The following is a 123,979-nucleotide window of genomic DNA, read 5'->3' as shown; positions in this document are numbered from 1 at the left end:
TGATAAGCAAAAGCGCAGGTAGGTCTGGTGCACGAACGGCCCGAGATCCCCAAATCGCCGACGTCTGGGTGTGTGTGAGTGGTTTTGATTTAAAACCAATTGATTCAACAACTCCAGCGCTGCCGTTTGCAGCGCTCATCCAGCATTGTTCCTTAACAACAAGCTTGTTTCTCGTTCAAATAATTAAAAAAAAAAAAAGCAGATTTGTGTTTTTACAAGGGGCAAAACGAAGCACTGTGCCTGCAAATGTGTACATGGGGCTGCTGCTGTTCCTTGGCGCTCCAGAAATCCCTGCAGCAGCCGCTCTGCGAGCAGTTCTGTACCTGTCAGGGTCCCCGCTGCACAAAACCGCTCAGATTTTGCATTTTATTTCATTCGACAGCAGCTGGGAACGCTTGGAGTTTTCGGAGAGCTCCACGCTGAAGCATTTTGCAGCGGTGCCGTACGAAATATATTCGACACGCACAAACACGTTCGAGGATGGGCACAACAAAAGGGGCAAAAAAAAAAAAAATTAGGGCTGGTGCAGAACAGAAATGCCAGGAGGAAAGGTCCCCCCTTCACCTGCTGCTGCCCTAAAATTGCACGACCCATTTCTGCCGTCGTGGAGCCTCATCTGGCTGCTCCTAATCCCACAAGTGCCCTGGTGCTTGGGGCAGCTCCGTCCCATCACGGGATGGTAGAGCTGCAAAAAGAAGTTGGTGGTTTTGATGCTGAATGAGCAGCATTTTAGTTCCTGCATGTTACGTTAATTTTCAGTCTTGACTTACAAAAAATGATGAGTTTTGAAAGGAAGACACCAGTGAATCCCCAACTGCTGCTCCTATAAAATCATAGTTATCATCCCAAACGTGCAAGGAGCCCCAGGGCTTCCTGCTTGAACACCTCACCAGGGTGGATTTTACCCGGCTTGCAAACGCCGGCTACTTTTATAGCTCCTCTATTTGAGGGAAAAGTTTCAACCCATTGCTAAAGTCCCCCAAAAAGAAGAAACAACAGGAAAGCCACCCCAAGCTCAGCTGGCTCTGACATGGCTTGTGGTGGCAGACCCCAACTGGAGACATTTGGGGGTACCATCCCCGAGAGCAGCTCCAGGACATGCCCTGCCCCATCCCTCTTTCCAGTACACCCTAATTTTTCCTACCCAAACCCGCACCAAAAGGCCAAGCTAAGGAAGAAAACCCCAAATTCGGCTTCCCAGGAGCCGACACGTGCTGACGTTTCTGTCTGTCCATCTCGAGCCCCCAGTACAGGCGTTCTGCAAACAGGCCCCAAAACACCCAAAAACTGATTTATCCCCAGCGAGGTTGGGAGCCGATGTCTGAAACAGAGGCTTTTTTTTTTCCCTTCCCCTTTTTTTTTTTTTTTTTTGAACTTGAGTTTATTTGATCCCTTTTTAAGCTGTTTTAACATCTGTGGATGCTCCCAAACAAGCTCAAAAACTCGCTCTCATTCCTTTATTGTAAAAGTAACAGGAGGAAGCTGCCAATGGAAACTTTTGCCTTTCACATTTTAGGATTACCGCAAACAATTAAAAACATACAGATAGCTCAAAAAAAATAATAAATAACGAGCTCCCTGCCTGAAAGCAGACACAGCAAATCCTGAAGCACCTCTTTACCCACACAAGAAGCTTCGGTGATTTCGGTGGCACCAGCGCCAAAGCCATGCCCGCGGGCAGAGCTCCTCCAGGGCTGGGTCCCCCTCATGTTGCACAGGGGCTGCTCAGACCATGAGAAATGAGGGAAATAACCCCAAAAGCCATATTAAGCCCAAGCTGGGATGAGCCCACCTCTGTTCAGCTCCAGTGAATGGACGAAATTCAGGCAGCAGGCTTGGAAAAAAGCGCAAAAAAATAGGGACTGGGACAGGCTGCGCCCTGCTCCATCCCATTTGAGGTGTTTTTTTGGCATCCCAGAGGAAAAACCCAAACTCAACCCGGGTTTCTGGCTCAGCACAGGGCTGACAGCTCCGGGCAGGGGCACCACGCGCTTTAATGGGATCGTGCTGCCCATCAGGGAGCACCCAGACAGGGAAAAGGGTAGGAACTGTGAGGTATTGATCGTCAGGTACTAACTAGTGGGACCAGAGGGAGCAAAGGCAGCCCTTAAAAAACATTAAAATCCCGCTGATTTATTTATAAGGAATTTTATGAACAGCTTGGATCCGAAATGAGACACGGACAGAGCTGGGAGAGGGTTTAAGAGATGCAAGACGGGGTTTAAGGGATCTGGGATGGGGTTTAAGGGACCCATTCAACTCTTTATGATATGAAAGAGGGACAGCAGGTCTGGGTACCAGACCCTATGTGATGAGCACCCCCATAGGTTGACTGCAAAGCACCAGACCCTATAAGAGGGTGACCACCCTTACAGGGCAAAACCAATGCACCAGACCCTATAACAGGGTGAGCATCTCAATGGGGTGACAGCAATGCACCAAACCCATATGGTGAGTGTCAGTGGGGTGACAGCAGTGCACCAGACCCCATAATAGGGCAAGCATCCCTATGGGGTGACAGCAATACACCAGACCCTATAGGGTGACCACCTTTATGGGGTGACAGCAAGGCACCAGACCATGTCTGACTAGCAACCCTATAGGGTGACTGTAAAGCACCAGACCCTATAAGAGGGTGACCACCGTTATGGGGTGACAGGAATGAACCAGGCCCTATAGCATGACCACCCTTATGGAATGACAGCAAGGCACCAGACCCTATAATGGGGTGAACATCCCTATGGGATGACAGCAATGCACCAGACCCTGTAACAGGATGACCATCAATATGGGGTGACAGCAATGAACCAGACCCTAAAACGGGGTGACCACCCTTACAGGGCAAATGCAATGCACCAGACCCCATAACAGGGCGAGCATCCCTATGGAGTGGCAGCACTGCACCAGACCCTATAGGGTGACCACCTTTATGGGGTGACAGCAACAAGCCAGACCCTATAATGGGGTGAGAATCCCTATGGGGTGACAGCAATGAACCAGACCCTATAGGGTGAGTACCCCTATGCAATGACAGCAGTGCACCAGACCCTATAATGGGGTGAGCATCCCTACGGGCTGACAGCAAGGCACCAGCCCCTATAGGGTGACCACCCTTACGGGGTGGCAGCAATGCACCAGACCCTATAAGAGGGTGACCCCCCCTTACAGGGCGACAGCAAGGCACCAGCCCCTATACGACGACCACCCCTATGGGCTGACAGCACTGCCCTCCCTCCCCTCACGCTGACCGACCCCAAACCCTCAGTCCCACCTCTCCACGGGGCCGCCCCGACCCCAAAACGACCCAAAACGACCCGAAACGACCCCAAAATCCCCCCCGGGCGGGCAGGCGGCGCTGGGTACGTTACCCGCGTCCCCTCCGGGCAGCCCTGCCGGCAGCGTGGCCCCATACACGGCCGCCACAGCAGCGCCCAGGGCCCCGGCGGCGGCAGCGGCGGCCCCGACCCCACACCCGGCCCCACCACCCGCGCCCATGCGGCGCCCCCGCGCCCGCCACTTCCGGCTTCGGCCGCGCCGGGCGGGCCGCACCACTCCGCACCCCTCGTGGGGGGGGTGAGTCGCCACTTCGCCTTCTCCTCCTCCTCGCTCCCTCCGCCTGCCCTCCAAAAGACGTCTTTAACAGAGAGGCGGTGGGAAATAAGCGGCAGTTAGAGTCTTGGAGGGCTCCTGTAGGCTTTGCTCTGTCACTCTTTTTCCCCCTCTGGGGAGGCTTGGTACGGTCGGGAAGGCGGGGAGAGCCGTGCGGCGGGGCGCGACCACCGCGCGGCTTTGGGGGGGTGCGGGGTGAAACCACGGCGGAGCGGCGCGGGGGGGGGAGCACCTGTGGGCGGGAAGGGCGGGGCCGCCTCAGGCGCCGTGCCCCCGCGCCGCCATCGCCTCAGGCGACGGCAGCCACAGGGCTCGGGGTTGTCCTGAGGCGGAGCCGGGGCTGCCCTGCCCCAACAGCCCCTCCACGCACTAAATTTTAAATACTAATTCCTCACATGCAGCCCAGTGAGGGCTTCCCCTTCCAACTGATGTAAATCCAGAGTGAAAACAGCCGGGCTCTGCGAAAAGTGGCACACGCAATGCCCGACGGCTCCCCACCACATGTAAATCCTAAATCATCTTTCCACATGTAGTGCTCGAAGTACAGATGTGTATTGTGTAAATAATAAACAAATAAACAAACAAATACATAAATACATAAATAAATAAACAAATAAACAAATAAATAAAGCTTTACGCCCCGAGTGGGGTTACGCAAGGTGCTGGTGACGGAAAGGATTGAAGGGGACTGTGTGGGATGTTAAAAAAAAAGAAAAAAAAGGGAATTAAAACTGCTCTCGCGCCGTGGGAGTAGTTAAAGAAGGTAAATAGCTTCCTGAGACCTATCGATGGAAGGCTAAAACGCATCCATAGAAATCATTATGGGATTGTACAAAAGAGCAGCGAGGCCATACCTGGAGAATTGAGACAGATTAAAGAGAGGCTTTTGAATACAAATGAAAAAGGTATAGAAGAGGGTAACGAGGATAATAAACGGCCTTATGGATTAGATCTAAGTGGGGACGTTAGAAAATGAGGTTTGCATTTATTGAAAAAAAAAAAGAAAAAGGCAGGATTAAAGGTCGACACGACTGAAAAAACAGCACATCAGATTTCGAGGAATGGAAAAGCTGGTGCTGGAGGGCCCTTTTGAAACGTAACCAGCACACGCACACACAAGAAAAAAAGGCATGAACTGAAACCAAGAAAGGTATTAGGGGAATTTAGAGAAGGCCCCTTTACACCCCGCAGCTGGCACATACAGAGACGGCAAAAGAAACCGCTCAGAAGCTAACGGGGCTGCCTGGAGGAGCTGGTGGCACGGGGTATTTGGGGCACAAATGGGGCTGTGAGGGAAGCTGCTCGGCACCGAGTGAGCCTCAAAGCACTGGGCTCGTTGGCAGGTTCCTCGCCTCCTTGGCTGAGGTTCATTGGGGAGAAGAAAAAGATACGTTGCGATCCTCAGCCAGCCATTGTCACTGTGGTAATGAGAGGGGTCATTGTTCCCGCACCCGTTGGGGCTGCTAAAATGTAATTTTAGCAGCAAAGTGCGCAGTCTGCAGGCTGGTGGCGAGGCTCTTTATCCAGAGCGCGGCTTTTTTCTTTGCGGCGTTTTTCCTTCTTTGTATTTGACTTGGAAAAGGCGTCCAAAGACAATGTTAACCGTGACTGATTGCAATTATATTGAGGGGGGGAGGTAGCAATTTAAACGTGAATATTGAAACGTGGAACAATGTCTGGTAATAATATGGTGAGGACAAACTATTCTTTAATTGTCCTACAAGTTGTTTTATATCTTTGTCATGCAGAAACTGGAACTTTTAGGGTGCCAGTGACAAAGTACTTTGCTCTAATATGGTAGGGCAGGCTCACAACAGCCTTTATCTTATTGAATAACTAACTACCGCCGTTTCAAAGGGCAGGATTACAGACACACTTCGTGTTGGCACCAACACTTTGAAGAGTGCATTTACATTTTTCTTCTGTAAGCAGAAATCTATCAATTCATGAGATTTGACTTCTTCGTCTTCTCCAGGTGTAACCCAGAGGGCTGTCCAAGGCATGAAGGACATGCAAACCCTCTTTTTTTTTTTTTTTCTCTTTCTGTTTTTTTTTTTTTTAGGGGTAGCATGAGCCAGGCAGGTATTTTAAACCATTTTCATTCATGCTCTAAAAGTTGAGAGTTGCCCAAACCCAAGTCAGAGTCACCCCACCACAGAGCAATGCACAACTCTCTGGGTTTCCTCAAAGCCTTGAGGGTAGGCTCAAAGGCATTAATAACAATAATAAATACAATAATATATAATAACAATATATTATTAATAAAATAAAAAACATAATATTAACATTAACATTAACAACAACAAAACAACAATAATAATAATAATAACGATAATAATAATAAATTATAAAAGAAAAAACGTATTCCTGGGGGGAAAAGCGCTAGGGGAAGCGAAAAGCTCTTGAATTTTTGAAAGCTTTTTGATTTATTGGGAAAAATAAATAAATAAATAAACCAGCCATCACCTGGAACTTGCAGCACGAGAGCATACTCTAGTGGTAAGTAAGCAAAGAAAGTGCTGGTGGTTTGGAGAGCTGGGTGTAGCTGGTGAGACGCCTGCTGCCTTTCAGGGGGAGGCTTAGTCTCTGCTATCTCCTCCTGGTTTGTGCTCCGCTCAGCCTGACAGGAAATACCCAAGGCAGGCAGAGAAAATAAACAGGAACTTCTAAAGTAATTTAACAACAGAGCTGGAGAACCTATCTCCGCAAGTGGCTGTGTACTTAGAGAGTTGTCTTTGTATTGGGCTCTGTTGCAGATTTCCCCCTGAGAGACGCAGTTTAGAGGAAGCAGGAGATAGGAAAAGGGAGAATAATACTTAAAGCAAATTCTCTTCACCCATGGCAGTGTCATTACAAACTTGAATGAGCACAGTTATTGCAAATAAATAAAAACAATAGACCAGAACCAGTTTTACATAAGAAAATACTGAAATACTGTTCAATTAGTCCTAAGCTTTAGTTAAACCTTTTCTTTTGCCCATCAGGTGATAAGGTTAATACAGAAAGCACTCAACTGCTGTACTTGTGTAACAACAGTCAGCATCCATTTAATGAACTTGCGTGTATACACATTTAGCAAAGCCTCAATATTGTCAGCGCCGGACTGGCACAGAATTTTAATGGCAAAGTAGCCAGCCCTTGTCTTAATCGTAAACAGTGTCCTTCTGGAAGAAAAGCTCGTCCTCACGGGGAACATTAGCCATACCAGTAAGTATTTAAACAAGAAGTTTGGCAGTGTTTCCACTGCCGATATACTGCCTGCAAAGCACGAAGGGGCAGATTATGATACTTTTATTTGTTCTTGAGTGGCTCGAATAAGCTGCATTTTATGACTTCTTGCTTTCAGGGGGTTGGGAAGATCAGGCTTGTGCCCATATTTAACCACGGCAGGGCTGGGATGGCTGGACGTGGTGCAGAGGGCTTCCCGGCGGGACGAAGCAGCACGTGTGCTCCAGCAAGCAGCCCCTGAGCCCCGTCACGGGGCTGTCACCGTGCCTGTCCCACAAGTGCAGATGTTTGGAGTTACTGAGGGGAGCAGCTGCATCTCATCCGGCGGTGGGTTTGGCCCAGGGTTGACCATGAAGACTGAGAGCTACCGAGGAGAAGCTGGGACATCTGCGCTCACCCAAGCAATTGTGGATCTGTGTTCCTGGATACAGCACACAGGTGGCTCGCTGTAGTCACCCTGGTGGCACTGATGGCCTTTTGAATCCACGCCCAATTTAGATTAAAAAAAATAAAAATAAAAAAGATGTTACTATATTATTATATTCATCGCTTCCAGGACAGCTCGCTCGCTATTTCAAAAATCAGTTTCATTTTCTTCCCTAAATAATAATAAAATTAGACTGAACCAGTATCCCCATGCAGATCTTGTTTTTCACGATTTTGCAACTTTATAAACAGCCTTTCTCGTCTTGCAGAAGACCTCCGGTGCCTGCTTGCCGCCGTTCGTAGTGGCCTTCCAGCTGATTTTCTGACACACTGAGCAGTCACAGATCCCATTTGTCTCGGCTGGTTCTCCCAGAACTCCGACAATCAGCTCTATGTTTTCACACCTGATTTCCTTAAACTTCTTTATTTATCCCCGTGCCTCAGTGGTAGGCTCGGGTCTGGTGCCTGACGTGCACAGCGAACCCACACCGGAGGCACAGACCTCACCGCTGCGCCTGGTGCACCACGTGAGGGCCCCGTTCCCTTCATCCCCAAACCCCTGGATTACTCTATGATTAGGGTTTGTAAAAAGGGCACAGTGTTGGGAACACCTTTTACCGCCACAAAACACATTTAAATGGTTCTCATCCTTCTTTTTCATTACATGTACCAGGGATAAATTGTCTTCTTGTGCCTCGGCGGCCAAACTCAGCACCCTGGCCTGAGAAATCCCCAAGCACGGCACGTATCTGAAGAAAGACCTGCAGTAGCTGATGATGCTTCGGATCTCCAGTGCTTCCAGCTCTCATTTTGTCACCTGTGCTCTCAGTCTGGCAGCATCCCCACAGCTCAGGCAGATCTCTCATGCACTCCGTGGATGTTTTTCCAAGCAGAGCTCCTGGACATGCTCCGACCACTCATTCCCGGGTCTGCACAGGTCCCGCGGTTGTTCTCCTTCGAGGTCAGGAAGAACAAAAAAAAAAAAAAAAGAATCGAGATATTTTGGCTCTGTCTCCATTTCCTGCAGAAGGCCAGGCTAGGAAACAGATTAAATGGATTACCTTAAATCCAGACTAAATCCTGGCATGAACCCAGACCCGATTTGCCCATTCATGGCACCAGTTACTCAACGTCCATGTGGCCAAAGCTTTGCATGAGCAGTCCGTGCTCAAGCTAGCTGCCTTGTGGAAGACGCTGTGGAAAGGACCCCAGATTCAATTTATCTGCTGAACTGTGGCTGTGGGACATCACCATGAGGATCCACGGCCCACAGAGCAGAAGAGCAGAGGAGGAACACTCTGCACAAGCTGCCTACATCAGAACTAAGGCCACCGCTGAGCACGTGTTAAAGCACAGCCTGAACCCAGGTCTCCTCTCCTTGAAGCCCCAAACGTTTTCATAATCAGAAGGAGCTGATGAGCATGCTGGAGGCTCGCAGGTGGCGGAGATGAGGGGCTGCAGACTGTGCAAATGAAAGGGAAACCAAAGGCAGAGCCCCAGTAAGTTCTCCCATGGATGTGGCTTTCTAGGAATGGAACTGGGAAATTTGAACTGGTCCCATTGAGACCAAAAACTTCCAGTTTAGCATTGCCTAATCCTGGGTTTCAGGTAAAATGATCTTACCCTGAGCACCCTTTTAACACCAAGCAGGTGTTGACAATCACATCAAAACTACATTTAACATAAAACAAGAGGCCGAAGCAGAATATACTGATATTTCCCAGAACTGTTATTTCAGGGGTGGATAAAAAGAAACAATATCTAGGCAGGGTGTTTCCTGAGACCTTCAAAACCCTTGTTAAATTAAGTGAGGGAACAATTTCTACAGCCTCCTCCTCCTCCTCTCCTGCATCGAAGAGCCCAGTAGAGGGTGACTGCAGCGTCTCGAGGTCAGCAGCCACCACAACGTCTGTTTTTACATGAACGCACCCGATGTTGCCACCGTTTCTAATTTACAAGCCTCAGACTTCTCTTCCTCTTTCTGTGGCCCGGTATTTTCAAGCTCCTCACAAGCCAAAATGAGAAAAACGCATCTCGTTTTTTTTCCAAGGCCAGAACTGCTGGTGCAGAAAATAGCCAAGTGCTGGGGACTGAACTCTGCTTCTGCTTACACGGGGAGAAATCCAGCAACCCCTCGCTGCCTTCAGCTGATTTCTTCCAGATTTGCTCTGACAGAAAGCGGAATTTGGCTCTTGCTGTTTTCTGATGGCATTAAGGCCTTTAAAGAAAATCCTACAAAAGATTTAGCCACAAACAAAATCTCCTGCCTTCCACAAATCTGCCTCAACCTGCGCTGTGGAAGGAGCTGGAGGATCTTGCAGGGAACAGGGGACTCTCCAACGGGGGCAGCTGTGCAGATATTTGGGCATGATATTAGCAGGAAAAAGTGCAAAATAGGTGCATTGCGACCCAAGATGCTCCAACCAGCCTGCACTGCCATTACTGCCGGGGGCAAAGGCGTCAATTGTTGGTGCCTTGATAATCATTACGAGCTAATGAGCAACAGCTTAATGAGCGCAGGCAATTCTTCTGCAATATAGGGGATAATTAATCACTTTTCTTCTGATTTTTAGGAACCTTGTGGATTTTTTTCGCTTGTAAGTATAAGACAATGGCACCGCAGGCAGGATGGAGGCATCCTATGGGTCACATCTTCCATCCTCCAGCTCCGCAGCACTTTAGGGGAAGGCAGCTCCCCGCTAAACACCCCAAGCCTTGCATAACCTGGCAGTTTCTTCCCTTGTCCTGGCCAAAATCCCACCGCTGAGATTCTGCCAGTTAAAACCCCTCCCTAAAAACATCCATCCTGCCTGGAGGCTGGGGACAAGGAGACGCCGATCAGACAGCCCCGGCGTGTTTTTAACACCACGGCAGGGCAAGGGGAAGGCAGGCAGCCTGCAGACAACAGGGTGGCTGCCTCGAGCCGACACATTTCTCCCTGTGCTCCAGACAAGATGTGCCACAAGCCCGGCTTGGTGGGCGATATCCTGTCTCCCACCTCCTTTGGCTCGCTTGAGTTTCTCCCATCATGGGCTGGCTGGAATTAAAACCAAGAGCCAAATTCCCCCCGGTTGTGGTCAAACAGAAGCTGCCCCTCGCTCCTGTGCTGGAGCCTGCAAGGAGTGGATTTCCCAGCTGGTTTCCCAGCCCGGGACCTGTGGAAGGCCAGCAAGCAAACAGGATTCGGGGAATTGGGTCCAAGCGGGCAGGTGCAGCGGCTGGATAGCTTGTGGATTCCCCTTCTGCCACCAAACACCGGTTCCTGCACATATGTTGCAACGGGAGCATTATTGGCTGATGGCAGAGCGAAAGGCAGGGGCTTGCTGCGGTTTGGAGAATTGCTGTCGGGGAGGTTCAGGAGCAGGAGGTGTGTGGGAGCAGAGGATGCTCCGAGGGATGGAAGGTGAAGAATTTTGGCCTCGGCTGCCTGCACCCAGTGCGTGCATCTCCCCCTGGGTATATCGGGTGCGGAGCCACATCCTTGTGCCGAGCACTGCTGGAGAACCAGGAGCAGGGCAGGCTTCCCAGGGGGACTTGTTACAGCGCAGGAGAGGTCTAAAAATTGCTGCAAGCAGCAGTAGGGGTGCAAAAAACACCCCCCTTTGCCATTACATTTAGCAATCTGCGGCTTAGCAGAGAGAAGGGTAGGCGGTGAGTTGACCGTGGTCGGTAAGTACCACATGAGGAGAAGATTTCTAACGGCGGAGCGGTGATTAATTGAGCAGACAAAGGCGAGGTGAGCCCGAAGTGCTAAAAGCTGCAATTAGATGCACTACACCTGGAAGAAAGGTGAGCGGGTCCTGCTCGAAGGTGGCGAAACGCTGGAGGAATTTGCCTGGGGTGGCAGCTCCCAGCTCACGCCTCACGCATCTCCTTCTCCTGCTGGCATCCCTTATTTCTCTTCTAGCTCCTTTTTGTCATTTCCAGGGGATGCAGGGCTTGAGATGACAAATAGAAGGGCCAGGCCAGCAGGGATCAGCACCACGATCCCTCCATTCCAGGACCACCAGGAGCCACTTGGCTTCCCTAAAAGCGTTTGGTTTTAGGGTTGGAGACTCCCCATTTCTTCTCCTGTCCCACGGCAATGTTTCTGAGGGACTAGGACAGGGAAAACCTCCCGGCCCCACAAACAACAGATGACCTGGACGTATGCCCAGCACCACCACACGTTGGCCTTGGCCTTATTCCACCCCTCCTCAACTCCGTGGAGCTCCGGGAGGAGAGCGAGGCCTCGCCTTCCTAACAGCCCCTAATCCCTGCCCTCCGTAAGCAGTTTTAAAAGGGCCATCAAATCTTCCCCCCGCCTTTAAATGAAAAAGTGATGTCAGCGGTAATCTGCTGCCCCGATTTATCCCCGCGTGTTTCGGCAGTTTGGGCTAATGCAGTGTCCCACAAACATATGTTTTAACGCACCCGCGCGCGCACCCACACAAAGGGGAAGCTTTGAGCGCGCCGCGCTCGTTATGGAGCCTAATGCCTTAAATATTACTTTTTAATACTAATGTCAGATTATTAAAAAAACGTAATCCATTCCCCTGATTGGACCTAATGTAAGCAGGAGGATAAGAGGGCTTCCATCCATGCATTAACACATTTCATGGAGCGTAAAGCCACTTTCTCCCTCTTAAAACAGAAGGTCAGGCACTAATAGAATCTGCACTTCGAGGGTTTTTTTTAAAACATATTACACAGAAACTTTAGTGAAAGTTAATCTGTTGATAAGTGTCGGCTGGAGCTGTGTGGGTAAACAAGAAATAAATGTAATTCACAGGCAGTTTTTTTTTTCCTGCTAAAGACCTGTCTGTGCACTTTAAAACATTTATGTTTAAATAGAGCAGGGACCAGCGCTAAGAAGCACTCAGCTGAAAGCAGCTTTATGCAAATGTGTCGTAAGGGACTAAAATAAAGCTACCCAAATCTCCCAAAGCTAAAGGGAGAAGGGCTCTGACCCTGGGGGAGCTCTCCCCTGACCCTGACCACAAACCCTTTCTGGCTTTCATTCCCTTCTTTGGCCCCATTTTTTATTTTTTTCTCATTCCCAATGCAGCGGGCTGAGTTGCTTCCAAAACCAGCCCCATTTCCCCATTTCTTTTCCCCAACATCTGCGGGGTGATTTGGAAACCCCAAACTGGGTGCTGACACAGAAGCGCTCTCCATAAAGAGCTGATGTTGCCCAGGACCCAGAAATTTGGCAGAAACACCATTTTTAAGCAGCCTCAGCTCCCCGACGGTGGCGGAGGCCAGGCGGTGACCCAACTGCAGCGGGCGAAGCAGGAGGTGGAAGCGTGCGCTGGCAAGCTCCAGGGCTTGGCCCTTGTGCTCCCAGCCACATGCCAGGGATTTAAGCTTCGGAAACAGGCTACAGCCACCAGAAAGGGATTGATGACATATGGATTTCATACATTCAGCAAATGAAGGAAAAGCTCTCCGTGGCTGCATGGGATTAGCGCCATTCCCATACAATTCCTTGTAGTCCCCCCTGGAGGAGGGCTGCATCGCTGGGCACCGTCAGGTTCACACCATTTGGGCCATGCTAATCTCGATGGCAAGTGGAAAACGCTGGGGATGTGGAGGAAATTCGGGTCCTATAGGTCCCAGACCCTCCCTGTAACAGAGACAAGCAATTCTCCTCCTTGTCTGGCTGCCCGGTGTTTGCTGGTGTGGCTGCAAGCTGTGCTGGGGCTCGGGAGATATGGACAAATAGATGAGAATCAGAATTTGGGGGTTTATCCAGCTCTGGGGAAATGGGGACCAAAGTAATTTGGCATTTCCCACACAACAAGCAACACCTGACAGTATGGAAATCAGTGGCCAGTGCTGCTTGCACCCCAAGGCTGCCACAAGTCCTTTGGCAACCAGTCAAGGACAACCAAAATCAAACCGTGGCACCTTTCAGCCCAGGGCAAACAAGAAATGTTTCCGACAGAACCCAGCGAGTTCCTTTCCCCTTGAAATATCCTCAGGATGCAACTACTTCCCGACACATTTAACCTGGTCAAATACCATGTGCCAAGAAGACCCCACAGCGCATGAACAAAGTCACTGAAGAAGGAAGAAAAAAGGTAGAATAAAAAGCTTTGGTGCTAGATATTAAGCCCCTGTAGCCTGGCCATGTTATTTCGGGGAAACAATAGGACATCAGATCGAAATAAATGAGATTGGATCGTGCATCTGGTGGTGGTGCAGAGCAAGAAGGAGCTGCTATCTAAACCCCTTCTGTGGCTTCTGTCCTTAGCAGAAGCTGATCATGCCTCGGGGGACCAAAAATCCTTACAAATGGGAATTCGTTGGCCATCTATAAGGCTCTGATTTTGTCACGGCAGCCACAGGAGCCATGAATTTGAATTAACTCCATGAAATCTTACAAATGGAGGGAGAAATACATCGAATTCGGCAGGTCCTTTCGTTTGTTTCCAGCAGGCCATGTCCTGCCACGAGCTGATGGCAATTCAAATCAGGGGAGGCATCACTCAGCAGGGAATTAGCTCTTGTAGCTGTGCCCGTCTCCGAGGCATGGTGCTGAGCGGGGAGGTGGAAGGGTGGGGAATGCAACCAAGGTCCGAACAAGTCTCATTTTTATTTCATCAAGAGCCTCACAGTGGACATATGAAGCGGTGTCGTGGAGGGACTTCTCCATCTCAGTGCAACGTCCCGTCCCTAGGCAGGCAGAGTGGGGCTAGGCTGGTGGCGAGGTGCCCCAAGGCAACCAAGATGCCCACCTGAAAGGAAAGCAGGTGGTTAAATAATGTCAGATGAAACCATGCAATCAAATTACCATGCATTTTAATTTACAGGCCATAGAGATGGCCTGATTAAAATATGTTTTCAGTGCAACGTAGGTAAGAGTGCTGAAATATTAGCCTCACACTCAATGAATTCCTCATTTACCTGCCTTGTGTTTCGCCTTCCTCGTGGTTTGGTTTGGCTTCCTGGCTGTGACATCAATGAACACGTATAAACCTGTACAGCGTTGGGTAAAGCATTAATTGGAGTCGCCTGATGGAAACCGTGACTGAGAGCTGAACGCCCTCCACAAGAACCTGCTGACAAGGCCGAGGCTGGTCCAGAAGTGTCCCCACCATGGCACTCTCCTTCTGTGACCGTGGTGTCCTCCAGCTCCTGCCTGTCTCAGCAGGGAAGAGGCACCCAGATCCTCCTCCAACTCAGCTTCCCATTGGGAAGGTCTTCTGCATCCACCCCTACCATGGTAGGAGAGAAAAGAAGCAAAGTGACCACATTACCTATGAGATAAGGTAATTTCTAAAGCTGCCAGATGGGGCAGAAGGTGGGCATGTCATTAATTTGCAGCCTGTGTGCTCGTCACACAACAAAATGGTTGCAGCTCGTTGGCACATGGCATAGGGAAGGAGGTGGCCATGGGCTGGTGCACCGAGCACGGGTCCCACCAGGAGCAGCAAGCTGGACCACATGAGGGGAAGAGGCTGAAAATCACCTGGAAGCACAGGCAGCTGAAGTTGCAAACATTAACAAATTTGGAAATGGCTCCTGTTTAGCAGATCAGTGAGTATCGAAACAAAATGGGGCCAGAAGCTAATTATATGGAAATATTTCCATTTGCACATTTCACTGGAAGGCAAAGAGGAGAGTGCAACTAATACATCTCTACAACTGACAGGAATATTAAGTTTTCTGTCATTTTGCTACCACAGCTACCTTTCTCAGCATGCATTCTGTCCTAGTTCCCATTAAGGTGAGAGCAGAATCAAACTCATTAATTGTCTGCATTTTAGATATGATAAGAATTTAGTGGCTGGTGTTAATTAAACTACAAAACAACTCCTCTTGCTGCGGTGTGCATTCCAAGTTGGAGCAATTAATTCACTCACTTAAACTGATCAAGATTTAATTACCATCACTCTGTGCAATTACTCCATAATTAAAGTAATTTGGTTCATTCCACTTGCTGACAGTGTCATTGAACAGCCATTCATAGTACCCAAAGAAGTGATAATTAACTTAAAGAACAGCTCAAGGCAGTCTTACACAGACTTAGTTATTCCTAAATATACCTATACCAGAGAAAGAAACCTATTGTACAATACAGGTGCTTCCCTGGGAAAGGGTTTTGGACATTTTGGGTTTGTTTTATAAGCCAGCACGCTGTAGCAAACCCAGTTTGGGGCAAGGCTTTGTGGTTGTCACCGGAGAACGTGCTGGTTATTAAGGATGGGCACAATAAAGCTTGGATCCCTCCAGCTCTACAGGCTCCCCCTGCCTGTTCCTGGTGACTCCTCACGAGGAAAGAAGCAAAATCCTCAATGAAAAGTTCCTTCCACTGAGATAACACTGACAGCGCCTAAGATCTTATCAAGTGTCTTGTGGCAGGGAACTACAACAGACACGCGTTGCTTTCTGTAAGGTGCTCAACTCATACCAAATGCAAGACCACGCAGGAATACTTCTGTATCTACCTATGTCATCTTTAAAGTAATGATAGAGACCTGGTGTCTCAGTGCTCATGGCAGGTGTCTTTAGAAAACTCAGTTTTGCCTTTATCTTATTCTAGAAAATGATTTTGCTGGTAGACTTATTCTCCAAGAATTGGAAGCAAGTATTGCTGCCTGTTTCCAGAAGTAGGGTGCTTGTAGTCACAAGGATAAAGTCAGTACCACAAACCTCTGTGCTGAACCTTAGACTCCTGAGATCAGTCTAATCTTTCCCCAGTAACCTTGTAAAATGCCAGCCTCTCTATGGGATGGACAGAGAGAGGGGCAGACATAGCCATCTGTCCTTCTGAAGGAGGCTGGAGTGGCAAAGAAGACCGTCAAGACTGCCCACCTTTTTCTAAGTTAAGTCTTCTCAGCCCATGCACAGAAAGTCAAAACCTGACCCACCACAACGTTTTGGTCACCAAGTCTGCAATATTTGTGTTGAATTTTTATTCCCCACCACAATGTTGTTGGTCTAGAAAATCATCTCAAACAAGTGGAAGAAGCACATTGACTATTGTCCATGACTATCGAGTCAATGACAGGTGTCATCTTCTCCAAGAGCCAACTTTTCCTCTCCATCATCATAAGGAAGCCAGGCCAGCTCGAGCTGATCAGATCAATCCACCCTACACTTTAATAGGACTGCCTGTCCAGCACAGCCTCATCCCATAACATCCCACAACATCCTCAGTTCTCTCCTCATGGTCACGTCTTGGGTGGCCCCCAGCCAGCTACAGAGATCGGTGCTGATGTGACTTTGACCTGATGGGCAGTATTGACCCCAAATATGCCAGATTCAGCTGATACTGAATACATTCAGCCTGGAAAAATGAATATTTCTGGTTGTTGGAGCTGGGTGATTCTGTGTTTTCCGTGAAAACACAGGTGGCCACCAACCTGTTGCTGCCATCGGTATGGGCAGAGAAGCACCAACAGGCATGGGGTTGCACGTGGTAATTCCTGATGCAGCCCAGCTCCTTGTGCTGTGGGTTTCCCGAGGTGTCAGCACGCCTGGCAGACCACCACATCAACCCAAGATATCCCCCAAAAGCTGGGAATTATCCCTGCACCTGCACCATTTCTAAAGCTGAGCATTTTGGTCGGGCTCCCAGCGCTGGTTAGCCTTCTGTGACTCAGCAGTGGCTAAGTTAATATCAGCTCTGCCCAGGGGAATATATTCAATATTTCTTTTTACTTAAAAAAGGAGGGGAAAAAAAAAAATCCCAAACATTATTTTTAAGCTTCTAAAAGAGCATTACAAAAGAAAGAAGGGGAAGGAAAAAAAAGAGACTATGTAAAGATTGCTTACCAGAGCCCTTTTACAATAGGCAGCCACACAACAGAAATAGGTGGACATTAATTCATGCTAACCTTGCACATCTAAATACCATTAATTCATCAAAACTAATAACATTAATTCCTTCAAAAAAATGAGATTAAAGACAGGCACCCCTTGCAGTCATAATCTGTGGCTGATGACACTAAAATGAAACCTCCGGTACACAAAGCTACCAGCAGAGCCTGTAGAGCCTCACAAATTGCAGCTGCCAATACATAAACCCTCGAGACAATATACATTATTTTCCAGGGAGCGAGCATTTGCACGCCAAACACCGAAGGAAAAGGAATGCAAAAAAAAAAAAAAAAAAGCTGGTGGGTTTCTGAGGAGCTGGGATGGCCTGTCCCACGGCTGGACCTGCTGGCAGCTGTGGAAGCAATTTTCGTCTCAGCAAGAGCAGGCAGGCGTTGGGACGGGTTGCCCAGGGAGGTGGTGGAGTCACCGTCCCTGGATTTGCACCGAGAGGTGGCCGAGCTGCAGCTCGTGGCCAGGCTGAGAGCAAGACCAGCGGGATGCTGCGCGCACCTCCGGCTTGCCCAGCACCAGGCTGGCACTGCAGACACACCACCAGCACCTCCAAAGCACCGGAGATATTATTTCAGATTAAGCCCAGATTAAGCCCATTTAATTTTAACTCGGATTAAGCCCCTATTTGGAGGCTGGCCCCATTTCTGACGCAGCCGGGCTCCCTCTGACAGAGGAGCCTCCTCGTTGGAGAGACAGAGCCTGCATCTCCTCCCGTCTGCTTCAGGTACACGGTGCTGCGGGGTCTGTGCCTCCTGATTTAGGGGTGCCCAGTGCCTGCTGCAGCCCCTGGGGCTTTGGGCAGTCCTGGACACTGGAAAGCTGCAGCCCTATAATCTCCAAGTGGCAATGGATGCACCAGGTGGATGTGCTACCTCCATGTGTGACACCTCTTAATTGCACAGGGCTTTCTCCTGCCCTGCTTTTTAAGAAATACTCCGCCATCTATCAAGGCCTTTCGAAGAATATCTGTTTGCAATGAAATTTAGGGAAAGAATGGTTCAGGACCTGTTCAAGCTGGCTGGAAAACAGCAGTGGGGTGAACACAATCAGTGCCTGCTGGTGTTAGCGGGATCCTAAAGGTCTGGCACAGCCATGTGAGGGACCGTGCAGTCCCCAAAACCAGGGAGATGTCTCTGAGGCATTACGGTGACATGTGGCACACGAGGGGACACAGGCAGATGAGTGTGCCCGGGGAAAGACCAGGATAATTTCTCTTTGAGAGCTGCAAGCCATCGAGGTTCCTCAAAAAGGCAGGCACTGCAGCACAGGCAGGCTCTGCAGCGCTTGTTTTTCTATTCGGTAGATTTCTGGAGTATCTCGTGTTATAATTCGCCCACCTTTTCCTCCTAACCCAGCCTGGGCTGTGCTATTACTCGGCTGTGCAGCCTGTTTTCACTTCCTATTGCCTGGCTGTGCACTTCCCTCGCGCTAATCCCCTGGTAATGGACACTTTCTCTGAGCCAGCTGAGATCCGAGTTGCATTGTCTTTGCGGTTCTCGCGGATTTGATTACCGGGATAGCTTTGTTTTCATTATTTTGAGATTGGGGGATTTTGCCTGGTTCCCTCAGATTGATTCTCGCCGTTCGAGGCGGGCTGGCATCCCACGGCTCCTGCTTGTGTTTGATCCGGGAGCGGTGGGGGAGCAGCCCCCCGGCTGTCCAGCCGCCAACGCCGAAGCAAGAGCCACGTTTTGCTTTTGCTGGAAAGCACCTTTTGCTTGCAGAACAAAACCAGAGCAATTTCTGCCCCTTCCCTCACCATACTGGGGCACGCTGGCTTCATCTGGGCTCCGCTTGCACCAGGGAGGTGGAAACCACCCCCACTTCTTCTTCTTCTCGATGCCCTCTCCTTAAATAAAATCACAAAACTAATCTGATATTTTGATGCTTCCTGATAAAGCTTACATCTGTCAGAATGACCTTTCGGCTAAACAGCAATAGCTGGCATTAATCCTATTATTTCATCACGATTATTACTTTTTATCACCGCAACGCAGCTGCCATTTCATCGTGCACTAAGTGAATTGAAGTTCTCAGCTGGGGCACGCCGCGCTCGCAGATGTGCGAAGCGCCGATAGCCACAGCACAGATTGCTGCTCCTTCTCCTCCCGAGCCTGCACTGAAAAGTCAGAAAAGCAGAAAAGTCAGCTCAGCACTGAGAAAAATAATCCCGTTCCAGCCCACAGAGGCATCAGGTGAAACCCGTGGCTGTCTGTCCTGGGGAAGCAGCCCACAGCTGGGCAGTGCAAGAAGGACATTTGGTGGCTTCTGCAAGAGAAGTGTGATAAAATTGCTGATTCTGATGACTCGTCTTAAAAGAAGTAATAAATAAATATCAGACCAATTCCAAGATTGACTGAAAGGAAGATAAAGGTAAGGGCTGAAAAGGGCTGAAGCATTTTGGATACCGTCCATGCAGCATTTCCCTCCCGTCCCTAAATGCACATTTTAGGGAAGCAGAGGGCTGATGCCACTGACTCGAGGGGGTTGTTCGCCCCCTCACATTGTAGGGATCCCGATGCGAGGTGTGAGGCACCAAAACCCTGCTGGCCTGGCCACTCACCATCACCTCAGCAATCCCACAAGCTTCACAGGGTGATGCATCCAGCCCTACAGCCACCTCCAGGGCTACAACAGCCGGTCCAGCTGGGGCATCAGTCCCAAGGACAGCAAAGGGTCTGTCCCAGGGCCTTGCAGGAGGTCTTTACAAGCTGATTAGATGAATATCCATTTCGTTCAGACATCACTGATCCCAGATGAAGGCCAGGTATGTGTGAAGTGGCCTTTTGAAGTCACTGCCAGCCTGAGTTTTGGTTTCTGTGCCAGGGAAGGGTTGGATGCGCAGGAGGTGGCCGTGCAGAGCTGGTCCAGCTGATCCTGCCATCAGTGCTGCGATGGCCATGGGAAGATGTGGGCAAAAGTCTTCAAAAAATGTGGCACTGACGATGTCCTGGGCATGGATATGGACATGGGGGTGAGCATAGACATGGGCATGGGTCTGGGCAGTGCAGTTAGGTCTGAACAACCCTAATGGTCCCTCAGGGACCCAGCAGCTGGTGGATTCCCAGTGTGCTGGGAGCTCCTGCTGGGACTGGAAAAGTCCGGGACAAATGGGGTATCCCCCAAAAGGCCCAGCCTTAGGGGACCCCCCTGGGTTTAGGAGACAGCGCCGGACGGTGCCTACTTTTTCTGCAGCTCCTCATTTGTCCTTTACAAGGTTCTGTGATTTAAGAACGTGTGTTAAATCTTCTGCAACAATCAATTCAAATGTACAAGTTTGGCTATTCAAATTACTTTTCCAAAAGTACTTTAAAATGCATTAAGTTATTAATTGCCTGCTGGCACTTTAATCAAACGGGAAAATTGACATAGCCAGAGGCATGTATTTTTGTGGAAAGGAAATTTATTTAAGAAGAAACAGCAGCTCTTACTGCTTAATTTAAACTGAGAAAACTGTGGAAAATCAACTGCTATGGAAAATTAATAAAACATTTCCAGCTGCAAACAGTGACTAATTGTACAAGATGAAGACTGCCTGGAATTAATAACTTGCAATCTTCTGTGTGAAGAACCCCCTACCAGTTCAATTTACTGGGAGATTAAATTACTTCTAAGTTTGCCATATTAAAACAGAACATGAATAAAATGTTAGTGAAAGCACATCTATTATTTACTGTCTGTGATATGGATATAATTATTTCCAAACAACCACAATGTGACGTGACTGGCAATACTGAAGTTATTTGCTGGTGAATGGAGTTCTACCACCCCAGTTCCTGTAACACCAACCCAAATGGGTTTCTGAGGGTGGCACAATGCTGCCACGGGGAATTATCCCCCCAACCCCTGCCCCGCGATGCCCAGCACCCCCTTTCTTGCTGCTCTTTTAGCGCCGACACCGCTGCGCTTTCCCCACCGTTCCCACACCATATGAGCCTCACGCCTCCCTTGCTTTGCCTAATTTTTATGTTTTTCCCCCCGTTTTAAAGCAGGAGCCAGCGGAGTGCATGGAAAGCCTGGTGCATGTCAGAGCTCCAATAGCAGCAGAGCAAAACCAGGTAAATGCTGTCCCCTCCAGTACCGAAACTCACCTGTGGAGCTGCCAAACTCACACTTTCTTTTCATGCACATGCCAAATTCATGGGGAGCATAAGCCCATTTCAAAGGAGTAAAAAATGGGAAGGTGGAAAAAGAAACAAAGCCAGGCGAGAGGGTGTTTGCTAAAACCCAGACAAAACCCAGCAGGGTTTCAAAGCAACCCAAGAGGGAGCAGGAGGTGGGAGAGCTGCAGAGTTGCCAGCCCCCAAGATGCAGCGTAGTGGTCCCAGCATAGTGCTGGGTGCTGAAATAAAGCAAAAAAAGAGGTTGTGCAAAGCATGGGTTAGGTGCAGGAGGTGTTAGAGAAGGTTTCAATGCACCAGGTGGGTTGGGAATGCGGAGGGACCACCTGGGATGCGTTTGGGGCTGATAAGACTGACAACACTCACCTGCCACAAGGTGCAAAATGCTTCCATGACATTAGTGTAACATTAAGACCCTTAAAAAAATACAACGTGCTACAGAGGTGGGGCATGGGAACACAGTGAGGGTCTGTGGGGTATCAGTCCGTGCCATTCAGCTCAAAGACAGGGAGAAGGACAGGATGACGCCATCCCCACTTTAGAGAGGGGAAACTGAGGCACGGAGCAGCCTGGGGCACTGTGTTGGGGGTCTCATGGTCACAACCCCAATGGGGACACCCTCTCCATGTCCATCTCTGCCCAGAAGGTCAGGGAGGAATGCCCAAGCTGGCACCCACCACGAAGCATCCCAGCCACCTGGGGCTGTCAGCGCGTGTCCAAGCACCCTCAGGAAGCCCTAAAATGGGGCTGGAGGGATGGAGCTGGATGCACCATGATGGGAACCACCCAAGAGCTCATTCAAACAGAAATTAGTGGTTTACCCATTGCGTGGGACTGCCTCTAAGGCTTTGCTTTGATGTGGGGCTGTCCAGAGAAAGTCTCATCAGGAGATGCCAAGCCCCAGCAGAAGGTGCTGCAGACACAGCTCCGCTCACTCCCAGCTCCCCAGTGTGGCACGTGGCGTTCGGAGCCTCTCACAATGTACCTCCAAGGCCTGTGAATGATAATGAGCATAATTATCAGCGCTGAGCATTAGAAGATAAGAAGTCCTTCTACTCCATCCATGAGCAGACGAGTTGTAGTGCAGGCCTGTGGGTTAATGTACAGAACGTGCATGGACGGAGACGGAGCTTCCAAAAGATGTTTTCACGTTGCCGTAATTGAGTGTGTCACATTTAATTGCAATAGGCTTTGCGCTGAGCAAACCTGGGGACCTCTCCTCTTGATAGCAAATTAGACCTGATTGCCTAATTGCAATTACCTGGGTAATTAGATAGAAATAGAGTATAGCCTTGTGCTGCACAACTTCCTAACAGAATTGGCCTGGCTTCAAAGTGGAAAACTTGGACAGACAGACAACTTAACCTGCTTGTAATGACACAAGGCAAGCCCCAGGGCTCGATCCCTCAAGAAAATAGTTAAAAAATGACATAAGTCTGGCTGCAAAGAGCCTCGTTTGTGCTGCAGCCTGGATCCCAGCAACCTGAGCTATTGGAGAGCAAGGGGGCCACCATGCCCCCAGTGTGCAGCACCTGTGTGGGATCCCTTGGGAGACCTCCCAGGATCCAGCCAGGATCCTGCTCCAGCCCCACAGGAGATGCTCCACACCCACAAGAGATGCTGGAGATGCTCCACACCTGGAGGCACCAGCCCTGAAGATGCAGCTTCAGCTCCATGGGAGCACGGTGCTGGGAAAGGTTTGGGTGGGATGGGAGCACCTGGAGATGAAGGATGGAGCCGTGTCACAGGGGTCAGGGCTCACTGCCACCACACCTCGATGCCACTGGGCTTTTCTGGGCCTGGAAGGAGAACTGGCTTTGCTCTGGAGCAGGTTCAAGAAGCAAAAAGAAAGCAATAATCCCCCCTCGGCAGGGTGCAGTGCTCATAAATCTGAGTGGCTGTAAGGCTCACCTGGAGGCCTGGCAAGACTTGCTTGCCTGAAAGCCCTCTTCTCCCCCTCATGGGGATGTGCCAACCCAGAGGCACGTCCCCATGGGATGGAGATGACCTGCACCATGCTGCAGCCCCTGGTGAGGAGCAGGAGGAAGAAGGCATCTCTGCAGGGAAGGTGGATGGTATTTAAAGCAGGATCAGCCCCTTTCCCAGCCCCTACACCATCGTTCGCCCTAGCCCAGGACAACCTGGCCTTCCTTTGCTCTGAAGGGCCAACTCCAGCCCCCTTTCCCTGTCTCAGCCCTCATCCCTCCTTCCAGACCCATTGCCCTCACCCACCACATTTCCCCCATCACCGCCCCGACGCTCCCTTTCTCCCCGCTTCGTTGTGCTGTTTTCTTTTCCCTTTCTCTTTTTTTTTTTTTTTAATTTATTTTTTTAAATTCCCTTTCTTCTTTTACCCTTAAAGAGCGAACAAAACAAAACAAGGGAAAGCGGTGCCAATCCGATCCTCTTAGCCCAACGTGCCTACCCCAGGGAGGGCTCCGGCGGCGCGCGGCGAAACCCCGGCGCATTCGTCCTGCTCCTTCCCAGCAACTCCGGCAAATTGTAAGCCACCGCGGAGGGGTGTGCCCCCAGGCACCCTGCAAATCCACTGCCTTTGTCATAACGAGAACAAATCCCACCTTTGAAGTTTTTCCTCCTTGTTACAAGGGGAATGTCTTTTGTTTAATCCATTTTAGCCTTTAATGCCTGACCTGGATCAATCCTGTTGGGTAGATTACACACTGCTCACGCCGACTTTAAAATACCCTACAGGGATTTTTATTTCTCCCCCCTACTTTCCCCCTTTCCACCGCCCCGCATCGGTGTGAGAATCAGCAGTAATCAGCATTGCACTTTAGGCCATCGCTCACTTTGAAGGGGGAGACTGTCCTTTAACAGGGGGACCGGGGGGGAACCCTAAATATCAAGCAGATTTAATCAGCTCGGAGGCCTTTCAGTCCCATAGTCCTAAGGGATCTTTATTAGTTGTGCAAATCAGCACAGAACTTGGTTGGGCTCTGGGTGTTGCCGTGTCCTCCTCCGCCATTTTGTGCTGCTTAGGACCTTGCAGCCTTCCCATTGTATATCTGGGGTAAAGCACGGGAAACACCAACCCAGGACTCCTGCAGGCCCCACACCATGTCCAAACCATGCTCTCCTCCTCCATCCCGCTGCTCGTGCAGGGGCAAGAGGCTGGAAACAGCTCCCAGGAGGATCCAGGTGCCCTCCCTGATGACCCGGACATGCATGGAGGGCAAATCCGTACATGGGCCCGTAACTGGGGCTCACAGCAGATATCCCTCTGTGGGTGGCATATCTACAGCACCTCTCCTCCAGCGTCAAAGCTGTGCTGGCAGTTCAACGTGGGATTTCTTGCCTTTTTTTGTGCAGTTTGAGGCTAATCTCCAGCCTTGTTCTTGAAGGGACACAAAGCAACAGGGCCCAGGCTCCTGCAGGGCTGCAGGGGCCCTCCGGAGGTGCTGGCAAGCAGCATTTCCCTGCCCTCCCCAGCCCTGGCACCAGGATGGAGGAAATATTACTCCCACCAACGTTGCTTTGCTCCTGCTGGCCATCAACCCAGTGCTGGGGCCTCTGTTTCTCCTAGCTGGCCTCTCTCCAAGTTGCTCACAACATTTTCAGGCCCCAGACAGGACACGGTGCTTCCCCTCAGGCCTGGCAGGGCCACGCAGGGCAGGACAACTCCTGGCAGGGCTCACATGGGAATAACCCCCCAGATGAAGTGCGTATTTTGTGCCATATCAGCCTCGGGCTGCGATTTGCTGTGCTTTCAACAGCAAGCATTTCCTTCAGGTTAACACTTGGTGCGTCCCCATCTTCCCTCCTAACTATTACCCGCTGAGGAGCCCCATCCTGCTCGCTTCCGACCATGGTTCATCGAGGTCCTTTTGGATTCCTCTACAAAAGCTCTGGTCTCTCCCTGCCCCATAGCATGTGCCTGCTCAGTGTCTCATCCCATCACACCCAGAGGAAGGCAAATGGCAGAGGTGAAACTACCAGAACATCCCAGGGACATCTGGTATGGCAGACCTCGAAAAGCCCCAGACATCTCTGTCACTCACAGACCTTTCCCTAGGAGCTGAGGACACGAGGACAGCGAGGATGGGACTCCCATCAGAGACAAATGGATAATATGACGAGGTTCCCCCAAAGCTGAGTGACTTGGGGACATCTCCCACCCTCACCCTCAAGCAGGTCATAACCAGCAACCAGCTGAGGTCACCCCAGGAGGTGGAAGCCCTCTGCCCACACCACCATCGATGGTCCAGTTTGGGGTTTGCCAGCAGGAGCCACAAAACACCCATAAGAATGGGGCCATTTTACAGCCCCCTTGGGAAGGGCCAGCTTTGGGCCATGCCAGCCATCCCTCGGGACAAGCGCGGGTAAGGGAACATCCTCTGTGGCTATTTATGAGATTGATATGCTTTGAAATTAGTAACCCTCCATTAGCTCTCCAAATAGCTCTGAATCATTAGGGTCAGTACGTCTGCACTCCTCAAAATGAGCTTTTACCTGAATTAGCATCTCAAAGAGACAGGGCTCCCTTCCCCTGCACATCAGGATGATTTTCGTGGCCAATCCAGGCCCCGCATCCCAAATACATTCAGGGGAACCTGCTGGCTTGTTTAAAATGTTCTTTTTCCTTCCCATTCTTTACTAAATGCCTATTATATTAATGTTTAAAATCCATTTAAGTTCATCATGGGTGGCTTTGTGAAAGGACACCGGGCTCCATCATCGTAATTAGATGATTTATTGCCCTCTCGTGGTGACACACGCTAACTAGAGAAGCTGTGACTTAAATTGGATGAGCCTTCCAAGAGTGCTTGAGTGAGAAATAAAAGGAGAATTATTAATACCATTAGGAAGCAGCGGCGTATCCATTCTAGGGATACACCGTGCTAGGAGAGGGATTAGCCAAAACTCACTGCTTTGCAGCTGAGCGCTGCCGTAGCGGGCGCCCGGCCCGACGTGGGGCTGACATCTCCCATCAGCCGGCACAGCGAGCGGGACGAGGCTGGCACAGGGATGGGAATGCCATAAAAATGGAAATATTGGATGAAAGCATGAAGTTTAGAGTGAGAAACCACCAGGAAAGCTTCGTCCTGGGACCTGCTGCTCCACATGCCCCCGAGCAGGGCCATCTCTGCCTTCCCTCTTTCTCTGCTGCTGGCCACAGGAGGCAGTGGTTTCATTTTCTTTTATTCCAAAAAGTTTGTTTCCTCTTTTCTCACTGCTAATTAAAGTACATTAAGTGCTACCCGGGTTTACAAACCTTCCCCCCTCGCATTGTGCCAGCCTTTCACCTTGTCCCCGCTCTGGGGAAAGCTGCAAACCACCCCAAGTTAACCCACAGTGTGATAATTTCCCACCAGTGTAAGGGAATCCATATTAGTATTTTTTGCTGATTTAACTAAAAACAAAACAACAACAAAAAACAAAACCACGCAGGCCTGAACTGCAATAATTTGCTGTAAAACCCAAGTATAGACCTAGCTTGGAGCTGTTATTCAAATGCCTGGGTTAATACAGTGTAAAACCATGAGCACATCCTCTTACGGCGGGGCTTAAATCTTTAAGAGTGGCTTATATCAATCTAGTTTAAGTCAATTCCTCACCCAGTTAAGCTAAATTGAAAGAAGCACTCAGACCCCAAATGCCGGCACAGAGCCGCTGCCACCTAATCCCCTTGCATGTAGGAATGGCAAAAGAAATACCAGAGACAGCGGCTGGACGCCCTGTGACCACCAGAGGTGTGTGTGCAGATGAGGTCTTCCCATTGGTAAAGGAAAAATAAATGGAAAAAAAAAGCTTTTTTTCCTACCTGGCACAATTCCTGTAGGCCAAACACCGCTCCTGTGTCTGACTGCTTGAGCTTTGCCATCAAGCTGGGGCTGTGCTGGCTGGTGGCAGGGCCAGGAGCACCCCTGGGGACCTGCACGGAGTTAAACACACTTGCAGTAAATAAATAAAATAAAGCTTTGATTTTTGGTGCAGTCATAAGGAAGCTCCTCGGCTGGGTCCCATGAGCACGAGCCTTCGGCCTCGGACACCCCAGCACCCCTCACCTCTGCCCTGCTCCACCTGGTGCTGAGCAGCAGCTTCCCAAAAGCCAGAGGCAACCCCAAATGCTGTGACCCCAAACACTGTGTTGTGTTCAGCCTCACAGGCATCCTGCCCTCCACATCCTTTACAGAGCACCGGGAAGAAAACCTAAAATCACCAATGGCAAAGTCATTAAAGATCCTTGGAAGATCTTTGGGAGCTCACTCTTTGAGCAGGATAAAAGCCATTTTTTAATCCTTTACCCACAGACATTCGTTGGGGTGCAATAACTGAGAGTGCCAAAGCACACAAAAAAGGCAGCCCTGCGCAGAAGTGACCCAGAGCAAGGAGCCTGCTGCTGAGCACCCACACAAAAACCCACTGCAGGCAGCAGCACCGCGAGGACACGGAGAGAGCGACCCCAGAGGATGTGACCCGACGGAAAAATTCCCATTTTCCGCACCCCTCCCCACCAGGCTGCAGCCCCAGCTATGGAAAAAATCGATTCCTTGCCTTGTGTGGCAGAAAAAAAGGCCGATGGGAGCAGTGCCTGCAGTAGGAGGGAGGTTTCCCTACAGATTTTGGGTGTGCTCAGCCAAAAAAACTCACCTAAGGGCATCGCGGCCACCCTGCAGCCTTGCCTGGATGCTCTAAGGACGTTATCCCTAAGGGTTTGGGGGTGCTGGCGCTTGGGCCAGGAGCCCTATTTACCTGCAGAAACAAATTTCCTTGAAGAAAAGGAGTTTTTTTATTTTCTTTCAGCACCTTCTCCCCCGGCGCTGGGCGTTAGGTGGCAGCAGCGCGCAGGCAGCGAGGGCGCTCCACTGCAGCAGTCCCCTCCTGACCCTTTTTCGGGGATTTCTGCACGCCAAGGGGTTTTGCTCCTATCATCCCTACAGGGCAGTGACCATTGGGGTCGGCAGCGAATATTGGGGTGCTTGGGAAAGCGGCTTTGGGCTGTGCGTATTGTGGCTGCTGTTGGGTTTGGGGTGGTGAGGGGAAAGGGGTGGGCGCTGCGATACCTGGCCATAAATCTGATTTTTGGAAGGCAATTTGCAGGAGGAAAAGCAACGCCCTTACACCAGACGTGCTCCAGCTCCATCCCAAAGTACTATGACAGCGAGGTGGGCACTTCCCTAAAACCCACTGGCCAGGGAGTTAAATCTCAGGAGTGATGATTAAAATTGCAGTAAAATAAAATCAAATAAATGAGGAGAGAAAAAGACTTCTTTGCTAATCCTGCATCTGCAGAGGAATTTATGGGAGGGCGAGGGAAGTTGTAAGGCACAGTATTTATTTTTCTGCCCGACACGTCCACTTGCTCAGTCTCGCATTGCCTTATCTACCAACCCCGATAAGAGCCCCGGAGAAAAAAAAAAAAAAAAAAAGACAGCAGAGAAATTAGCAATCACGAGATATTGCATCAGGTCGGTGTGACAAACGCGGGGACAGAGAACACCGCGTCCTTCGCCCCCCCGAGATAGGGCTGCCTGGAAACCAAAGGGCTGTTTTACCCAACAGGAGCAGGACGCGCCTTTGGGGTTCTTTTCCACTTCTGCAAAGGGTGGAGGCACCGGTCCTGCTTCCAGCCCTGGTCTCTGCGGGGTGTTTGAGGACAAGTGGCTCTCGAAGGAGCCTTTGCTGCAGCAAAAGGAGGGATTTTGGGGGCTGTACATTCAGATGGTTTTGCTCCAGAGCCCAGGGGATGACACGACAGCACCCGGCTCCCTCCTGCGATCACTCTGCGAAGGGGAAAACCAGCAGGCTGCTGGGTTAAACAGCTCGAGACTACCCAAATTTAATTTTTGTTTAAAAAAAAAAAAAAAAAAGAGAGAGATTGTCTGTAACCTTCGGCTGTAACCTTTCTCCATCTCGCTGATGAAATTCAACAGTCTGCCTGCCAAGAACAAGTCTCAGGACTTGCCAAGCGCTATTGAGCAGCGTGCCCCCGCGGCTCAGGGGGATTTCGTGACTTAGCACGTGTGCGCCGCAGTGATTTACACCGGAACGGGGGGGGAGGCAGGAGGTCACATTCACAAATGTCGTGAAAAGCCTTAATTACTCCCCCAAGGGCTGTGTCCGAGCTACCGGAGGGCCAAAAAAAAAAAAAAAAGGAGATTGAAAAGGTTCATTAAGGAAGTTGGCGGACAGATGCGCCCGCATCGCCCAGCCGCAATATGCTCCGTGACCTTAAAGCAGCGAGCGGGGAACCTGAGCACGATGTAATGAGAGGAGAGAGTGGGAGAGCTTTAAAGCAGCGCTTGTAACCGAGCGAGCTGCCCCGAAATGCTGGTTTTGCTCTGTGCAACGAGCGGCAGTGCCGAGAGAGGGCAGCCCAAGCCGCCACATCCGCGCCCGGCTCTCCCCAAATCTGCGCACCGAGCCGTTAGGATGCTGCGAGCAAGCAGGGAAAAAAATAAATAAATTAATTAATTAAATAATAAATGAAAAAGGCATTTCCAACCTAAATTCACTGTGGGGGGGAAAAAAATAAATAAAATGCTGGGAAGGGAAATAGAGGAAGAAGGCAGAAGAAGATGCGGAGGGAAGCCAAGAGAGTTCCCATTTGGAGGGAGCGAGAGGCTGAAGCCCCAAGGCTGCAAACTGATAATTGTAAGAGACGCAAGGCTGAGCTGAATCCCTCTCATTAGGGACCGTGGGGGAGACATGAGATGAAGTGAGGTGCCCCAGGGCTTTGTTTTCAAAATGTTTTAGGAAAAAAAGACGTGGGGAAAGTTTCCTACGCGGGGCGTAACTGAGCCCCACGGAACGCATCCCGGGGGTCTCGCCCCTTTAGGGGGGGCACTGATTTCCCACGCAGATGGCTGGGCTTTTGGTCTCCCCCGAGCCCATTAAGGGCCTCTTCCCTGCAGAATGAGGCAGCTTTGCACATTTACAGTGTCCTTAATAAATAGTGACAATAAAACCCGTGGAGATAGGGTAATGGATTGTGTCAACGTGCAAACATCTCTTCAGGGCATTTCCAAGCGAGTCGCTTGATCTCAGCAGCCCTAATTGTGGCTGGGAAGCAGGTGGGGTGTATTACACTAAACACTCGATTCAGGCGGTTTAAAACCAGCATTATTCACAGCCCCGACCAGAACGCTGAGCCCCTTTCTTCCCTTTCAATGCGGATCTGTGCAGCCTTACAAAGCCCGCGCTCGTGGCTCCGGCAGATAATAGCTGCACCAAAACCACTGCTCCCGGAGGGGCTGGGGAACTTTTTTTGTCCGTGCTCGTGGTGCTGGGCATGGCCCTTCCCAGGGAGAAGAAAACCACCAGGCTCTGGCTCAGCTGGTGAAAATCCAAGGTGCTGCGATGAGGATTCGGCCCCCGAAGCAGCTGGGCTTGGAGCGGACAAAGTGAATTAATCAGAAGGAAAAAGAATTACCCAGCAAATTCCCCCGACGTGTTGTACCAATTTAAAGCAGTGTTAATGTTGATTTATTGATTCAGAAAGGTACTTACATTTATAAAAGCAGCGAGGGCTTGTCTATAGTGCCAATAATGCAAGGCAGACCTGCTGCTGTCACACGGGCGGCTCTGATCCTGCATCAGCGCAGCAAACTCGTCAGGTGAGGCGAAGGGAGCACAGGGGAAAAATCGGGAAACTTTGTTTCCCCTGCAAGAAAATATAAAGAAATAAAAAATATATATATAAAGGGAGGCTAAAGGCCAGGATAACACATGAGCCAAGTATGCTGTGATGATCCAAGGAGTTAATGAGGCTGGAAATCAATGCTGGAGCAATGGGATGAAGCATCGAGGTCTCCAGCAGCACATCTGGGACCCGGAGAGGGCTGCACGGGCACCCCCAGCCCCACGGCAGCCCCAGCAGCACAGGGAGGTGTCCCCAGGCATTATAGATGGGAATGAGGGGTAATTTGTAGGGTCTCATGCGAGTGGTGATGCTGAACAGAAGCCTGCAGGAGCTGTGGGTGCATTTCTGCATTTGTTTGTTTGTTTGTGTGCAGAATTTGGTTTCTTTGCCTGGTTTTTGGAAAGCTACGAGGCGTTAGGGCAGAGTCGCTCAGCAAGAGGACACCTTGGGGTAGGAAGGGATTTGGGGGTACAGGGTTGCTCTGAGCAGCTCAGCAAAACCCAATGGCAAGCAAGGAAAGGCTTTGGGAGCAGGGAAAGGTTTTGGGAGGGGACCCTGGGGACAGCACGGGGCTGGGACAGCCGCAGCTTCTCCACCAGAGCACTGCTGTCCCTCTGCTCGGTGGCTTGGCCACAAGGGATCCACGAAGAGGGCAGTGGCAGGAAGAAAACCCCCTTCTGCAGACAAGGCAAGCCAGTGACCCGTCCCAGGCTCACAGTCAGGAGAGACACAGGAATAAAGACACTTCTCAGAAGAGGAGGAACAACCAAAGTCACTGCCCACAGGTCCAGCACAGCCCAGGTGAAACAGGCAGTGCAGCCGGTGCTTGCTTGTGCAGGAAAACCCACGTGAGTTCCCCACGGTTGGACCAAACTCCTTACCAGCTTCTTCTCAAAGCCAGGGGGAAATCGAGCTGCTTGCACGAGCCCTGCCCTGGGGATTTTCCCAGGCTGGACCAAAGCAGAGAGACTTTGCTCAGCCTGGATCCTGGGGAGCTCCTGGATGAGCACTGGAGCAAAAACCTTGGAGCATCCCCATCCTCGAGCAGCACGCGGGGCAGAGAGGAAGAGCAGGGGGGGGTTATTTATCCCCGGAGCTGATTTAGATCACAACTGGGCAGCTGGAGCAGGTTCAGACCCCTTTGTCCCCACACCATCTCCTTCTACAGCCCCGGCCAGCTCCTTCCCCACCCGCGGAGGAAAAGAGCGAGGCGGCTCCAGCAGCAGACAAATGGTGCAGAAATTGCACGAGCCGCAGAGGTTGTTGCAGTTACTGAATGATTAAAGCAGCCGAGCTCTGGGGCGATGAGGATGAACGTGGTTTAAAAACGGGGGAACGTGGGGAGGGGGCTCCTGAGGCATCTCTCCGGGGGCCGTGCCGTGGGAGCCCTCCGAAAGAGCTCCGGATAAGTAAGCCGTCATTAATAAATCAATGACAGGAAAATGAAAATGGAAGTAGATGAATCAGCGAGCTGATCGGGTCACAGATGAAAAATAGCACATCTGCTGCTGCTTTCAGTGCATTAACAAATAAGGCCACTGGATCAGACACACTAATGCTTGGAATAATGAAGCTTCAAGACCGATTAGAGCATAAATCACTTTTTTAAAACGTCGCCGGTCCCTCCCCATCCATCGGGAGACATTTTGGCTTCATGCTGCGCGCTTCTGGCAGCTACGTGGCTGTGCTGCTGCCCCGCTCTGCTCGGTGGCAGGGCACAAACCCCAAATTTCAGCCCGGTGCCGTGGTCAGATCCAAGCAGTCACCCCAGGGCAGGGACTGACCGCTGCTGCTTTATTGATTTCTCGATGCCTGGATGGGACCCGAGCACCTTCCTCTCTTCCCGTCGGATGTGCAGGGATTTGGGGTTTGGCTCAGCTCACGGGCTGCAGAGCGATTCCCCTCTTCCAGCTGGGAACAGGGAAGCTGGGGTCAGGCTGGGGGAACGCAGCATCACCAGGTCCCAATGACATCTGGCTCGGGGAGAAGGGATCCACCTGGATTTTGGGAAGAAAGACAAAGCTTTGCCGTGCTCACACAAACCAGCAGCAAGCTGGAAACAGCCCCAGCTTTACCTGTGGGGCCCCAGGGGTCGGGGACAGGGCCAGGAGGGTGCAGGCACGTCCCAGCCCCATGTGGCGAGCTCTCACAGCCTTCATCCTTCTCCCTGCTCATCTTTTTTCCATATCTCCCCCCTACTGATTGTGGGGACACCACGGCACCCCAAAGCCTCCCTCTCCTTCATCCCCTCCTCACCAGCTGAACGCCAGCCCCAAATGTGGGACATTTGGGGGCACAAAGCAGGAGATACCGGCACCGTTTGGGTACCCACAGACCCAGGGGTCTCCCATCCCGGCTGCTCCCCAGTTTCTCTCGGCGCATCCCCACCTCCTCCGCCCCTTCCTGGGCACAGCGGTGGGATCGATAAGCTCATCAAGCCGCTCCCCTCCAGGCTTGCAGGAGAGACGGATCATTATTGGAGTTTCTATTTTTAAATAGTGCACGGATGTGATAGCAGGAGGGTCATCCGTGTCCCCAGCTCCGCCGAGTCGTGACCCCAGTCACAGATGGCCGGGTCTGCACAGAGCTGGATGGGAAGAGCCACTTCTTGGTAACCTCCGGGGGCACTGCTGTGGAAAAAGCCCTGCTATGTCCCCCCATGTCCCCAAATTCGGGCTGGGTGGGTCATGCACAGAGGTCGGGCCGACTCAGGGGTTTAACACGATGCTGTTATCCTATTACTGACCTACAAATCCCTCTCCTGCCCGTGCCCATGTGAAATTCCTTCCCATTGTCCTGCCATGGAGATGGCAAATGCGATTCCCCGGGCTCAGTGCTCGGCTCCCAGTTACCAATTTGCAGCCGGGACAGGGAGAGCCGGGGGGCTGCTGGGGGCCGAGAGCCCACCCGAGGGATGGGGCAGCGGTTTTAGCTCAAGCAGTGATGAATATCAGCGAGTTTCCCACCCGAAATTAAGAGGTCTGCTCTGGCCGCCAGGCGCCCTATTTATTCCGGAGACAGCCGCACGCGTTCGTATTAATATTAAAAGGGGCAGGAGCAGCCAGCTACACTCATTCATTAGGAGAAGCGCCGCGAAGAAGCCTGCTTGGGCTGAGATTACCTGTTTGCAAGTGATATTCGTCACTGAACCGAAAACTAATTACGTGGCTCGCTACCTTTCCCTCTCCCTTCGGCTCCCGGAGACCACCGGCGAGCCCGGAGGAGCTGCAGGAGCGCGGTGTTGGCTGTGGTGTGAAAATGGACCTGGGTTTGTGCCCCATCAGCAGCGCTGTCTGGGCATTAGGAACCGGGGCTGGGCGGGGGGCAAAGCCCCCAGGCTCCCTCCCCACTGCTGGGATAGGGTGGCCGCGGGGGGAGCCACCGGAGATCCCAAATGGGTGGCACCAGGCTCAGCGGCACCTTGGGTGTCCAGCAGGCATGGGGCAGCTTACTGGTGTGCTGCTTATGGTGTTTTTAGGGGCATCACCTCGGGGAGTGTTTAAAAAGGCAGGGTTTGACGTCAAAAGGGTTGGGATTGAGCCCTGGGTGCGTGTGTTTGAAAAAATGCTCGTCCTTTGAGTTGAAAGGGGAAGGGGAAGGGAAAGGAGTAGGGGAAGGGGAAGGGGAAGGGGAAGGGGAAGGGGAAGGGAAAGGGAAAGGGAAAGGGAAAGGGAAAGGGAAAGGGAAAGGGAAAGGGAAAGGGAAAGGGAAAGGGAAAGGGAAAGGGAAAGGGAAAGGGAAAGGGAAAGGGAAAGGGAAAGGGAAAGGGAAAGGGAAAGGGAAAGGGAAAGCCTGTGGGCAGGATGAGTCCCCTGGGGGCTGGGGGCAGTTTTGGGGTGCTGATGGCCCCAAGCAGCCTTGGGTTGTGGCTTGCAAGGGGCTGCATGGCCGGGTCCCCGTGGTGGGCTCGGGAAGGAGCTGGCGCTTTTCCTCGCTGCTCCCAGCCCCGCATCCTCCTCTGGAGCCACGAACGCACCTGTCAGAAGGGGTTTGGGGCCAGATAAATCCCTGCTCAATTCAGTGCCTGCTACACTCTGCGGGGAGAAGGACGCCCCTGTCCAGAAAAAAATGCACTCGGCGGTTTTCATCCTTTTGATTTATGGGGCTTCGGGCTGAAGAGATGTTCCTCTCCTCTCCAAACGAAGCCGGCGCTGACAGCTCCATCCATCACGCGGGCTGTCAGCGGCCCGGCGCTTTAAATAAGCTATTAAAGCGAGATCTAGCTGGTTAACAGTCATAACAGACCCGAAATCAGAGAGTTTGCTTACTTCAGCACCCGGCGAAATGAATTTCCTTTTAATGACCGGGGGCTGAGGGTGCGATGGCTGCGGTCTGGGCGACGGGAGGGATTCCTGAGCTTGCCCACGCGGGAGTGGGAATCCGTCTTCGTTTGTGATGGCAAAGCTTAATTAAGGGGCTTAGTGCTTGGCCATGGGGTCCTCTCCATGGTGGGGGAGAGCAGCAGAGACCCCACATCTAAAAAAAGCAACCAGCACCAGCGCCTTTTTCCTGCACTTTGCTTTTCTCCGAGCTCCCTGCTGGAAAATCCCAGCCCTTTGTCTTTTTTTTAGCAGCGTCCTTGTCATCGTTTCCCTCTCCATCCCCACCAGCCCCTTCCATCCATCCCCACCCGGCCATCTGTCTTGTCCTCCTCCTCCCTGGAAATTTCTGGGATTTCGTCTCCAGCCCTGGCAGGGGAGCGAGGGGACCCCAGCCACCAGGATCTCCAGCATGCGATGCTCAGGGGAGAGCTGCCTTGCTCGGTGTGGGGCATTCAGGTTTCTGTCATCGTGCAGGTGGCAGGAAGGGGATGGGGGGCATTTTGGACACCCTGGCTTGTTGATACATGAATCGGCTTCCCCTGGGGGTTCATTTCATAATTATTAATTAATTTCGCTGGGAGCAGAGAAAATTGGACCCAAGGGTAACCCAGGCCTGCCAGTATCTCTTATTACAATTAAAGAAATCTAATTGCTGGCCAGCAGGAGCATCGCACTCGCCTGGACCATGCCCTGCCCTTCCCCATCTCCGCGAGAACTTCATTTTGCAGGGGCTCCTCGCCCTGCTGTGTGCTGCATCAAAATGAATAAATAAATGAAATAAAGGGAAAAATACCGCTGGTCACAGCACGAAACAGCCTGACAAAAGGGGATGGGGTCTGTGAGGCAGCAGGGGGAGAGCCCAGCAGCGAGGGAAGCTCCCCCAGAGGGTGATGAACGGGTGGGCCGATGGAAAGCTGCCGCCGTATTTATTACCGGCGGTCATTTCTGGCAGCGGCGTGTTAATAGGCCTAATAATATTCGATATTTCTTCGGGAGAGGCTTCATCCATTCCCAGCAGCCGGCTGGAGCCCAGCAGATGAGTTTCCTGTGGGCTGCTTCTCGCGGCTGCCGCCACGAAGCGATGCGATCCGAGCTCCCCGCGCCGCAGCACGGCTTTATTGGGCTTTCAGAAATCCAATTTTGCCGTGTCCGATGCTGCGAGTTGATTAAACCTGATTTGAATCGACAAACGCCTGGGCGGGTGGGCGGTAGCCAACTGTGAAAGGAGGGAGGGAGTTTAATAAACAGGCTGGGGAGATAAAAATCTACTTTTGTTCCAATAAAACTCCCACGTCAGAAAGCTGAGGGCTGAGTGAAGGGCAGGAGAGAGGAGAAAAAAAAGAAGTCTCCGAGCCAGAGAAGACTTGAGGATATCAAGAGCACAAGAGATGAAAGCCAAAAGGCAGACACGAGGGCAGAAACCTTCTTGGTTTAAAGGTTTAAGCCCCTGGCTGCCCCTCACAGCATGAGAGGGAGCCGGTGGGAGCCCCAGCTCCTGGCAGGCCCCAGCTAAGCGAGCTTTTGCTGCCCTGCAAAAATTTGGTTTTATCTCCTCCACAGCTACAGGGATCCTTGGTATTCAGCCCACATCGGTGCCCAGGCAGCTGAAGATCCCAGCCAGGGCTGCTCGGGATGATCACTGCGGCTTTGTTCATACGGAGAGCGTTGTCAAAACCTACAGGCCTTTTGCAAAAGGCTTGATGTGGTTTTACAGCAAGGGAGCCCAGGTTGCTCCCAGTTATTCCCGGTCATCCTGGAGGGATGATGGGGAAAAGCTGATAAATCAGTGCCCGAGGTGGTGCTCACGGCTCTGTTTTAACAGCAGCAGGGAGCAAACTTCAACCAGCGCCTCCCATCCTGCTCCCCCTTTGGCCTTTCCCAGCTTTCTCCGTTCAAACAGAGCAGGGCTCTGGCTGTGCCCCGGGACCAGCAGGATTTTGGGGCACCCCGCACCCCACAGATGGCAGGCAGGCACCTCGGTGCCCACCCCGCCAGCCCTGCACACTCCCATCCCCGCTGCTGCCACCCCACCTGTGCCCATTTCCTAATTAAATAGGAACAGGAGCAGCTCAGGGCATCGTCACACCCCTATGGGGTCCCCAAACACCCACCTGCGGCTCCGTTGCTTTTAAGGGCTGACCCCACTGCATGACCCAAATTTTAAGGACTTTGTGTTATGACGGGGCACCGACGGTGTTTTATTTTTGCTGGCACCCGAAGCCAAAGCTGGGAGCTGGTGGTGCTCACACGCTGAGAAGAGGATGGGCAGCCTTCATTGCCCGCTGGGTGGGAGCGGTCCCGGACACGTCCTCCCGGCTGTTTTACTGCCCTCGTGGCCATAATAACCTGGACATGAGGCACGGTCAGCCCGCCCCTCCTCTCCCATCCTCCACACCCATTTCCTTCGGAGTAATCTCTTCCCTGCACCGCTTCCAGCTCACTCCCCCTTTGCCACAAAACCCAGAGAGTTTCCAAAGTGATCACCCAAAAAACACAGCCCAAGAGGGGTCAAAAGGTGCACGATTACACCCAAAAATCCATACCCACCCCATCCCATTGGCACTGTGGGTCTCCAAGATACAGAAATATGGGCAACACGGATGCACTGCATAAAAATCCCAATTTTATGCTTTGCTAAAGCCTCTCCAAGTGCCGTGGGCAGCAGCAGGCGGCCCCAAGGGCATCATTCCCAAAAGGCAGCCCAGACCCCAAACAGCCCCAATCACTCTCTGCTGGCAAGTGATGGGTTTTAGGTATCCTCAGAATAAAATCCTTTTGTGCCAGGTTGGCTCTGTCTCCATCTCTGGAGCAAGCAGCTGGGAAAAGGCATTTTCAATGAAACTTTTCAAATTAAAGTGATTTTTTTTTTTCTTGGTGGCTCACCTCCCCAGGGCAGAGATCTCCAAACCGACCCCACCCCATTTTCTATAAGGTTAGGGTTGAGTAAAACTCCCTGCTTTCTCAGGGATAACGTTGCGTGGTGGTAGCACTTTGCTCTTTGAAGGGTTGGGTTTCAGAAAGCCCATACCAAAATCCCTGGGAGGGAAGGGGGAAAATTAAAAGCATCCTGGTACATTTTGACCGCAACCCTCCGGGGCTCCGATTTTTCACCTCATCCGAGGCTGTGAAACCCCATCCCCACCCCATCCAGGCACATTTTCCTGGGAAAGCGACGTATTTCCATGCGCCAGAGAGCCAGCGCCCTCAGTCCAACCCCAAACCCTCGGAGAAAACAGAGCCTTGGCTGCCAGGGAGAATAAAGGAGGCGACAGCACACTTGGCAAGCCCTTGGCCAGGAGGATCTGTGAGTGTTTAGGGCACCGGGAGGTGTCCCCAAGGGGTGGCAGCACGGTCACTGCCCCCATGAGCAGCACCCCAATCCTGCTGCACCCGATGCTCCCCCCCGCACAGGAGGTCACTGGGTTCACTTCTGTTTATTCCCTCTCTCCGTTTTCCAGTCCCCACATCCCTCGGCAGTTTTAAGCCAAATCAAAGCCTTTTTTTTTTTTTCTTTTTTTTTTTTTTTTTTAATTACTCATAATTAAGTGATTCTTGGCAGGGAGGCCCATGGAAACAGCATTATCCCACAGACAGGCATTCAGCTAGGAATTTCCTCTCGGCCTCCTAGCCCGAAGTACATCTGGAGAAGTGGCTGATCGCTCTATTTACTGCTGCAACCATTTCCTTGCGCACGCGGCCCCCGCGCAGCACCCTGGGACCTTCGGCACGGCCCCGCCTGGAGCTGCGCCTTCCTTTGGCCATTTGTCAGGCTGAGCTTTTCCTCCTGCCAAAATCGCCGGGAAAAAAAACCTCTGCTTTTCTTTTGGGGTCCCTTTTTTCAGTGTGTTGGCTGGTGCCAGGCAGGGATGCGATCTGCAGGAGCCAAACCCCCGTGGAAAGCTCGGTGCTGTCGGTGCAGCCGATGCTCTCCCATGAGTTACAGCAGCAGGGACGATCCCCAGCACAAGCAGCACGTTAGAAAATCCAGCAAGTAAAACCTCTCAGAGCATCGCTTCTGCCAGGTTGAAGGGGTCTCCAGATGGGATTTCAGCTTGCTCGGGTACTGCAGTGGTTTACCTCCAAGCAAAGGGGATGCTGTGGCTGAGCAGTGCCTCTTTTGTGGTCTTGCACCCAGGACCAGCAGCTCTAAATGTTCCTAAATCACAAGCCTGGTTTCAAAGTCAGGAGATTGTTAGAAAGTCACTCATTCTTTGCTGCTATTTGTCTTAAATTTCTTTTTTTTTTTTTTTTAATGTTCTATATTTGGCTTTCTTTTGATGTGCGTTCAGGTTTGTGTCTCTCCCTGCAACCAGATGGGCTTTAAAATAGGAAAAAAAAAGCAGCAATTTGGATACATTCACCCAGCTCCAGCTGTTTAATCCTTACAACAAAGCAGCTGCGGAAAATTTGGGAGGAGGCCACAGCACCATGGCTGGTGGGAAGCCTCAGGGACCTGCAGCCACGTCCAAGGTCCCGTCTGTGTCTGAGCACGGAGGCAGGGACCGCGATGGGACTGTGTTGGGTCCCTCAGTGCTCCACGGGATGGGCATGGGGATTTGCTAGAAAAGCAAATGATGATTCGGCTTCTGCAGCCTCAGGATACGTCCACAAACCAACAGGTAAAATCCCAGAAAAATACATTTTTAGGCTGGCTAAGTCTGGATGCAGACATTTTTAGGCTGGCCAGGTGCTGGATGCAGAGATGAGGTGAAGGCTCATTTCCCATGGCCGCATCCTGCCCCATGCAGAGGGAAGAAACCGCTCTGGTTCCTGCTCCTGTGGGGGGAATTTAAGCACAGCCTCATGCAGCGGTGCCCACCCAGCCCTTTGCAGTGCTCCCCACCCTGCATCAGGTCAAGAGAGATGAAAGATGCAGAGGAAAATGCGTAAAAGCAAACAGCTGGGTGGAGAGCACTCGTGTTACGATAGACTGGGTGGAAAAGGGCATTTATTACTGGGGTTAAGGGAAGAGAAAACTGGAGCTGAGCAGCAGCCAGTGCAGTGCTGCTAATGCCCGGCTGATCGCAGGTGTCAGTGCAGCTCTGGAAACGTGGAAAAATGGGTTGGTGTGGGACCAGGATCAGACCCAACGGGGGGGGTGACCCATCCTGGGCAGAAAATCGCGTGCATCTCTGTAGGATTCAGCTCCTGGGGAACAAAGAGATGCAAAAGCAACTGGTTGCACGGGGTGGTTTTGTAGGAAATAAGTGTTAAACAAATGTGCTCTCGTTCTTAATGAGATAGTGCTCCGGTTACTAACTGCAGCATGCTGTGGGTAACCCACAGAGGGTCCTACGCCTGTGCCCCAAGGAGCAGCAATGGCTTTAAGGCCAGAGAAAATAGCATGCAGAAAGGCTCATAAGGATCTCATCCTGCTTAAGGTTATGGGAAGGAGGGTGAAAGGGGCTTGAATCTGTCAGCATACCTGAATGAGAAGAAAAGGAGAACCATATAGCCATAAGGATGGCACACAGGCTGATTTTGGGGAAAGCAGAAGCTCAGCAGAAATATACAGAGCCTTTGCTTTGGAGTGATGGTGCTTTGGCCTTTTTCCAGGCAAGAGCTCAGGACAGCTGACAAGGAAGGCAGGAGGCAGCTCAGTGTGCATCCATAACCCTACAAGGTCAAGGGGAAGAAAAATGAAGCGAAAAATGATTTTAGTAAAGAACAAACAAAGTAAAAAACACTTAAGCCTCAACATTTTCTGTGGCATTGCCCCCGTTATACAGCAGCATGGAGCTCCATCGTGTCCCTCTGGAACGAGCAGCCTCCAAGAGCCCAGGGCTCTAAATCTCCCCCTGGTTGCAGCTGCCTGGCACGCTGCAGGAAACCCCAGCCCCATAGGGTGCCAGAGCCAACCCGGGGCAACAGCAGCCATCAGCTGCTCCACTTTCACATTGCTAAGAGATTTTCTACTCCAAATCCAAGGTTTATTTATTTTTTTGAAATTATTTTTCCCCCCAGCAAAAATTATCAGTGCAAGGATGCCGTCAGTGCAGTCAGTGCTGCCCTACACCTGGTGTCACCGATGGGTCCACCTCCTCCCAGGCCAAAGGCAGCCACATGACCAAGTCCTGCCCAAATCTCCCCCTTTGTTTCCAAAAACTTCCCTTAAAAAAAAAGCCAGGCTGGGGGAGACGTTGTGACAGCAGCTTCACCATCATCATCCACACCCAGGCATGGATTTACGCTTGCTGAGATTAGGGGCCGGAGACCTAGTTTGTAGCAGGCTCTGCACTGATTAATTGCAGGCCTTGAATCTGAAACTTGCCAAGTCTTTCAACTCTGCAGACAATGTCTGGGTTCTGCTCCCAGCCTGCTTGTTTTGGTGAATCACTTGAAAAGACTTCAGGCTTTTGAGGAAATTTCTGGCGTTTGCTGGCACACATGGTAATTCCAGCAAGCAGAGCCAAGGGGGAATCATTTACTCGAACATCTAAATCCCTCTGGAAATGCTATCTTACAGATGCTCTCAGTATTTTAATTCAGTTGGTTGTTCTAGATGGAGTTTAACATACCAGGAACTTCCACAGAACAGAAAATTCCCCAAACTTCTCTTTGGAAACAGCGAAGGAAGAGCAATGTTTGTTCACAGAACTTACTCAGAGCAAACTGAAGTTTTTTCAGTGAGGGAAACTTTAACCAAATCAGAGGGGTTTTGTACTTAAGTAATCTAACGGGGGAGCCTTGCATTTGTGAGCACCAATAAAAATTTACCTTCCTTGGGAACTGGAAGAGGGAATGAGGAAAGGAGGGGATGAGGAAAAGCCAGCTGCTCCTCTGCCTTAACAGCAACAGGGGCGCAGGGAGGCTATGGATACCACCTCCTAACTGCCAGGCTACGATTTATTTATTATTATTATACAAATCTCCTCCTTTTCAGCCTGCAAACTCTGCCCAAATAAAACCAACAAGGTTGGGATATTCCTGCACTTCCACATGCTGGAAATCCCATGCTTGGCCTGCAGCGATGCCACCCTGGGGGGACACACAGGGGTCCCACAGCAGCAGCATTGAACCTCACACACACAGCGGGGACACAGCCAAGTTCATCCACCTCCCTGCGTCTTCCTCGGGATCAGGTCTCCTGCTCTGGGCATGGCCGAGCCCTTTTTACATCTGCTGTGGGCAGCCTCACCTCAGGCAGCCTCCCACCTTGCTCTCTCGCAGCACAGGCAAGGCAGGACATCTGGCCCACACGTGTGCAAGGGAGGAAAGATTTCTGCCTTGCAGGCCAGGGACTGCCCGTAACACTTGCTGTTCCCTGCTCTGGAGGCTCCTGGCTGTCTGGACACTCTCCATTACGTGCACTCAGATCCCCAGGAGCGTGGCTGGAGGGCACCAGTGGGGCCTGGTGAGAAGGTAGTGAAGCCTGACCGCGGGGAGTATGCCCCCCTCAAAATCAGCAGGCTCCGGGGAAATAGGCACATTAAATAAGGATATACAAAATGATAGATAGATTGATTTTCTGCTGCTTGCAAGATGAAAGTAACAAAGCTTCATTTTCTGTCAGAAAGCACTTAAATCATTGTTTCTGACCTCCAGGCAGGCCAGGGCTGGGCAGTCCTGTGATTCCCATTCCTTAGATAGGGAAGGGGAAATGAAAAGCCTCCTGCCTAAGGTCAGAGCAGGGAAAAAAGCCAGGCCCAAAGCCTGCCCTCCTTGAGGCTTTGCTGCTTTCCCTGAGACTCAATTATTACCATTATTAGTCTTTAGTGCCTACACTGCATTACCTGCCCTATCCTATGAGGGCTGTAGGGGCTGGCACAACTTTTGGCATGGACCTAAGCGGTCCCTTCCCTGGCTCCTCTCTTCCTATTTAAGCAGAGAAATAAAGAGCAGAGGGGACGCACCACAGCCCTGAGGTCAGCCAGATGCTGCTCATTGCTTTCACCAGGCTGCTGAGCTGGATTTGTGGTCTTAAATTGACAGGCAGTTTGGCCCAAATCCCGAATTGCCCTGGAGGCTGAGGCCAGCTCCTCTCATGGCTAACCCAGCTGGCTGTGCAGCTGCCACTGCCTCCTGCATCTTCCCTCGGCAGGGCACAGAAGGACCCAGGCAAAACCATTCTTGATGAGGTACAAATGGCATCTTGCTGCTGAAGAAACCTCTCTATCAGAGCAAGGTTCAACAAAGAGAGAATCAGAGAACCATCCAGGCTGGAAAAGACCTTCATGATCGCCCAGCCATCGATTAATGTTGGCACTACTGAGTGCCAACATTAAGATTTGTCCCTCCATGCCATGACCTCATGTCTCTCCAATACCTCCAGGGATGGGGACTCCACCACCTCCCTGGGCAGCCCGTTAGGTGCCTGACCACCCTCTCCATGAAGAAATGTTTCCCAATGCCCAGCCTAAATCTCCTCTGGCACAACACAAGGTAATTTTCTTGCATGCCATCACTTGAGAAAAGGGACAAACACCCCCTCACCGCAGCCTCTTTGAGGTAGCTGTAGTGAACAAGGAGGCCTCCCCTCAGCCTCCAAACAGCCCCAGTTCCCTCAGCATCTCCTCAGGACTCATTTTCCAGCCTTTTTACCAGCTTCCTCACTCTTTTCTGCACATTCTCGATCAACTCCCTGTCCTTCCTGCAGTGAGGAGCCCCAGCTAATCACGGTGTTTGAGGGATGTGGGCCTAAGGTGTCTACAGCTGGCCCTAAGCACCTTCAGGGCGCTGGGCCCACGGGTGCCTCCATCACCACAGCATCGCAGAGGATTTGGCTGCCAACAGAGCCAAAGGACCCTTTCTTTGCCTGGTCCTTGTTCTCAGCTTGCCCCATGGCCCACACAGCTCTGTTCCTACCCAGAGATTTATGAACCAGACCAGAAAGAGCAGTGACAGCCCTCATGGAGCAAGAGAGTTGGCGTCCAGCTTCAGCCTTCCTCCCTTCTGCTTCTCTTGTGAAAGACACTTCATCAGAGGTGGCAAATTTAAACTTGGTTCAAAGGCCAGGCCCTGCCTTTGCAGAGTTTAAATACAGCATTTAAGGCAAATATTCCACCAACTGTGTTCATACTGCATAGTTATATATAATTTTAAACACTGATGTAATTGGGGTTCTTGTGAACTCCTTCCTGCTGTTGTTTCCTCATCTTGAGCCTGTATTCAGACATGAGATTTCACTGAGTTAAATTTTTAAAAGGAAAAAAAGAATCAGGCTGAGACAACTCAGACATCGCTGTCAAACTTCTGTCTGCCTTACTTTCACATGAAAGAGATTTCTTAAGTTCCTCCTAAAAATATGCATCCATGCAGCACTACCTTGAAAGGGAGAGAAAGGCGGTAACCACAAGTGCTCCAGAAACCTCACAAAGACCATTTCACAGCAGCAAAAGCCGCAGTCGCTGAGAAGTGAAGTTTTACAGGGAGGAATACACGCTCCCTGATACAGGGAGTGACGAGACTGCAGCATCTTGAACTGCATAACGAGAAGAAAGAGGAGAAAAAGCAGCAAGGGAAACGGTATATTTTGGAAGAGGTTTGGTCCTACTGTCTTGCCTAACAGGAACTGAGCAGACTTAAAGCCTCCAACTTTTATGCTTTCCCATTACAAAGAAGCCTGCGAGCCCACTGGCAAACCATCACATTTAGAGAAAGTTGCAGAAATCCTTATTTCCTTGTTATGCTCATACCAATGTTTTTTTTCCCCACTTACCAAAAAAAGCAATTTATTTTAGCTCATTAAAAAAAAAAAAAAAAAAAAAAGCTTACGTATTCACAGGGACTGCACACAAAAAGGGACAAATACAGATATAAACAAAACAGCGAATTACCCATTATGGAAATTAATTTCAAGAGTCACAAGGCATATTATTCCTGGAAATTGCTTTTATTTAGCAATTATGTTAACACCGCAAGAAGGCAGCTGGCATTGAAAACAAACAGTTCAATTTAAAAATCAGGGAAGGGAATTAACTGAAATTTCAGGGCACTCACACCTGAATACACTCCACTACCTTGAATACTTAAGACTCCTCAGAGGTTTAGGTTTAGGCTTTTGTTGAGGAACAGAAGAAATGGGATAAAAGAGTAGGAGAAGCTTTTTTTTTTTTTTTTTTTTTTTTTTTTTTGAAGTTATTCATTTGTTTTCGCAAATCAAAGTCAAACCCTGACAACCAGCCAGCAGGTGAAGAAACTGAAGGAGTCGATGACAATACTGAGATAACAATTTTTTTTTTTTATTTATTTTTTTCCTGTAAAATGGCTTGTGCTTCCACAGGTACAACGGCAAAGAAATTAGTTCAGTCCATTTCACGTGGCGTATAAAAGACCAAGGTTACAAACATACCCAGCAGTTTAACAGCTGCTAACACTGTTCAAAGGTAAACATCAACTTCTCCATCGTTCGGGGCTCGCTGTGTGGATGAGGCCTTTCCTATGGTTGGGTCGAAGGAAGGAGGACCCTTCCAGGGGCTCTTCATCACGTATTTGATCCAAGAGGAAAACAATGCCCATCCCTTATCACCACGACAGAAACAGAAGGGACTTCAAGGTGACTTGAGACTGGTTTGCCCACCAGGAAAGCATAAATACACCCTGGTCAAAGGAAATCCTGACAGCCACTGGTTTTGTCTGTAGCTTGGTTGTCCAAGCAGCTTGCTTTTGTTCTGCTGCCAATAAACAGAAGCCGACCAACACAGAGTAAAGCTGTATCTTTACTACTTGTCGAGGCTCGCTCTACAGTTCTTGCAATATCAAAGTGTTTGCTGCAGTCGGTGGGACTTGGTTTGTACATTTTGACTTTTCATCCTAGAAACCCTTCTCCACTCCCCATCCCCCAAATCAGCCCGACCTTGTAAGTTTTTCCTTGTAATTCACAAACTGTAGACTTGTGAAGAGTGCTTATAAAATAAGAATACTGAGAAAAATCTGAGAGACACTTGTAACTTCACTTTGTTTTCCTTGAACAGAAGCAAGCCTGAAGGTATCTCTTAATATTTTCTTCCATGTTTTCTTTTCAAGCTCTATTTGTTTACCTGCAGCTACATGGAAGAGCTGAGAAGAGAATGAGATGAACCAACAACTCACAAGAGACTGAAAACTGAGTAAATGAGGAGGAGGATCCTTGGCCAGAGCTCTCCACAGCAGCTGGGCTGTCCACATCTGCTCAGCTCGAACGCCTGACAGACTTCTGCTTCCTACCTCTTCACATCGACAGCTCTACATATCGATTCCACAGGAGCCGTCACTTCACACCCCATGCAGCAAGTCAGCAACAATCTTGGGCAAAACAGCATTTATCACCCACGACAGAACCACCCTTGACAAAGAAAGACAGGCACGGTCTGCCTCAAAAAAGAGTATTTGCAGCCTACCTTTAATCAAGAGCAGGAGTCAAGCCAGGTTGTTTTTTCTAGCCTATTAAAAATGCATTTAAACCACTATTAGTAGTAATGATGGCCAGAACACTACCAACAGTTCTCTAACACCATGAAAGTGTCGAGACTACAATCTTGGTGAAACACAACTGTCTTGGAGAAGCTTCCACTTCCAGAACAAATGGTCAGCAAAAAAAAAAAAAGTGAGCAGCAAAGGTGAACAGCTCCTGCAACAGCACCAGAGGGAGTTACCACAGTTCTAGCCAGCAATTTACTTTGGGTGGTGTGTGGAGTAAAATAGTAAATTGTAGTCATAGACTGTTGAAGTTTTTCAGCAATTCAGGGGAGCCCCCACTCAGCACCTCTGCTCCCTGCTCCGGCTCTAGGCAGGACCCTTCAATTCCATGAATTGTCCTTAGAACCCAAGGAACATTTTGCTGGGAAGACCACCTGTGGTTCCAGCCTTTCCAATTCATCCTGGGGCTTCCCAACAAAAGTGAGTGCTTTTTAGAGCATGAGCCAGGTCTGAAAGCTCCTGGCATGGCTTTGCTTCAAGGCGATCTGTCCCTCGTGGAACCGGGCTGACAGTGACTCGCGTCTCTTTTGAGCCCCATTCCCACCCTCAGGAAGAAAACCAATCCTTTAATTACTATGCCAGTACAGTACGACTACTGTACCCGAGGCACAAAGTGACCACACTTGGAAAAAAAAAAATCTTGATTAAAATGCAGTATCATGCTAACTCCTTTGTGCTATTTGGAACACGATTCAAATACGAACAACGCTTACCACTGAGCCGCTTATTGAGACTTCAGCACTCTACCAAGAAGCTGCCAGGAAAAAGGAAAGCATTACAGCTCCAGCATGCATGGATATGACAGGCCTTTTTTTTTTTTAGGATAGAAAAATACTTTTAGCTGGACGTTATGCAGTCAAAGCTGTTTTTGAAGCATTTAAATAGAATCAGCAGTTAACAGGTGAAAAAAATCCACACAGAATACACGGCCAGCACTTGAAATGCTACACAAGGAATATCATCACACTGAAATCATGAAATCAACTTTCAAAACAAAGTTTGAGTGTGGTTCTCAAATCGAGTCACTCCAAACAGAATTGGTCTTATTTCTCTAGAAATTACTTTTTCCAGCTGAGTTACCAGATCAGTGAAGGTGTGCGGTTATTGAGACAAGGGAAGGAGAAATGGGATAAGCAGCCAAATGGTCATTTAGTCAGAGCAGCATACGTGGCACTAGTGTTTGAGAAAAATAATGCTACACTCTCCTGCCTTCCCAGTAAATCCAGCTCTGTGGGACTCACCCTGGATTTGAATACTGGTTAATGACAAAGTACCTGAATTCATGCAAAGGAACTGTGGAAATTTGTTCCCCAGATAAGAGGCAAGTTTTCCCTCCTACAGTGTTCGTTGTTCCACAGAATTGCTGACAAAAGAAAAAAATCTTGCTTAGAACAGTCCTTCCAAAGGATGTTTCCCTAAGATACAAACCATCAGCCTGTTTTCCACATCATGCAAGCCAAACAACGCAACCCAATGGTGTGCTGGCATTTCTAGTGAGCATTCCTCTAGCACCGTACATTCACTTTGCACAGGGTATAGCTCTACAAAGCCCCAAAGCAGCAATTAATCTGCAACAGCAAAGGAAGTAAAGCAGCTGGATAATGGAGATGCCTCAAAACCTGCACGTTTACACCCATTTACACTCAAAAGGAGACTACGCATGCATGTCCTGACCAGCTAAAGCTCAGTAAAACACAGTTGCCATCCCAGACCGGTGAAATTGTCATACAGGAAGCTCAAGACTCCTGACCCCGAGCAGTAACACACGGCTTGAGGCCTTAATTCAACAGTGAACGAACGTTTCCTGAAAGTGTGTTCATAGCATCTCTTGTGAGAACCAAAGTTAGGTATTTCAGAGTCCAGTAAGAACAAGGTGGAGGTGAGAGTGCCTCTCGCAGATGAGGTATATGCTAACCAGGAGTAATGCTGCAGTGTGCATGTGGAACCTGAGGAGCTGGAGCTGAATATAAACAGGGAAGAGGCACCTTCACAGTTATGACAGAAACCGTAAGAAGGAATTGAAGGCCCAAAGGCATTTCTTTCCCACCTGGCTGGGCTGCCATTCTCGATGAAGATTAGCCACAAGGTCAGCTTGTGGGAGTAAGGAGTCAGAGTATGGAATCACAAGAGGATCTCATTGAAAAGGCACTAGGAAGAAGCACATAGCTTTAGGTTAACAAGGTTCGTCCTATTTCCAATCACCGAGTGGGACAAAGCTGTACAGTTGGGTTTTTTAGAGAAAATGCTGCAGAACAAAACTGTTTCTTTAAAGCAGCAAAAGAATAAAGAAAAGTAAAGCTATTTTCAAATCATTAAAATGCTGAACATTTATACAGCAAAATTACACTAAAAACAGCAGCAGACAAAGTATATCCCATCACCATTGGCAAGGGACTTGTAAAATGTTTATAAGGTTAACTATAAAATAATTTTACAACCAAAATATGAACAGGCCAATTCAAGTATATATACAGAATATATTAAAATCATATAAATTATATATTTATACAAAGGGCACAAATATAGCAAAAAGCTATAGTTGACTAAACAGAACTGAGCTTGAATGGTCTATTTCATCTAGGTGTTATAATTTTCTCCCATTTTTTTTTTTAAACCTGGATAGATTGATACCTCAGATACCAAGAGTACAGAGAGCAAAAGAAAAGAAAAAAAAACACAAATCAAAGAGTTATCATTCTGTATGAAATGAAACTAACAGTGGGCGGGGTACATCTCATATGAAATTCTGATTTAATTATCTCCATAGTAAACATTTATCAGCTCCCTTAAAAAGTCAGGAATTTCAAGTGATCCACTTCAGATGCACCACCCTGATACATATATTTGATTACATTTGAATGCTGTTTGATTTGCAAACATTTGAAAAAAAATGGATACAAACACATCTCAATCTGCAAAAAAGGTGACAGATGGCAGCAAGTTGAAGAGTGAACAAAACACTCACTGGAACTAGATAGGATGCTCTCCTCACAGCATTTTGGTTACTAAGTGAGTTTAAATAATAACTTATTTTTAATTGTTTTTTTATTTCAAAACATAACAGCATATAACCACAATCCATTGAAGCACTAAACAGTCCCATCCGTGGGCTTCTATTCAAACATTTACTAAGTGCTTTCCTGAATTCAGGTCTATGTGTATAAGCTCTGCATAAACTGTACCTAAACCTTCCATCTTGCTGCAGCACTACCCCTTCATTAATGCAGTTTTTAAAGGGTCGCCACATCTCAATTAACCCAATGGTTCTGGGCATGCAAGGAGCAGTTAGGGCAAGCTAAGTTAAGCAGAAAAAAAAAAAAAAAAACAAACAAGGCCAGACTACACATATACAGAACACCAGCTTACAAACCAGACCTATGGATGTAAAAAAAACAGTAAAGCAGTTTCACCAGATGCAGGTTAAACAGGGAGGAAAAAGAAGAAAGAAAATCAGCCATATACCATACGCAGTGAACAGTGGATATCTATTACACTGAAAGGAAATCAATGCAAACAGGATTTCCTCAGTTTCAAGTAATCCTTGATGCCTTTTTGGCCAGCTGTGTTATACCATAATAGATATTTTAATAGCATTTATACTCTACAATTTAGGCAGCTAATTTTTCTCTTACATATCCAATTATCTCTAGTGAACATTCACCTAGGGTTGTCCACACATTCTGTATTAGCTCCTTGAGAAACTATTCAAGTTAAATTATATTGCAAATTAAAGACAGTTACATTCTGTATGTTCCTTCTAGATTTGAAAAATAGGTTTTAAAGGCTTGTCAAAGTTTAGAAGAAAAAACCTTTCCATTAAAAAATCTTAGCTTAAAAAAATCATTAAGACACCTTTTTCTGATCCAGGGTGCTAATAAAAAGATTACAAATATACTACAATTTGACCAAGAAGACTTCATGAATATGCTGCTTTTGAGCATGCAACACCACTGATATCTGTCGAGTTCCAGGTATCAATGCATCCCATTCCACCACAGTCCCTCACAATTTCCGTGTCAGCTCCCCATCCCCACCCTACCACCCTATTAATAACATTATAAAAAAAGGTAAAATCTAGAGTTAGTGGCAAAATCTTCACAGTAAATTGTTAAAGAAAACGTTATCGTGGTCATCGCAAAGTGATATCAGTCAATTGGACCCTGAAAAATTAGCTTGACGCAGTTGTGTTCCCCAGACAGTTGTGTTGCACAAAAAGGGCAGGCAGCATGAAATGCATGAGTACCATGAGGCAGTGGGATTTGAGACCAGTATTTTGCAGACTTCTCAGAGCACACGTGTCCACACGGGGTGAAAGCATGAGTCGGAGGACCAGCATCCACGTAAAAGCCTGCTTCACAACCGAGCCAGAGAGGCACGTAGGGGCCAACGGTTCTGCACATGGGACATTCCCGCTCGTTGGCTTCCGTGTCACTGCGATGCCCCCAGTTGTGATAGCCATGGACATGACCACAGCTGAGGTACGCCCAAGGTTGCTTCTCCTCTACCACATCTTTGCGGTTGATGCTGGGAAATGCCAACGTGTTTAACCCGACAGGACACTGCGGCCTGGCAGCGTTGATCTCCTGTCGCAGAGCCTCAATGTGTTTCTGAGTTGGAGTGTGAAACAGTCCGTCTGCTGTTCTCCACAGAAGGGTGGCTCCGCACAGGTCGATCAGGGAGCCGTCTTGGAGGACGTTGGTCTCATTTTCCACCTAGAGGTGGGACACAAAGATGATGGTCAGATCTCAGATACCACTTTTACAGACAGATCTATAAACGTGTCCTCTTTCTCAAATGGTTACTCTTCCTAGCATGCTAACTAATTTTGCCTTACTGTTTTGTTCTGGTACCCCATTTGTTCAAATTCATCTCTTTTCCAACATTTTGGTTTATAATAAGCACGGGTCTTTTATATGCTGTGCTTGTACACGAGGTACTAAATTTACAACTGTTAGATGCTGTGGGAATACTAGCTATTATGCACGGTTTTCCTTCCTGTAATTCTTTGGGAAGGTGCTACATTACACTGAGTTCTTCATAAGACGACAGGACAAGGAGTAATATTTTTAAAACAAAAAAGGGTAGGTTTCGATTAGATACGAGGAAGAATTTCTTTACTATGATGGCAGTGATGAGGCTCTGGTGCAAGCTGCCCCAAGGAGCTGTGGCTGCCCCATCCTTGGCAGTGCCCAAGGCCAGGCTGGATGGGGCTGGGGGCAGCCTGGGCTAGGGCAGGGGTCTTGTGGTTAAGGTAAGTGACCACAGACTGAAGAGTCTGGCCATTCCTTAAGGGCTGTCTTAGCAGAGCACCCAACTAGTTCCCCTAAAATTCTCTGTTGATGTGTGTCGGAAGAGGGCTGCTCATGCAGCAGCAGATCTTTAGACCAAAACCAGCTACACCCAGGATAGACCAGCTGACTTCTCCTCAGATACTACTTTTTGGCTTGTGGCAAGCATAAAAGCATTTTGCAGAAGCACGAACTCCCCCAGCGTACCTCATCAGTGAAACAACTCTACCACAGATATATTATAGAAAAATGACAAATGCAATACCAGCTACGTGCACAGGTACTTTCACAGATATCATTACAGCAGAGTGAATTACCAGCCAAATATCTCAAGCAATAAATTCTGCAGCCAGAGCCACACAGCCTCAGCTTCTGAACAATTAGCCCCCCACCCCCAAACTAGTTAGCTCTTTATTCAGTGAGGTATTCCATGCAAATACAGCCCCAACGTGCACTGCCTAAAGGTTTCCTTCATCTGAAAAAGAAAAAAAAAAACAAAAAAACACAAAAAGCAGGTACGTGTGATACATTTTCAAGGGATTATGCTAGAGACATACTGCACTTCAGTGAAATATTCCCTAGTTTATTTTAATGTTGAGAACACAGGCAAACTGTGCCGTTGCTCCCAGTTATATAGTGATGAATTTGTACTAAGTGAAATTTAAAAAGACAGACCTACCGGCCAGGTTTATACATTGAAAATGAATAGAAAATACCACTAAGGCAAAATAAATACCCTGGACATTAAATGGGTCACATTAAGTCATCATGTCGGCCTAGGAATTGCATGAATGACAACTGCTTTGGCATTTACATTCTAATCCAGTTTAAATTCACAGATTAACCACGGATCATCCTTGCACAAAACACCTAGACAGTACAATGCAGACTACAGATAAAAGGTCACCACCATAAAGTACTACGAGCAGAGAAAAAAACTCAGCAATTGAAGTAGAGAATCCTTGATTTGATGCACTTCTCGTATAATTCCTTCACAGACAGAAAAGAAAAAAGCTCTCATATGCAACGTGTTCGATTCATTATACGGGGTGCATTTGGTTTTATGAACCCAATCAACGAATACTGATCACATCAATACCAGTGTGCCATGTAATTTTATTTAAATGAGAATCTGAGTCATCTTGGATGCAGGAAAAGGAATTTATTTGTTTTCGTATTGCCTTCTTTTAGTAGCACTAATAAGGTGTTTTGCTAACCACGTACAAAGGGCACAACTGCAACATCATCTGTCCCAGTCCCTGAGGCAACGTTTGCCTCCCACCATTATAATGGCAAAACAATTTATGTGCTGCAGGCTGTCTACTGAAAGCAGAACAAAATATTCAAACTCCATTTTCCTTACCCCCTTAAAGCAATCAGTTTTCACCAACGCAAGTGGCAGAACTAGAAAGTCAGTTCAGTGCAAGCATGTAGGATAACTCTTAACACCACCAAGCTAAGGGGAACTCAAGGTTGCAGCACAAAAATAACTTTGGTCATGAAGAGAGGGATAAAAAAAATCCCTCTCCAGCACTACTCTGTCAGTGTTTAAAGTCTAGCAGCTGGATGATGAAGGTACAAAAAAGAAGGGGCATCTTTGTTTGTTGTGAAGGCTCTCAAAATCTCCTATCTCACCTCAAATCCTAAAAAATAGCAGAGGGTGCAAAGCACGAAGGATCTTCCAGGTCTGCAGTCAGGACAATACTTCAGTCTAGGCAGAGACAGGACTTCTGGCGAAGCTTGTCTGAGTGGGAATATGATAGTCTGTGTATTTCACTGAATTACTTCTGCATGTTGGTGTTTGGTTGTGTTGTTTTTTTTTTTTTTTCCTTCCCCTCAAGGGCAGGTAAAAAAAAAAAAAAAGGAAGAACAAAGATAGCATTTTTCCTTCCTAGGCTCTGCAGATCTTGGGAAGGGGAAAGAACAAGAGTGCTGTGCTCCTGTCTTCTATGGAGAAGTGGGCACATCCCTTCACAGGAACATCTATCCAGTTATGTATAGCACAGGTCTCTGCAGATGAAACTTTTCATTGTTGGTAAAGACAAAGCCATCCCGCTCCATAGGGTAACACAGGAACACACTAGGCAGGGTTTCTCTGATCTTCTGAGTAGCAGGTAAATCAAACAGAAGCTGCGCTATTCAAAGTTGTGTTGCATGCAAGCATACTATTAAGATTTTATGCGCACAGGGAGATGCCTTTTGCAGTACTAACTTACAGATCTTCCCATGTCCCAAAAGGCCATTTATTTATTTATTTATTTAAGACGTGGGGATTCAAGAGCAAAGTTTGTTTAGCTTTTACACTACGCTATTTCAGTTGGAAAAGGGACACAAGCAGAAAACTAGAGAGCATTCTGTATAAGCAGAAACAGAACAGCAACAAGAATGTACTGTAGCATATGCATATTTCATTGATTTCAGAGCCCTCGCTCTGTTTTAATTACCAGATGCTTTCAACTTACCAGTTTCCCCCGTTGTTGAGCAGATCTGGTTTCCCGCAGAGTGTACACGTCACCACAGACCGAGATCTCCCTCCAAACTCCAGGTTTAGACTCCTCAGTAAACCCTCCTTTTGGATGCATGACCAGCACCCCATTCGTTGTTAATCCATCCATGTGGCCATCAGGATTTTTCCATTTCGCTGCTTTTTCCTGCATGTGACAACCACACCAGGAAAGAAAGTTTGTCTAAAAGTTTAGAGACTGAACTTTCCTTAAGTTTTGCTAGTTGTGTCTAAAATGCTACATTTCCTCACCAGCCAGCAGCTCACAGATCTGCAGAACAAGTATTTTTAAGACAACCTTCACAGTCAGAGTAGCAACATCTTTTGCTCATGCATCTTCAGTCACGATCTTGAATATTATTTCCAACTCAGTTCAGGAACTCTGCACATCAGGTGATACTTGGGGCCCGGACCTCAACCTGACCTTGAGGTCTACTCCAAGGTCAGTAGTATAAATACCTCTGACCACTGTGAAGGAACACCACTGCAACACGTGCACTGGTTTCCATACTGTGGCCAGTATGTTCCTTGGTCTTTTGGTCAGCACCAAAAACTACAACAGCAGCTGACTCGCAAAGAATATGAAGAATTTAAGAGACAAACCTAAAGAAAAACCTTTTAACAAAGGCTACTGAAGTAGAACTTCATTAGTAATTATCACCAAGAGTCCATGCTGGTAATAAATCTGGCACATAAAACTGCAGCTTCTGCTTAACGCCGTGGCTGGTACGCCGCAGTAATAAAAAACTAATGATAGGATAAGTCATTGACTCGTACAAGAGAATCTGGGGGCTTGAACATAAAGGAATGAAAATGGAGTTTGTTCACACATAGCATAAGCAGTAGCAGTACTTACACCAAGAAATATATTTTTGGAAGAGTCAAATCCAGCTGCAAAAATCCTTGCTGTATATGGCGGGCTCCTGTCACATACAATCCTGCACGCGAAACGGGATATGGTGCTTTGTGTAATCTGAGTTTCATCATTATTTTGACTTCCAGAAATAGTATCTGTTACTACAAAGTCTATAGGGCTTTCTGTTGACCTCCCAACCTGCAAAAAAAAAGTAAAGACGTTGGTATAATTTGAAAGAGCTGTAGAAGTATCAAACATTAAGGGTCAAGTTATATCAGAGATTTTGTCAAGTTAAGGTTGATGCCATTAAGAATCTACTGGCTACTGAATTTTTGGATGGCAAAATTCAACTAGGGACTAGTCCTTATTCTTCACATTTGTCCTAGCTATGAATACGCCACTGGCACCACAAGACAAGTGTTCACTTGCTACAACTGATGCACATGCCTGGCCAATTTTTTCAATTAAGAAAAAATTAGCTTGAAAATGGTAAGTTTTGCTCACAAGTCTAGTTTCAAGTCAGTTTGCCATGAAAATCAAGGACTTTTAACTCAAAACTTGGTTATTTTCATACATCATAACAAAAAGCTACCCACCTTCATGTTTTCAGAATTTGTAGTTCTAGAACAGAAGAAATTTCAGGTAAAACCCCACAATAGGATTAAGCTTATTCCTAATCATGCATATGCACGAATAAAAAAAAAAGTTAAAAAAAACAAACAACAACATTCTTGTCTACTGATCCGCAGTGTTTTATTTCTTCTGAAAAAAGGTGTTTTTACTATTTGCTCATTTCTTTTTAAATTTTGCCACCTGTGAATTTTAATTCTAAAAAACTGGAAGCATCTTGGCATCTGGAACAGAAAATTTTGTTACAAAATAGACAGTGGGATTCAACTGCCAACCAAACACAATGAGACTGCGTCAGTACTTCTACGAGTAAATTAGCGTTGCACCAAGTTTGAGCAAAATTGGGAAAGTAGAGCTGAGGAACAAAGCATGAAAAAGTTTTATTTTATTTATTTTTTCCAGACAACTTGTTTTTAAACAGAAAACTCAGAATTAAGCCTATTCTTTACATGGAACTACTTATCAAGAATCCACATTCATATGAAATGTGATCATGCTTAGTGAAGAGGACATCAACCCCCCCCCAAGCAGTTGCACTCAGCTTAGCGCTCCTTGCTCCTCAAAGCCCCTCACATGTGGTTCCATCATGAACAGCAACAACTCTGCATACTAAATTCATTACGCCTGTTTAAAACAGTGAAGAAAAATTATTCAGGAGTTGAGAAGAGTGATATTTTTAATACTTAAGCCTTGCCACAACTGAACTGATAGCAACAGTACAGGGATCTTTCCCGTCCTGCTATACTTGCAGTTCCACTTTTCAGTTACTCTTAAGCACGTGCTGAAATTCATGACACATTCAGTTCTTTCCTCTGTGTCACAGTTCTTGAAGTAGAAAATGTGATGAGCTTGCCACAGAAGTACCACAGAAATACCAAACCAGGTCTAATCAAGAAGTATGCGCTTCAATTTTTCACAGAAAGTGACTACCAGAATACCCAAGGGACAGAGTTTAGAAACTACTTCGTACAGGACATTTCTGATTCGTGCAACTTGACAAGTTCAAGCTAAAAATTATAAAGCTTTCTTCTTCTTCTTCTTACAGTATTACCACCACCAGGCTCCTATATCCCACCCAATGCAGCTCCTGCTAAGAGTCAGCACTGACCAGCAGCTTACTCATAACTTTGGACTCTAACGTGCATGCAAGCTCTCTTAAAGGGTAAATAATGAACGTGAAGTCATTCTGTTCGTAACAAGTTTCTGCCTGTTGCAATCTATAAAACAGATCACTCTCAAAGCTTTTTAGATGCAATTAGGGAAAATAAGACAGGTTCTTCTCTAAAGGATGACAAAGTATGCATGTGTTCCCCAGTAACTCATGTCATAGTCTATGAAATCTGATTATATTCAGATATTAATATTAAAGTCTATAAAGAAATCTTTGTGTTTTTAAAAATCTGAGATTACAAGTAAATTTTGAGCAACAAAATCATTTAAATCTCATTTGTGTCAGATGTACATCTATACAGCCCCAAATATTTGAAATATTTGTGTTTGTCTTTTGAAAGAGCCTTCCAGATGATCAGTCCATGTAGCGTGCTACACTTCAGCAGTTTTCCATGCTTCATATCAACTCAGAATTTTGGATTTTAATATCATGAGAAGAAAGCCTTCAGAAACAAATGACAAATTTGATCAGCATTTACCAACCAGAAAAACAATTTTATCTCATCTGACGTTGCAGGCAGAGCACCATCACTCCACACCTTCCACTATTCAAAGCTACTCATTACAGACTTCATTAGATTTGGTAGTTTTCTTCCATTTTCCTCTATTGCATAGGAGGCTTTTCTTTTAAGGAATTTTTAGGCTCTATTTCAGGGCTCTTCTTCTGAATTCTGCCATACTCCATATTATTTCACTCAGCAACTTCCAACAACACACTACGAATCTTCCAACTGATGCCTCAGACAGCTTCTGTTGTCTACACCACAGGTTATTGTCAAGAGCTGTAAAAGCCAGGCAGTCAATCAATTTGCTAGTGTCTACCATCAGTCAAAGAAGTGCTATTAAACCCCCCCCACTCCTGAGACAAGGCAAAACCAGACAACCTGCCAGCAGATAACATAACTGCTGTAGATTTTTAGTCTCAACAGAAATTCACTTTGATAGGGGGAAGCAGAGCATGCATTTTCTGCAGGGCTGTTTCTTTTTTTTTTTTTTTAAAAAAAAAAAAAAGAAAAACAAATCCAATATTCATATGCAATATAGCTGCTCCTGTATATATCGGTAGTTATTTAGGGTACTGGCTACACACACTGTGGGTCCTTTTAGTAGCACTAACAGGTATAATCCATTCTTGTCCAAACAAGCCACGAAGGAGCAGTTTCTACTTTACCTTAATGCCTCACGAACAGAATGGTAACTGGACTCTGAAGGAAAATGGTGTGGGTTGCTTTTTTTTTTTTTTTTTTTTTTTGGCAATATGCTGATTACAAAAGGAACAACTTGCCTTTGGGAGACAGCAGATGAAACATTCGCACATCCTTCTTGTCAAATGAGCAAACTTTACGTGGATGTCACTAACACAAAGCTCCACAGTAGTGTTTGTGCTCAGAATTCACTACAGAATTGCATAAAGGAAACCAGTTGTGAACTGGTAGGTTACATGCACAAAGACACGTTAATTTTCATTTCATTACAGAAGGTATCAAGAAAATGGATGGTCTGACAGCCTGGACACTGCTCTTCAATGCCTTCTGATTTTTTCACTGCCCCTTGTACAGTCTCTCCACATTTTCCATATGTGCCTCACTTCTGCTAATATCTATTCCTGTTTCTTCTTGGTTAGAAGCTTGGAGAGCATAACGTGAGAAACTAATTCTGCGTTTATAGTCTTCAAAGTTTTCCTGCTTGTTCCTGAAGAGCTGCAGAATACAGGTCACCAACACTTCTCACGTTTTCCTTCAGAGAAAGGACAGACTACAGGCCCTCAAAGTGGAAGAAGGAAAGAGGTGAGAGGTTCTGTGAACTGAATCTCCCTCGCTTTAAAGAGAAATCAGCTCTAACTGAATGGATTCAATCTTCACAGGTTAGAAGTCGTGCCCTGGCTAGGGAGAGAAAGAAAGCAAGAACTCTTCCCTCTGTTTTCCCTCTTTCAGGTCCCACTGCCAGCATTATTCACAACCCCCCAGTACATTCCTCAGTACAGTTACCTCAGTGAGGCTGTGCAGTGCTTTTGCCCCATTTTCAGAGGGGGAAAGCTGAGATAAAAGCTAAGCAATCTGCCCAAAACCAGGGGCTGAGGATAGTTCTATGGTCTTGGTGTTATCCTTCCCTTTTCAGCTTCCACATCCTTACCAGGGTTCTATAAAAGCCAGGAAAACACCTTTGATAAGAACACAGCAAGCTTCACGGACTGCCTATGCAAGCAATGGTCGATCAGCAGTAAGGTTTTATCCTGTGGACCCCTAGAGACAGCCTGGAATTTGCCACCAGGTACTAAATGGCAGCACAAGACAGTCCTCAAACAACTTTTCAGCCTGCCCACAATCCAATTCTTGAGAATAACTAAGGCCTAGTGGCTCACCCAAACAACAGAAGCCTCTTCAGGCTGCTGTCTGAGAATGGCTTCAGCAGCAAAACATTGCCACAGTCTATCAGACTAGTCCTTTTCCCATTTTCACAGCTATCAGGCCTTCTAGGCTGAGGCCTGCAGCACGTCGAAGACAGCTACAGACAGAGGAAACATCAACCAGGACACAGTGCTCAAGGGGAAGTTGAGATGGAGTCACAACATGATACGTCAAGGTGGCTGAAACAAACCACACTGAAAAGACAAATTTTTAACAATAAAGCAGCCATAACCCTGACATATTAGCCATTTGAGGGGTCACCAGAAGGACTGAGATGCTCTACAAACAAGACTCAGCTCCAAAAGTTTTATCAAGATGGGCTAGTCTGGCCTGTTACAAGCCAAACCAGGCATTAACTACAGGTGTATGACAGATAATGGCCTGAGTAAAGGGGCTAAAAGGAGAGCTTTCGTGACATTTCAACAGGCATCCCAGAGCTGATCTGGGCTTGAAAAGCATTAGGAAGATGTGTGCTCTGGTGCCAGCCACCCCAGTGCAGATGAAGCTGGCTCAGTGCATACTCTGAGATCTCCTGCTCTGAGTATCGGGATCCTGAAGGGCACCAGAGGAAGACACGTTAGCCAAGCTATTCTACACTTCACCAGATGATTCCTCTAAGCCAAAAATCTTGGTATAGGTCCAAAGTATCCTTGATTAGCACCCGTAACCTACTGCCTTCAACAAGACACCCCAAGGGCAGTCTGTGCAGCACTGCTTTATAATGTGCTGCATCTCCGCACTTCATGCTGCTAGATTTCACTAGTGACAGCTAATCCCCCCAGCTCATTATTCGACATCCCTCCAGCACACAAAGCTGTAACTACCACTACATTATTATACAATCAAGAGTCGTCAATAAAATACAACCAGAAAACGCAGCTGTTCTGCAACTCCTCTTTATTCATGTTGGTGTATAAAAGCAGCAGAAAAATTCTAGCTATCAAGAATGGCATTTCAAATTACTGACACACAGAAGAAGTTTCACTGGAGCTACTCAAAGCACAAAAAACACCTTGCAAAAAGAAAACAAATATCAGATAGTAACCCAAAAGGATGGGTTGCACTTTTTCACCAGTCAAAAGTCTATTTCAGTTCATCTGTGAAATCATTTTCTAATGATCCATTCATGCAGCAGCACATGAACTAAACTGTTTCTTCTCAATCTCTATTTGGACCTAATCATGCCTAAATCACATTAGGAAAGTTACACAGAGAAAAGAACAGAAGCCACATTAAGTAAGAACCTTTTCATCTTGACAGAGTCATTTCCCCTTCTGTCAACACCACTCAACTGCTGACCCTTCTGAATGTGAAAGACTCAACAAGGAGGGATAACAATTCATGATAAGATACCCTAATTACAGAGGTCACTGACAAGACAGACCTGATTAGTCTAGAGTGGAAAAGGTTGTGTATGTCTGTTTTCCCCCCAAGCTTCAAGTCTAACTTTCTACTGTATTTCTGAAGTCTTTTATTAGGTATAAAAGCATTACACAATAAAATAGCTTAGGTTACCACAATGCCAGATGATGCAGAGAAACAGAAACACATATACGTTGGATATAAGATAACTTAGAGAAACCCAGCACAGTCCCCTACACTATTTTATACACTTGCATACCCTTCAGGAACAGTTTTATTACCCTATCACCAGCTTGCCTCCTTCAATGCAAAGCTCCCACATGCCCCTTCCTCCCTTTGCTTTCACTTTCCCTCTTTCCTATCCCATGTTCTACTCCTTATCTGCTTCCTTTTTACTGCAGTTACTCAATTAACTGGGAGCTGGGGTGGGGAGTAGGTGGAAAGGTGCATTCCTGTGCTTATTCATTAATTCAAACTACTCATTTTTTCTAATACTTCTTATACAATTGTGACACCATCCTTGTAGAAAAAAGCAAAGAGCAGTGAAAGCAGTAAGGGTACTGATAGTGCTGGTTTGAGAATAGACAATTTAAAATTTCAAAGGGCTCTCATATTAGGCAGCTGGGTTTGGTTATGAAAACTCCACAGAACAGACAAAATACCTGGAAGAACATAATCCAGAACTGTGGTTTCACATGTTGCTTTTTTTTAAAAAAAAAAAAAAAAAAGGAACTGGTCTTACCTGAAACATGTCTGTGTCTTTATCATGAGTATATTCCACCACCACCGTCTGGTTTCTGGATAAAGTGTAAGAGATACTGTGCTGACCTTTACAGCTGATAGCCTGTTGAACAAAAAACATCTATTATAGTTTCCACATAAATATTAGAATCAAATTTATTTTACTTTATAAGCACCTTTGACTATGTTCATAACAGTGTATTAAAAGGCTTGGTAAATAAACACAGTAGGACTTTTTGTTCTGTTTTTAATAGAAAATCCCAAGCCGCACTTGTTTGCTTCTAGTTCTCAAGTACCTGGTACCTACCGTTTTCATAGTTTCAACTCCAAAACTCAGGAATTTCTGAGGTTTTACCTCAGAAATTATACTAAGTTCCTAAACCTCAGGGAAATTTGTAACCCCGTTGAAGACTAGATCTCATGGTTCTTTCATTGTGTTTTCTTTTTATAATAAGTGAGCAATACAGCTGATTTCCATTTAAATGTGCCAGGATTTCAGACGTAAGGATGTCATTACAGTTCAGCAGATTTCTAGTTACACCAAATAGTGGCTGTTTTATAACAATTGTAATGAAGAACGTGCACTTTCAACTTGTTTTTCCTCACTCACTGAATAGTATTTCTTACTGTCTGCCAAAGGAAACTGATCTCTACAGATATGAATACAGCAAAGACATGAATGTCGCTACAGATACGAGTGTGGCAAATACTAAATAGTATTTCGGTATTTAAAACAAGACAAGAGGACAGCTCCTGTTATTCTGCTTTATTTGGTTAAGTCTGGGTTCTTTACTTGTTAAGCCTTCCTAGGTTTACATCTCTAGGTTGTCTTTTTCAGAAGAAATAATTGTACCAGTCCAGGAACTGGTTCAAGAACAGAACAGACATCACTCCCACAAAGGAGCACCCACGGCTCTGAAAGAAACGATAATAACCCTTTTTCAAAGGACAAGGGCACAGTTGTCGCAGCAGAGAGATAAGAAAGGGTGGGACTGGATGATCTTTTCAGAACCTCTGAGACGCACACAAAATCTCTGTGGCGCTAGTGATTGTCTCTCAAGCTTAAAGACTAATACTTACTTTAAACGATTATGCAGTGTCAGTGTAATTGCACGAGATGTACGATGTAAATGCACTGATAAAAGCTTCAGGACAGAGTGGAACATGCCAAGAAACTAAGTCTATTGGCTAACAAGGAAATAAATGCAAATATAAAGTCCATATAACAGCACACAATTAGGAAAGGTAATGACTGTTACTTCCCAGAAAACACTTGCAGACACTTAAGTACTGATTTAATAGGTAAATTAAAGCTTTCTCCACTTTTCTGTTGAAAGGGGTCATTACCTACAAGAGGTTCTCTCTCAATAGCTTCATTCCTTCATGTTGCTCTTCATCTACAACAATCACAGCTCACAGCTAGGGATGGGAGCACCATAGAATAATTAAGGTTGGAAAAGACTTTCAAGATGATCTGGTCCAACCAACACCCTACTACCGATGTCACCCACTAAAACATGTCCCTAAGTACCTGGTCCAACTAAGCAACTAAGAATGTTCTACTCAGCTGTCATCTCACAGAAGTCTAAATGATCCTAATGCTACAGATAACTGTTAAACAGATCATTAAAAACTTTTTCTCAGTGTGAGAGGTATTAAAAATATCTACATGCATACTGAAAGCCTAGTCAGGATGAGCAAATATATTGATGAAATATTGAAAAAACAATGACTTTTTTTTTTTGTAAACTGAGTAGTTGCAGCAACAGGTTAGAGACAGCTTTTACAATGTGCCTCTTGCTGAAAGCTCTTCGCAGCTTCAGCACCTGCTAAAGATTTAAGCTTAGGTGATAATACCCCAAGGCAAAGCATTGGGTGAGATGACCTCTCCTAGTTCCCTCCAGTACTTTTGTCTGCAAGCAAGCTTTTAACACCTAGGAGGTGATGTGTTTTCAAGCCATGCAGTCTAGTTTCCGTGATTTTATTTCAACAGTCATAATGATCACCAAAAAACATGAGGTTAGCAGGAGCTATCTGTTAGAGTACCGCACAGATCACGAATTTTAAGTTTCTCATTTTGAATGGACAGGCTGTTTTGTAATAACCATCACGCTGATGTGCAGTATGCTGCAAAAACAAACACCTGTAGATGTGATGCAAATGAAGTCACTGCTGCTTTGTGGCCTGCCAAAACACTGAATTGCAGGACTGAACCACGGAACAAGAGCTTTTCCTCTTTGCATGCTTGACAGCTAACAATGGGATCTCCAGCCCCAAGCAGCTTTCAGGTGCCTCAAGAATAAGAAATACTAAAAGTGATAAGAGACCCTTATAACAGGCATTTTAATTATGACCTGGTAACCATCAACTCATACATTATAGGAAACCATTTCAAATATCAGAAAGCAGTAGCTTTCAGACAAAACTTTTGTTTGTTTCCAAAAAAATACACAAACCTAGGTGGCAGCTGAGTGCATAGTGGAGGACGGGCCCATCGGCATCCTGCTCACCTGATGGTCCTGACTTAAACTCCAGCCAGTCCATACAGCACTGGCCACCAGCAGCCGGGTAAAATTCCAGGCACGGCTGCGTGCCCCAAGCTCCTGCTCTTGTCAGATGATACTGGATCAAACAGAAACCTTGGTCAGACCCAGAACTGCAGTTTTAAGGTCTGATTGAAAAAAAAAAAAAAAAATGAAAGAAAAAAAACACAAAACAAGTGGGAAGGTAAGAACTACCAGACATACATTTAATAAGGTCATGTCCTCATCTACAGAACTTAGGGCTTAGATATGCTAATAATTCCCACTAGGATGGCCATGGTCAATATCTACTCTGAAAAACGAAGGTAGGGCATGACCTGTACTTTGTTTTCCCTCCCATCTTTTCTTCCTCGTTTTAAGGAGGCTGAGTTTAAACTCAGTCGTTTCCAGCATGAAAGGCCACGTTCTGTTTCCTGGAATTGTATAACCATTTTTCAAAGTCTAAGAATATTGTAAGAAATGTTTTTACTTATATCCTTGCAGTCTACTCAGCACCAACAGTTGCTCCAATTCAAAACACATTTTGCTGTTATTTTAATTGCTTATCTCAAAGCAATTGACCACTTCCAACTAAAAAAAAGAAGTAACTATTTCAGGAACTACACAAAAAACACAAACTGGCACAGTGAACTATGACAAGTGTAGGGCAAATACCTTAATAAAACCGTATTGTAGGTGAAATGGAGCCGTAGGCAAAGTCATGAAGGATTTTGACAGCTTGAGGAGCTACAGAACCACAGCACTGCAAGTCCCAAAAAAGCCTTCAGATGATTGCCCCAACCCCCTTGTAATTCTCATTGGTTTCTATCACCCAAACTAGAGAGGTTTCTTTTTCACTGCTTTTAGCATTCAGATTTCCAGACCTACTCCTGCCAGTCGGATTTATTTTATTTTCATTTTTTGCTCCCCAAGTCTTTGAGTTGAAGTCAAAGACTCGGGGATTGAAAAATGAAATCCCCAAGTCTTTGAGGCTGTCCCTAATTGCATTGCTTTGGTAAATTCTGGAAAGTCCTGACTCTCACAAGACGCACGATAGCATCACAAGTTCTAGCAGATGACTTCAGAGATTCAGGCTGGACACCACCACCTCCACCTTCCAGGCAGAACTAACCCACAGAAGAACAAAAACCAGGCACAAACATTACCTGGACCTCCCCACCTCCTGCTCGTGGCCGCCGAGACCCACCACAGCAACAGTGCATGTTTTCAAAGCTTGCAAAAAGGCCACCAAGCTTTTGAGACTGCAGGCCAACAGCACCTGAATTTGAGAGCAGCTCTCACATCTTTCGGGTTCTTACAAGTTTAGCAAAAATCAGTAACTGGGTACAGGAAAAAAAACTGAACAAGTTCCCAAAAGAAACAACTGCTGGAAAAAAAATACTTTGCTAAGGTATATAGCCCGAGCTCACCAAAGAAATCAGAAACACGTGGCTGCAGACTGGCCATAGCATGCGCTGCCTCCTGTCCAGCAGGAATGCTGTTGGGAAGATGCAGGGTAGATTAATTCAGCTGCCCACACAGCAATTTGTTTGATACGGTTAGCTGTCTCCGGCTGCTGAATTCAAGTAATCCCTCTGGAGGAAACAGAGAGTGGGCTAACTGACATAAAACCCACGGAGGAAGAAGGGGAGCAAGCGATGGCAGCAGGAGATTTTCCAGAATAATTCCAGTGCCAGCATCCCCACGTCCACGCTGGGGCTGAGGGATTTCAGCAAGTCCAACTGCCAAATAAAAGCAAAAGGAGACAACTGGGGTGCCGTACTCTGCTTGGCATAAAGGGCCAGACTTCCAAAAGCATCTTTTCAGATCAGAGCTCACGTTTGCACAGCAATCACCTCCATAGGACTTCCAGTTGAAGGACACTGAAGCAGCTCCAAGCCTCACTATATGGGGCAGTTTACCTTGAGAAGAAGGCTCCTCTCCTCTCCATCACTCCAAGGAAGCCCTGCAGTTAGCTCGGCCACACAGTGCTCCCACAGCCCTGAGATTTGCATTCCAGTGATTTCGGGACATCAGAAGTGCCATATTATTACCAGAGACTGAAGAGAGGTAGATAGTAGAAGCCCCACTGTCCCACCCTCACCTAAATATGACCCAAGCAACTCAAGTTAAAAGAACAATCACAACCACCTCCCTCCCACCCCTGCTTTGGTAGCAGCTCTTCAAGTTTTGGGGTATTTCCTTCCCACTGGTTTCAATTATGCTCAGCCTTTTTTTTTTTTTTTTTTTTTCCCCTTGCTTCCCTACGCACACTTTTTATTCTCGCCACTTTCTCTCCAGTTTGAGAGCAAAACCTCATCACAGCACCCTGCACTCGCTATCAAAGCAGCAGCTCAAGGCTACGGCTGACAAACCTGCCAGGGCACAGCGGAGCAGGGATCAAGCAGAGCACTTTCACAGCAGCATCACTGCAACTCAGCCTGCCCGCAACATCCCAGCCCTCACGAACCCTTTGCTCCCCCTGTGTGTCCCCAGAAAGGTGCCTGCTACCAGTTTCACCATTTTGAGAAGTGAGGAAGTAAAAGTGCCCTCTACCCAGTGATAAAAACGCCTTGCGGGTAAGGGGAATAACAACACACAAAAGTTTAGTTAAAAAAAAAAAAAAAGAAACCACGCAGTATTTCTTAGAACTCTTTTCGCTGGCAAAAGATATAGAAAAAGGAGGGAAAACACTTAAAAAAAATCTTTAGCAGACAAGATGTATACCCATTTAACCAGGGGCCATGCATACAACCACATCTGCAAACAAACAGCATTACTCAGGAGTGTGACAGCACTGCAAATGTCACCTCTCTCCTAACCACAGACACCACCCGTGGCCACTGCCCAGGATAAACTTTAATTTGTTGTTGCACAACAGGAAATGGTCAGTGTTGTCAACACAGCCCCAGAAATGCCTTTATTGACCAGCAAGGCACAGGGAGGTAAACGAGCAGCAAGCCAGCCCTTCCACAAGGGTCTGGAAAAATATCCTGACCTGAGGAGGAAAATCTTTTTCAAGAGGTGAACTGCTCTAATGTTAGATTTCTCAAAATACGAGAAGGAAAGCCGTATTTTCCTTCCAGCCCTTTTCTATGGGCTGTTCTCTGGGAGCTCTGAAAGCCCATTTTGCATCCTGCAATGAATTACTGAGACACTTCTTACAGAAGTCAAATCCTATGAATGATTCGAAGAATGCAACCTCTATTGGTGGCCAAAGCAGTACACTAAACATTCTGGAGTAAGGATCAAACCAAAAGAAAGGCTTGTAAAGTACAGGTGTATTTTTGCCCCCAAAACTGTATTAATGAGATTCTGTATTTACTTACAGAACTCCCCCAGAAGGGGAAAAATACATGGACTTCTCCCCCCCCACCAGCCAGATGTTCCTTATCGAGGAGCATCTGCTGGTGTCCGCCGCTCTTTCTGGCACGCTGACACTGATGAAGTTGCTCGTTTTCCTTAGTCACCTTCAGCCCCACAGTTCAAGAACAGGTCAGGAGCTGACTGCGTGACTGCATTCATTTAACTCTGAGATCAAACCTTTCGTGCAGGGACCGTGTCGATGGATCAACCGGAGGAGCAGATCTCCAAATTCTCTCTGCTGCTTACGGGGAGCAGCTCTAGGCCACTTCCAGAAACAGAGATGTTCCTGCTTTCTTTGGTCTGCAGACAATACTTCCAAGACAAAAAAAAATCCCCTGCTTTTGGAAATTTAAGCTTTACGGTCCACTTGTGCCTAACCAGCTCCTCAAAGATCACGAGACAGACTTGGCATTATTACGGTTACCAACTCTTCCCCACCACAGCAGAAGGGAAGGCTAAATCCATTAAGAAAAGAGGCAGATGTCTCGCAGGAAGGGCTGCTCCCTTAGAAGAGGAACCCTACTTTCATTAATTAGGTTGGGTTAGGACAATAAAGTGATTTATGCGAACACTTTACTTTTCTTTGTCAGTAGTCAAGCTGACCGACACCACACTGACGCGTGCAAAATTAATGACAGCAGCAGCGCCTTCGTGAGTTAACTGCTTGCTTTCTTGGCTGCTGGCCTTCGGTTTCTTTTTGGAAAAATAAAACCACTCAGGGACATCAGACAAAAAGTTCTTGCAGCTTGAAAGCAAAAGGAAGCTTTATCTAGCGAGGAAGGAGTCCTTCTAAAGAGAAGAACGTATTTCCACTGGATTTCTGGACTGCCTGCCAGAGCCAGCAGACATCACGTGTGGACACATTTTGCCCACATCAGGGAAGCGTGGCCACTTCAGAAGTTTCCCAGCAATTTATGACAATTTTCAGTCCATGCACCGTTAACTAAAAACCAGTTGCAGTTTTATTCCGTCTCGACTTAAAACCAGCAGTAATCACCCAGAATTGCTCCTTCTGCAGTGCCGCATTTAAGTAACACGGAAAATTTACGCTGACCTCTAGCTACTGATACGGCTATTATATATATTGTCTCTTATTTTCTCTGCAGAAGGCTGGAGGACATTATCATGGAAATTTTATGGGCTCTGTGTGCAACAGGAGGGGCTGAAATGAGGTACCAGAGCCACAGGCCAGCTGCTTGGCAAGCCTGCATCTGCTTCCTGCCCAGCGCCACGCAAACCCATCCTTCAGGGGTCTTCCTTCCTCCCCTTGTCAGCAAAATCTAGGCTTTAAAAAGAAAATAAAGATGAATACCAAGGCTATCACTTCTTCTTACCTCTAATCTTTCAGGTGTCAATATCCTGAATGCTCTGAAATGGTTAAAAAGCAGCCCTCAAGAGGCAGTAAGTGCAGGTAAGGAAAATTAACGTTGCCACAAAGAAACGGACGGAGCTCTGCAGGCAGCTCTCAGTACTCATTGCCAACTAATATTTCAAACACATGCAGGTGTTGCGACTACCTACGGGGAAAACTTTTCTTCAGGAGGTGGTAAGCTGAGCACAGCAGTGCTGGTCTTCTGCTTCTAAGCTCATTTTTTTCAAACAGAAACCACAAGCGTGTAAAAATATCACAAATCCCCTATCGGTTTCAGACAGCTTTGTCTGTTTGTGAAATGATCTCTGTGCTAACAGTGACAAATATTTAAAACTGAGGGGGGAAGTTAAAAAAAATACGCATGTAACAGGTCATTAGATGAACTATTTCTTTAATGGTTGAAAATCTGTTAAAACCCTACACATGTGGCACTGTCTGAGCTCACACCCGACCTGCAGGCTGCCTCTCCTCGAGCACAAGGCGAGCCCCAAACTCGAGGTAGAGAGGCTCAGGGTCTGTGCAGACACAATTGCAGAGTACACAACCTCTGTACATGCCTTTAGTCCAGGGCAGACTGCTCCTCAGACAAAAAGCAGGCGTTCAAAATGCACGGCTTGGCTGCTGCCTGCATTGCAGGGATGAAAGCGAGGTGGCCAAACCCATGTGCAGCCCCAAGTCCTACCTTAGCACCTAGGACTCCTGGCCAGATGTGGTAAAGCAACCCAAGCTGTTCTGCTTTGTAATTCAATGTATTAAAAGCAGCTTGAAGCAGGTGTGTTTTTATCCTAGCAGGCACAGCTACACAACGTAGAGCCTCCAGAACTGTTCGGAGAGTCACAAACTTCTGATGGTTGGAAATCAACACCTGACCTACAAAACCCATCAATCACTTTCCTCCCAGTCTGACCTTTTAATTTTTCTAACCCTTAAAGACTTTTAATTTCCCCTTCTGTTTTCTTTTAAGTAACATCACATTGCAAGTGATCTTTCAGGCATCTCTGAAACAGAGCCTGGAAGCTCTCTCCCCTTGGCCAGCTTGCTCCATTTCCTCCCCCAGCAGACAAGAGCTGGAGACAGCTCAGACAGACACAATAAGCCACGACAGAGTCAGATGCATCAACCACCCACAGCATAACCATGAATCCAGAAGGCTCCTTTGGGCAAATTACTGCCTGCACTCTGCTTTCTATTGCGACTGCTCCAGAGCTGCCTGCTGTAGTCGTGCACGGAGCACATCACACCTGCTTTGGAAGCCCAGCAGACACGCGTTTAACCACTGCCCTGCACCGAGTTTCATCTATTTGATGTGACCTGCCCTGGTTTTGAAAAATCCAGGAAGTCTCAGGCTTCCAGGACATGCATATCCCTGGAAATTTTGCAGATCGTGTACTGAGAGCCAACAGTAATTTATTCATACTTAAAAAAAAATAAAGTCATAGCACAATTTCTCATTTATTCCACCGTGTATTCTCTTTTCATTACCTTCACTGTTCACTACAGACACTATGGGACGTGGCTTAGTGACAGCACTCAGTAGGTCAGGTTGATTACCAGACTTGATGATCTCAAAAGTCCATCCCAACCTAGATGATTCCATACAGAGATCCACCCACTGCCTTACAGGTTAGATTTGCATGTACCTGTCAGTGCAGACTGAAGTCATTTTTATTTTCTTCCATTTTGGGGGAATGGTTACACTACTTTTTGGAAGACACATTTGTTCCCATTTCAACTTCAGCCCAGCATGCAGTGATATCACTGTCTAGACGCATGCAGGCATGAATTTGATGGGTGGTTTCCGCAGGATATTTCACAGTTATTTGTGCAAAGGAAGCAAAACAGCCCAGGAAAGCAGGACCAAAGAGTTGGGACATGCTCCTGGTCAAGATACTGCTTTTGGAAGACCTTTTACTTTACCATGAACATTTAAGGTCCTCTATCTGCAACAAACAGGGAAGAAGGAAAGGGAAATACCTGAGTCACACCAACAGTCACAGTACCTGGTCACACTGCTGGGTCTTCTGTAGAAATAAGGTTCACTGCCACGGTGAAACGGAGCTGGTTCCCATCATAGCAAGGAAGCCTAAGAAACCTTCCCATTCAAAAGCGAGAGAAGCTGAAGAGACTGGAGTTCTTCTAAAGCAGACAATACAGCCACTTTGCAGAGAAATACTAGAAGAAGCCTACTACACTGAAAACTACATGGAATATGCTGTTCTCTGTACTAAAATCACATGCTGAATACCACTAAGACTTCCCCTGATATGCGTGGCCTCCCAAAGAGAATCCTGACCCCCAAACCCTTGGCCTTAGTTCACTAAGGGTAGGATTTCTTCTGGAAGACTACAAGCCTATAAATCAAAAACATGACGGCATAAACATGATTTTGCCACAGCAGCTGGAGCACATCCCCCCCAAACTGCCGATACAGCCACCAAAGTGTCAGTAATTAGGGAAGGATGCAGCAGTGTTTGTAGCGGAGGCTCTGGTGCCAGCAGCCTCCCATTCATTTATATACATCACGAACAAAAGCAGCAGATGCCTGGCTACACTTACGTATTTGGCTATGCCAAGCACACAAAATAGCCACAAATTAGAATCCTCAACTAAAAACATGCGAAAAAATAGTTAAAGTCCCCTCAAGGGTTTCTATCAATACACAGGCTGAAAGATTTGTACACTCGGCGCAGCAGCGCTGAATGCTTCTGTGAATCAAAGCACCCACGAGCACCAATCTGAGCCTGCCAAAGGAGAGCACATAATAACAAGATGAGAGGCTGCATATCATTCTGTAGCTTCCAGAAACCATAAATTCAATCTGACACAAATCAATTCTGCATTAAGACAGCCAAAGACTCTCTAGACAGTTACCTTAACAGACCTGTTAAGCAGCTGTACAAAAAATCCCTCAAGAGGAGGAAAAAAAAAAAGATAAAGAGACGTGAAGTTACTCTTGCCAAAAAGCCATTTAGTGCTTATAGAAAGCAGTAAAGTTTTTTTTAAAGACAACAAAGGACAGAAGTTGCTTTCTAGACTTCACACTACAGCTCAAGTATCGTCCCAAGAGAAGGCAATCTTTGATAGAACAAACCCAAAAGCGTTCGGTTCTTCTCTATTGGCCAGGTTCCTATAAAAATTGCAACGAGTCATTGCAACAAACCAGACTTCGCAGTGTTTTCCTTACCACCAAAAAGAATTCCTGCAGAATAGTTCGATTGGTACTTGACCAAGCTGGACAAACATTATTGATAGCAACCGTCGGAGGAAAAGCAAATTAAGCCCACCTTAAAGCATCCTGGCACCTTGCATCCTTGCTGTAAGGCATTTGGGGAGCGGAAGGGATCCTGTATGATGTCTCCTACCTGGATGAAGTTCAGTCTGACCAGCAGGCTCTCGGTGTACGTTCAGATGCTAATGTCCAAGTTGAAGAAACAACGTGCCAGCTAATGGCATGCATCTTGTATGCCCCCCCCCTTTTTTTTTTTTTTTTTTTTAATCTTTATGAGCCTACAGTAAGAAAAAAAGTACTTCTAACCTTTGCAGTCATCAGTCAGACATATTCCCAAGCACCTTCCTGTGTAAAGTTCAGAACTTACTCACATTCCTTACACGCAGCTCAGTATATTTAAAAAAAAAAAAAACACCGAGGCTTTTTTTGTTTAAACTGTTTGGCTAAGCTACTGAAGTGATTTAAGCCATAAAGTTAGCACACTAAACAGGAGTGAAAATGCAATCCTGATTTATGCTGCTGCACAGAAGTTGAAAAATCAAGCCGCTAACAAGTAGGAAGCAGGGAGCTTGCTGCACTCTTCGTGCAGTTGCCAAGCTCATTTCCAAACGTAACTGGCTGCGAGCCCCTCTGGTGCTGTCTCTGGATCTGCGCAGAACTGACAACAAGCCTGGCCCTGATTCACAGACCGTGTGTTAAAAAAGAAAAAGTTATGCAGGGAAATAATTGAAGCCCCTGTCTTGATGCAAAGAGGCAGTGCCATGCCATCTCCTGTCTGGTAAACTGCAGAGGATGCTGCGAGTGAGAGGTATGCATCCCATTCCTGGCCACCCACCCCAAATGTAAGAAGCTGCTAACAACCAAATTCAGGGTTCATTTATCAAAGTGTTTTGTCACTAGCGGTCACTCCGAGTATTTTTCACAGTCCAGGCTAAACAGATTTACAAAATAAATTCAATACTAATATAGAGAGGTTCGACCAAAAGGCAATTATTTAATCCCTTTGCCTTTTTTATCAACTTCGGTGTGGAATATGAGCTAAAAATCTGGGTATCAACAGTAAGCTACAGAGTAGAAGCAAGTACAGAATAACTTACAAGAATGAAAGCACCTGAGCCAAAATATGGGGAATGCCTGCTGTTAAACAGCTTTGATATCAGAGCAGAGCCAAAAAAACTTTCCCGGTCCAACACTGAGCACCTCTGTGACAAAAACACCACGTCCTCAGCCCCACCAGAGCAGAGCACCAGACCTACCTGATCATTTGGTTAAACTTCAAAATTCAGGGTGTGAAAAGGTGAGCACGGGGCAACCAGCGCCCAGGGGAAGTCAAGCCCAAAGACAGATATTTAACGGAGTGGCCACATCTGTTTCACTTCTGTCTGATAAAGACCACCGCAGCCCAGCACTAGTCTGAGCTGGCAGCAAATCCCTCCCTCCCTCCGTGGCTTTGGGAAGGAATAAATTTAGCGCACGCTAGATTGAACTGAAGGATATTCTGCAGCCCAATTCCCAGTGTTCGCAGAAAGTAATTAGAGGATTAGTAGCCTCTATTGGTCTGCGCTCCTGTTATTCTCATTGTGTTCTCAAATGCAAGTTTCCTATCATTTTTCAGTAAGATTGATTCAGGTGGGGGTGGGGAAGGAAAATTTATGGCCCTATAATGTAAATGCATCATGCCAGCTTAAAAACCGAAGCCGCAAAGATTTGTTTTAAAAATAGGCAGCGCTGGCATTTGGGCTCAGCAGGCTGTGCTGGATGCACTCGCATCCAGAAGTTACCCCTTATCTCTTCGGCAGTTTATTAAAATTTAAAGCGAGCTTTACAGAAAACTTGCTTTATATGAATATGTAACATTAGATAAGAGAACGTCTCTTCGAAATCCGGGCAGCTCACACGTGATTTTAGCACTGATTTGACCCGTGTGCCTCCCTCCCCCCGTCGCACGCACGCAGCCTCGCTCAGAAATAAAGTGAGAGGATCCTGTCCTGTATTAACACATCTCCTTGGGTGTACCTTCAGCGATAAGCTCAAGTTATCTGAGCACGGGGTCAAAGCGATATCTCAAAGCCCTGAAGTTCGGAAGCAATAAAAAAATTAAACACATAAAAGGTACAGCATAAGATTGAAGCCGCGGTAACCAAATTATGGGATACTTCTCCATTTCTGTGGAAAGCAGCAGCTGGATGTACCGGATTTCAGATCCTATATTAAATGAAATAAATGCTGAGAAGAAATATTGAAGTGACATAACACTCTTCAGAGGCCCCCTCTGTAAATAAGGCATGGTTTTGATTAGTGCTCTGGAACAGCAAGTGCTCCTAAGGATAAAGCATTCTGCTTTTACATGGAGAACCCAGAAGGCTTGGGAAAATACTTGCAGCAAAATGCACTTCAAGTTCTTCCTCCCCACACCAGAATGCCTGGGTACAAGTTACTCAGATAAAGGTTGATCATTTCTCCCAGTATTAACTGATTTCAGTCACACTTTTTGTTTGGTGGTGTAAGCTGTTTAATTTCTTAAATCAGTTGTTTAAACTAGCTTTGAACAAGTCTGAAAATCCCCACCGCAGTCCAGCTCCTCTCCTGGTAGAGCTTTGAATCCCACCAAGCCTCGTGATTGAGTATTTGGCACTCAGTACTCTCAGACTGCCCATCGTAAAGGACATAAATGACTTCAAGATTATGACCTGCATTTAATAATTCACAGATCTGAATATATAAGCTACTGTCAAACAGTTTTACTAGCAGCACTGGACACATTTCAAAGTTAAACCATGTCCCAGCCACAATTTGCCAAGTTTACAAGTAGCTGCTTAAAAAAAACAAATGGAAACAAAAACCTACCCAAATACTTCATTTCTTGCCACCTTCCACACTAGCACAGCGCACACAGCACGAGGAGCCTATGACACTTGCTGGTCCATCAACCACACCACGCTCCAGCTGCAGCTCTGAACTTCCAGAAGCTTTTGCTGCAAGGCTCCTGCTCCTGCCTGCTGGTGAGGCAGGCTTTGCTCTCCCCTGCAGGCAGCACACGAGCTGGAGACTGCAGGCTAAGAGAAGAGCATTGCTGCCTACATGCTTTCTGCATCGCTGAGGAGGTCACCACTTGCTCCCTCTCACTTCAGAGCCCATCAGCCCAGCTCCTGCCAAAGGAACAGCTTGTGCAGAAGTGCCCTCACCTGCCTGCATCCCAGGGAGCTGCCTGAAGGGCAGCCTGTTCCATCTGCACAGCTGGGTCTGAAACTTTACCCCTCGACCGCTCGCGTTACACAGGCTCTCAAGTTCATTTGGCACACAAAACGAATATAAAATTCAACTGCTGTAAGCTACGGCCCAATGTTCGTAAAGTTTCAGAGCTTCGATGACTCCAGCATAAAAATTGAAGTGTTACGAATCGCCCAATCGATGACTCAGTGTCTGCTGCAGATAGGAACAAAAGATGCCTTCCCTTCTGCAAGCCCGCTGCCAAAAAGCCCCATCACCGTAGAGCTGCTGCATGAAAGCCTTCCAAGTCCTGCATCTGGTATTTTGCACTGTCCCGGTCCTCTGCCCCACCTTCACCTCCAGGCTTCTCTGCCCTCTGTGTGCTGTTGAGCAATTATCTATTGACATGGGCTGCGTGACTTGGAAAACGAAGTGACATGTGCGATACATTAATTATATAACGTATAAAAACATAAAGCACCGGAATCACATGGCCTTGGATCAGATTCCATGACACGCTTGGAACATCTGGATGCCAGCCAAAGGGATCTTCAAGGACACGACGTACAAATGGCAAGTTTTGGGGTGAATTAGGAACCAGCTACCAGGGCCTCCTAGGAACAAATATCATCTACACGTAAGAGATCAGGTTATTTAACACAGACAGTAGAAAACTAATTAATAAGCTTTTTTCCCCCCCCCCACCAGAAGTGACAGCGAAGATGAAATTGCAAAAAAAAATTGAACAGCCGCCACTTAGCTGAGCTAAAAGTGATTTAAAAATAGTTAACATGGGAAATCTGCACTGCAACCAACTGGTTCTACCATAAAGTACGAACGTAAAGCTACAAAACCCAGCGAGATGACTAATTAATGACAACAGATGAAAGTGACAGTCCAGATCAAATGCCAGATAAAAATTAAGAACTTTTTTTTTTTAAAGCAAAGATAGTAAATGGAAATGCAAAGAAAAATGTAATTTCTTCAAAGTCAGTAACTGAAGGACACGTTCAAATTTGCATTTAATAAAATTATAACTGAAGACAGCTTATCAGTTTGCATAACAAGCACCCTACAAGCTAGCACAGATTCACTTATCCCTTAAAAAACAGAATTTAATAACACAGTATTGTTGGAAAAACAGAGACCACACCGAGTGCAACACCAACACAAAAATTCTTTTATATACAGATCATCACACAGGTAGTAGCTTTATTTAAAGAATTACTTCCAGAAAAAAAAAGAGGAACTCCTGTTCAGTTCTTCTATGAATACCTAAGGAAGGATGTTAGCCTTTGTAACTGAATGCACTCCATCTGCAACATGGCTTCAAATAACTTACTGTCCCAGAACGCTTTGTCCAACAGACCCCTTATGGAAATAATTTCTATATTGATTCTCCCATACTTAAGCTCTGTGATAATTTCATTCTACAACTATTTTTTTTTTTCCCCAACTACCTTAATTTATCCTCATATGTCAACCCCAGTTGTTTTTATATACAGAATATATTCATACATAACTAAAATAAGTCATTTAGAACATCTTTTTACCTAATTATCTTATTCTGACCTCTTCCTTTCTGTATTTGACAACTGATTTAAAATAGTTTTTATTCAAGAGATTCACTTTAAGTTCAGCTAGGATGGACAGCCCAGGGATCTAAACTGATAGCAGATGCTATAGACAGAAATTTATAGATTATAAACCACTTTACACTACATAGAGCACTGTTCCAATTTTTAATCTTTCACAGGTTAGATGCAAGCTTCAGTTTGAGGAGGGGTTTGGTATTGGAATTTGTTCTTGAGCCTCTACAACAACAGCAAATAATCTCTTAAATCTCTACTCTGTTAAGGATGGCCTGCATCTGCTTTGTCTAATGAGGCATCAGAAAGAGAAAACCCAACAGCTGAGACTCTTCCTCCACATCCACGCAGGCACAGGCTTTTACCTCCTTCCCTGCAATACGATGCCTCCGCAGACAGAGCTGAACCAACAAATCACATCTGGGCTATAAAGCCAGCAGCGTCCTTTAATCTTCCAAGACTAAAGCTCCCCAGGTTTTCCATCCCCATTGTGCACACATATTACTCCCCCCCAGCCCAGCACTATTATTTTATACACCTGAAAAAAAAAAAAGCCTCAGGTTTGGCACTCACTCACAGCCACCCCTAATTTGTTTTTATGGCATCCTTTACCCTCCACATCCAGCTTCACGGAATGCCAGCGGTGCGTGCTTTAACCCACAGGAGCATCTTCCATCACCAAAGACAACACTACAGTTTCTGTGGTATGACTTATTCCCCCCAAAAGCAGACTTCAAAGGAAACAGCAAACACCTGCTTCAGAGCAACCAAATGCCTTGGCGCACTTAAGGGCTCTCCTGGATAAATCAATATTAACTAACTCAGAGTTTAAAATTTATATCTAAAAATTTATCTTAAAGCCAGCTCCAATTTTCCCCACACCAGACATCTTCTAATTTCATCCAGTTGTTCTTGTAGTGGGTTTTATAAGTGTAGTTTGGCTAAAATCTTCCTCAAAACCGACCCAAGCCAATTTGATCGCTTCAAGATGGAATAAATCATCTTCCTTGCTAGCTTCTTCCAATAGTTAGCTATTCCCTAGCTAAAAAGCTTCCCACTTGGAGTCTGCTTCAGCGTCTAGCTCTCGTTATCGACCCTGCTGGTAGAGCAGGATGCCTTTCAGCATCCCGTGTGCTCGTGGCTGCACGCTAGGAGCGCTCAGCACTCCGACGAGCGGAGCTGAGTGTGCTTCAAGGAGCCCCGGCGCTGTGCCAGCAGCAAGCTCAAAGCGCTAGGCAGCTGCTGCACTTCAAGAGACAAACCTGTGTGCGAGCCACTTTCTGCCACCCAAGTGGCAGTTTCTCCAGAGACGCAGTGAGTGACTTCAAAAAGCAGCTAGTTTAGGCCGGCGGGTTTCATTTGATGCCATACAAGTCGGTCTCTCTCTTTTTCCTGCCTTCGTATCGTTTTTGCATCTCCTGTTCGCATCCTCTTCAGTTTTCTGAAATGTTTTCGAAGAGCTGACACCAGAACTGCACAGACTTTTCTTAAGCAGCCTCAGACTATATGATACTACCATTCCCTTACCTCTACGTCCCTTTTTATCCCAGCCCAGAACTGTTTTACCCCTTTTTACTGACTGCAGAAAAGCCTAGTTTCCAAGACACAGCCCCTACAGCAAGAGATTGGAACCTGACAAAGCCTCTAAATATTTAGCTTTGATAGTTGGATTAAAACCAACATGCTTTTCATTTTCCTTTTTGAAAACCTACCTCACCAACCCACCCAGAGCTCTTTATGCAGCCACCTTTATTATTTGCCCTTCTGACAGATGAACTGCTACTGGCTTTGTCGAGCTAGGGTAGGTTCCTCCTCCCCCCCCTTCAATTTCACATGGTCCATTTAAGGCAGCAAATTGCTTATCTCTATGGAATCCCATTAGCAACTGGCTCAGGAAATTAAGTTTCCTTAATAATTTCTTGGGATTTAAATGAATTAATAGTCAGCTGATAATGGTTAAGATATTAATACCGCACGGTGCTGCTTCCCATTTCTTCTTCATTTCTCACACCAGCATATAATTAGAAAAAAAATCTTAAAGAACGAGGAAAACACAACACACAGGTTATCCATCAACTGTCCTACCATTTCTGTGCACAATCCACACTTCGGAGCATCACACGGTGCTGCGGGACACTAGGAGTTATTTCATCCCTCTCAGATAAAAACAAGCAAGCTTCCTTCCACCCCTTCTTTACATTTACCATAGTAACAGCACAGCTAGGCAGCTGAACCACCACAACTTGCTCCCCACTGCATGCAGGAGGGTATTGATACGGTTAACCAGGCAAGCTTGCGTGCTGAGGAGCTGCAGAAACGAGCATATTATTGACAAAAGCACATTACCCACAGAGCTGCGTCCACAATACCCCATATCCTCGATGGGGCATTGTAACAAATGCACCTACAGTCCCTAAACGCCAGTTACCTTCTCGTGCTCCTAGCACATCACTGAAACTCTACAGGAATTCCCCCACTGCAATCACTTACCGAGCCAGCACTGGCTTGCTCTTTGGCCACTTCAGATTCCTGAAAACGCACCCCGTTACAAGTGGTTTTCCTAGTATTCATTAGGCTAGGACTCGCTTTATAAGCCTCTTGTGAATACAGACACAATGTTCTGCTTTTTTTCCCCAAATACAAACAACACACGCTTGCAAACAGAGATGAAACGACACTGCAGAGGTGCTGTGCAAGCTTTATCATCCCCACCTGCCTTTGGGAAGGAAACAGAGCCAGGCTCTTGCCTGTTCTTAATAAACTTAAAAGAATGCCTCGTTACTTTTACTGCAGGAAAGGTACTGTAAGGGGCACAACTCACCGAAATCTCTGAGGAACTAGATCATGGCATTCCTGCTGTGCCCCTGTCCCCCTCCTCAACAAACAGCTTGGCGGAGTAGTTTAGAGAACCACATTTCCCCTTCCTACTTCATGTCCTTTCTGAAAGCATCCCTTATTATGTTAGCGCTCCATTTCTGCAAATCCGCAGCAAATTACAGAAATGCCACAGAGTTTCTTCTCAAGCGATGATCTGCAGAGATTCCTTGCATTATTCTGTAGGCACTGAAGGAATTTCTCTGGACTGGAACCTGCTGAATGCGTTTCTCACAAATGTTACTCAGCTCACTTACCATGGACTGTCCTTTGGGTGCTTTAAGTTGTCTTCAACCCAGATGACAATCCCAGGTGCCAATAAAGTTAGGGTCATCCTTCATACAGTCCTGTCTTCCATTGAAATGGAAGAGAACAGTGTGTAACACCAGAATGTTTAGTTTCCACTGCTCATAGTACATCTTCCCCCCTCTCCTCCTTGCCAGGAGTCTGAGCAAGCTGGGATTTGCATGGAGCCAGATCCATATATTGACATCCTCACCACAACATGCTCTCTTAAGACAAATATTTTGGATGGAGCTCCCTTAATCACCTCTATTTCTAAAAATAAATATCGAACAATAGGTAGCATTCACTTTCCAGGCATAGGCAAAGCATTGTAGATTGCAAATCCTGACTTCAAGTAAATTCTTTTGAAATGATTAGATGTTCCTTTGCCAAACTGCTACAAACATATATAGGAATTAAATATTCGTTTGCCTGACCTGTACTCTTCACTTAATTGCTGACAAAGATACCACCATACACACTGGGGAAAAAGAAAGAACTATGCCCCATGAAAATGCAAAAAAAAAAAAAAAAAAAGAGCAGTCATTGAAGTCATAAATGAAATTTTAGTATGAATTATATGCAGTTTAATCATTTTAAAGGGTCTTAAAATGTCAGGCACCGAACTGACATATTCTTACGCAGTGGAAAGCGCAAGCATCAGCTAGTTTTGGTGCCTATAACCTAATGCATCTTCATTAGAATTTTGCTCCAAGACTCAAACTTTGATTTTGATAGCTAAAATTGTCAAATGAAAGAAGGTTTACAAAGCATTATGAAACGATAACGCATTACCTGAAAACAACTGCACAACTGTGATGTGTAACTAATTGCCTGGAAGATCTGAAGCATTAAATTCCTACCCTCAGGGCAAGAGATTATCAAATCTAAAACTTCGGGAGCCTGCTTAAAGAGGCACCATCCCATCATGAACCTGTTGAAGCGCAAGGTTTCAGGGGTTAAAGCACCGAGTACCTGTCAGACTGCATTAAGCAGTTTCAGAAATACACCAGTCGAAAGCCATTTCAGAGATGCAATTGTCCCTGCCTTTTGGTGAATGAATTGATGCAGCAATACAGTTGAGACTTTTGCTGTATCACTATCAAACAAGTGGATTTAAAGACTAGAAAGTCTGCCAGAACTTGCACAGATTCTCCTGTTGCTGTAAACAAAAAAAAAAAAAGATTGGTTAGATGTTCAATCTGTACGAGTGAAACACTACACAGGGAAATATTTGTTTTGTCTGCTGAAATCCAGAACTTCACAGCGCTGGGAAAAAGAGGCAGCTGAAGAAGAGCCACTTTAATGACACCCCAGAGGAATACAACAATAAGAGTAATTGCAGCTTTGTATCACAGCACATCAACCTGAGGAACTTCTGTTAGGAAGTTCAGACTTTTTTTCTAATGCACAATTGTGTTTTCAAGTAAAAATAAATAAAATACAAACAAAAATTACACAGCACTCATGGAAAAAAGCATTCATGAAAGAACAACGTGTTAAAGTTGTGAGAACAGGAGGACAGACATGGCTCCTGGAGCAAAAAGGCTGGGTTGTTACCACGAAGCTTTTCCAGTGCAAATGCTGCAGGAAAAACAAGCTGAAATCCCGTCCAGCTCTGCAAAGACTTATTTTATTTGTGACACCAGGAGATCACAAATCAGTGTTCTGCTGCTAGACACGCAGATGACTGACACTCTCTGCTCAGACTGGCTTCCAAGCCAAATAATAGTTTTGAGGAAATGATAGCTATGAAGGAACAGCGTGTATCCTGCATTTTTCCCTTCAGTAGCAAAAGGCTCCAGTACCAAGAAAAACATGAAGACAGCAGAGGAGCTTGAAGTCAGCTGTAATGTGTAATTTTTAATGCTTGCTTTGGTGCATCTCAGGCAAAGCACATAGTGATTTTCACTACAAAAGAGTCAAATGAAGACGATCTGCTGTAACTAATACCCTGATTACAGAAGTATATTTATGACTCCAAGATCCTCCTTCGCCCTTCAAAGAAACACAAAGAAGCAGCAGCGCAAGGAAATCACCTTCAGTCCTGCAACTTCTTGCTTTACAAAGATCTGTTTATTCAGGAAGGCTCAGAACTAGAAATGCTGGGAAGGTTTTGAGGATTTCAGCCACAACTGGCAGCATTCAGAACTGCTTGCATGCACACAGTCGTCTAAAAAACAAATGAGTAAGAAAGCAATTTGTAGAAAAGCATCACCATGGTTTAGATTAAAGTATTCTTCTATGCATGATATTATATGCAGCTATTCTGCCAACACACACCCCCCTCCCTTTCTGTTACTACACTGCCACAGCCTGTGTTAAGAGACGAGGGAAGAAACCTGCTATGGCAAAAACGAGTGTCTAGTTTTGCCAGCTCAAGAGGAAAATAAATAGTCAAATGCTAGCACCACGGAGTGATGGATCGACGTGGTGCAAGTGTTAGTGCTACAGCTGAGAACTGGGACACAGCAAGTCTCGATTCCTGAGCAGGCTGCTTTTTTACCTCGTGTACTCCAGTACAACAAGGCAGTAAAACAGCAGTGAGCGCTGAGCGGCGCATACATGTTTTAAATATTGAATGCAAAATGAGAAGGAAAAGTCTCTTAAAAAACCTGTCAGTAGAGTTCTGACGTTTTTCTCTCCAAAAAGAAAATTTTCAGTGCATTTTTCTAAAAAGCTCAGCAAAGGCATCTCACTGATGCCCACAACAAGCCAACTAGGACAAAACCTCACGGTCCCTGGCACCCTTTAACCATGACAAAAGAGCACCGAGTAGAGGACCACGAGACAAGCAGCTGGCAGGGGATGGGAGAGGGGAGGTGTGCTGGGAGGCAGAGTAACTGCAGAAGGGCTTATTACTACCTAGATATAGTATTTATTTTCAGAAGATGCACAGCAGATTACGCATAAGGGGAAATGACAAGACCGCAAGCTTCTTCTTCACTTTATTTCCACATTGTGTGTCATCTAGCCATAAAAAATTATTACAGTACATTCTTTTAAAACTGTTAGAGCCAGATCCTACATGTCAGTTATTAAGTATTTAATGCAATATATGCCCTCACCCCCCAAAATTTTAAATGCTTTAAATCCTGGCACCTTGGAACTAGCTCCCAGCCTAGCAACTCCGCAGCGATTGGCACAGAGCACCACATCAGAAAGGAAGCCTTCGCCCTGTCTACACGCACAACCAACCCAACTGCATGCTTCACGACAAGACAACCAGCCCCAGACAGGTATCGATCTCAGTTTCTGCCAAAAGCACTTCAATATAACCACACACCCTGTTTTTAAAGGTAAGGGTTTCCCGCCCCCAGTAAAAAGTGCAATATATACTCAGTCAGCAAGGCACAACCATAAATCAGGGTAATACAGTGCTGACCACGCCAAGACGTTCAGTAGGCTCTCAGTCTCTCTGCTCTGCATGCAGTTGTTTGCTGTTGACAATGTTATGTTAGCCTAGCATCAGAGAATAATCTCATTCCACTCTGTCTTCTACCAGGCTGCAGGGAAAAGCGCTCTGATACCACGCTGGTGGGCAGCTGGCACTAAAGCAGCAGATTTAAATGCATCAGAGATGCTTCATGGAAAAGGGTTACTACTGGAAATCGCTCGCTTCCACGCCTCGGCTGCAAGTTTCCTTCAGTACTAGTCATGTACTGTGGGAACAAGATGAGTGAGGCATCCAGAGTAATGCACAAATAAAACAAAGATAAAGGGGTGCATAAGCAGCAAAGCATCACATCAAGTAAAAGGGAACGCTCTGGACAGCGATTGAGTTGAGACTGTAAATCCTTACTATTGGAATGAGGAAGTTTTCATTTTTAAAGAAAATCTACCTTTTATTTTCGTTGTCCTTCAAATACACATTGATGCACAACCTGAAAAGTTACACAAGTGACACAGAAAATACATTATGTACCTGTAACAAACCTTACAGAGTGCTCTCTCCTGTTAACAGAGCCTGAGAAACCCAAGACAGAAGCAGATCTTGAATCACCCAGAGCGAGGGAGCTGAGGCACCTGAAATTTGTCATCTTTCACTCGTGCTAATAATTCAGTTCACAAATTGCCAAATGAAAGGGCAGTGAAAGCCAGTAAATCACTGTATTTAGGACAGAGCATCTGGCTAATAAAGTCAGCCCTACACACGAACACAGCTATGCACGTTTAATAAATAATTCTGGGTGTGACATTTCCTTGCAGAAGCTTTCCTAGAGTTCAGAACAAGGAGAACCTGAATCACGGCAGGAGCACGTGGAAAAAAAAAAAAAAAAGACTGCAGATGTTCCTTGATTATTTGGCAGACCATCCACTGAAAGACAACAGATTGCACGAGGCTCCCCAGAACGTCCAGCAGCCACTGCACCCAAACTTGCTCGAGTTCCTCCTGGAGCCACCTTCAGTCATGGCTAAGCCTGAGATTACAACAGGTGAATTGAAACGACCTTCCTCACGTACCTGATGTCTGAACTGCTACTGAGCCAGAGGAGCCTTGACCAAAGCTTGCTGTAAAACAGCTTGGCCGAGCCTCCTTCACCAAGACAGCAACTAATACTGCACCAGCTCAGGGTTGGGCATCTCCACGTGCAGCAAGTGTCAACGCAGGCATGAGCATCAGACACAACAACCCCAACACCCCAAATCACCTCCACAAGCAGGAGGTAGGCTGATGAAACGCTGGACTACCTCCATTGTACCTACCTCTGAGCACTGCTGCAGTGTTTTGTCTTTATCTAGCTCACAGTGGCTTATTCAGAGCAGTCCTAGGCAGGGCTGATACGCTTACAGCTGGGAGCGAGATAGTTGGGTATCAGATCAGTTAATACACCAATACTGCCCTGCCACCAACACTGGAACTACACACTGTGTGCCAGGCTGGAACAGGCAGGATTACTGCTTCGTGAAAGCTGTGATGTCTGCTTGTTGAGGCAGAACTATCATTTCTCAGTATTTGCATAGCCTGCAATCCTACCTGAGGCAGATACACTGCTTGTTACATTCCTTTTTTTTTTTTTTAAATGATTTGTTTGAAGCCATCTAAACCTTTGACCTAGGAAGATGTTTCTGCACTCCCCTTTCAAAGCATGCATTTGAGTGCTTCTAAAGCTACACGTGGTTACCTTCATTGTCACGAAATAAAAACAAATTACTACTTCAGTCTAAAAAAGCCTCAGTACATTCATTCGGTCACGGTATAGGATGGTGTTCCCTTGTCATCAGTATTTGGTATTCACATATACATACCTGCACACAGCCACCATTATGCCTAAAGTTTGATTAAACTATTTTCTACAAAATTGAGTGTTTATCCAGTCAGAGAAAAGTCAGGGTCCTACTTCATCTTGGCAATAAAATCTTCATCTGGAAGAGGACATGACTGCAGGAAGACTAAATTCCTCCTAAAAGGTTTCATCTCTTGATTAAGTGATGAAACGCCTCCACTTCACCACCGTGATCGCACAAATGTTGATTTCCCAAGCCCTGGACAGTGTTTCAAGTCAGAAATTTATATCCAGTGAGCAGAGCCACAAAATGAGGCAAACTGAAATGAAAGCAGACAGGACAGCAGGAAGTATGCAGATACCAAAAAACAGATTATTAATCTTGAGCAACATGGATTAGAATTTAAGTTTGGATGCTACAAACACGTGGGAGGAGCAAACTGATCTGTCAGGATTTGGGGACGTTCCTCAAGCCCAGTCCTTGCGAAAAAGCCTTCTGAACTTGAACGTCTGGAATTAAAGCCCTGCAGCAAACAGGAAGAAAAGCTTTCTGCCAAAGGATTTAACTGTTAGGTTGTAAAGGGGTTTTGTCTGACATCCAGTACTGGAACAAAGTACGCTACTGTAGGTCAAACAACGAGCATATACTCCTGTTTAAAGTTAAATAGCCCTCTACCCAAATTTTACAAGTTTTATTTCCATTGATTGAAAGCCATGAATCCTTTCTGTCAAAAAAAAAAAAAAAAAAGCAGTATTATTTAAAAAATTATTTGAGTGCTTTCTTTTTTAAGCAGTATTATTTAAGAAATGATTGGAACACTTCCATTTTTTTCTCACATCCCTAAAATATTTCTACAGCAAAAGCCATAAAAGCAGATTACAAAAAAAACTATGCTAAACATACATGGCACCATCTACATCTGCACATTACACAGATATTTCACAGAAACACTTCTGGAAAAAGATTTCAAGTGAATGAATAGAGCTACTGTGACTCAAGAGACAGATTTTTCACAATCTACTCGAGATCTTTAGTAAATGTAAACATCCAAGGGAATTCAGATCTGCAACTCTTCCTCTGTGAAATCCTTCATCATTTCCCAGGAAAAAGAAGTTCCCCGGGAAGAGTCCTGTGCTTTTACACGCATCACATGAGGCGTGTAATACTTGCAGCTCTCGCACTATGTGCCACTCTAGTGCAAGGATACTCAAATGTTGTGTTGAAGAACAAAAATATACTTTACAAGTAAACCATAGCTGGTCCTTCTCAGTTACAGTCAGGATTGTATGAGTGACATTTTAAGAGAACAGGGGCAGTCTCTGCAATAAAGTGCCAACATTTTGACTTACAGCTTATTTTATTACACTACAACAGCAACGGAGTCATTTCTGTGATTAAACGCCACAGAAGAATACGAGAAAGCTTTGAGGGGGAGGGAGAAGTTAGGAAGAACACTTTATGAGCTATTAGTTTTGCAATCCAGCTTTCCGAAGCCAGTTTTTCATTTGGAACAAAATAAGAGCAGCTGCCCGTGCTGAAGTGAGGTCAGCTTTGTTCCTGCCTGCCTCCCACCTGGACCACCAAGGCACTGCCTTATTGCTGACCCGCAGCACTGGAGGATTCTTTGGTGGGCTGAAGCAGGGAGAAACTGGTGTGGAAGACTAAATGCTAGCATACAAAAACACAGAGCAAAGGAGGAGAACGTTTCTGCACGTCTTAATATTATAAAATTCAGACAAAAGACTCACTGTGATGACCAGCATCAAAAGCAACCCATAAAGCCCACCCCAGGTTTGTTTCAGTCATCCTGCAAGTTTTGTGGGTTTGCAGTCATTCCTTGTCCCATTCAACATTTCCTCCCAACCTGTTCTGGTAGAAACCTAAAAAACAAAGCTTTGATATATGAAGTAGTACCATCAAATGTGCACACTAGAGAAATCCTACCTAAAGAAATCCGATCGTTATTGCTGAAGATCTTTTGACCATTCATGCACTTTATTGGCATTCATGCAACACAGATAAAAGAATTTTTGCTTCAGTAACACTCGCCACCACTCTCAAACCTCAAGCTGAAAACTATATACCCTTCCCTCCCTTTTTCCTAACCACATCATCTCCTTAATTACCTCCGCTGGAATCCTGGGCTCTGAAGGAGACTGCGTGCTAAACAGATGCACAGACAGAATGCTGCAAAGGGAAGAGCTTCAAAGAGAGGTCGGTTTTTATCTGTGCCATCAGCTTACGTCCCTCCATCCAGTGAGGCTCCAAGCAAGACGAGGTGGAGACCCAGTTGTGGGGAAAAGGCTCTCAGGCTCCACGGTTCAAAGGGCTGAAGGACAGCTCTGCCCAGGTGCTGCATCTAGACACGAACAGGAACATCTAGGATTGAACATGAGCCAGTTGTGTGCCCAGATGTTCAGGAAGGCCAGTGGCCTTGCACATCAGAAAGAATTTCTTCATGGAAAAAGCATCAAGCACAAGAACAGGCTGCCCAGGGAAGCGGTGAGGTCCCCAGCGCTGGAGGCACTGAAGAGAAGTGGGGACATGGCATCGAGATGTAGGGACAGGGCTTAGTCATGGGACTTGGTAGGTCAGGTAGACTGTTGATCAAGGTAGACTTGATGATCTTGAAGGTCTCTGCCAGCCTAAATGACTCCAGGATTCCATATTTTGGGAACAGTGTTACCTTACGATGGTACCACTGAGGCTGACTCCAGGAGCTGAACCATTCTGAAGGCACAGAATCCACAACAGTCTTAACACAGCTATGGAAATATCACACAAATCACTATCACAAAACCTTTGGACATTGTTGGGTAGTGTCTGATCCCATGAATTTACTCGTGACAATGAGAAAACAGCATAACTCTGGCCCCATGAAGTCCTGATCCCCAGAAGTCTGGGCCTGCAAAAGACGCCATCTCCTCGATTAAACTGAACTGAATTTGAGATTAACTGGCAATAAAAATAGAAGTTTGCCTTGCTGCAGAGCAAGCATAAAACCTGGTCTTTATCACCAGGAGGAGTTTAAGTGTTCTTTTCACATTCCCCTGCTCTTGAGGGCATCCTTAACCGAAGCTGAGCGTTCCTGTTTCAGACACAAGAGCTATTCAAGTTGCAAACTGGGAATGCTTTGTCATCTAATCATCCATCAGCTGAGAGGCCTGAGAGGAGAACCAATTCTGCAGCTGAGGAACCAGAGTACCTTTGGTCACAGGGGAGCCACGTCGAAAATAAGTAAATCAGAGCTATGTTTGTTTCTCCTTTCCCTGTCCTGGAGGAGAGAAGAGGGGGAAGAAAAGCATCTCAGTATCTTAAACCTAGAAAACAGGAACGATTCCCAGGGAAATCTTGCTCCCAGAGTCAACATCCAAGGCAGAGAGAGCAGCACCTCAGAGTAAGAGAAGACAGATCACAGTTAAGACACTGGTCCCATTCCACGAGCAGCCAAGGGAATGCCAGGACAATAATCAGAGTGAGAGTTTTAGGGGGAGGAAATGCAAACCCGACTTCAGTGCACCAAACCCAGTTTCTCAGCCTGACAGGGAGCAATACCTCTCCTTGCCTGCCACTATCAAAAAGCAGAGGAGAGATCATCCATCACTCCCTGGCTGTGGTGAGCTCCATGGAGGAGAGAGGACTCAGAACTTGCACTGATGGAGAGTTGGAGGAAAACTGAGTACTGCAGCACCGAGCGAGCTGGCAGTGCTGGGCCTATAATTAGCTTCCTCGAGTCAGAGCGATAGGCATCTGCTGTTACCGAATTAGAAGGCCAAAGTATATATTACCACGCGCATTATCTCACAGCAGGCATCTGCAGAGTCCTGAAGTTCCTGAAGTACTGGCAGAATCACGACGGCCAGGAGACATCGGCAGAATTTCAAGGCGAGTCTGTACACAGCACACACACGGTCTCACGAGGAGGTCAGGTAGGTACGAGGTGTGGTGTGGAACCAAGGCTCCACAAGCTGGTTTCCACAGAAGACCAGCTCATGGGACGATCCAAAAAAAGATTATGACCTTGTGGAAGCAAACCCTTGGTGCTAAGGAATGCTGAGTTGCTCCTGTGACCTCCAAACACAGATTATTTTTGTAAACGCTGAAGAGCTTGGAGCACTCAATGAATGAAGCGTTATCGTAAGGACTTGGCTATGGCTACATCCCCTCTAAAGTGATCCTCCTGATCAAGTACTCCTCATTTTCCCTCTAAAATCTTTGTGAGATCTATGAACCCTAAAACAAAGCAGTCCTACATCTAAAATAAAGCATAAACGCTTCTCACAGACCTACAAGCAGCAGAAACAGGAATCCTGTAGCCTCAAAATTCAGTCACCCCTCTAGCATGGACAGCGAACAGATGAAATTAATTGCTCCTTTTGCAGATGTCATAACACACCCCCCAAAAAGAAACTTAGGTTTTGTTCTTTCCATCAACAAAAGCTCAAAGCCCTCTGGAAAATACATATTTTCCAATTTGTAAAGCAGGAATAGCAGCGCTTTGTTTCTTTGAAAAGTTTCTGTTGGCCCACGAGGCTTCAATCGCTTCCTGTGTTTCCCAAATAATTGCTCCTCTCAACAGACCCGTAGCACACAGGAGTCTCATCTACTGTTTGATGCGGTTCCAGCTCCTCTGCTCCAGGACAGCTGCTCCGTGCTGCTGCGACTGAGTACACGCTACCTCCTTTTTCCAAAATACAGGGCTTTACCCATTTAAGGCAATTTCCCCGAGACACTACAGTTTGGGTTACCAGAAAAAAAAAAAAAACAACCACAAGACATCCATTATTGGCTGCGTGCTCCTCTTTTCACCGCTTTTGCTTCTGAACATGAAACCACCTATGCACATATCAGCAACAAATGCTCCAGGAACCTTCAATTTCCCTGAAAGATGGTAACACAAGAACAGCATGCAGAGGGCCGTACGCTTCTTCACAGTGCCAGAACATCTGTCTTAGCTCTGCGGTACACATCTCAGGCAAGGACAGGCTCTCTGCGTAACACATGCCATAAATCCATGCTCTGCACAGCCTAGGATCCAACCGCCTCTCCCTGTGGGTGCTCTGCAGTTGAAACCTAACTTGTAAGTCGTGCTTCAGGCCTGTGTAAAGTCCCCCCATGACAGAGGTGAAGAAGCAAGTTTCCAAAACAGAAGCTGGGAATTCCTGTAGTAGAGATGCTCCCAGTCCCAGGTGCTGCTAGCGGTTGTATGCAGGCACCAGGCTGTTCGTAATCGTGCTGCAGCACAGCCAAACCAAACCCTGGAACACACCAGCAGGTTTTTATTATCTGTAGCACGCTGGGGAGGTTCTCACTTCATGATGCCAACTTGCAGGGATGTGTTTTCTCCTACAGAAAGCTCAAGGAGCAGCACCACACACCTCAGCCTCAGGTTCTCCCAAGCTTTCAGAAGCTAAGACCAGCCCATGTACCTCTAAGAGCAGATCCATTCCAGGCAATTCAAAGCATGAATAAAGGAAGTGTAACAGGATGAAGCTTCACCACCACACCAGATGGTCCAAAACCTTCCGCTTTAAATCAGGGACAGGGGTGTTTATGTGCTGGGGTATGGACAGACTTTAAGCTCACCTGGGATGCACAGCCTCTAGCTCACCCAGCTATCCAGTTCCCGGAGGCTGAAATCCCCCAGGGTATTTCTGACAGGGTGAGGGAAGTTGTGACCTGGTTGTGCTGTGGCAGGATACAGCCTGGCTCCCTATGGAATATGAAATGGAAGCGCCTGGGGGAAACACAACACACAGCACACCTTCAGCACTTCCTTCTTCCACTTCCAAAGGACACTTAAATTCAAGAAGAGTCTCCTCGAAGTCTTGATTTATAGCAGATGGAGTTTAAACAGTTTACAAGGAAAGCATTTTCTGATCTTTTGTCTGCCCTCTGAAGGGAGAGCACGAAAAAGAAAAACAATGTTAAGTCATAAAAAAAGTAATTGTAGTCCTCAGCAATTTTAATTCCCCTTCCTTCACCAAGCATCTGGTTTTTGTTAGAAAACATTGTAAAGTGATTTTCTAAAACCTTTGACATGGGTTCTGTTCAATAGGTCCCAAAAGCCTAGGAAGGAGAGCATCAAACAAAGTAACAGTTATTTATTAAGCCACACTAATGAAATGGGTCTAACCATTTTCTTCTGCTTACCCATTCCCTACTGCTTTCCAGAGCAAAGGGGTGGGGGCTTCACACGCCTCTGCACAACTCTAGACTTTCAAGATACATGTGATTAACTGACTTCAGAACAAGTTGGTGCTCCATGAACTGATTACACCAAAAATAAGCCCAAGACGAAAGAGATGAGCCACGGACAGAGCGTGCCCCCTTCCAGCAGCCGAGCTCTACAGCTCTCATCCTGAAGCAGCACCAAAAGCTGCAAAAGGATCCGGGGTCTTTTTGCTCAGAATTCCCAGAGCACATCAAAGCACGTGCAATAATCTGCATGAGATAACTAATCACAAGAATCCCACGCGTTCCTTTTCTCCAGTCACTCAAAGCACACTCTGCAGCTCTCTCCCCGACCCGATAATTACTCGTATGGCTGCATTTTGTTCTTTTCCAGTAGCAGCATGAAGCTCGACGTGAGCTGCAGGCACCCAGCCAGTGACTATACAAGCTGCTGTTGTGATAGCACAAGGCAGAAGCCAACTCGGCAGGTAATTGGACTTGAAGTCAGAAAGATCTTTCCCAGTCAGCTTGAAACAGTAATTTCATAGGGGAAAAATACATTGTCTTTATCTACCACAGGTTACCAAAGGAAAACTTTTATCCCAAGGCAGACAATACTAAGTTGTACCTCCACAAAAAGCATATTAAAGGTAGATTTATTTTTTATTTTGTACTCTGCAGCAATTCAAAGGACATTTGCAATCTGCTATCAAGTCAGCATTAATATCCAACAAGAAAGCTTGGGTATCAAAACACAACAGCCTGTTATAAAGGAGTATTTCTAGTACTTGCTGGTTATATTTTCCTGTCCATTGAGTAAAATGCACTGGAAGGTCTCACGGAGCAAGTAAGCAGCTACTGTAGTTATAGTTAATTCCTATATACTGATACCATAGAATTCATTCATGCTTACAGAGTAATCCTAGGGAAACCTGGAGGGCTAATGTCAACCACTTCACCCCCGTGCACAATTCATGTCTCCAAAAGGCATACTTGGAGTAACTCGAGCGCATGAAGCGCTTCATTTTTCTAACCTACACACCCATGAAAGTGGTTCCAAAGCATTAGAAAGCCGTAAAGAAACCTAAATGCAGAAATAACTGGCCGTGGGCAATGACATCACTTGGGCGTTCGGTATCAGCAGTAACCGCACTGCTGGTGCCAGGTGCCACCAGCCCATACCCGGGCAGAGCTGGAGGAGACGTCTCCCACCGTGCCAGGAGAGCTGCAGGCAGCAGCAGCCAACAAGGAGCTCGTTCTGGCTGTGATGAGGAGGAAAGAGGAGCTTGCACAGGGGGAAAGCATTAACCTAACAGCCCGCTGAACCAGCGGGTTGGATGTGTATGGGAAGATGCACATCTCTGCTTGGCAGAAAATGGGATCGGAGTCTTATTGAGACAGGGCGTATTAGTCACCCACTTCAGATCGGTGAGACAGACATACCGTCCTCAAACATTGTTCTAAGCCATTTTTCTTTTCAGCTAGACACCTCTTTCCCCTCTTTCCTTACCAGACATTCATACTTATATACGCCAGATGAAAAATAACACCCACCCACAAAACAAAGAAAAAAAAACAAGAAACCCAGTAAACTCCACATTAACATCTCATCATAGTGAGGGGGGATGTAACTTTTCATGAAGTTCCACAGTCATTGGAAACTTTCTGCCCAAGTAAAGCCTGTAACTCTATCATACACCAGCAGACAGAGATCCGAGTTGCATGGCATTAACTATCGTATGTGAAAGCAACAGTTAAACTCAACCAAATAAAGAAAAACGCTAGCAAAATTAAAGGCTTTTTGTTTGGTTGAGTTTATTCACTGCTGCTTTCACAAGCTTGAAAATAAAACCCAGCAATTCTAATGATGCCATGATGAGCTATGAACAAACTCACACCTAAGATTTGAGTAGTCACAGAAGGTTTTTATGGCTCATACGATCATACCTGGTGACAGACTTCCTCTTCATCCGGAGATCTGAGCAATTAATGGCCCTTCTTGTTCTACATTCAGTTTTAAGAAGAGTGAGGACACACTGCTTTGTGACTTGATGATTTTGATACCGTCATGTATCATATGCCAAAGAGTTTTCTTACAGTAAAAGAAATTTTGGCCCTGCTGGAAAAGTCTGCCTCAAACAAATGGCCAGAGCCTTGGAGAGGAATGGCACTAGAAAATTCCCTGAATGGTGCCTAAGCACAGAGTTAATAAAATAGTTTCTGAAGTCTGTAACATTGAAAATATGTATGCATGGTTTCAGTCCTCTGAAAAACCTTGTGACTTATTACCCCACGTAGTGCTTTCCCCCCCATACATCCTCAGGAGGCCAAACAACTCCAAATTATCTTCTTCAGCACCTCCAGAAGGCAGAGTAGCAAAAAACAAGCACTCCAGGGGAAAAAACAAAAGGCACTGATTCATACGCAATTATCCCAGCTAAATTTACTATTGAAACCATTGCTATTCCAGCTGTCCTTGACACCTGCATAGCAGGGACAATGGAACATGACAAGCACACTCTTATGATCTATTGCAGTTTTCAAGCTGACACGCTAACTTAGGATTGGTGACAGTCAACAGTGCTGGAGCTGCTGCATTAACAGAATTAGCACAAAAGCAGCGAGGCAGAGCGTTCAAGGATCCACGCCACAGCAGTGACAAAACAGATGGAGACGGAGCTTTATCCACCACCAAGAAAAGTATCAGTAGCCCAGGAATACCGTGTTTCTTTCTACTCAAAGATCCAGTTCACACAGTGACAAACAAGCAAAGTAAAGCGGAGAACTCATATCTGAAAAGTTACAAGGGAGCATGTAAAGGGAGGAAACTTGTAATATCCTGTGCAGTACATGTTCCCACTGTTTTTTTTTCTTCCCTGAACAAGAATTAAACTGAAAGATTGAGAGCAGAACAAAGATTTTTTTTAAGGTCAAGTTGCACATTATTTTCCAAGAACAAAGCATCTCACTGTCTATTCTGTAATTCCCTGCATTTCTGGAATCATTTACAGAAGTTGTGTGCAGAAGCCATTCCTGGAAAAACAGATTTAGGCTCTGGTGTCTAGGATGTCAGAAAAGCCTAAGAAAAAAGTGTTTTAAAATGTAAGTGTCATTTCTGTGCATCTGAAAGAACACTAGCTGAAATCCACTGCACCACTGTGCTGGCACACATCCACCAGCCTTGCCCCAGACAACAGTATAAATACACAAAAGCTCTTTTATAAGGGTTCAGATAAAGTGCAAAAGAATACATTCAACCTGACAGCCACCTGAATCCAGATCCTCGAAGGAAACACTTCAACGTTTCAGGCCCTATGCTATCTTTATAAGGACATTAATTTGTACAGCACATATTTTATCTGCACTACAATAACAAAGCAGATGTACATTAACCAGATACCTTGTGGTGTCTGTCAGGTGTTTAAATATTTTGAAAATCAAATGCCAAAATACTATCTGAAGTCCAAATGCTTAAGATTATCCAGTGCAAGTATGTGTACATTTCCATCAACTATGTGAAACGTGTGTTTTTTTAAAATTTAATAAATTTTAAGAAACAAACCAGGGTTGCCAACATACACACAGATAATACAGGCCTATTTCGAAAGTTGATTTCATCAGGAAGATTCAACTCACCAATACTTTTATTTTAAGAATATGAATGCTGAAAAATATTTACACAAGCCTGAAAGACTACATATTCATCTACACTATGCAGGCCCTATAAAGTCTTGAAAAAAAACCACCCTGATATAGTACATTTTGATATGCTTGGGTAGGCACTATCTGTGGTATGTATTATGAAAGAAAACAACATATACTATGCATTAAACAATTCTCTTCTCTTAACCACGTTAGAAAGCACACTTAGGAGATCAGAGTATGGTGTCCCTCTCCCCGATACACATTTTAGGAATCTGATGTATATATCCTGTATAAACAATCCATTTTTGTGAGGATCACCAGAGGACTGACCTCCGGTTTGACCAAAGGTCTAACTACTTTTGGCTTCTGGCAAAAATGGTTTGAGAGAGGTTAAGATGACTTTTTGCACCATGAAATGCATTCTACCAACAGAACTTTAACCAAGACAATTCTATATGTTAATAAGTTACTATGTTAACATATTTAGTGTAATGCTTTTCCTTCTTTCCCTACCCCAGGCCACAGGTGAAAAAATACACAATATTATTAGCAACAAAAACGAATGGCATATAGTGATCACCGTTCGTTTTTTGTTTTTTTTTATTTGTTTAAAAACACAATTTCAGTTATCTTCCTGAAGAGGAAACACACAACAATCCTACACTCCAGTGAAAAAGGAGTAAGTACTACTTGTATTTGCATCACATGACTATTCTATGACTCGGATAAATCCATCAGCTTTCTGAACAAGGGCAGGAGGGTCAGATTAACTCATACCTGAGGTTAAAGACTATTTTAAATAAGTAACTGGATTAAAGATACACATCTCTAGAAAGAAAATCCAGTGCAGACTTTTCATCAGAACAAGTACCTGACTGCCACAGAATGAGCCAACAGCAAGGTAAATCAGGCAGCTGTGATGCATGAGTTGTTCTCAACCCAGGATCACTAGAAAAATAAAATATGTCTCACTGCTGCATACCTTAGATGCTTGAGGAGTAGAAATCACGTGAACAGTGCTGGGCTTAACTCCATTTGCCTTAGGTCGTTTATAAAGGGCGAATCTGCTTTTCCTGCGTCCTCTGTCACCATTAGGGAGGGAGCCATTATACCTAGAATGAAACAAAGCATTTGTCATTTAAATAAACATCAGCAATTTAAAATACAGAAAAGGAAAGCAGCAATTTGGTCATGATATCCTGATGATTTCAAGGATGTGGTTATAAAACATGTAACAGCCATAGTAAGCTTTGCTTCCTAAATTACTATGGGCCTTCCAACATTCCTTTCCTGCCAATGGTTGAAGTTTTACTCATCACTAATAAGGTCATCAACTACAAATGATAGTGAGCTGTTCGGCCACAAAAATAGTTCTTCACCTCTAGAATTAAAGGAATTTGGAAGAACAAGTTCTAAATCTTTTCTGCAATTTCATGATGTGGGAAGTTTGAAAAACTCCTTTACCCTACCATTCCCCTCCCCACAGCTCACGTAAGAAGTGGAAGCTCATGGAAGACAAGTGGAAGAAAAGGAATGATTTGGAAAAAAAAAACACACACACAATTTAGGGGCAATTCAAAGTAAATGAAATGGAATTTTAGTCTAGCCACATAGGATTTTTTAAAACCTAATCATAAAGGTTTCATTTATTATTAAGAAAGGAGGACATGAGTGTTATTAATTTATGTGGCTATTTGAGGACTTGTTAACAACAGCCTTTATCAGGTGTAACACAGTAGCCTTCACCACTTCTTTCATCTCTCCCAGGACAGAGCCCCAGTGGATAAGTTATTCAGAGAAGCATTAAGCCTCAAGGGGATAATTCCTTCTCCAGGGAAGGAACCAACCAAAGTTTCTTTGCAGTGCAGAAGCACAGAAATCACATTTCCCCCTCCCAAAGAAATCACATTTCCCCAAAGATTTAGGAAAGGCAAGCGCTTTTCATCATAGCACCTTCACCTGTAACATCCCTGACAACTTGCAGCTGGTCTGTGAAGCTATCTCAGGGCTTGGACTTCCTGCACAGGTGCCTCTTTCATACCTTATCTGCAGTTTTCTGACTTTTCCCTGAAGGACTACAGTTGCAATTCCACATCTAGATTTCAGTAGGCTGACTGGGGAGGTCTGCTCTATACTAGATCACGTATACTCCTCTCCTACAGTCTTTGTGATTAAAAGCTAACATCACAACAAGGAAAAGAATCTGGAGAGAAAGAAGAGGAAGATTTGAAGGTGACAAACTCCCTGGAAAGCAAAAGAGGTTAAAAAATTAGGAGTATATATCTGTTTACAGTTACACTTTGCAGTAGTTCAGCTCTATATCCATCACACCATCTTCAGATACCTCAACCTCATTGTTCAGGTTGTACAAGAAATTCTTTGAGAACTGCTGACTAGGAAAAAGCAATGCGGTAGCCCAGAATTATACTTTTCATATCATTACTGTTTTGCATACATACCGACCTAGTTTGTTTAACAAGAAAATGTACTTGGAGAGATTTGAATCTTTTTGCAAAAAGAGAAGTACAGCAGATGAAACCAGGCAGTCTCATTGCTAAAGCCCTGCAGCACTGCCCTACTGAAGGCTACAGCCTCACACAGAAAAATAGTTTAAACTTCTCCTGAACAACACCTGAGTACCTGAGATCGGAGCTGCAGGACCACTGAACGTTCACGAGCACAAATGAGAAGAGATCTGAGATTACAGCCTCAAATTTAAGCTCTAGTACATATGGGCTTAAATGTTTTAGAACATTTAAAACCAGACTTGAGGTTTGTTTGTTTGTTTAAATAAATATTTAAAAACACGATCCCAGGATTCAAAAAGAAGTTGAGAGCTTTTCAGCTGGGCTACAGTTGAACTTGTTCTCCCACTCCTATTTTCACAGGGAAGATTACTGTATCTCTGGAATATTAACAAAGATCCCCCAGCGCAGCAGAACACCAGGAGTAAATTACTTATTTCATGCCTATTCGGATCAGGAATCTTGTTATTAACCCTACACACACACTCAGTTACCACAGGTGATTCTCCCACAAAAGAGACAGCTTCATAGAAAAATACATCAACGTGATCCACAGGCAACTCGAATACAAGCTCTCAGCACGTGAGTGATTTGATTCTGCAAATTGAATCTTTTCAGATATATACATGTGCCATCCTTCCGTGACACTATTACCACAAATACATCAGCAACTTTTACTCTAAGAGAGTTAAAGACGATACTCTTCCTACCAGTATTTGTACCTGAAAACCCAAGAAACTGATAATTCCTGAAGAAGTCGTGTATAAGTAGCATCATCACTAGCTTTATATTCTGTAATTTAACATGTTTGTACTCATAACTATTTAACAGCACCAAATTTAAGAAGTTTCAACAAAAGTTAAGACCAGGAGGGTATGGTTATTTATTTTTTCACCTCATATCCACAAAGCAGTTACATGTATAACTGGAGAGGCTACCTGATTTCATTTCATTTTTGTGGGATTTAAGCATTTTTTAAATAAGGAAAGAAAGAAGCCACTCAAGGTTAAAAGGCTTTTTGGAAGCTTCAAATAGGAAGGAAATGCAAGCAAAGTGAAAGTTTAATTCATCCGTCCTGATTAGCAGTGACAAGTTTTTCACAAAGGTTTTCTTTGTGCCAATTTCTAAATTTCCTTTGTGAAAAGGGCAGGAGGACTCGAGTAGTTTTTACTATTTGCTATGCTTTAATTATAGACTTGTAAGCTTAATTTTGATCCAAGGCTGCTAAAAAGGAGATAGGACAATTACTGGCATACCAGTAATGTTTCCCAGGAGAAAAAATTAGCATCCGAATTTGCCTTTTCCCCCTCCGCAGCCCGCATAGGGCTTTGTTTTTTCCAGGCCAGGTTTCTCAAGCTGCGCACCATGGCCCTGCCCTCCCCACAGCGCCTGGGCCCCACCTTTCCCTGCCACCTCCTGAACAACCCCAGTGGCAAAAAAAAAAGACACAAAAGAGCCAAAAAGGAGCTGGTTTTAAGGCCACGGGATCTCCCCAGCTGCAGCAGGGCCTGTGTGCACCCACCCTGCTGGCCCACGCTCATCGGCCCTCTGGGCTGAGCTGCCTCACAGGATCAGGGCGCCATCCACGTGCAGTTGTGTCCAGCTAAGGAAACCTGCACAAGGAGAAATCCACCTTCATGGAGGGCATCCTGCTCCCTTAAGGGTCTGAGGGGTGCTCCTGAAGCTCTCCAGAGGCTCACACATGGCAGGGAGAGGAGCAGCCCTGTGTTTCTTCCACACGCTCCTCAATCCGAGGACAACCGGCCCTGTGAAACCTCGTGGGATAGCTCTGCTGATAGCGCCGTTCCTTGCAAATAAGGGAGTGGTGCTGTGGGCACCATCACCAACAAAGCCAGTTCCCTGCAGATTTACATCAAACTGGGGAGGACTTTGCTATACAATGACATGCAAAATCCCGACCCGCTGTTCCCAGGGCTGGGACGTGCCACGAGAGCCTCCCCGCTGCTCTCCGGAGAGCAAGACCATACATGCTCTCTCCCACAGGCCAAGCACTGTTTTCCACCAGTCCTGTAGCACCCTACTGCTCTACTTTGAAGATCATCAAGTTGTAAACCACTCATAGGATGCTTGTTCCATTAGTTGTTGCATTTTGAGTCCCCCTTCTCCTTTTAAAAGGAGCTAAGCAAGACCCCTGAAACTTAGGGGAAGAGCTCTAGAAATCTTGACCTGCACCTAAAAATGTTTAATTCAGGGAAGTCACCCCCAAGATGAGGGAGAACAGCTATTAGCTACCATACACAGAACTGCTGCTTGCAGCCAAGTTTTAAAATGCCATGAAAATACAAACTATGGTAAAACTTAAACATTTCTACATTTCTTCATACTTATGCAACCTACCTCCCAGGAGACCACAACAGATCAGGTAGTAATTTTCACTGGTAATACTTCCCCTGGGCAAAAAGGAGCGACTTCACCTAGCTTTCCTCACAAATACCAAGGGCTCCACTGCATACACCATTTTTAGGGAAAACCATCCCGTTTCACAGCCTCAGCTTTGAGCAGCTGACCCAGAGCACATCCTTTGCTGAGCTGAGCAACAAAGCCACAAAAGTATGAGCAACAGCTTTCCTTGTCAAGTCAGGCTCGAGTGAATTTTTCCTTTTAAGTACATGCTGATGCTGTGGTTGGTATCGTACAGCAGTAGATGCTCAGCACAGAGCAAAAAGTCAGGTTGGGCTTATGCTTTTATTTTAAACCACCACCGAACTGGTGTGGGCCAACACCGCAGCCAAAAGCAGTTGTCCCACCCTTCATTTGCTATTTTGTTCCCAGCTTCTCTCCCTGGTTCACATGAATTGGAAAGAAAACCAGATTCATGCTTTAAATTTAGTTTTAAACCACATCAATATCTTGCTCCCCAGTTCACTGGGAGGCCACAGAAGCACTTAGAGCAGCAACAAGAGGAAAAAAAGGCACAGTGGGCAGGAGAAAGATTCCTTCGGCAGTGCTGTGAGCCTACAGTTATGACATCTACAAGGCTGTAAGTCTAAAGAGACATCATTCACCTTGCCAATATCCAACAGCAGGGCTTTTCACAACTGTAGGCTGGAGTCCTGACCAACTGGAAAGCCCTTTTCTGCTGAAGCATCCAACTTTTACTCTTGAACATAGATTACAAGTAAAAAAAAAGGAAGTCCACATGCTAGTTTATATCAAAATGCAAACAAAATTTCAATATAGGGAATATCAGCAGCAAAATATATGAACTTACATTTCCTTTTAGGTAATTCCACAGCTGATATTTCATTCTTTACACCACCCCCTTGTATCATACTGAACAATTCATCTTGTGCACAGAACTACTGTACTGTTTCAGCATAGTAACTTGAATGGTTTGGGATTTTCTATTTTTCCTTCTAAAAATAATATTGATTGAAGTTTTGGCAGTGCATGCAGGACTGGTTCTTGATTAAGAAACACTGTAGTGCTTCACAGATGACTGACACAGATTACAAGAAAACCCTCTAATGCAGAAGTTCCTGGGAGGTGGGAAGGAGGGTACTACTGCCAACATCCCCAGCACTCTCAGTCGAGCTATTTCCAACCCGCAGAGGTAACTCAAGGAGCCTACACTGACCAAAGACTGATCTCTTTTGTGTTCCAGAGAGGTACCTTTCCCTTCTTACCATGTGGAGCTTTGGGAAAGCAAACAGCTGCTTGCTGGTCACAGGAAGGCAGAAGATGGAGCTAAACAGAACTGCAAGACATCACCCAGTCCATCCCCAACTTGAGGGCTTGATCCAGTCCATCTACAACACTTTTGTTAACATTTTGGCTAATCTGGGAAGCCAGCCCTCTCCACCGTGCGAACAGTGTTCTGTGTATCTTCAACATATGTGTCCTAGGACTTCAACATCTTCAGAGTTACAACTTTCCTCCACACATGCAACAAGGAAAATCCAGGTCAAAGCAAGCTTCTTGTTCTCCCTGCCATATCCACCAAGGAACCTAAATAACCTGTTCTCTTTTCCATTTTACAGCAGGCTCTTGTGCTAGAAGATTTGATTCCCATCTGATTTTTCTCCCTGAAATAAAAGAATCTAAGAAGTTACAGCACTAATTGAAGTAGCTTTAAGTAGAATTCGTTACTATTAGCTATAGCATCAAGCAACCCATGGGTAAGATGAAGGCTTCCATCCTTTGATTAACAAGGGCCACGGATCCAAGACAAGGTTTAAGCAACCTCGGAGGAAGTCCTAAACAAAAGGCACATAGTCCCACTTCGGGCTCTGCTGGCTATGACATCTCTACAGGCATAAATGCTTCCTGATCACTGTACCAGCAGAGCAGCTTAATAAAGCAGTCTTCTTGTAGAGCAAGAAAATCCAAACAAGCAAGTTCTGAAGTCCCAAATAATCTCATCTCTTTCCCCAATTAAGGGAATGTTTTTGCATCTGTGAACTTGATTATCCCTGAGAAACGTATGTCGGAATAGTTATTCGGGGCTATAATCAGCATTTTCCCCTCCGAGACAAATATTTGTTCTTGTAACTTGCATTGGGAAGTCATTCTACCCCTACAAAACACCTCAGAAAGTGTTCCCTTCTCCAGTACTTCTGGAACACTTGCTGGCACAGCGATCAATCCTGTGTGCTCACCACAAGCCTCTGGTCCCCAGCACCAGGTTTTAGGACTGGCTGCCTAGTTCAGTGCTACCCGTACAGCCCCAGAGCCTCTGAAGAGGCTGCAGTGGCTCAGTGAAATGCAGCCTGACCTGATAACCCCTGTAATTATTAGGCAGACTGTCAGAGTTAGCATGGCTGGCTAGTGATTAGAGGGGATATTTTTACTCGTCAAACTGAGACTATTTGAAAGGTCTGCTATAGATACGGACCTTTACAAATGCTTTTTTAACTACAGTCCAAAAGATAGTGGTGATTGCTCCTGCTACCATTAAGAACCCAGGAGCCACCTTGGCTTGTTGTGCTTTTATGGTGAAATGCAGCCAGCCTCTTTCTGATCAGAAAGAGAAGTGTGGATGAGCTGAACACGTGGCACACTGTGAAAAACGCTTTCAGAGCCACCTGCAACACATCAGATATGCTAGAACCTACTTCCCTCCTTCCCAGGGTATTCAAGATTAAGCTGAACCTTATCTATCGAAAACACTGCAAGGAGACACGTGGGAGGTGGCAGGGGCTCTCCAAGGTGACCTTGCTTCTCCTTTAGCATTCTGGCGCAGAACTGGGTGTCCTTCTGGTTCTTCAGGGAAAGAACCTTTCTCTGGCTGCTGTGGCTTCTTCCCAATCCCCCCACCCCATAAAGTCATGAAAGGAGCTGGCACACTATGGTTTGGACCAAGTCATAGACTGGTTCTTCAGCTGGAGCATAGCTCCTCCACACATCCCCTCCACTAGCAGCAGGACCACCCTGCCATCGTAGCGATCAGAGGATCATAATCGTAAAAAAAAAATATCTTTTTAAGGAAGAAAATACACCTGACTAATCCTTCTGCACGGTTAGCTTACATAATACAGGCAACCCAAGAAGATGTGCACCTGATCTATATACATTTCAACCTCTATATGAAGTTAAAGGGTACTATTGGCTTACAAATACCACGTTAATCTCTTAAGAGCTGCTTTTAATCTGCTTTACCTGCACTACATATTCAGTTTCCTTCAAGCTGCCCAAGCCCCTGTCATTTTGATATTCCCCCCTCCCTGATGCTGAAAGGAGTCTACAGAGCACGCAAACACAGAAGCCAAGTGGCAGAAGCAACCAGTCCCAAACGAGGGGCACAGGGGTCAGGTTTTATCACAGCAACTATATTTATATTTTCTATTTAACATATAAAGACTGGTTTTAACCAAACCCACGATTCTGACACTTGTGCAAGCGATCTCACATTTCTTCTGCAGTAGGAGGAACTTCAGAAAATTCTTAAACTCTGACCAAATTCTGCTTAACAAGTGGTTTGTTACTTGTCCCAGATAATTTTTCTGGAAAATATTTTGCTTTTTTTCCACTCTTGCGAAACCGAGGACAGCAGACCTTTGTCACAGCTTTGAAAGACATGTTTCTGTAGACATTTCAACTGCCATTGTAACGTTAATTATTAAAAAAATAAAGATGTTTGACTGCATGTATTGTTGACAACACGGAAATAAATATTTCAAGAATCAGCAGTGGAGGATACATGCTGTATAGATTTCTATAGGCAAGGCACCAATACAAACAGCACAAGAGTTTGATGAATGCTCATACCCCTCACAAGCCCAAAGGAACATGCTGATGCAGATGACCAGAGCCTCAGGATGAGCTTCAAATAAAGTAGTCAAATAGCCTGACTGTTTCAAACAACTTAATAGCTGAAAACCTACCCAAGCAGCCCAGATAAATACTACAGCCAGAGACAGGAACGAGTATAGCTGCACCTACATCATACATTTCTTAGCAGTCATCCACAGCCATCTGGCTAGCAGGGAAAAAGAGCAGCTACCTTCAGTAGGAAAAAAAAGAAAAAAACAGCCACACCAAGACTTGATATCCACTTAAGACACTATTATCCCAATTCCAACATAATATGCCAGAAAAGCATTAGAATGCAAGGGGGTTTCTTTCTAGAAAGCAAAGGGTAAGAGAATCAGTTCTTCCACATAATGACTTCCTTAACAATCCTTATTTCCAGCATTTTACTGCTCCCCCCCAGCATTCATTTAACAAGGAGGCAATTTCCTTCAGCGCTTTAAGCCCATCTCCCAGGCTGTCAACTAAAACCATTCACCACTGCATAAAACCAACAATCCCAGTGCACGGCAAAATACAGGGTATAAACTAATCAAGTTCATTTCAAAGCGTGCTTTTTCTTCTAGCTGAAGGAGCATAAAAGGTGGGCAAAGCAGCGTGTTTAAGGAATCTTCTTTCCAACCCCAAATCTCTTGTACTAGAGAAAACGCTATTCATCTGGGAGTTATCTATAATCTAGCCAAACACCACTGAAATTATTTGATACAGCGTTTTGTTCAACTAAATGCAGACAGATATGATAAAGCCTGATCTAGCTTTCACTCCATTCAAAGCCAGTCAGATAAACACAAAATTCCTTTCAAAAGGAAAAAGTACAATGCACAGCTGGGTTTTGATGAGAACGAAAAGAAGCAAAGGGGGAAGTCTGTTTAACCAAAACACCAGACGTCGGACCCACGCAGTTTTACATGGAAACAATTTACAGTCTCAAATAGCAGATCAAAAATGTCTGGAAGTTGCAAAATTAGAACAAATTAAGACTTTACGTAATGCAGGGGGACAAGAGACTATGAAATATACCTGCCCTGACATCCCAAGCATGTTCCCAACCCATCTGTGTTTCATACATACGTGAAGGAGCAAAAGCAAACTGCCCAAATTTTAGTCTGAGGAATGAAGAGGAATAAAATCGTGTTGTGTCTGCAACTGCACTGCATTAAGCATTACGGAGAAGCTACATTGGATGCAAAGCATCGTTTGGGCCATTAACCCAAAGGCACAACTCAGACAACTCATTTCCTAAACTGCCAAATGCTCCCCTTAAAACGCTATCAAGGACTATTTGACTGCTCACATTTTATAACTGAAATAAGAAAGCTATCACTTCTGCTTATCCTCCAAACACAAGCAGCTGCAATATTTTTGTGATTCTGCAGACAAGAAGTTGCGGGGTCTCTTACTTACAGCTTTTTCAGACACTCAAGCATGACAAGAATCTTTTCAGGTTCATTCCGGTATCGTTTAGCACAGAGGAAGAGAGAAAATTTACATCCATTTCATGAATCTAGGTGAGCTCAGAGGCAGCACGCTGAATAGAAAGTGAAGCACTCAGCTCCCGTATCCTGACCCGCAACGTTTATGTCAAATCATATCAATTTCAACATCCCTCTTCCTTTCCCAGGGAAGACAGCCTTACAAATGCACGGCTCCCTCTGCAATCCCAGCTGCTTAACAGATCCCCAAATGTTTGCCTCAGGACTAGAAAATAAGTAATTGGGTTTCCTCCCGCGTAGCGCTTGCAGACGCTACAGCCTCTCCTAACATAGCAGCTTCCTCAATATCCCTGGTGCTGCATCACCGCTGACTACCAGGGCAGCACAGCCAAAGGCAAGGCAGTCTACTGCATGGGCTGCTCCGAGCAGGCTTGGAACAAGCAAGCAAAGGTAAAAAACAAGGAGTTTCCTTTCTGCCTTCAGTACCCAGCAAGATCTACACGCTGGAAGTTCCCCAACGGGATGCATTTTGAAGTGTTTCTCCACCACCGCCCGGTAGGAGCGGACACGCCGACCTAGCTGAGATTTCACTCCACGGTTACCTTCAGCATGTAATATTGTGTTACTGCCAGAGGTCTGTCCTTCCAATTCGTGTTCTCCAAATAATACAAACCAAGAGCAGGCATTTTATGAGGCAGATGTAAAGATCAAACCTCAGCAGAAGTAAGCAAGCATTGCTGCAGAGCTGAAGCTACGATTATTTTTTTTCCACCCCAAGTCTTAATAGAGCAGAAATTAACAGTGCAGTAGTGCAGAGAGCTAGACTTCAATATATCTTCTTCAGAATTAAAATACCCTGACAGCTTACTAATTCACAGCATCCTTGGGCGTTTGCTTTTTATCATAATCTATAACAAAGTTAATCAGTCACCTCTAACCAGGAAAAGACTTTGCAAGGCTGTTAGATGTTTACTGCTGATCAGAAAAAACAAATTGGATTCCATATAGCTTTATAATTGCAAAGAGTTGCAGTCTTACACCTTAACGCAAAGTTCTTGAGATTTTTCTTCCCGTAAGAGGACTTCCCAAAACGTTACATTAAATAAACACCCAACCTTTACAGATGTTTGATCCCAGAAGACAAACCCCATAAATATTTCGGAATTACGATGCATTTGCGTACACTTACTGAGAACGAATCAAAGTCACATAAATGATGTATGCCTGAAGTTTTTTTTGTTTCTAGAAGCTCAGATCCTGATCTTTAGAAGAATCCCACTCACAGCTTCTTGCAGTCCGGTCGATGACTGCTCGGACAGGAGGCTTTGTAGTGCTCACATCTTCAGACGGGAAGGCACGCCGCTGTCAGTGATGCAGCGAGACACGTGCTGGGTCAGTCACAAGCTAACTGTGCTCAACTGTTTATACACAGATGCCACCACCAAAACCCTACGGCCACGCCGTAGGCTCTGCAGCTGCTAAGTTTCTTGGAGGACCACAATTTTCACTTAGTTTATCTGCAGTGCCTATTTCTGGTTAGGCTCTACAACGTGAAGTCTCAGAAAACCTGCATTTATGCATTCCAGCTGATACAAAGTAATGCACACAAGCAGCACAAGGGTTTGTAGAAAAGAAAACAAGCTAAAACCACATACAGTCCTTTCTTTTTCTTCCTTTGGAAGTCTCTTTTTCTTAGCCAACGCCCACAAACACAGGCAGCACACTACTAGTATTTTTGTTGACCAGCTTTAAAAAAAGCCACCCCATATGTTTTTCTTTATTTATCCCGATTTCTTTGATTTTAAAGGCAAGGGAGCACTACACAGCAAACCAGACCAAGAATACAGAGGATCTGTTTAGAGCAGCGTTCCCCAAAGTACAGGCTATAATCCCAAACAGTATTACAGGACATAAAGCAGCATTTGCAAGCCAAATGGAAATTCAGCCGTAGAAATCAAAGCTGATGAGCCCAAGACTGCAGTTGGAAGTGGATTCTCCAGCAAAGCATGCCTGAAGAGATCTAGTTCAGGGACACAGAAATCAAGTAACTGGTTACAGCTGACCGGCTCAAGAGATTCCCTGTTGCCCTCACAAATATTTCTACCTGACATCAATCTCCGTAAGGGCATCTGGGCCCATGAGCTGCTGTTTCCAACTAACCAGAGGAATGTATGATGCTAAGAAATGCCACAAACTGCCCTGCCAGTGCATGAGGACATGTACACATCTCTATAGGTTATATGTACTTGTACATACCTTAGCGTTTGACAGATTCCTGCATTTTTACCTCTTCTCCCTTGCCCGCCTAAACATACCGCATGTTTATTGCGGAAAAAGAGCATACTCTGTCAAAAGAGCTACCCTGTCAAAATTTTGACATTATATCTGTAAGACACTATCTGTAAAGTTCTCCCAGAACTGTTTCACTTTCCTCCCTATCAAAAAAATCCCTAGCAAAAACAGGAAAGAGCTACAGCATTTGCCTCCATTATGTAGAAATCTCCTGTGCGAGAGATGCCACCACTCTACCACCAAGAGGAAAGATGTACAGAAACACATCTCAGCCTGGTTTAGTATCTTCAGTCTGTAGATATTTCAAGTCCATCTCCTGGCACCACCCATTACAACATAATAAGCCTGAAGTCTGCTAGAGAAACACTCATTTGGACAAATCCCAAACAAACTTCTCCTCTGGGACTTTTGGGCTGTTTTACAAGCACTTAGTCCAGTTTTTGCCCTGCAGAAAATGTAAGGTTTACATTGAGTAATAGACTACTAATCTTGGTTAGCTCATACATGAGATGTGAAAGGATGAGGCTGCTGAACTACACGAGACATTGTCTGTAACTCCCAAAGTTTCTGACTGTTTTCAGAATGTCTCCAAAAGGCTAATTTTCCAGGAAAAACAGACACTCGGTTATTCTCCGGGTACATCATTTTCCACTGAAAAAGCAGAGGTGAGCTGATCCAAAAGCACGTACCAGCACAAGGTCTCGGCTCTGCACTGAGCATTTCATTGAGAACACTTATTGAAGGCTTTTCCAATAACCCATTTGCTACTGCCGATACTTTCCATCGGCAGGCACTATGCTGACTTTCACATAAAACACACCAAACACATTTTCTATGCTGAGTTTTTCCTTCACAGCCACCTGGGACAGACCTCACGGCGTGGCCCAGGCTGCCTGTAGGGATCGCTTCTGCACCCAGACCTCTTCACAGCAGATAGCTGCAGTGACAAACATCTTCCTTCGTCCCCATTCACTCCAGGTTGACATCCCACAAATGTTACAAGCAGTGGAGGTGAAGCAACGATAGTGACACAGAACAATCAAAACCGAGGAATTTCATAAGCCAAGGAGGCAGCAAAGCATGATTTCCTCTGGGTAACATGTCTTGCAGTTGGATTCCTTCTTTGTCTACTACGGTGACAGCTCCAATTGAACTTCTTCCTGAGCAGCGAGGCAAACAGGGGCACGTGGATCCCTGATGTCTAACAAAGGAGGGGGGCGTGAGGGGCTGATTTATGTTACACTCTCCTTAATAGAGCCCAAACAGCGTTGGGAGGCTTTGGAATAAAATCTGTTCAATGACATACCTCGTTTCCAGTTACAGACTGCAGCCCTCACCTGCCACTACCTCTCCCAGTAAATCACTGAGCGTCCATCAGAGGCAGATGGAAAATGACTGCAACAGGGAGCCAGCAGTGCCGGCAGATTGCGGTGCGGAGTCCTCTAGCAGCAGGGAACAGCAGCTACCTCATAGCTGTCTCCATCTGTTTGGGTCATCACCCTAAAACCTCCTTACCCAGTTCTGTCCCTACCCCACATCTGCCCTTTGTGGTGTCAGAGCCTTGAACACTTCGTCTCACACCACTTTAATATTCCTAAGCAGTTCTAGAGGCTACAAACACAATGATCAGTTTGAAATAGGCACCTCCACAGAATTTCTCTACACTTCACGTAAGCTTAATTTATTCCAAACCAAAACGTATCACGTCAGCATCTGGACTTTCCCTCCTCCTCAGCCCCAAAGCAAACAAAAAACAAGGAACAGAAAAATAAAAAAACTAAAGTGGTCCTGTCAAGTGCAATATGCTGTACCTTTTTTATTATTATTATTTTGACAACAGCTATGAGTAGTATATTTTATGATGCCACACTGTGCATAGCCCTGTGCATAACCAAAATTCCCCTTTCTCCAAAAAATGGCAAGAGCATACTTAACACCTAGGAGTAGGAGAAGTAAAAAAAAAAAAAAGAAAGTTCAGGTTTTCACGTTATCCCTAACCATAATGCTCTTTATATTAAGTTAATCATGAATATAGGTGGGAAATGACCTTCACGTAAGCAAACATGAGACCACTTCCAGTCACTCGCATCAAATCCGCCTACTTCATGCACAAGTAAGAACGGTGGCAACAGGGGCTGGGGGGAAGCATAAAGTCACTTAGCACATCTGGTTCTCATGAACCAGCTGCCACTTTTACAAATGAATACGCTTATTTTCTGGATATTAAAAAGCATCACGTGTGCGCCTACCACTCATTTACTCATTTCACTCAACTGCTTTGCTCCCCTGACTTACGCGTGACGAACTGATCTGTGATGCACTTCGCTACCTCCACGCGGCACAAAGCAGCATGCTTTTACCACCTGACACATTCACAGCAAGTTTCGTCAGCTCACAAAACCGAGGCTGTTTCTTCTCAAACTGCCATCCCTGCCCCAAAGTTACAGATCAGCCCATATTCTCGCTGGCTGGGGTCTGAATAGAGCCTGCAGCTGGAATCCAGCCAACCCCAAATCCAGTTCCTTCCTTCCTGCCTGCACTGCCTACAAAATGCCCAGAGGAGAAAGAACAAATCATTTTTGCCATAGAAAGATCCGCTTCCTCTTTAACAGAGTATTATTTTACAGTTGTTCTCTCTATGCTGAGAGATTTCCAGTAGGCGAAGCTTTAATATAAACCAGTTTTCTCCAAGAAGTTTAAGGTGCAAAGTCACAACATATGATCAGAGGCCAATTCCTGCATTGAATTTAAGGTCACATCACACATAATAAACTAGGAGGGTACCTTGGGCTTGACTTAGACCCTGCTAATCACTTAAACCCCTAGCTTTACTTACAGAAGGAACTGTACTTTATATTTTGTAGTCTTCCTGAATCCTTACATGGAAAGGTATTTGCTATATTACACACGCCTCTGCAGACTGTAAACTCACAACTTAAAGGCTATATATCTAGTTTTAATGCAAGCATTACAGCTGGAAATGTGATTGTGCAACCGAGGAGATAAGGCAAGGCTGAGCCAGCAATATAACAGTATTTTGTATTCAAACATTGAAAGGAAGGCATAAAACAGAAGTCAGAAGTTAAGGCTCTTCTGCTCTGACAGCAAGCAGATTGTGGAAACACAGCAAAGAAAGGCTTAATTACCTCTTAGACTGAAAAAAAAAGGAACACATTTGGAGTGCTTTTGGGAAAGCGCTGTCAGAGTCTTTTAATGGGTACAGGGGCTCAATACCAAAAATAGTGACTTGAAGAAATCCTTTTGGAATTGATGACAAAAAGGGTGCACATCCTGAAAAAACAAAAGAGCAGCTTGCAGTCTGTAAACCAGCAGCTTCATCCAGACACTAAGGGAAATCTCACCCTGGTCAGAGAGCCTGGAGCATTGCAACTTGCACAGGCAGCGAGTTCCTATAACGCTGGTACCGTCCTGTGGGCAGCAGTGCGTGAAGGGGCCTCTCATGCTTCAGGCTTCTCCTTACTCCAGTGAAGACCAGCTAAAGACAAAAGAGGAGTGCTTTTGCATGGCTTTCTTAATGTGTTTGGCTATTGCCAGCCTTCTGTCTCCAGATTTAGCTCCGATGGATGAAGGCACTCAGCCGCTCGTGTCAGCCAACGCTTGCCTCCTCGTAGACCGGCCCTAAGATCAATTGGTTTCATTCACTGGTACTTTTTGCCAAAAGCCTCTGAGGTATTGACAGCCCATTTAATGAAGTCTTGTGGCAGAATCGGATTAACAAACACTCGTGATCAAATCCTGTCCCCAGCGCTGCTCTACCAGCGGGGACAGCCACGCAGCAAGGCCCAGCAACCTCCGCTGGCCACAGGCTGCGACAAGAGGCCACACATGAAACTTGTGAATTCACTACTCACCCCTTGATGCGCCAGGAAACCATTCCAGCAAGTGTTAAGATCCAGAAAATAATTCAAACAACGTCTTACATGCCTGTTAGCAGGAAGGTGAGGACAATTACTACAAGATAATGAACCTTAACTGCTCCAAAATGCTCCCCTCTGAAGCCAAAGGGATTTTTGAACCCAGGCATTGGGTTTCACAGCTGTCTGCTCTCAGAGGCAGAGTGCGGACTAGGAGGAAGGTGAGCTGGAAGAACAGCCAAATGGAAGAACATTTTGATTTATTAGTTAATGTTCCATTCAAATACATGGTGATCTATAGAGATGAGCAGAACCCTGCCACAGGATGTTTGGGAACTGTATAGCTCTCGGTATCTTTTCAACAGTCCGGTCTTTTCCTACAAAAGCACACGCACACTACTTCTGTTTCAAAGACTACAACCACGCCGTTACTAGATCAGACAGCAACAATCAAAATAAAGTCGTGCTGCTCCGCGTGAAGAACTACAGCTGTGCTTATATCAAAGTTTCAGCCCATTAACTTCTGTGTCTAGACTAAACATTTCTTTCACTCTTCCTAAAGGCACGTGCTAGAGAGTTTGCACATTTGCTCTCCAGTTTATTTGGAATATGCAAAAGGAGATTTAAGCTTTTAGATGCTTCGATTTGTTTAGTTTACTTTTATATAGTGACTAATTGTCCTCACAGTCAGTATCACTTTGTCTTTTTCCATGACATTTATATGCCCTAAGAGGATATACCTCGTGAGTTTGAAGCTTACCTGTTTGTTTAAGCATTACTAAAGCCACTGAGTTTGGAGAATAAAGTTCTTTCGTGACAATTTATCAACTTACTGGATCCTAAAATGAAGGCAGCATATATATTTTAAGGTGAGGAGCAATTGGAAATCCTACTAACCACATCACTACACTTGGACATGACTGCCTTCTCAAAGGCAGTTGTTTATCAATCAGAGAAAGATGATGCCACCGTTTCTCCTTTGTCCTCAATTCACTGGATGCAAGGAGGAAAGGAGAATTTCACAACAGGGATTAGTTAGCATTACAGTACTCAAGGAGAGGACTAATGCTTTTAGGCCTTCTCCTTTTTAACACGCTGTCAGCTATCTGTGTTTTCCTGCCTGTCCCCACTCCTCTGGGAAGGCAGCACAATAAATTGACATTTCAGGGATTTGTCTCACTGTGCAAATGACTGCTTTTGTCTCTGCTTAACACAATTAACTGCTGCAGTCAGACATGTAGCTATGTTGTCGTTAACATAAGCAATAAGATATGGCAGATGAGTATTAGGTCAGGATATACGGTGTGCTTAAGCCCTATATTAAAGATGATATTATTAAATAGGGAAAAATCAGCCAGAATAAATCCCTTCCAGCAGCACAAGACAGGGCTTGCTCAGTTTCCCTGCCTACCAGTGGAACAAGCTGCTATCGAGAGAAGCGTGCCTAACAGGTCCTCAGCAGTCAGCACCTTCACATCGTGCCTAATCAAGCTCAGCTCTAAATTACTTTGCTTTTAATAAAAAAATAAAAATTGAAGCATTGTAGATGTTGCCTGTACCCACTTTCACAACCGTTTATAATCCATTTCATCTATAGAGCCCTTCTGTTGTGAAACAGGAAAGTTTTCAGGCAAATTGTTCTTTCTTCATTCTGACCTAATAACTGACCCTATAAAGCAGCAGCACACACACTTCTGGCTGACCTTATGGGACCTTATAGTCGAGCCCTGGAAGAACTGAACAAACCTTATGTGCAAACAGTCAATGCTCACCCATCCTGCCCAGAAGGGCCCTATAGCTAGGCACAGAAGTTGCACTAATCAGAACAAGAAAGCGCTGCACCCAGCTAATGCAAGTCCAGCGCCACTTTGTTCACACACCACTGATAACCCAACTGTACCAAAACCCCGTATTCTCAGACCATACAGCCCTTTGGTATCAAGCTTTCAGAGACTCTGAACATTGCTATTAATGCTGTTGAAGCTTTCCTATAAGGACTGTGTGTCTTGCACCTTACGCTCTGTTATCAGCTTAGTCAACCAGTGCTGCTTGTGGCTGGGGTTAGTAGGAAAGACATTTATTTCAAAAGAGCTAGCCAAACCCCAAAAGATAGGTGACTCTTCCTGCTGAACCCCCTAAGCTATGGTGCCCATTGTGACATGACAACAACCCCACAGACAGCTTTGTGCCTGCCACCCTTCCCTCCCCTTGCTGCCCCAGTCTTTTTGGTTCTAAATCACACAGCCAGAAACTTGCCTATTTTATAGTCATCAACAGCACAGAGACCCAGTGAGAGTACTCACACGTGCAGCCAGACTACAAGGCTAAATGTATAAGGGATATGACACAAAGGGCACATCTGATCACCCAGGGAGGATGTAAGATGGGGTGCCAGAGCTGGACAGCACTGCTCCAGCTATCATCCTGCCCAGCACACTCACCTGAGCTCTGGAAGCCCCTCCTGCCCTTGCTTGGTGGTCAAGCAAGGCCTGTCCCAAGCCACTGAGTAATAGGATTATAAAAGTCTAATCCCAGTTACTTACAGCTTGCCAGAGAAGTTACAAATTAGTCCCCCACCCCAAAGTACCTGAAGGACATGATGATCTCCAGACCCAGTAATAAACTGCGTAAAGCTCTACCGGTAGCTGTTTAAACCATGAGAATAAATAATATTTATCTTACAAATAAAAGGAGAATTGTCACTCCTCTGCAAGAACTGACAAGTAGCTACCAACTAAAGAAGAGTTTCACACCTCACTGAAGCAAAGACCTGTTAAATAGTAAACACGAGAAAGGAGCCCTGGTACAAGCGGCACACATTTACGTAGGCATGGAAACAACCTTTCATCTAATTCAGAGTGGCCAGACTCTTCCCTGCTAAAAAGAATAAAAGGAGCTTCAGCAGAAATAACCCAGGAATAGTAGAGACTTTAGAGAGAGAAAGAACTGATGGAATATCCTAGCCTCTACTTAAAGTATAAAGTTTTGAACAGCTTCTTGTCCAAAGGGAAACAAGTCAGCTAAAAGAAAAGAGGAACCCCTCCAATACAGCATTAGCACATGCAGGTGGTAGAAGTGAATGGCATGAGACCACCACTTACTGAATTAAGTGTTTATAAAGAAAAAAAAAGTGAGCAGCTTTGCCTTCCAAGTTTTTCTGGAAAGACTTGCATCCCTGTTCCTGTCCCTCAGTGTTCAGGGTTGGGACAAACCTCACATGAGCTTTTCACTGCTGACCTTGGAAGGGAGCGAGAGCAAACCCCAAGCAAATTTCTTGATAAAATAAAAATTACCCTCAACGGAAATGAGATTTGGGTTTATCGGACAGCATAAAGTACACCTGGACACGTGAGTTTCTGAATTAAACTGGGCACTCGGACTGAATCCTCCCCAATTTCACTTGCCTTGCTGACCAGGGGACAAGTGAGCCACGTGCAGGACAGTGCAGAATAACCAAACAACCCTGGGTGACACCACCAGCAGCACTCCTGCTAAACGTGAGGACATACTGCCAACTATACAACGTGGTAGAGGTGTCTCCTTTATAAGACTCGGCTTTTTACCCATACTAGTCACAGACAGGTGGCAAATTCAGAATCAAAAACACGTGTAGGCAACACCAGAAAGCAAAAAAATGACACAAGGGAAGGGCTGGTTCAGCCCACCTTAACATCTTTTTGCCTACAGGTGTGTTGCAAACAGCTGGAAGACTTTTTCTGCTGGCATTCTGCACTGATAAACCCTACCTTCAGCAAGGTGCTCAGGCTCAGTGCCACGCTCCATTCACACAGGCTGGAGTACCAGGAAAGAAGGCTGCATCTTCCCAAAGCATCGAGTTGACGTGTGCTATCACTACTAACAAACAAGAATTAAGAGCTTTAAAGGGCAGCATTAACTCGATAATAAATGAGGATAAAACAGCCTTAATTTCGTTTGAACTGGATAATAAAAAGTTCCTGACTTCTTAGGAAAAATCTGTTCTCAAGCAACCTTGTAATCACAGTTGAAGAACAGCCTGCTGTTAAGATGGAGCATGAAATAGCTTCAACAAGATGCTGCTTTCAGCAACAAAAAAAAAACAAATTTTAATAGCCTAGAAAGTCATTCCTGGTTTTATAGGCACATTTTTAAGTAGAGCCAAGTGGACTTTCATAGCATCTACTCATTTATAAATTCCAATTGAAAATGGAAACTATGAAGCCCTGGTTCTGCCAAGGGGGGAAAGGCGCAGTTATTTGGCTCTGCATGGGAAGTGCATCAGGCAGAGGCAACAAAGCCTTACATTTATCATACTTGTTTACTCGGAGTAAACAGTCTGTTTTCCATATTTAAAAAAATAAACAAACTGTCTTCTACTTCTACATGTGACCTACTGCCTGTACATGCCAAAGGGATTACAGCTTAGCTTCCCAAATGCACCCGGTTTCCCTTTTTTTTTTTGTCCTCCCTCCATAACAAGCATTAAACCCACAGATGTTTGATGCTGTGATTTGCTTCGACTTACACGGATCTTAACTTCCTGAGTTTGAGATTCCTGCTGTCCGATTTTACACCAGGACCAAGCTGCTGTGAATGCGGCCGACAGCTGAGCACAGATCTGCACTCCTGCAAACCTGAGAAAGTCAGAAGTCCTCCAAGGAACATGACAGTCACAGAGAACTCACTGGGATGTGTTTTGTTTCCCAGTGTAAATGAAGCACAACCTTTGCTCTACCCAGCTTTCGTACATAAATTCATTGAAAAAAAATCCACCCATCTTTCCTCGGATGTAACCTTTCCTGCGATTTTTTTTCCTACCCCGCAGTTCATGTTCTATTCAGACACAATATTCCCGGTGTCTGATTAATCTCCCCACAAGCTCTGAGCTGGCACTGATCACATTCTTGATATGTAGCATCTAAGATCTAACAGCATCGAAGCTCAAAGGTGCCCAAGAAGCCACCATCAATATCAAATACACACACACACATTTATGTATTGGTTTCTCCAGAACAGCAGCCTTCCAGCTATGACTGCCGAAGCAAATGATTCCCTGGGAGAATCATGACCTTGAAGACATTTAACGGGTGGCTACCAGCCTTTGCTACGCCGTCCTTTAAACGAAGCCTGAAGTACGTTTTCCAAATAAGGTTCAAAAGTCAAAAATACGGTTCAAAAGCAGAACCCAGGGTACCGAAGCGGTTTCACTAATATATACAGCAAAGCATGGCAAAGAAAATTACAAGAATCATGAAAACAAAGCCTCGGGGCTCACATCCAGCAGCAAACCCAAGCAAGTGCAGCAAAAGCCAGGACCACTCCTCCTGCTGCCTTCACCGTAAGCAGAAGGAGATGGACACCAAGGACGAGCAGAGAGAATGATGCTCCTGCACCCAACAGAGCTGCTGGCTCCCTGCAGCAGCTTTTCTTGCTGTGCAGGTCGGGAAGATTAACAAAAGAGTTCTAAGAAAAGCCAAACAGATAATTTAACAACTGGAAGCGTACTTGGAAGTAGGAAACACTTAAAGGACTTTATTTAGCTCATCACGAAGGTAGTGATTAAGGAGGAACTCTGATCAGTCAGAAAAAGCCGGTGTGAGAAAGAGGAGTCTAAAAATGAAGGTCCCTTCAGATTAACACAAAAGGCACGCTTCAAGTCTAAATTGCTCAAAGTACGGAGCAGCCCATCAATCAGAACTTCCCAAAGGTTATCATCGAATTTATCGCTGTAAACATAAATCAGAATTTTATTTTTTGAAGAAGGTTAAACTGAAGCAGAGCTGCAGTCTCTTTGTCCAAGGATGTCCAATGGCCCACACCAAACAGAGCTGCAGAATAACTCACAGCAGCTCCTTGGGCAACCCCGTTAACAAGTTCACTCATTCATTTACTGCAATGAAAATTTATACGTGAATATTGACAGATTTCAAAGTGGCCACTGTAACAAGACTGAGTGACAATCCTTATTTTTGTTCTGCAAAATAAAGTTCAGATTGGATACTGCAAAATCCACGAAGTCTGTAAGAAAGTTTCCCTCAACGTGCTGGACCTCCTTGCTAAGGAATAGCCAACAGGAGTGTTTGTTAGTGAGAAATATTACACCTGCACACAAACACTGCTCAGAAACCCCTAGAATTGGTGGCAGGACACCAAACTCAGCTCATCTAATGTCAGGGCTCAAATCTTTCACTGCGAGAGAACTCAGCCACTAAGACATGTGCTGCTTTGGTGCTCCTCCTCCAGCTGACCCCACTGCCCACACCGCTCACCTGAGAGGTCCCAGCTGCTCACCAACACCATGAAACGCTGGAGAAGCCTGCAAAAGGTGCATGCACGGCCTAAGGTAGGTGCTGACATAGTCCAAAGGCAGAGATCTTGCAAGCAGCAGCCACAAACCCAATGGTGAACACCGTGCCCACATTGCCATGGGCCACAGGAGAGGCAACTTGAGGGAGCTGCTTGGTTTTGTCCAGCCCATAGCCAAACCTTGACCCATCCTGAGTCCCTGATCAGGCACACCAAACAATTCCCTAACACCATGACACCCTGCATTCAGCATCTCCTTCCCAACAAGCACTTAATGGAATACTACTTCAAAGGAACTTCAAATAATGCTCAAAAAAAAAAAAAAAAAAGAAAGAAAAAAAAAGAAAAAAAAGACTCCAAGTGTTTCTACTTCAAGAAATCCACAGCCTTTTGTGAACAGATGATGCTATGAGCAGATGTACACAGCCAGATGATCTCTTCTTTACCAGCCATCTTGACCTGCCTGGCTTGATTTATATAAACGGGGTTTGTTCGCGACAGCATTGATTATGTAAACCTCAGCAAAACCTTAACCAAACACCGACTGCCACAGCACTTACAGAAAGCACGTAACGGGCTACTGGGGGAAGTGATTAGAAGCATATTTGCTGCAGTGACCAACTGCAGACACCTGGATTTACCCTGCAAAGCACAGACAGGACCACAGCCACCACGAGACAACTCAGCAAGGTGTCCAGGTGGGAGACCCACCAGGGGATACCTCCCCCTCCATGTCAACACCAAGCATCGAATCATCTTTAATATTAAGGCAGAGTAAGTGCAGAAGACGAAGGGAAAGTTTTATCATCTTAAAAACCCAGCTCTCAGCAGTTTGCCAGCTCAGTCAATTTCTTTGTTCATCATCATTTTCCCCCACCCAGTGTAAAGGTCTCACAGCTCAAGACAGAAGTTATTCATCAGCATCACAACCAACACTTTTTTTTTTTTTAAAACACTCCAAGGTATCTCAGAACAACTTTTTTTTTGATCAAATTAGCTGTGAGGTCATGCTATCAGTTACAACAAGAGCTCCAAGGCCAAGCTTTTGCAGTTGATGGGTCTCAGTCTCCCTTTGACGAGCAGAGCAGATTTATCCTGTCCTATCTACACTGAACTCCAGATTGAAAGATTTTTAAACTACAAAACAGGTATTTATAATTTTTTTAAATGCTACTGAACAGATGCTTAAGCTGTTCCAAGAATCCCCAGCCACAAGCATTGAGTCACCAAAGGAAAAAAAAAAAAAAAAAGAGAGAGCGAGCGCAAGTTTGTCTTATTTATGGCATTACCATTTAAAACATCCGATGGGAAACGTGGCAATCAACCCCAAAAGCGTCAAAAACACCAACCCAAGTGTAATCACCGAAGTCACAGCACTCCCTGGACCGTCCCCATCACCTCCACCTCTCTCTACATCACCTCCACGGAGCACACCACGTCAGTGCACCGTGCCAGCCAGTGCCTCGCCGCGTCCCATTGCAGGCTACACAGGCAGACCGGGCACAGACACACTCAGCTGCCAGCTCACAGGCTTCCTACTACAAGGACGAGAAGATTTCTGTCTTTTTTTTAAATTACATGCAATACCTGGGCAATATAAGCTCGGTAGCTTTAGGGAACAGCTGATAGGCAAATAATAACTAGGCTCGGCGATCGGAAGTTTATTTAAATTTTATTGGCGTGTTCCAACACACTGCAGGGAAGATCAAGACCTTGGGCAGAGCCGATAAGCCAGAGATCGATGCATTTCCATATGAAAGGAAATAATTTAAAAAAAAAAAAAAAAAAAAAAAAAAACACCAAGCACGCCGCACTTTGCTATGGTGAGACCAGAGCCAAAACATTTCATACTTCTGTACTTTCAACGGCGGCTAAAAATAGGCAAGCAACAGAAAGGAAAACGCTTCCAGCTGTGCACAAAAAAGCCTCTGCAGCACAACACCGATCTTCGGGCTCCGCTGTAATTAAAGACTCAGCGTTATGCCGAGACTTTATTGTCGGCGACGGCGTTGCCCAGCTGAGGGGACCCTCCATTTTCGCAGTTAGCACAGCGAGATCGCTCCTTTATCAGGTTTACTTTGATACGGGCGTTCTTCCTAAACTAAAATTAGTTCAATTTGAGTCTTTGGACGCTGTGTTCTTGCTGGCAGCTGAGTGTTGTCCCCCTGTGCTTGTATCTTGACCTGTATCGCCGCGAGGAGCGTCCAGCATCCCCAAAGGTTGGCCGCTCGCCTCGCTGCCACCCCAGCAGCCGCTCTGCAGAGGCGAGCCCAGCTCGGGAGGGCACCGCTCGAGCAAAACAACAACAAAAACAGCCCAAACGACCCCAAAAAAATCAAGGTTTTGACCTCCCAGCAGCTCTGGCACGGGTCCTGGGGGAGGCTGAACAACGCTTCGCACGGGGCACTGGGCTGGAAACCTGAGTGTTTCTATCTCCCCGACCCCAAAACCATCCTCCCTGACCCCAAAACCATCTCTCCTTGTAACCCTGTCCCTAAAAACACCCCCCTGCCCCCAAAAACCCCCATCCCCAACCCAAACCCATCCCTCCACGACCCCCAAAGCCCCCAAACCACCCCCCCCCAGCATCGGCGAAGGAAAAAAAAAATTAAATAAAACCAAATAAATTAATAAAGGGGGGAGGGTGGGACGAGGATGATGATGATGATGAAGGAGGGATGAAGCATCGCAGCCCCCCTCCCCAAAAAACAGCCCCCAGCCGCAGCTCACCCCAGCACCACCAGCTCCCCGTACTTGACGGGCTCCTTGTTGGGGGCGCAGTGCTCCTCCTGGCTGGGGGAGAACATGGGGGCGCCGCGAGGTCTCGCCCCTTTTCTTCCTCCCCTTCTTCTTCTTCCTCCCCTTCCTCCTCCTCCTCCTGCGCGCTCCCCCCCTCCCGCCGGGGCCGGTCCCAGCCCCGCTCTGAGCCCGCGGCCGCCCGGCGCCGGCCACTACACCCCGGGGGAGGGGGGGGGAGCGCCCGCGGGGCGTACCAAGTGCGGGGGAGGGGGAGGAGCGACGCGGCCGCCCGTTCGCCGCCCGCTGAGGGGGTGGGGTTTGGAGGAGGTGCTGGTGCCTCCCCCCCCCCCCTTTTCTCAGGGAGTGGTGGTGGTACGGGCGCGGTGTGTTATGTAAACATAGAGTAAAGGGGAGGGGGCTGCGCTTAAAGGGGCCGCGCACTGTGGGTGTGGGGGGTGCAGAGCCCCTTCTGGTCCCAGGATCCCCAGTGGGACTTGATCCCTTCAGGATCCCGCACAGCTCACAGCCCCAGATCACCAGATCCACACGTCCCAGCCCCACGCACCTCAGGCCATCCCGTCATGGTCCCATGTTCCTGTGTCCCGCCATCACCAGGCCTTGTGCAGCACAAAACTGGGCCAAAAAGGCAGCGGGGCACAGAAAAAAAAACTAAATTTTCTGTAGTGACAGTGGGGTGCAAAAAAAACACCCTAAATTTTCTATAATGACACCTAAGGGCTCAAAACCCTGCACTGCTTACCAAGCAGCCCCCACTCATGCCCACCATTTGGTTTCCTTCAGTACCCAACCAAGGAGAAAACCCACAAAATTAGCCCCAAAACGATGCCTGTGGAGGATGGGAATTCTCACTGGCTCTAAATCCAGGTCTCCGCACCCTGTTTGAGGACAAAGAAAAGTAACTGCAGCAGCCGCGACGCTGCTTGTGGCCGATCTGATCCCTGGGCTGGGATCCCCCATGGGTTGGGATCCCCCCTTGGTCCAGATCCCCTGTGGTCCCAGGATCCCCCATGGGCCTTGATCCCCTCAGGGCCAGGATCCCACACAGCCCACAGCCCCAGATCACCAGATCCACCCAGCCCAGCCGCAGGCACCTCAGGCCGTCCCGTCATGGTCCCATGTCTCATGTCCCGCCATCACCGGGCCTTTTGCGGCACAAAACTGGGCCAAAAAGGCAGCAGGGTGAAAAAAAAAGCACCCCAAATTTTCTGTAGGGACAGTGGGGTGCAAAAAAACCACCCTAAATTTTCTATAATGACACCCAAGGGCTCGCCACCCTGCGCTGCTCATGGCCGTGGCAGCCCCCAAGCACACCCATTGTTCGCGTTCCTTCAGTACCCAACCAAGGCAAAAACCCACAAAATTAGCCCCAAAATGATGCCTGTGGAGGACGGGAATTCCCACCGGCCCTAAATGGAGGTCCCCGCACCCTGTTTGAGGACAAAGAGAAGTAATTTCAATGGCCTTGATGCTGCTTGTGGCCCTCGCTGGAAATCTTCCCCAGTCGGAGCCATGGGCTGGGGAGCGAGCCCTGCTCCTCCTGCCGGGAGCTTTCCCCTGGCTGAAATTGTATTTAGCTATTAATTTTCCTGGTAATGCTATTTTTCTGCCGTTTCTGGTGAAGAGGTGAAATGGAAAAATCCAGCCAATCTTGCAGGGCTGCAGGATGGAGATCTTCCCAGGGGCTGTGCGAAGAAGACAAGGTTTTATTAAAGACAGAGAGCTGAATTATTACAGATTTATCTTCTTTATTGCCCTAACAAAATAGAAAAGAAAGCCGGGCCGTAAGTCACTGTCAAAGAAAACAAATACAGCTTGGAAAACAGTGTGAAAAACAATCCTCCTGGCTGCATCCTCTTCGAGTCCTTCCCTCTCTCCCCCCGAACACAAGGCCTTCGTGTTAGCTTTGCTTTCACACGGCATAAACAAGCTGAAATTGTCTTCCAAGGAGTGCTTTGAAACAGTTTCAGGCTTCCTGTAAGCCCAAAGTCCCGCTGTCCGGCTGGATTTACAGCGTTTTGTCCTGCCCCCATGCCCCCCATGCCCTGTGGGGATGGAGGATGAGGAAGGACCTTGAAGATCTTTCATTGCCTGTTTCCTTCTTTCTCATTTTTTAACACTGTGCACTTTGGGGAGAAGAGGCCAAAATGGACAGAGCCTTGCACAGAGAGGTTCGTGAATGCTATCGCAGTGCAATGAATGAAGAAAATACACCGGTTTGCATTACTGGAAAAAAAAAAAAAAAAAAAAAAAAAAAAAAAAAAAAAAAAGACAAGTGCAGGGCTGAGAAAAAGAGCTGAGCAGGCTTCAGGGAGGTGTATTTGGTGAGATAACCCCTGGGCTTTGGGTTAATGCAGTTTTTTTCCCTTGGAAATGCGACTGTCTGTTGTTTTGACAGTGACTTATGTTGCAGCGAGGGGTGAGTGGCAGTAACAGCCTCTTCATTTGGCAGTCCCACGTCGGTTGTTTTAGGCTGGAAAATGGAGAGGGGAGGTGCAGCCCCAGCCCCACAAGGTGTTAAAGGGCCTTTCTTCCTAAAGCGCTGGTTTTCTCATTGCAGCTCCCAAGGACCCACTGCTCCCAGCACTGGAAACCTGCTTTTAATTTTCTAATGAGAGCAACGAGGTGGAGACAGGGGCAGGGAGCTGCTTTGCCATATCCATGCTTTGCACATCTCCATGTCCCACACCAACACCAACACCAGCGCTTCCTAGAGCTCCAAAAATTCCTTTTTGCAACTGGAGCAAACAAACCGTAGCTGGCATTTTTCCCCAAGTCCATTGAAAGAATGGAGAAATGTACCTACAGCTGCATTCAATTATTTTTAAGCTCGAATTGTCTTGCGCTCTCGCCTTTGGGATGGCTCCACATAGCTTCTCGGGGCAGCTTTTTTTGGGGAGCATCTCCTGAAGTGAGAATTGATGATGACTTCGAGCCCCTTCCTTGCAAAAGGCAGCTCATTCCCGGCTTTATCATGAGCAGCTGCTTGGCCAGGGCAGCAGCTTGCAGGAGGGCTATCCAGCAAAGCCAGGAGAGCATTAAAATCAGTGTCTGAAAAAATCCTAGACACGGAGAAATAATGTGTGCCCGTTTGTTTTTAAAATGTAGTAAAAAGTTATTTTAAATACAGGAAGATTAATAAGGCTCTAATTCAGCAAAGTACTTACAGATGTGCTGGACTCAGAGTAAGTACTTCAGTGCTTTCATGAATTGGGGCTTAGGGAACCAGCTTGAAATATAAAGTATTGAAAGACATCAATAGCCCTCCCACCATACGTGTGGCTCATGTTGAACATCCCAGCTCTGGCAATGAACAGGGGCACAGGTTTCCATCACCAACCCAATGGTCCTGCAGGGCCAGGTCTGTGTTCAGCTTTTGGGGTGATGGCTGGTAAGGATGTGCTGCTGGGCTTAGCATGGCACCAGGACCCTTCCAGTCCCCTGCTTTACATGCGGGGTTTGGTGCCCAACCCAGACTGAAACAGGTTTGCATTTCTTTACAATGTTTGGGAAGACGTTTGTACGCTTTGGACCCGGTAATGTCTTAATTTTCATTTCATAAT

At 46.1% G+C, this 123,979-nt stretch overlaps 1 protein-coding gene across 1 annotated transcript; it reads right to left on the bottom strand.

Annotated features, from left to right (window-relative positions):
* Window positions 1-48,906: 48,906 nt before the first annotated feature.
* PELI2 (pellino E3 ubiquitin protein ligase family member 2) lies at window positions 48,907-120,545 on the bottom strand. The gene is made up of 6 exons (XM_032187619.1): window positions 120,390-120,545; window positions 95,962-96,091; window positions 61,486-61,587; window positions 55,174-55,371; window positions 54,277-54,465; window positions 48,907-51,238 (listed from the first exon to the last, which is right to left on the bottom strand). The coding sequence occupies exons 1-6, from the start codon at window positions 120,464-120,466 to the stop codon at window positions 50,672-50,674; spliced, it is 1,263 nt and encodes a 420-aa protein (XP_032043510.1). The 5' UTR covers window positions 120,467-120,545; the 3' UTR covers window positions 48,907-50,671.
* Window positions 120,546-123,979: the final 3,434 nt, after the last annotated feature.

The sequence above is a fragment of the Aythya fuligula genome, chromosome 5, assembly GCF_009819795.1.
Source record: "Aythya fuligula isolate bAytFul2 chromosome 5, bAytFul2.pri, whole genome shotgun sequence".
Lineage (NCBI taxonomy): Eukaryota > Metazoa > Chordata > Aves > Anseriformes > Anatidae > Aythya > Aythya fuligula.
Note: the sequence above shows the minus strand (reverse complement) of the source record. Positions and strands in the feature narration are given on the sequence as shown.

Coding starts and splice junctions, on each gene's coding strand:
- PELI2 (XM_032187619.1), bottom strand. CDS start 120,466: ATGTTCTCCCCCAGCCAGGAGGAGCACTGCGCCCCCAACAAGGAGCCC. Junction 61,588..95,961: donor CTACTCCTCAAGCATCTAAG/GTATGCAGCAGT, acceptor TTTGTTCAACAG/GCTATCAGCTGTAAAGGTCA. Junction 54,466..55,173: donor CCAAAAATATATTTCTTGGT/GTAAGTACTGCT, acceptor TGTCACATGCAG/GAAAAAGCAGCGAAATGGAA.